This window comes from Pleurodeles waltl, chromosome 11, assembly GCF_031143425.1.
Source record: "Pleurodeles waltl isolate 20211129_DDA chromosome 11, aPleWal1.hap1.20221129, whole genome shotgun sequence".
NCBI classification, from domain to species: domain Eukaryota; kingdom Metazoa; phylum Chordata; class Amphibia; order Caudata; family Salamandridae; genus Pleurodeles; species Pleurodeles waltl.
The window spans coordinates 181,228,817-181,372,995 of record NC_090450.1 but is presented as its reverse complement, the minus strand read 5'-3'; positions in this window follow the sequence as shown (position 1 = coordinate 181,372,995).

The following is a 144,179-nucleotide window of genomic DNA, read 5'->3' as shown; positions in this document are numbered from 1 at the left end:
TCGTCACTGGTCAGGAGACCACCGCCACCCCCAGAGTCAGTGCCCATGAGGGCCCAAGTATCGTCACTTGTCCGGAGACCACCGCCAAAGTCATTGCCCAGGAGGGCCCAAGTATCGTCACTGGTCAGGAGCCCACCGCCGGAGTCAGTGCCCAGGAGGGCCCCGGCTACCACAGCCCAGCTGGGCAATGAAGGAACATCATGCCACACACCAATGCCCAGTCCAGAGAACGTCATGCCACACACCAATGCCCAGTCCAGAACCGCCATGGCAAAGCACCGCTGAACAGGGCAAGCACCGCTGAACAGTCCAGAACCGCCATGGCAAAGCACCGCTGAACAGGGCAAGCACCGCTGAACAATCCAGAACCGCCATGGCAAAGCACCGCTGAACAGTCCAGAGACCGCCATGGCAAAGCACCACTGAACAGGGCAAGCACCGCTGAACAGTCCCCGCCATGGCAAAGCACCGCTGAACAGTCCAGAACCGCCATGGCAAAGCACCGCTGAACAGTCCAGAGACCGCCATGGCAAAGCACCGCTGAACAGGGCATGCACCGGGGAAGAATGAAAAGGCCGCCACATCAAGCATCGTTATCCCATGTGCAGCTGGGACAGTGACGGGACAGGAACTTTCACGGGGAGACTAATCCAGTCTGGGCACCAGTCCCCCTCCAGAACCAGTGGAGGCTGTTATCTACTTGCGAAACTGTGGCTTTGCACTCCCAGGATGGTACAGTGGGCAAGCCACCCACTGTAAAGACTTGCGAAACTGTGGCTTTGCACTCCCCAGGATGGTACAGTGGGCATGCCACCCACTGTAGAGACTTGCGAAACTGTGGCTTTGCACTCCCCAGGATGGTACAGTGGGCAAGCCACCCACTGTAGAGACTTGAGAGACTGTGGCTTTGCACTCCCCAGGATGGTCCAGTGGGCAACACACCCACTGTAGAGACTTGAGAGACTGTGGCTTTGCACTCCCCAGGATGGTACAGTGGGCAAGCCACCCACTGTAGAGACTTGAAAGACTGTGGCTTTGTACTCCCCAGGATGGTACAGTGGGCAAGCCACCCACTGTAGAGACTTGAGAGACTGTGGCTTTGCACTCCCCAGGATGGTCCAGTGGGCAACCCACCCACTGTAGAGACTTGAGAGACTGTGGCTTTGCACTACCCAGGATACATCAATGGGCATGGAGCCCCGTCGTGGATCTGGCTTTGCACTCATCCGGCTGAGGTGCCCCCCCTTCCCTTCCCTCTGAGGTGCCTGTAGTATTTCTATCTGATGCCCCGGCAGTGTTCTCTCCGTTTTTGGACAGGTATCTTTTGTGGGACTCGCCCATCCATTTTTGGACTGGTGGTGCACGGACATTGAGATGTGCATATCTGCACTACTTCTCGTAATGTATATACTTTTGAATGATTTAAAAATATATCTGTATATTTTCGAGACATGTATATTGATACATTACAATGTTTGAACTGATTTCGTTTTGTCTTTGCATTCTTCCGTGGGGGTTGTTACTGTGATTTTTGTGAATGCATTGGTGTGTGTGTTGTAATATGCGAGGTTGGGGGTGGGGGTGGGGGTGTTTCGTGTGTGTCCCCCTAACTTTTGCCTCCCCCTTCCCCTATGTCGTAGGTGCAGTAGTCACCGTTGACTTCGCCGGCGCCGGCGTTGCTCTTCGTAGATGAGTAGGAATACAAGGGCCGGTAGGATTTGTAATTCAGGCTCCATGGAGTCCTACTTCCTCGTGGGATGTGTTCAGGTGAGCGCTTTCCCATTGCAGTAACTGTTTCTGCCGTGTTTTTATCCATGGTGAATCCGCCCCGGAAAAGGTGGCGGATTGGTAGGTTGTGATACTATGGGCGGTACATTGTCTTCCGCCTGTCTGTTGGCGGTGACCGCTGCGCTGCTTGTCTGTACCGCCGTGGCGGGCGGTGTGTTAAAGTGGCTGTCTTTGTTGGCGGTTTCCGCCAGGGTCATGATTCCCTTTTTTTGTCCGCCGGCCTGTTTGCGGTATTACCGCATCTTTAACACCGTCCGCCAGGGTTGTAATGACCCCCTTAGTCTTGATGAATAACCACTGCCCAGCTCTATCTTACATAATGGAGGAAAACTCTGAGGCAGGTTCTGATGCCAAGACTACATCTAAGGCGAAGATCATAGAGCAGAATCTGCAACTGATTTTGCAAATAGAGGAATGCCATCCAATGATGACTCTTCTTCTAGTAAGTCTGAAGAACGTGCCCAGGGTAGTTGTGACATCTCTTAGCAAGTATAATCTGGGAAGTGGAGAGACAGTAGCAGTATAGCCCATTCCAGAGTGCAGACTTACAGTGCCAAGCACAGGGGAGTACTCGCTTGGCAACTTTCCAGTTTACTTCAGCCAGAAGGTCCCCCATTTACTGCAGATGCTTGATATAAAGCATATACAACAACATCTCATTCTGGATGATGACAGTTTTGCATGCCAAACTGTTTCCAATGGTACATGGAGACACAATGGCACCTCATTCTAGGCCATACTTGTGAAGTCACACTTCCCTTGGGGAGCTGAAAATATTTCTGAGATTTATGCTCAATTTGGGGATAGCACTCAAACCAACAGGTCTGTGCGTAAGGTTTGGACAACACCACGCTTTGCACCAGTCATGCCCAGAAACAGGGTTTTATTTCTGCACCGTATGCTGCACTTCAGTGATATTTCTGCAGCATCGCCCCAAGATCATCTAGACCCTAATAGACTGTTTAAATTTGGCTTGTCATAAAATGTTTGTCTTCCAAGATTCCAGGGATTTATACTCCTAGAAAGAACAAGTCCATGATCCTCAACAAAGGACTACTGCTGTTCAAGTAGTACATACTAATAAAAAGACCTCCTTTCGGCATCAAGATGTACCTGTTGTGTGGGAGCTCTACTGATTGTGTACGCAGCCTGAGAGTATATACTGGAAATGACTCCACTATAAATACTGCTGGTTGTCGTTCTACTCTAGCAACTAGTGAGAAGATTGTATATGAACCTTTTCCAGTCACTCCTTCATAAAGGTTATGACTGTTATGTGGACAACTTCCATACAGGAGTCCAGCCATTCATTGAGCTTTACAAACTGACACTGGGGCTTGCAGTCAATTTGAAGTCACCACAAAGGCTTCTCTGAAGAGTTTGTAAAAAGCTCCAAAAAGCTCAGAGCACTGAGATGAATTTCAATAAATGTCCCACAGTGAAATTCTCAGGTAAACTAGTGTATGTGCTCATTACAATTCTTTGTTAGACCGCTTGTTATGGTTTCAGAACTAGTTGGCAGATGCTCACAAGCCCAGTTGTATACTTGATGATAAGAAGGGGTGTGGATAGAAACAATTCAACCATAAAATGTGATTTGTGAAACTCTCTCACATTATAGGAAATTCCCTACTCACTTCATCTAATTGGCAAGATACAATGGGTATGTTGTTTACTGTCAAATCCCCACTGGAAACTTAATGCCTTTCCATGACTTTCAGTTGCCCATACTTGAAAGTCCCTCTGTTGTAGATGGCAGTAGACACTACGGGGGTCATTCCGACCCTGGCGGTCCATGACTGCCAGGGCCGGGGACCTTGGAAGCACCGCCAACAGGATGGCGGTGCTTCCTGGCCAATTCTGACCGTGGCGGTAAAGCCGCGGTCAGAAAAGGGGAACCAGCGGTTTCCCGACGGTTTTCCCCTGGCCAAAGGAATCCTCCATGGCGGCACTGCAAGCAGCGCCGCCATGGGGATTCCGACCCCCTTCCCGCCAGCCTGTTCCTGGCGGTTTACACCGCCAGGAAGAGGCTGGCGGGAGCGGGTGTCGTGGGGCCCCTGGGGGCCCCTGCACTGCCCATGCCACTGGCATGGGCAGTGCAGGGGCCCCCTAACAGGGCCCCATAAAGATTTTCAGTGTCTGCTTGGCCACTGCACCCGTCGCACCGCAGCAAATCCGCCGGCTCCATTCGGAGCCGGTTTCATCTTTGCTGGGGCTTTCTCGCTGGGCCGGCGGGCGATCTTTTGCAGATCGCCCGCCAGCCCAGCGGGAAAGTCGGAATGTCCCCCGCGGTCATCTGACCGCGGGGCGGTGTTTGGGCGGTTTCCGCCCGGCGGGCAGTGCCCGCCGCCCGCCGGGGTCGGAGTGACCCCCTACATCATCTGTTGTGGAGGATATTGCAAGGCTACAGGTCAGCAGCTTGCCAACTGCATTCCTGCAACAAAGAAATTGAGTGAAAAAATAACATAAATGCAGCATTTGTTTTCAGAAGGGAAAGAGGCAGATTTCTGCTTTGTACTATTCCGAGTGTTGATCTCAGCTAGGCCTATGTTTTCCAACTTGCTTCACTTTATACTTTTGACTAGAGTGGAGCGGTTGGACTAATGGAATATTCCTTTCCATGGCTGTGCATGAATATGTACCTTTGATGGGCTACTACTTGACTCGACAATGTCTTTGAAATTATTATATGTAGTTTGGAAAATATTCACAAATTGGCCTTGCTTAGGGGCTGTGTGCCAACTTTATCATCCAACAGACTGTGGTGAACTTTGCATCCTCTGTATTACAAGTACATTATAGTTGATGCGCTGCACATACTGGTAGACTAGACATGCACAAATATGTGATGGAGTACTCTGTGCACCAAACCCTAAAGCAGGGGTCTCCAACATTTTCTGTAGCAAGAGCTACTTGTGATCAGTGATAATCCTGGTGAGATACTGAAGGCTAAACAACTTGCACATTGTTATCCTCCATGGCCGGCTTCTTTGACTTTAAGCCTAATGTCCATAGAATCAGTTACTATGGTTTGAACAAAATACTTTGACTAGAGGCACTATGACAGGGCTGCCCTAAGTGTCAGTGAGAGCGTGGTCTTTTGAATATGTATGAACATGTGTGTATGAATGGGATATATGTGAAGGGGTGACTGAGAGCCTGTGTTGTATGTACTTGTGGTACAGGACATACTTTTCACCATATGTTGCACCATTACATGTATAGCACAAGCATACAACTATTTTTTTTTTAATGGATGGAATTTAAAGTGCAGAAAAATGTTCTGCAAAAATGTTAAAAATATGCAACGTTTTTCTGCACTTTAAATTCCTCCTATTTAAAAAGTACTGTCTTTTTCAGTTATTCATATGGCACAGTGTCAACTGGTTACTGGGCCAGTGATGTTTGTAAATGGGACACTTTGAAATGTCAGAACATTAAAATGACAAGTTAATAACATTAAGGTAACCTTTCAATTTAATTTTCTGCCTTTTAAACAACATTCAAAAACATAATGTTGTTCTCCCCCCCAATACTCAGTTGACAAGGACTTTTATTTGGGACTTAAATACCTCAGTGCTTCAGTTTTTCACCTCTCTGCCCCAACTGCAGCCTGGGTTGTAAATCTGACTGAGCACTGCTCATAATCAGAAGGCCCTGTTATCTGTGACATGATGATAATAATGCAAAGTAATTACAACCTTCCCTTAACTTTAAAAGGGAAATGTTCTCCTGTGCTTATTTAAAAAGAACCCAGGGCCTCTTTAGGTGTCTGGGAGCTGCTGGTAGCTTGTGATCGTCTGGTTGAAGACACCTGCCCTAAAGTCACAACTATTTCAGCAGGTGCTCCTTAGGGAGCTTAGGAGAGACTAAACCAGTCTGTATATACTAGTGTTAACATGTAGACATGTTCAAGCTGCCAGAAGAGTGGGCCACAAGTGCATCTCCAGACACCACTATGTACTTCCACACACTGAAAGGAGTTGCGTTTAGCACAGGATTGCAATAAAGGTGCTTTGATAATGTCTTCCGGAGCTTCGGCAGGCTTTCACACGGAAGTGCTAGTAAAGATGTCTGTAGCACTCAAGCAGTACTAGTCAGTATTTCGACTGGGACAGAAACATGAACAAAATAAAAAAGGGATCACTGACCAGTGGTGATTGTGTGGCAGTTGGCTGGCGCTAAGAGTAGTGGATGGCGTGCTGTAAGTGACTGTTGGCTTGCGGTATGTATGGCTGTTGCCGGCAGTGTGTTTGGCTGTTGGCTGGGGGGTATTTGTGTAGTGCTTTACTGGAGGTGTGTGCTTGTATGTGTGCTGGCTGAGGACTGGGTGAGTGGTGATGTGATTAATGTTTAACTCCTGTGGGTGTTTTAATGTGATGGGCCCTTAAACCGCAGCAGTTTGTTGATGTGAGTGTGGTGTTTGGCCTGTCACTGCCGATTTGAGTTGCTTTGTGTTATGTGCATGTAAGGCATGTTAATGGACTGAAAAGTGGTTGGTGTCTTGACATGGCTTCACTGCTCACTTGCAGAAATCAAGATTTAATATTCTGATTACGAGCCTGAATTAGATATTGGCGGAGGAATTACTCCATCATAACAGTGATGGATATACCATCTGGTGAAATCTAGATTCCATAGGATATAATGAGATTCAGATTTTGCCACAAAATGCCTGTACTTATGAAAAGTGGCGCCATCGCATAATTTCAGGAATTTCATAACAAGCTTAATGTAAAATGAGCAAAAGTAGATGAATTATGCTGGCTTAGTTTAAATTTCACCAGGGCAAAGGGCCTGATTTAGATATTAGTGGAAGGGTTCCTCAGTCAAGTGATCAAGACTGTGCTGTTCGAAATGTATTATCTGGTGTTGAATTGAAGGTATCTGTTCACGATATCTGCTGGGTTGTGTGGCTCACCGTTTCACTGCTGGGAGAGCAGGAACTGAAACTTGTTTGGATGTTAAGGGGCGGCGACTGCAGACGAGCCCCTGTCCGTCAGGAAGAGCGTCTACCTAGTCCAAGTGAGTGAACCAACAAACACTGTATATCCCTATGATCAGAATGTTGTGACAAATGTAACAATTTGTTATTTTTTGTAAATTGTCCATTGAGGCCAAAAATTATAGATGAGAATTTTACCAATTGCTATTTTTTCCTACTTGTTTATTTTTTTTATTTCAACAAGTAGTTTCTTTTTTTAAATCATGAGCAACGAACACAAGTGACCCCTTGCCGATTTCAGAGTTTTTTCTCATTTTCAGAATGTATAGCTTGTTGGGTTCACTCATGGTGGGTTTCACACCCATTTCATTCACCACAAACTGATAGTAGGTTTAAGCTCTAAAAAAAAGAAAATATGTAGTGCCAGTTAGACAAATGCAAAAGCTGTGGTAAAAAAATGGTTCTCTTCTAAAACGTTGCTTGTTCCTGAAAGCTGAGACAATGGTGATATTTGTAAAGCTAACCATTTTTTTTTTTTAAACCAATTTTATTAGTTTTCATAAAGTCAGTATTACAGAATGCACTGGAGATACAAAACTCAGTATAGATTCTATACACTTAATTAGGGTCAGTAGTTTGGTAGGAAGAATTGATTCATTGCCTTTTATACGAACAAGAACAAACATGAGATCATGACAGTATAGAAACTTCTGCACCTCAACAAACCCACTACAATATATTACAGATCCAATCCCTTTCAGTTATCTGCCTCAGTAGCAAAGCAAATGTCCCCTTCGTCCCTTGCTAGAAATACCCTGGCGACATGGGCGAGCATAAGGAGAGTGCGGGTAGAATTCAGCAAGTACTACAAGGTGATGCTCAGTAGTATGGTGGGGAAGTAGTATGGTGGGGGCAGGAGTTCAAACAGTGTTTTTTTTTAAAGGTTTGCAAGTCTAGTAGCAAAGTATCCAAGGAGGTTGCTATTGGGATCCTGCACAAACTTCGTACTTCTTCAGCTTTGCCCCACTCTAGTGTGGCAGCACACCAGTGTGGCAACCCTGGTAATGTATCTGCCTTCCAGTGCATGGCTATGGAGTAGTGGGCAATAAGTAGTGCTAGATCAATAAATCTGATAGAAACCACTTGGGTCTTCTTCCTTTTAAACACACACAGACTCACCCCCACTGCAGTAAGTAGGTCCTCATGGCCTGTTATTTTGTGCAGAATGTTTGTAATCTCCCTCCACAAGATCGCAACCACCGGACAGTTCCAGAACATGTATAGCATGTTGACATTTGACTTCTGGCACCTTTGAGAGAGGGAAGCGGATCTGAATATTTTGTGTAAGCTCATCAGTATGAGGTAAGCCCCATGAAGAATGTTATGTTGGATGTTTTGAAACTTAGCATTTCTAACTCCCTAGGACACTTACCCAACATTGTGTTATTGGTAGTAAGGGATCATGAGTGGTGTGTGACAAGGCTCTAGTGAACCAAGTAATGAGTCTGCGACCACTCCCCATGATATGGAGTGTATGCACTAGCTGGGATTGGTCAGGCTCTGTGTCAGTTATATGCCACAGGTGACCCAACTCAGCCACCATTGTGCCATGAGCTAAAAACAAATGCCCACAGGAAGTTTGTACTTAGTTTGTAGCTGGTCAAAACAGCTGACCGTTTGTTGATGTACTTTATTGAGAAAACACATGTTTTCTCACACAACACTTTTGTTTCCATTTATCAAATAGAAAACATACTTTTGCTATAGTTTGGCTATGTTCTAAGTCCCTCCAAGGCTCTACAGAAATCCTCAGTACTTTTAAAATACCCTTGATGGGGGGAGGCATGGAGGAAATAAACATTTGGCCTGAATACCTTTTGTGGAAAAAAATATTTTGAACGCCCGAGTGTCAAGTTCCCCAAACATAAAAAAAAAGGCTCAGACCTGGAGGTGGAAAAGCCTCAGCATCAAAAACGATTGCATTGTTTTGATTGTTCTTCTCTGTCCCTTTCAGTTGTTGGCTCCAATCCTACTACCTTTACTGGAACATCTTATATGACTTTGGTTGTCATTTCACCTTGGAGAAGCAACTGATCTCTGGTAGAGTTGATGACACTGGGACCAGCTGACGCCAGAGAAGCTGGTGAGATTCGGTTTTCTGGGAGTAACTTTGCCAATTCAAGATTGAGTAAGAATTGCAGGTCAGTCATTTTTTTGGGGGCGGGTGTTTTTTATGACTTTGTGCAATTCTACATAGATTAGTTCCACAGCACTTCTAGAATATAACATGGTACATACACAACACACCTCAGCTATCGGTAAAAGGCTATTATATGGTCTCAATAGTACTAAAATGAACAAAGCCTCCAAGAAAGCATTTTGGAGAAATCTCTGTACAAGGAAACAAAAAATCTCTAGCCTGACGTATAGTTTTGTTTCAAGGTGCCCAAAACAGCACTTAGAACTGAAATATAACACAAACAGGTCACCAGAAGAGTACAATAGAAAGATTCAATATGAACAGATGTTTGAGTCATACCCTCCGGAGAGAACATCTAGTTCGATTTTTAGCAACTAGGACAGATAAAAGGACAGGAAGTTATCGTGCCATCAAGGTCCGCAAACAAGGGATATGAAATATTGTAATCATTGCTATGATAATTACTGCATTAAAATGTGCAAACAAGGGATATAAAATAGTTTAATGATTGCGAGCATAAGCACTACGTGGATGCAATCAAATATATATTAATACCAAATCCTCAACAATTAGCAAGTCAGAGGAAGCGAGTGGTGTTGTGGAACAAGGTGTGCCAGAGGATCTTTGATTCTCTCTCACTTCTCCGGATTGAAGAAGGGTAGTTTCTTTCTTTCACACTACCCCCATTTTAAGATGAACTGTAAACATTTGCACAGAAAGAGTATTTGCCACTAGCTTAAAACTTCTGTGAATCACACAAGGTCTTCCCGCGTTATAAAAGGAGGTCTTCTTAAGTTATATAAATTGAAGTAAACTGGCACTCTTTTCTTTTACCTATTGATCTTGTTAGAAGCTTGTGTGTGGGCTCCACCCTAATATGGTCTGGATGTCGCGAATTCTGCATTGTCCATTGATTGGCTGACTAAAAGGTGTTATATGAGAGTCCTGACTAAAGGCTAATTTCAATGATCAACAGATTCAAATGTAACAATTGTTATACCTAGTACACATTATTTACTTCCAAAGTTGGTATCAATGTTCAAATTCAATCAAAATTAACAAGGGGAGACATATACTACATCCAAGAGAGATCACTAAGCTGGGATTTGTGATTGGAAGAGATAACTGCATGGTGGTATCAAAGACAATGAATTTGTAGTCATCCAGTGGACCTGGATAAGTGAAACAATGCCCTTTATACATTCTTCCTATGTAGAAATATGGATATATGTTTTGGTCAGTGAGTACTCTGCTACTTGCCCATCACTAGGACATAACTATATCTCACATTACTTTAGATGCATCCATGTAGTTTGGTTAATTGTGTCTGTGTCCTAACATTTGAAGGGAATTGAACCCTCTGGTATCTCGGTGTTGGTCTTAGCTAAAGTAGTATGTAAACTATACCTACAAATTGCTCAAAGTCAAAGCTGTAGCACATTACTTAGAAGATGATGGGGTAATGATTTCCAATTATTAGTGATTTTGCAGTTGTATCATGAAAAAACTAGAAGCGATAATTTATTTAGAAAAATGCTGTGGTTTTCACATGTTGGATCTGGCTCTAGGATCAGAAAGATGCAGATATGAAGCATTGTGGCCACACATGCCTCAGACTAAAAGAGAGGTGCACACGAACATCCACAAGAAATATAAAGGAATGAATTACTGCAGTCCTTTTATCTGAAATATCTCCTAACTTCACTCTCGGAGTTTGTGTTAGTGGGTGCCAAGTATCGTCATCTTCACTTACTTTGAGGGACCAAGGCTCTTCTAGTCCCTCTTTAAGGCAGCAATCTGCAGGCTCATTACAACATTTTCTCAGGTTGACTATCCTACATGGCTTGCCCAAGTCCTTGCATGCTCAATGCCCACTTTGCCCTGTATGAGTTTCACTGTCACTCTAGAGACCTGGAATCACTTTATTGTGGGTGAGGTACCATCCTAATCATCTGGTTTCATATAGAGGCATGGTCGTCCATACCCTATTTATCACTGGCCTCTCCAGAGTCTCTAACCAGCTCACCATCGGGACTCAGTTGCAGCAGGCCTTAAAAAGCAGACACTTGCATCCACCAGGTGTCCACCTCTGATACTCTCCTGAGGATAGCACCACTCTCATGGAAGTCCATAGGGATTCCTCCACCTCTGCGGCTGTTACCATTTGAACCAGAAAATAAAACAGAATGTTGCAGGGGGAGTAACATATGTAAAGGTACATTTACCCACCTGGTTCTTAAACAACAGGTCCTTTCTCATATCATATCAATTAATTTAGGAATATGTAGAGAATCTGGTAGATGGCATATGTAAATTACATATGCACTTCAGCTTAATGCAAAGTTAAACCTCCTGCACTCTCTATTATTTCTAATTGAATTTGAAGCTTAGCTCGATTAAAGTGAAAACATTCAGGGAGGTAAGTGTCATTGAAAGGGTTAAGTGGATTAACAATTTACACTAATTCTTTAACGTTTGTATTGCAATTTGAATCAACAAGTATCTGATTGTCTTCATTTTTATACAAAACACACATTGAGGCATTTAGCCAGAATTTCCTCTGCTCATCACACTCAGTTCCACCAGTTCATCTACTAAACATTGTCACTGTTTAAACGTTTGCAGATACCAATAAGGTGGCCAAAAGTTACATAAAACTTATACCCTTGTTGTCTTGACTTTTTTGTCCTTGAAGCATTAAGCCTTTCACGTGTGAGCAAAGAGAACGCACACCAAGTGAAGCACTGAGATTGCAGCCCTGTTGATAAAGACCGGGATCCTCTTTTATTCTTGATAACTCAAATACTGGCTCTTGCTGATTTCATAATTCCAAAGAAAACAACACAACTACACTTCATGGGTCTTTTTCAGCGCTGGAGTATCAAACTGAAGGCAGCCCCGACAAAATTGATCAATCAAGCCCGCTTCCTTCATCTCCTCACAAAGGCCTTCATTATGAACATAGAGGTTCAGACCACCATGCCGGCGTAAATTACCGCCACCGGCATGGCGGTCAGGACCGCCATATTACGAACACAGGGGGGCCGCCACAGACGGCCTTCCGCCACCACCAGGCTACGGCCAGGCTGGCGGCTGGCGGAAGGAGTGCTCCAGGGCCCCCGTGCACAGTCCCGCCACGCATCTCACTGCCTGATTTACGGGCAGTGATATGCGCGACGTGTGCTGCTGTGGAGCCGTCAGCAATGTTCAGGCCCAGCATTCCGCTGGGCCGTCTGGCAGAAACACTGTTTCCGCTGAAGACTCCTCCGGCCCAATAATGTGGGCGAAACCGTGTTTCCGCCCGCCGGCCCATTGGAATGTTCATTATTGGGCCGGCGTTGACTTCAGCGGACTGGCGGTCTGTTTTTAGACCGCCAGCATGAACATGGCGGGAAATCCCGCCATGTTCATAATGACCCCCAAAATCTCTCTCATGCGAAATCTCTTTCTTTCCACTCATCCATTCTCTTCCACTCCTCTCGATCTCTGATTAATTTCTCTCTTGTTTCCCCCTCCTTTCCTCTTTCTACGTCTCCTTTGAAGTCTGCCTGTGCCTGCTCCATTTAACTGCTGGTAGCTGAGGAAAGTGTCAGAGGCACAGAGATTGGCCCCGGGCTTTTAAAACCGGCATCCACGCTTTCCAGCCCACCCGGGAAATGCCAAATAGAATAAAAGGCCTCTCCAGTACTGGTCTTTTAAGGCAGGCAAGACTTGACCACGTGGTGTTGTACCTCTCCTCTTGTTGCAAACCTCCTTATCATAAGCCTCCCAACATTTGCCCAATTTAGAGCAATGAAGTTTGTAAGCACTTAGTCATCTATAGTAGGAGATATGGTTCTCTGCAAAGTCTAAAATCAAAGTAGAGATGAAGGCATCTACGTGGCATCAGTGTCCCAGGGCACAATTCATCCCTTGGTCAGTTAGAAGCCATATAACATCTATTCTTCATCTGAAAATTGGGCTATGTAAGTTCATGATTAACCAGTATACTGTTTTTCAAACTTCAGTGTGCCTCACATCAATTTTCCAACTGGACTATCACACATGGGCTGGCTTTACATGGATACCCCAGAGCTCCTCTGCAATGCTGCTTTCATCTACCATCTTCCCTAAGTCTGCGTCTCATGAATTCTGATAGGAACATTACTCTACTAGAGACAGGGGAGAATGTCCCCAATATTAGAATCATAACATTCTTTAATATTTGCTTTGAGGATAAACGTAGCATATTCAGTAAACAAATATTAATTCTTGTTCATTCTTAAGTTCACATCAAATGCTCTGATGATCCAGGGCAGGGGAGACCAATACAGATTTGTTAGAAATTGGGTTTCTAGTTGACAGAATTATGCACTCTAATCAAGAAGAAAGTACAAACCTAGCCTTGGAAATTCACAACCGCACCCTAAATGGACCTGTGCTCACCCTCTGGTAGCTTGACACAGAGCGGTCAGGCTAAATTTACAAGGCTATTTGTAAAGCATTTGTGCAACACTTCAAAGAGTGAAAACACCACACAAAAAAATATTACACATGGTTAGAAAAATAGGCCTTAATTTAATGAATAAATCAAGACCAAAACAACAAAAATGCAGAGTGTAGAACTTGTGATCTGTATAAGCATAAACTGTAAAATAGCATTTGAAAGCAAGAAGCACCAACCAGAGATACATGGTTGCATAAGACCAGGACAAAGTAAAGCATTCATGTCGACCTGCATAGAGCACGGGCTGGTACAGAGCACGGGTCGGCTACAGGGACCCCGTTGAGCCCGCTGAACCACAGTACCTAAATCTTGGTTGCATTGATGCCAAAGATACAGGGAGCAGGCTGAAGAGACGTGTCATGTGGATCCCAGCAGCAGTGGTGATGCATCGATCATTCCCACACAGCAGCTGAGATGCATCGATTTTCTCCAGGCAGCAGCGGTGATGCGTTGGTTCAGAGATGTGATGTGCAGAGGTCAATCCATGCAGTAGAGGCGATGCACTGTCTCTGATCCACACAATGGGGACCATACATCGGTTCTGATCCATGCAACAGGGGTGGTGCTGCAGTTCTGATTCAAGCAGCAGTTGCAATGCATCGTTTCAGTTGCAGCAAGAACCATAGGCATACTTCCAAGTGTCGAGGACCGGGGTGGCACCACTTCGCAGGGCTGATTCACAGATGGCAGAGCCCTGGTGCAGATGCAGGTTAGTTGGAAGACTTTTATATCCCTGAGACTTCAGATCAGGTGACCAGTCAGCTGTCCCTTGGAGTCAACCTGGGTTCTGGTTTGGAGAGATGCAGGTCCAGCCCTTCTCACTCCCAGGCAAGAAGGCAGCAGGCAGCAGGTCATCAAAGCAGAAGTCCAGAGGAGTAGCAGACCAGCATACTGCAGTCCTTGTAGCAGCAGAGCAGTTATTCTACCTGGCAGAGTATCCACAGGTCCAGAAGTGTACTGAGTTGGTAGTGCAGAAGGTCCAGTAAATATATCCTGTTGGGCCTTTGAAGTGGGTGATACTTCAAAGAGATCCATTTGAAGTGCACAGATGTCCTTCCCTTTCTGCCCTGACTCCAGAATAACTACAGGAGGGTATGCAGCCTTTTGTGTGTGGACTGGATGCGGCCTATTCAGGTATAAGCAAGACTCTGACCAGCCCCTCCCTCCCATCTATCTCTTCCAGTTTGGAAGTTACACCTATAAAATGCAGTGAGGCTACTATAATGTTATCCTATAGGAGAGGCAGACCTTGCAGTGGTGGAAAACAAATTTAAGAGTTTTTTAGCACCAGGACATGTAAAACTAAAAAGCACATATCCTACTTTTTCAATACACTATGCCCTGCCCTTGGGGCTACTTGGGGCCAGATGTATCATTTTAACCTTTAGAGATTAACTTATTACGTTTTTTTGTGAATGGCAATTAAATAATCGCTATTGGAATATATGAATATCCAGGAGTTTCATACTGCGATTCACAAGGGCTCGCAAATGGACCTACCGCATCAATATTCATGAGGTAGGTTGCAATTTGCAAGCCATTGCGAATGGCTACAATCACAGGGATGGTGGCTTGCTGGGCTCAGCAGACCACCATGTCTGTGATTGCTTTTCAATAAAGCAATCTTTTTTTTAAATGCAGCCCGTTTTCCTTAAAGGAAAACGGGATGCGTTTAAAAATGAAAAATTAAATGTTTTCTTTTCATTATTGAAGAAACCACTGCCTGCTCTTAAAAAAAGTTTTTCCATGCATTCACAAAGGGGAAGAGGTCCATTGTGGACCCCTTCCCCTTTGCGAATGGGTTACCACCTACTTGAAGTAGGTGATAACTACAATTGTTTTGCAACTGCATTCACGGTCAAAAAACAATCATACATACCTCTGCGATTCGGTATTAGGAAGGGACGTCCTTGACACGCCCCTTCCTAATACCGAATCAGTATGTAGTCACAAATCCAATTTGCAATTCGGTAACAAGTTACTGAATCGCAAAATGGACTTGTTACATACCAAAATGCATTTTTTCGATTGTTTGCAATCGCAAAAATGTTTGATACATCATGCCCTTAGAGCCTACCTTTGGAATGATGGGTATGTATTAAAAAGGAAGGTTTGGACCAGGCAGAAGGGCTATTTTACCAGGTCGACATGGCAATTGACATTTGCACACTGGCTCTGCAGTGGGAGGCCTGAGTCATGTCTAAAGGACTTCTTAAGTGAGTGGCACAATCAGTATAGCATGCCCACTAGTATCACTTAATTTATAGGCCCACATAGTGCCCTTTGCTATTGAGTATATGCCAATCAAGCCAGGTTTAGTGAAAGAGCACAAGCACTTTAGAACTTGTTAGCAGTGGTAGATGGGGCAGAATCCTTATTCCACTTAAAACAGTATCAGCAAAAAAGTAGGTCCGAAGCTAAAAGTCAGGCTAAAACCACGTCAAGGGTGCCAGGTCTAACAAAAACAAATCTCTGACTCCAGGCAGAATTTCACAATAACCATTGACTAGGTAAGTTAATTAAATTTAAATTAATTGCATATGTTAAACTATGATATGAATCCAGAACCCTTGGTCCCATGCAGAACATGCCTGTTTGTGGAGGTTATGAATATCCATATGCAAGTGCATAATTACATTGTTGATGTTTGATCATTGTCTTGACTTTGAAATTCCCTGATCACAGGCAATCCGTCTGTCTGCTTTATGGGGGGGTTATTCAGAAAAATTCTCCCCAGAATATCACCTTTAAAATCCATGTGCGTTTTTGGGTAGAATTACGAAGACGACTTCGTTTCCTTTCTATATCATCTTTGTTGAGGCATCTTTAAACCTCCAACACAATAAAGGTTTCTGATGCTTTTGTATGTTAGGAAATAAGGAGACCATACACACTGATTTGTATCTCTGTGACATAGGTACTAACGCAAACGGCCATTTTAGGGACAGTGACTGGCACTCCGATTGATTCTTAGGGACTTATTTAGCTTATTTAGCTTAATTCCACCACATCAGTAATTTTTAGCGGAATCTTGACTTGAAAGTGCATTCTTGCCAGCATCCGGAGCCAGAAAGTTTTGGAGGGATTCACTGCTCCAAATGAGGGCGACTTTTTTCCACATGGTAATGCTTACTTGCTGCATTCATGTGTAGACGTGGGAATGTAAATGTACCCCTTCTTTCTCCGTGAAGAAAAAGTGAAGCATCTTTACTCTGTGTGCGTGATGACATCACTGAACAGCGCGACTGCTAACGATGGGTATACTATCATTTACATTTGAGTCTCAGGTGTAAGGTTCACTGAAAGGGTAACTGTGTCCTGGCACGAAGCGGTTCTCTTAAATGTCCATTTTGTTTACTCATAAATCACGTTTTGGAATATTATGTGGAAATATTTGTACACATTTTATGAAACTACTTTACTCTGTTTTTATAATGTGATGAGTTAAAGATGTTGGATTAATTTCCCAGATTCAGTTCCATTGCTTTTGTGTAAAATATTGAAGTAGTCTCCACATAGATGGGATTTTTAAGTACAATTTTAAGACTTGCTGTGAAGGAAAAACTCATTCATATTACGTCTGGCTTAGTTTCATCATATCATACCGAGGGTCGTGCACAATATGGTTTGTTTCAATTTTATTGCTGGTATTGTAAATCATGGCACACTCATGGCAAGACGTGTGAATGCGGTGATTTTTATCTTGCGAATAATGAACTCACTCAGTCTTAGACATTAATGAATGAGTTATAGAGGGAAAATTGTGAGTTCTCTTGTTCAAAATACAGAAAAGAGAGGGTGTGCAATATTCATTGAATGAAATGTATAAGTTCAAGTAAATAACTAAAAAAAGATTTTCTGCTCACACACTTGATGTAATCCCCAAAATTATGTTTAGTAGATTGGAAAGTTAAGTACATTTGCTTTTGATCTAACATTATAAAAAACACACAACTGGTATGTTTTTCTTTAGTTCCCATGCAGAGTCAACAGTAATGAAGTGTCTGTTATAGGTACCGGACATATGGTATATTTGTCATGCTCGGGGAATGCCATCAAGCTGCTGTGGGACAAGCTCACAATATTTTCCCAGAGAAGGAAGATGATATTTTTTTTCAAAAGCAGCCCTTGTGTTTACAATATATTCAAAGTAATTTAATAAATAATGCAGTAAAGAAAAATGTGGTGTTCCACCAAAATTTCATAAAAAAATATAATGAGGCCAACTATTGTGTCACAAATATTGTGAAGTCAAAAACATTGTGGGACAGAATATAGAAATGAAGAATATTGTTTTTAAGTGCTTTGTATTATGAAATACAGTTACATATAATGTTGCTTTTAATTATTTTGTAATGTTTTATTATTTTTGTTTTTTTAAGTTATTATTTTAACTCCTCCTCTGTTAGACCTTTTCCCGCCTGTTCTAAGCATTTTTCTGGATATTTGGGGTCGTTCACACTTAGGCCCCCATAACTTTTTGTCCACATAAGGTATCCATGCCAAATGTGTGTCCTTTTATCCAAAGTCCAGGGGATTCTAAAGATACCCAGGGTTTGTGGATTCTCCTGGAGGGGACCGAGAAAATGGGCCAAATACACCTAACTTCTGGGTTTTGGGGGAAAAATTGGAAAAAAATGCTGCAGAACAAAGTATCTGTTTTTCCCTGCAAATGGCATCAACAAAGGGTTTACTGTGCCACAAACATCATCTTCCCAGCTTTCAGGAACAGGCAGATATTTTTCAATACAGTTTTGGCATTTACTGGGACATAGTCCATTTTTCCTATTGTTGTGCTTTCAACCTCCTTTCAGTTAGTGGCAAAAACAGGTGTGAAATTAATGGTGGATCCCAGACAGCTATACAGTGCTGAAGAGTGGACAAAATTCTGAATTCAGCAAGGAGTTGTTTGTGCAGATCCCTCAAGGTTTTCCTATAGAAAGTAACATTTGAAATAACCATTTGTGTCTACTTTTCATCTGTAACATTTTCGACCTATGTCACATTTTCAAAAGCACCATACCATCATGTCCACTGGACCTTTCTGGTTGCAAGGATATATAAGGCTTTCAGGTTCACCAGGCACTCAACGTACCCTGAGCCAATAACTGAGCTGCACCTTGCAATGGTTTTTCATTGTGTACTGGCTATACGGTATATCATATGGTAAAATGTAAATAGTGAAAAGTAGGTATCAAGGAAACTAATGTATTTCCAAAATGAGCACAAGATATGGAGTTTAGAAGCAGGGGCTATTTGCACATCTCTTAATTTTTGGGTACTCATACTAGCATGTGAATTGTAGGGTATTTCCCAAAATTACTTCTTTCTTACACATTGTCTTACTTTTGGAAGGTGAAAATGCAGAGACATACAATTGTAATAATACTTGTTCTACTATTCAGTGCTCCCTTAAGTCTCTCAATATAAATGGTACTGCACTTGTGTGGGTAAACCTGGTGCCTATGGCAGGAAACGGTCCAAAACGCATTATGGTTACATCAAGTTTTTCCTCTCAAAAGGGACCCATTTTTTGCAAAGTGGGTAGCTGTGGTTTTTGGACCCAACCTCAACTGGCACCTAGGAAACCTGTAAATCTTTCAAAAATAGTCACCTAGGGGAATCCAGGGTGGGGTGACTTGTGTGGCTCTCACTAAATTGTTTTAGCCAGAATCCGTTGCACACCTCAAACTTTGACTACAAAACTCACATTTTCCTCACAGTTTGGGATGGAAAGTTCTGGAAGTGGCACAGAACCACAAACATCCTTCCACCCAGCATTCTCTTACACCTTCTGATGAAAATGGTACCTCACGTGTGTTAGTAGGCCTACTGCCTGCGACAGGAAACGTTCCAAGCCTCAACATGGATACATAATTTTTTCCCCCGCAAAACTGACCTGCTTTTTGCAAAGTGGGTAGCTTTGGTTTTTAGGCCCTATCGCAGCCAGCACCTAGGGAAACCTAACAAACCTGTGCATTTTTTAAAACTGGACACCTTCGGAAATCCAGAGAGGGGTGACTTTTGTTGTTTCTACCATATTTTTGTACTGAGAATCCCTTGCAATTTGTCCTAAAAAACACACTTTCCTCACATTTCTGTGATAGAAAGTTCTGGAATCTGAGGGGAGACACCAATTTCCTACCACTCAGCATTCCTCTCTGTCTCCCAATAAAAATGATACCTCACTTGTGTGGGTAGGCCAAGTGCCTGTCAGGGAAGACCAAAAAACATCTATAATTTGAGGGGGGAACCAAAGCGGATCCAAAAGGGGAGTTTTTTCAATCCGTTTTTAGGGTGACCCTGCTTTTGGCACTCACACAAGTGGGATACCATTTTGTTGGGATACCAAGGGCAAGGCTGGGTGGTAGGAAATGTGTGGTTTATTTCGGTTTCCTGAGGAATATGGCACTGAAATGCAAAGAAATGTGTAACATTATGAGGTTTGCATGGCATTGTGGGTAAGAAATGGTGTGGGATGGATGTGAAGCCTACCACCCTGGACCCCCCAGATATCTAGTTTTCAGAATTGCCTGGATCTGGTAGTTATTTTCAGGTGTCTGCCTACCTAAGCCCAAAATGTGCAGGTGTTAACCATTGCAGGTGGAATGATACTGGGAGTTAGCCAAACTCTCCTTGCCAAATTTGTAAAAACAACACCTCACAAAATCAGATATCCTCTTGCTTGCCATTGGGGTGAAATGCTTTAGTCTATAGGGAAGCTGAAAGGCCATTTCCCTTTTTAGGTGGGGGGGCATGGACATTCCCATGTTGGGCAGCCCCGCGATACAAATAAAAAAAAAGTAATCCCTGGTGTCCAGTGGGCTTTCTACCCCTGGGTGGGGATGGGGGTAATTTCCCTCATATGCCCCCTTTGAGGGCAGAAAGACTGTTCCATTTTGTGTCATGTGGGTGGGGGGATTGGCATTCCCATTGTGGGCAGCTTCCTACCTCTCTTTTATAGAAAAAAATAAAATCCCTGGTATCTAGTGGGCTTTCTGCCCCCGTTGGGGGCCGATTGAGGGTATCAACCTTGATATGCCCCCCAGGGTGGAAAGAAAGTCTGTTTCTTTAGTGTCTGGCGGATAGGGGCATTAGCATGCCCATTGTAGGCAGCCCCAACCCTCTTTTATAAAAGAAAACATCCCTTGTTTCTTGTGCGCTTTCTGTTCCCTGCCCCACTAGGGCAGATTGCGGGTAATAACCCCCATCTGCTTCCCAGGGGCGATAGGAGCACTGGTATTAGTATTTAGGGCAGTGAGGACAATGGCATGCCCATTTTGGTTAGCCCCCACACCTATGTAATAGAAAAGAATACTCCATGCTACCTAGTCGGCTTTCTGCACCCCTGAGTGGGGGAAATCCGGGAACTATATGCCCGATCTGCAGAATGATTATGCGCACAAAAGTAAGGAGGCAGCAAAAGTCCTTGCCTAAGGGGCCGCTCCCTCCTCCCTGGTGTCTAGTGCGTGGATCGCTGCTTGGAGATCACCCTCCTGCGGATATCCCCAAGCAGGGATCCCTAGGAAATCCAATTATACCTCTCCCATCTGTCTAGGTGCTCGGGAGGTTGGGATAGTCCCCTGAGCCAAAGCAGGAAAAGTGAAATGAGCCTACTGGCTCATTTCACTTTAGTTTTCAGTGAAATACATCAGCACGTCATGCACGCTGCTTGTCATTTCACTGTAAACCAAAAAGATCCTCGGGAGCTGGGAAAGCTCTTTCCCAGCTCCTGAGGCTGTTTTAAAAAAAAAAAATCCCTCTGCTGTATACAGCAGAGAGATATGAGACTTGATTGATAAGGGTTAAATGGTTACATACTCCACATATGGCCAGTGCACATTATGGAACCATTCCATCATGCGCACTGAAGGGGTTGATGTTTAGTTTATATAATTTATTGATTATAGTTTATTTTTTGGATTTGGAAATATTTTTAAAGAGTTGTTTTAATTTATTTTGAATGTACTTGTTGACAGGGTGTTGGGTTTGTAGAAGAATAGGGTGGGTAGGTTTTTTACTATTTTATTTTAAATTATACTCTTTTTTTATTTGTTACCATGTGTATTATTTTAATTTTACATTATTTGATAGGAAATTTGATTTAAAATGGCAATTATTGGCTGTAATTGTTAATTGGTTACTTAGGCTATCGATTTTGTTAAATTATAGATTTTAATTATTTGTATATTAAATGATTGTTATTTTTTTACATTTTTGAAGTTTTTATTAAATTAGTGTGTATTGTTATTCCTTTCAAGTTTTATTTTAATTTGTTTTTTGTTGATGTTTATTTTTTTGGGGTAGTATTATGGAAGAGGTTTAAATATATATATTATTTTAACGTCTTGTAATTGGTGTATATTTTTATTCTTTTCTAAATTCTTAATGATTATTGTTCAAATTGTAAATTAAAAGACATTTTACTGTTTAAATATTTTTTAAATTAATTTTAGGTTAACTTTTTGAAGTATATATATATGTAGCAAGATATAGCTTAAAAAACTGTAGAAATTCACTGAAAAAAACAAAGATTGTAGGGACGTTATAGTTAGGAAATTGATACTACACAACCTTAGAAATTCACTGAAAAATCAAAGGTTGCAGGGACATCATAGTTAGGTTGAGATTTAACACACAAAAAACTATAGAAATTCAGCAGTTATAGTTATCTCAAGAAACACTAACTTGTGCCCTGAGGTAACTATAATTTGCATCTCCACTATTCACGGTTTTATAATCAATAATTTCATTGCACATGTTGCAGGGGTATTATCAATGTCATCATAGAAGATGTCATGACTGGTGTTATCTGGGGGTAATTGACAGTGCATGGCACGGACGAGAGCTATAGTTACCTTAGGGCACGGTTTATAGTCCCTGTAACGTTTGGTTTTCTAGTGAATGGCATGCAGTCAACTGGGCATGACCAAAGACTTTGCATTGTGGGGGTTAGCTGTGCACATCCTTTGGCTGTGTGGCCAAGCTCTGCGGCCAAAGCCCCCACACACAGCCAAAGCTTGTGTGCCATGGGAGATTGGCCACTGGGTTAACCCGCAGGCTTCTTACCCTGGCCACTTTAGGTCCCGGAGAACCCATGCCCCTGGGGCCCAATGCATTTTTTAGGGACTGGTGGCACAAGGTACCCCTCCCCGGACAATTTTTGGCCTCAGGGCCCAGCAACGTATTTCAGGGTGAGAGGGCATGCATCCCCCTCCCCAGGCTGATTTCTGCGACAGGGACCCCATTCCCAGGGCCTGGTACCATATTCAATGGGGAGGGGAGTATGCAGCCCCCAGCCACAGGCTGATTTCTGCCACACATGTTTCCCCTTTGGGACAAGGCCAGGAGACCGTGCTTGTTTTTTTTTTTTTTTATCTTGCGGCAAATCTACAGGTCCTCTGTGAATTAGCAGCAACAGTTTTTGGCCCCAGTTGTTATATCTGGGACCCCACGCCCAGGTCTGGGTGGAGTTTGGGTATTCCTATCCAACTCCCTTGTGTTTATTTGTTTTTGCAGTTTTCTTGGGACTCGGTTCAAGTCCCAAGATAGCTGCCACCCCTTCCTGGTTGAAGTGGTGGCAGCTAAACACAAAATTGCTGTTGACAATGTGGATCCTCTGAGGAATTGCAACTCTAAATATACATACATCTTTTTTCTTTAACAACCCTATAACTAACTTAATAACCCTTATATACTAACTAGGCAAACATCTATCTGTCTGCCAAATTTGGTATAATTCAGTGGTTCTGACTGTAGTGATGTCTGAAATCCCAATGGAGACCTCCTCCTCCTTTTTTATCAGCCAGTGCTTGGCGAATCATTCTAAAATCTCCAGACAGCAGTTGAAGTGACTGGCTGTTGGACTTGTCATCCCTAGGGGAAGTGCTAACGCGTCCCTTTATGACTAATTTACTCACTTTGGGACTCGTTTTAGGCCAATGAATCTTTTGACCCTGATTGAAGACACCTTAGGACGAGATAGCTAATAAGCATGTCAATCAATATGTCAATAACGTCATCAAAGTTCACAGTAATATGACAATTCAAATTAATCAAAGACATTTAATAAAACTTGAAAACCACCATGACCTTTCAGTCATGAATAACCACACCAGTTTAGTACGATTTTGTGAAGTTTATTCCCTATTGATTACAATTCTACTAATAAATGTATTAATCTCAAAACCAAGAAACACATTAGCATAGTCACAATATGGCAACTCTGATTAGATTTCATCAAAGCAAGAATCACAAATATTAGAACATAACACAGTGTCAACATAGGTTATCCTTAGCAGAATGACATTAGCGCATTATTCAACAAAGCATAGGTTCAGTCATTTGTCTGTTTGCGTCAGTTTAGTGAACCCCTTAACTAATCTCGAATTAGCATTGGCATGTGGGACTTCATGCAAAACAATTTAGCAACACCAATTTGGAAAAACATCTAACTATGGTCCCTGTCAAAAGAGAAGCAGTTGGTACCTAGAAAGGAAAAGCAAACAGGCAATCACAATTTCATTGTCATATAGTTACCCTCCATAGTGGGTCAGCTCTCAGGTTCGGTCTTCGTCCTCAGGACAGCAGTTTATTCACCATCAGTCAGGAACTCAGCAAGTCGGGTAAAAGGGGCACTTCCCTGATAAGGAGGTAAAGTGTAAATGGGCAATATAAGGCAAGAATGGTTTTAAGAACCAAACAACAAAATCTCTATACAGAGTGACAAAGGGGGTCATTACAACATTGGCCGTAAAAGGCGCTTACCGCCGTGCAGAAGACCACCAATACACCGCCGCAGCCGCGGAATTCCGCCACAGCTATTATGACCCACATCTCGGAATCCGCCGAAATTCAGACACCCACACAACACCGCCACACCAAAGGTCAGTGATAAACTGGCGAAAACAAAACCTCCACCTCCACGCCAACAGAAACACGCCCATGCTATTACGACCCACGAATCCCCGCGGCGGTCTTTAAACCGCGGTATTCCATTAGCGGTACCCACCGCCGCGCTCAAAATACACACACATATCCAAAACACCGCCACATTGGACAATTCCAAATACACACACCTGAGACACATACAAACACCACTCCCACACACCCAACACAATATAAAACACACACCCACATCACCCACAAACCCCTACGACCACAATTTCAAGACGAAGGCCAGAGAGACTGCCCAGCCAAGACAACACCACCATACAGAGGCACACCATCACCCAACCCACATCCACGCACAAAACACCACACACCACTACACAACACCACACACATCAACACTCACACTCCCGCACACATCACACACACCACCCCATGTCACGCCAAAGACACCCTCGCTTCTCCGAGGAGGAGCTCTGGGTCATGGTGGAGGAAATCATCCGGGTAGAGCCACAGCTATTTGGCTCACAGGTACAGCACACATCAATAGCCAGGAAGATGGAGCTATGGCGAAAAATCGTGGACAGGGTCAACGCAGTGGGACAGCACCCAAGAAATAGGGAGGACATCAGGAAGAGGTGGAACGACCTACGGGGGAAGGTGCGTTCAACGGTCTCCAGGAACAACATTGCAGTTCCGCGGACTGCCGGCGGACCCCAACCTCCTCCCCCACAACTAACAACATGGGAGGAGCAAGTCTTGACCATCATGCATCCTGAGGGCCTTGCAGGAGTCGGTGGAGGATGGGACACTGGTAAGTCAAATCTTAACTATCACATCCCCCACCCTACCTGCATGCTATCACACACCCCCACCCTCACCCCCTCCCCTATCACCCCAAATCCTCACTAGTGTACCAATAACACAAACCACACATCCCAACACCATGACAGAACTAAGCATGGACACCCAGCACTAAAGCATGCCCACTGCACACACCCATACAACCCCCTAAACCACCATCACACAAGCTCCCACACAGGAATGCTTGCACTGGGGTACACGCTCACCCACCCATTGCACACCATTACACACACACATGCAATAATCATGCTCTTATGCCCCTGCAGGAACCCGAAGGACCGTCACCACACCAGAGGGTCCAGACAACACCACTCCACCCCCAGAAGAGGCCCACAGTGACGATAGCAGCTCTGCCCTACTGGATCCTGATGACCAGCCCGGACCATCGTGGGCCTCGGGACAGTCGGTTCCCCTTGCACAGGCACAGCCCAACACCGACCTTCCACCCTCTGGTAACACCAGCACAGCACCCACCCAGCGGGCCCAAACCTCCCTAACCAGGACAGGTCAATCAGCGGTGTGTCCACCACTACAGGGAACCCAGGGTAACCCACCACCTCAACAACAACAGGGACCTGGGGGCAGTGGTAGTGGGCACACGGTCCAGGGGACTAAGGCACAGGAACACAGGGGAACTGGGAGGGCTGCTGTGCGACAGGGGTCGGACAGGCCAAGGGAACCCACTCTCCACGAGGCCCTATCCTCCATCATGGGAGCATACCACCACTCCCAGGAGACAATGGCGACTGTCCTGGACAAGTTGCAGGAGACCCTGCGCCTGCAGGAGGAACAGTATTTGGGGATCAGGGAGGAGCTCAGGACCATCAGCTCCGCCCTGGGTACCATCGTAGGGGTGCTGAAGGACATACAGCAGACCTTGAGGGACACCGTGGCACTTCAAGGGGCCCCTAACACTAGCCAGGATGATGAACTGCCCACCACCTCTGCCGGCGCTAGTGGACAGGACGCCCCGCCACAGGACCACCACACCAGCACCCCACCCCCTGTAGACGGACAACCACCACGCAAGCGGTCCCTGAGATCCAGGAACAGGACAGAGCAAGATGGCAAGACCCCCGCCAGGAACTGAGACCACCCTGTTTGTCCTCCCACTGTCCCACCTTGTTACCCTGTCCATACTTAAACTGCCCCAGCTCCACTTCCTGTGCCCAGATGGGCAGTGCACCTGTGAGACTAATAGACTGGACTTTGCCATGGACATTGCTCCACCATCACCTCTCACCATTTTACCACCCCCTCTAATAATTAGCACTCCAATAAACACCCTTGAAACACAAAACAATCTGGAGTCAGTCTGTGATTTAGTAAATATGTATTATCAATGACAGTGTGATAATGCGTTTCCTGTTGTAAAGCTAACATACCTATGTCACACATCCTAAGTCCTTGAAGGATGCAAGCAGATGACATGTTGGTAACCAAACCTGTGAAACAGTAATCGAAAGGTACAACTCAGTTACCAAATAGTGGTTGAAACCGACAGACAGGATAGAGGTAGACCTGTGAAAGTTAATGTAATGTTAAACATGAAAATGTTCTCACCTGTGTGTCACTGGAAATATTGCTGTATGACTGACTCCCTGTTGTCGTTGTCTTCTTCCTCAGCTTCCTCCTCATCACTGTCCACAGGCTCCACAGCTGCTACAACACCGTCATCTGGATCATCCTCCTGCAGAAAAGGCACCTGGCGTCGCAAAGACAAATTATGAAGCATGGAGCAGGCGATGATGATCTGGCACACCTTCTTCGGTGAGTAGAATAGGGATCCACCTGTCATATGGAGGCACCTGAACCTGGCCTTCAGGAGGCCGAAGGTGCGTTCGATCACCCTCCTAGTCCGCCCATGGGCCTCATTGTACGGTTCCTCCTACCTGGTCCTGGGATTCCTCACTGGCGTCAATAGCCAGGAAAGATTGGGGTAACCAGAGTCCCCCAATAGCCATACATGGTGCCTCTGGAGTTGACCCATCATATCAGTGATGCTGCTATTCCGCAGGATGTAGGCGTCATGCACAGAGCCAGGGAACATAGCATTTACCTGCGAGATGTACTGGTCTGCAAAACAGACCATCTGAACATTCATAGAATGATAACTCTTCCTGTTCCTGTACACCTGTTCACTCCTGTGGGGGGGGACCAGAGCTACATGGGTCCCATCAATGGCACCTATGACGTTGGGGATATGTCCAAGGGCATAGAAGTCAACTTTAACTGTAGGCAAATCTGCCACCTCAGGGAAAATGATGTATCTCCTTACGTGTTTCAGCAGGGCAGACAACACTCTGGACAGCACGTTGGAAAACATAGGCTGGGACATCCCTGATGCCATGGCCACTGTTGTCTGAAAAGACCCAGTTGCAAGGAAATGGAGCACTGACAGCACCTGCACGTCAGGGGGGATTCCAGTCGGATGGCGGATTGGTGAAATCAGGTCTGGCTCCAACTGGGTACATAGTTCCTGGATTGTGGCACGGTCAAACCGGTAGGTGACGATGACATGTCGCTCTTCCATTGTCAACAGGTCCACCAGCGGTCGGTACACCGGAGGATTCTGCCATCTTCTCACTTGTCCCAGCTGACGGTGCCGAAGGACAACAGCGACGAATCAGTCATTATTCCTCCAGGTATGTACCCACAGTTACACACAAGTCTGCACCACTCACAAATCCCTTCCTGTATGTGTGTTGAGTGTAGGCCTAGCTATGTGTGACGCAGAGGTAAATCAAGCCATGTGGGCCCCTGAAATGGCGGCTGCCTGACCTCTAAACTGGGAGAATGGGATTGTGGGGTAACTGCGCTGGCGTTGCACACCGTCGCGGTAGGCGGTCGTAGACCACGGCGCAATGCTGCATTGGTTAACATTGGACCCTATGGGTCCCAGGAGCCAATGAACAGGTTCGCCGGCGGTGATGATGCGCACCGCCGTGGACGTCACCGCCGCGGACGTGACCGCCATTTTCTATCTGTTCAATCACTAGATACCTGACCTTCAACAGGAGAGGACCTACACTGCAAGTGCTGCTGTGACCTCGGTCTGGAAGCGACGATGGCTGCTGCGTCTGGGGAAAGGGCCCCTGCCTTCACTGCACAGGAGTTGGAGGAACTGGTAGACGGGGTCCTCCCCCAGTACACGCTACTCTACGGTCCTCCAGACCAACAGGTTAGTACACAGGGAGCACGTTGTATGGGCTAGGCCTGGGTGAAGAGGGCTGGTTGGATGAGGGAAGGGGGCAGAGTTCATGGAACATTAATGCATGGGAATGAATGGGCCACATGGCCAGAGTAGGGAGGGGGCCACTCACATCGACGGTGCAGTTGGTAATGACTGTTCCTCTTTCCTTGTGCATGTCATGTAGGTCAGCGCCCACCAGAAGAGGGACATTTGGCGTGCCATCGCCAAGGAGGTCCGGACCCTGGGGGCCCACCAGAGACGGGGCACCCACTGCCGGAAAAGATGGGAGGACATTCGCCGGTGCAGCAAAAAGACGGCGGAGGCTCAGCTGGGGATGGCCTCCCAACATGGGAGGGGTGCCCGTCGCTCCATGACCCCCCTGATGTTCCGGATCCTGGCGGTGGCCTACCTGGAATTGGATTGGCGCTTGAGGGCATCACAGCAGACACAAGGGGTTGAGTACTCTCTCATTCTGCGGACTTTGCGTGCAGTGGAGGGGTCTGGGTGGGGGAGGAGGCCTGTGGGTGTACCTAGGCTAGGGCGAGTTCCGTAGGCTAAGCCCCTCCGTAATGCAGGCCATGTGGCACTCTACCCCACCTCAGCAGAGTGCCAAGTACAGGTATAGTTGCCCCTGTGTCATCCATGTGTGCAGATGTCCATCATAGCCATGTAGGCCATATCCCAGAGATTGCATGTGCAGAGGGCAGGAGCACGGCGTAATGAAGGGGGCTGCTGTGTCTGTCTTGTCCGCCAACGGTAGCGGTATGCCATGCACTAAAACTCTCTTTCTTCTGTCTCCCCCACTTTTTCTGCTCTCCCTGTCCTTTTGTACATCAGCATCATCAGGCGGAGGTACAGTGGCACCGGAGCACGAGGGAGCTGCATCCCACATGGCCATGGAGGGCCACACCACGGGCTCAGAATGCACCAGTGGGACGGAGGGCGAGGGGAGCTTCACGTCGGCCACCCGATCACCAAGCAGCGACACAGACTCGTTCGCCAATGGGGGCTCCCTTGTGGTGGCGGCACCATCTGTGCGCCCCACTTCTACAGGTACAGCCGCCACCTCCCCTACCAGCACCGCCCTCCCAGCAGCCCCTCAGGGTTCGCCCCGTGCCCGCTCACCCAGGAGGGTGGGCATCACCTTCGCCCCAGGCACCTCAGCCCCTGCCCCTGTCACCCATGCATTCCTGGAGGGCATTCATTCTGGTCAGGCTGTCCTTCAGCGAACCCTGCAATCTCTGGCCTCAGCACTGATGGCAGCCATTGTCCCTGTGTCCAGCCTCCCCCCTCCAACCTCCTCCACCCAGACCCAATCTCCTGTACCCCAGCCCATCCCAAGCACACGTACATACAAGCATGCACACAAGTCAGCACACACAAGTAGCTCAAGCAAACATAAGCACCACACAACCCACAGGCACTCACGCAAACCTCACCCACGTACAGACACAGCAACATCCACTGCCTCCACTGTATCCCCCTCCTCCTCTTCTCCCTCCCAGTCTCGTCTACACACATACCTGCATGCATCACATCTACAGGCACCATGAATCGCACAAGGAGACCCAGCACCACGAGCCGCTCACCTGCACTCACCACCTCCACTGCCATTTACATATCCCCTGTGTCCTCTCCCAGTGTGTCTGTGACGCCCCCTCCCAAAGTACACAAACGTGGGCACCCACACACCCAACATCCATCCACCTCACGACCGCCTCCAGTACCTGCACCTGCACCCAAAACACTTAAAGTGACACCTCCGACAACCACCTCCTCTTCCTCCACTCCCAGACCCCCTCCAACTACCCATCCTAATTTACGTCAGAAACTGTCCCTCTGTAAAGTTGACCTTTTTGCTTCCACCCCCCCCCTCCAATTCATCAGTCCCGTCATAGCGCCTCAGCCAAAAAGCCTCCAATACCAGTGGTGCCTGTTCAAGGTTTGTGGAGTGCACCGGCCACCAGGGCAGGCAGTATGACCCGGAGCCAAGGCACTGGCAGCCCATCCCCTGTAAAGGCTCTAAAATTGGAGATTGGACGACGGGACCGTGTGAAGACTCCTGGTGGGAAAACAACTCACATGGGTTCTAAGGGGATTAGAGAGTCAGCTGTGACTCCACCAAAGGTGGGGAAGGGCAGAGGAAGTCTGCCCAGCCTGTTGTGAGTGTCACGGCGGAGAAGGGCGCCATCATTCCCGGCGGTCGAGACCCAACCGCCAGCACTGTTGTCACTGGTCAGGACGCCACCGCCGGAATCACAGCCCAGGAGGGCCCAAGTATCGTTACTGGTCAGGAGACCACCGCCGGAGTCACAGCCCAGGAGGGCCGAAGTATCGTCACTGGTCAGGAGACCACCGCCACCACTGGTGTCAGTGCCCAGGAGGGCCACAGCTGCCACAGCCCAGGTGGGCTATGATGGAACGTCATGCCACACACCAATGCCCAGTGTAGGGAACGTCATGCCACACACCAATGCCCAGTGTAGGGAACGTCATGCCACACACCAATGTCCGTACCAGAACCGCCATGGCAAAGCCCGCTGAACAGGGCAAAGACCGCCATGGCAAAGCACCGCTGAACAGGGCAAAGACCGCCATGGCAAAGCACCGCTGAACAGTCCAAAGACCGCCATGGCAAAGCACTGCTGAACAGGGCAAAGACCACCATGGTGAAGACCGCTGAACAGGGCAAAGACCGCCATGGCAAAGCACCGCTGAACAGGGCAAAGACCGCAATGGTGAAGACCGCTGAACAGGGCAAAGACCGCCATGGCAAAGCACCGCTGAACAGGGCAAAGACCGCCATGGCAAAGCACCGCTGAACAGGGCAAAGACCGCCATGGCAAAGCAACGCTGAACAGGGCAAAGACCGCAATGGTGAAGACCGCTGAACAGGGCAAAGACCGCCATGGCAAAGCACCGCTGAAAAGGGCAAAGACCGGATAGGAATGAATAGACCGCCACATCAGGCATCCTTATCCCATGTGCAGCTGGGACAGTGACAGGACAGGAACTTTCACTGGGAGACTCATCCACTCTGGGCACCAGTCCCCCCCACAACCAGTGGAGAATGTTATCGACTTGTGAGACTGTGGCTTTGCACTCCCCGGGATGGCACGGTGGGCAACCCACCCACTGTAGACACTTGAGAGACTGTGGCTTTGCACTCCCCAGGATGGCACAGTGGGCAAACCACCCACTGTGGAGACTTGTGAGACTGTGGATTTGCACTCCCCAGGATGGCACAGTGGGCAAACCACCCACTGTAGAGACTTGTGAGACTGTGGCTTTGCACTCCCCAGGATGGCACAGTGGGTAACCCACCCACTGTAGAGACTTGTGAGACTGTGGCTTTCCCCAGGATACATCAATGGGCATGGAGCCCCGTCGTGGGTCTGGCTTTGCAGTAATCCGGCTGAGGTGCCCCCCCTTCCCTTCCCCCTGAGGTGCCTGTGGTATTTCTATCTGATGCCCCAGCAGTGTTCTCTCCGATTGCTGTCAGGTATCTTTTGTGGGCCTCGCCCATGCATTTTTGGACTGTTGGTGCACGGACATTGTTATGTACATATCTGCACTACTTCTCGTAATGTATATATTTCTGACTGAATTTCGTATATATCTGTATATTTTTGTAAGACATGTATATTGCTACATTACAATGTTTGAACGGATTTCGCTTTGTCTTTTCATTCTTCCGGGGGGATTGTGGGTTGTTACTGTGATTTGTGTGGATGCATTGGTGTGTATGTTGTATTATGCGAGGTTGGGGGTGGGGGTGGGTGTGTTTGGTGGGTGTCCCCCTAACTTTTGCCTCCCCTCTCCCCCATGTCGTAGGTGCAGTACTCACTGTTGTCTTCGGCGCCTACGTAGATGATGGTCGTAGAGGAGCAGAAAGGAGCAGAAAGACAAGGGCATGGAGGATTTGGAGTTCCGGGTCCATGGAGTCCTCGTTCTTTGTGAGATGTGTTGAGGTGAGCGTTTTCCCATTGCAGAAACTGTTTCCGCCGTGTTTTTATCCATGGTGAATCGGCCCCGGAAAAGGTGGCGGATTGGCGGGTTGTGATACTATGGGCGGTACATTGTGTTCCGCCTGTCTGTTGGCGGTGACCGCCGCGCTGCTTGTCTGTACCGCCGTGGTGGGCGGTGTGTTAAAGTGGGTGTCTTTGTTGGTGGTTTCCGCCAGGGTCATAATTCCATTTTTTTATCCGCCACACTGTTTGCAGTATTACCGCGGTATTACCGCAGCTTTAACACCGTCCGCCAGGGTTGTAATGACCCCCAAAGTGTCTGGGTCATAGCAAATCGCACCAGCATCTCCCTAACTAACTCATTTCCTTGTGCCAAGGGTTTTTATCCCATTTTCGTTGTACATTCCCCTAAAATTTGGTTGGATGATGGGTTGCACCCCACTATCTCCCTCCAATAGAGTTTCAATTACTTCATCAAATTTGTCACCCCATAACTGTTCTCACGTAGTTTATTGATCCTTATGATTGACGTCTTCAGCGGGTGGAATGTCCAGTATGATTTCATACTCTTGTGGTCCTTTGCACATCTTCAGTCAGTGGCTCCCTTGTCTGTACCGGTTCAGGTGACCTTGTACCTGCGAGTGGTCTATAGTGTTGCATTCAGCTAAAATGTTTCTAAAAACAAGTCGAATTTCATGAGAACGGATCTACTACAGTTACATTCATCTTCTAGTTTGGAAAAAAACATAACCTTCAGCAAGTCAGTACACTGCACGTTAGAAAAACACATTTAATATGAGAGTCAGGCAGCTAGGCCTCGACTCATGCTAACTAAGGCCTAGTGATTTATTGGCAAAACCTTAGCATATAACTTTTAATTATTAGTGTAAAACTATATCCTACTATAACATTTAATCATTATTAGTCAGTTTCATTAATCCCCGTATACATTGGCGGCCACTCCCCGTGGGCACATTTTCAAGCATGCGTTGAGCAAAACATTAATACATTTTCTATGCGGCATTATTACACATTAGTTCATAATTATTTCATGTTAATATTGATTATATAAGCTACGCTCTGTCAGTAGTATTTCCCCAGAATTTTTGCCTTTTGCCTTTCATTTTTGCTAATTCTGTTTGTTGGCCTTTTGAATCTGAGTACTTTACCACGGCTGACAGTGTTAAAGTGCATGTGCTTCTCCCTAAACATGATGACATTGGTGTACAATTGATTGGCATATTTGAATTAGTAGTAAGTCACTTGTAAATTGGTATACCATATACCCAGGGCCTGTACTTCAAATGCTACTAGTAGGCCTGCAGCAGTGATTGTGCCACCCACATAAGTAGTTTTTCCAACCTGTCTCAGGCCAGCCATTGCAGGGCATGTGTGTTCAGTTTACTGCCACTTCGACGTGGCGTTTAAAACTACTTGCCAAGTCTCAAACTCCCCTTTTATACATATGTCATCCATAAGATGGGACCTAAGTAACTTTAAGGGCAGGATGTTATGTAAGTAAAAGGTAGGACATGTACCTTTATGTTTTACATGTCCTGGTAGTGACAAACAGCCTATTTCACTTTTCACTACTGTAAGACCTACTCCTCTCATAGGCTAGCATTGGACTTCTGTAATATACTTTTACGCTGCAGTTCCTGATCAGAGAATTGTAGCTTTATCATATTTCATATCTTTGCAATGTTGATAAATCATCTTTACTCATGAAGTTGGATTTAAAATTACTGTTTTAGTAATGCCACTCTTAGAAAGTAGGTATTTTTCTGCACTTAGGGCCAGATGTAGGTAGACAGCAAATTGCGACTTGCAATTTGCGAGTCAGAGCGACTCGCAAATTGCAACTCGCAATTTGCTATGCAGAAAGGTGTCTCAGGCACCTTCTGCGACTCGCTATGGCGTCGCAAAGACCCACCTCATTAATATTAATGAGGTGGGTCGCAGTTTGCGACCCCATAGCGAGACTGGGCACTCACGGGGATGGTGGCTGCTGGAGACAGCAGACCACCATGTCCGTGACTGTTTTTAAATGAAGCAGTTTTTTTATACTCTATCTTCAGCCCGTTTTCCTTAAAGGAAAACGAGCTGCAAATAGAAAAAAATTCCGAAACCTTTTGTTTCGTTTTTTTTCAGAGTAGGCAGTGGTCCATCGGACCACTGCCTGCTCTGAAAAAATAATTTTGTGATCATTCACAAAGGTGAAGGGGTCCCATGGGGACCCCTTCCCATTTGCGAATGAGTTACCATCCACTTCAAGTGGAAGGTAACTGCGAGTTGATTTGCGACCGCGAAATCAACTTACATCGCGGTGCGAGTCGCAAATAGGAAGGGAACACCCCTTCCTATTTGCGAGTCGGAAACGCATTTTGCGACTCGGTTCCGACTCGCAAAATGTGTTTCTGCATCGTGTGCAGGCATTAGCGCCTCGCATAGGCGTTTTTCGTCGTTTGCGAGTCGCTAATGCCTTGCTACATCTGGCCCTTAGTGCTGTATGCACCTGACAGCCTGTCTCCATTACACATCTGGGCTGGGCAGGGTGACAGCTACATTTGTGCATTACCTCTAGACAACCACAATACAGAACACTCAACTGCATCCCCATTCATCTGCATACTGATGGGTCTTCCTGGTCAGGGAGAATGGGAGGATCTCACGCTTACACTTCAAAGGGTGGTTTCCTGTCCCCACACAAAGGGCTGATTTACCCCCCATAACCAGACTGGTGACAAGACTGTGTTGTAAAGGATCCTTGTGCACTTCAGAGAACTCCTTTGAAGTCATCCCCTACATCAAAGGCAATTTTGGCTATAATCCCCCTTAAATCAGACACTTTTGGAACCTGCAACCAGACACTGCTGGCTCTACATCTGCACATTACCAGAAGGAACTGCTATGCAGCCAGGAGAGATTGCCACTTTGCAAACTGTTCTGCAGTGTTTGCCTGCTGCTTGTTGAGCTGCAGGAGGGGCTGCAACTTTGCGACCTGCCTTTTGGTGCTGACCTGCTATCTGCTACTTTTATGCTATGCTGACACTAAGGCCCTCATTCTGACCCTGGCGGTTTGAAACCGCCAGGGCAGAGGGCCGCGGAAGCACCGCCAACAGGCTGGCGGTGCTTCATGGGCAATTCTGACCGCGGTGGTAAAGCCGCGGTCAGAAAAGGGCAACCGGCAGGGCGGAAGAGGCTGGTGGGACCGGGTGTCGTGGGGCCCCTGGGGGCCCCTGCACTGCCCATGCCACTGGCATGGCCAGTGCAGGGGCCCCCTAACCGGGCCCCATAATGATTTTCAGTGTCTGTTTTGCAGACACTGAAAATCGCGACGGGTGCAACTGCACCCGTCGCACCCCTGCAAATCCGCCGGCTCCATTCGGAGCCGGCTTCCTCTTTGCAGGGGCTTTCCCGCTGGGCCGGCGGGCGATCTTCTTGAGATCGCCCGCCGGCCCAGTGGGAAAGTTAGAATCACTGGGGAGGTCATTTGACCGCGGTGCGGTGTTTGGGCGGTTTCCGCCCGGCGGGCAGCGCCCGCCGCCCGCAGGGGTCGGAATGACCCCCTAAGTGCTTTCCAAGGGCTTGCTGGTACTGCTGCCTTGGGACTCTACCACTCATGAGACCAGCCACTGTACTTGTGACAATGATCAGAGCAGGTTGAAGCCACACCATACTTTGTGAACAGAGTGAGCAACCTGCTGTTGCCACTAAAGCAGCAGCGCCAAGTGACACACTGCCAGTGCTACCCCGAGGTCGAGTATTCCATGCTGTGCCAGCTCGTATGGTTGCCTTTACACGAGACGCCACAATGCTCCAACCAGACACTCCAAACATGACTCACGACCCGTTCGCCTGCATTGCTTTGACAATCCATGACTCGTTGTTAAAGGCGTTGCTAAACAACCTTGGGCCGCACCAACTTCCATGAAGAGAGCTGCAGTGCAACTCTCCTAAAGACAATCTTTGTGTTCCCCGAGAAAAGGTTTCGTGATTCTTGATACCAGTGATGTCTCTTCACCCAGCCTACACAACAATGTAGGTGGCTGGAGAACATTGAGAACTTAGGGGAGTACTATGCTGGTGTTCCTACCATGAGGGCGTTCTTTTGCCTTTCTTTCATATTACCGTAAAGCACCTAAAAGAAACAGATATACTTATCACACTGTGATTTTACCTTCATATTTGGAATGCACATATCCTAGAAAGTGTTGATTGTATTTTTATTGTTTTAGTTTCATTTTGTTATCATTACAGAAAGCTATTTTTATAAACCTGTTTGGAGTCTTTTGTGGTGTATTTATCATGTTACTGTGTGTGTGTGTTGCACAAATACTTTACACTTCGCTTCTTTTGATAAGCCTGCCTCTTCTGTGCCAAGCTACCAGAGGGGTAGCACATCTGATTTGTGTATCTAGCTTACTGTGACTAGATTGGTGGGTTCTGCCTGGTGTGGGTGTTTACCTTAGGCAACCAGAAACCCCATTTCTAACACTAGCACACTGGTTTTGAAAAATTTGTAAAGATTTGCCAAACGGCGTCAAAGTTGATAGCAAAACAAAAAAACGCTTTTTTTATGGAAATTACTTCCTAACTATAACTACCCACTGGCGACGTAGGTATTTGTGTGAGTACAAAATTTAACATTTTTAGCCTTCAACAGGTTCTCTACTATTGCTTTCATTGGAGTTGTAATAGTAGATTTGACCCTTCCAAAGTCTGATACATTCTCTACTGCTGCTCAGGTTGGAGTGGGGATAGTGAGTCTGACCCCTTCAAAGTGTAACGCTTTCCTACTGTTGTTAAGGTTGTAGTGGGAATTTTAAATCTGACCCCCGTTCCCCTCCCCGGAGTCCAACACTTTTCCTACTATTGCCATTTTGATGTCAGAATAGCAAATCTCTCCCTACCGAAGGCCAACACTTTCTCTACTGTTGCTCAGGTCAGACGGGAAGACTAAATTAAAATCTTCCAAAGTCTGGTACTTTCCCTACTGTTGCTTACGTTGGTGTGAGAATAGTAAGCTTGACTTGTCCATAGTCTAACATTTTCCCTACTAATGTTTACATTCTGTCAGAATGGTAAATCTGAACCCTCCAAAGTCCAACACTTTTCTTATTGTTGCTTGCTTTGGAGTGATAGTAGTAAATTTGACCCCTACAAGTGTACTTGCAATACTGGCACAAAAAACAATACTTTTTTACACATTTAATTTTTGTGTTTTAATTCTAAGTTATTTTAATAATCTTATTTATTATTATTTTTTATTTTTTGAAGTCGTTTCTGAATGGAATATTAATACTTTAATTGTGCATATTTTTAACATTTTGTACATAGGGTTTTATTATTTTATTATTGTTATTCGATAATATTTTAATTGATAAATTATTGTTTATTTTCTAATGTTAATTATTTATATGCTATGTTTATTATGTGTGTGCATTTCATTTAAAGTATATTTTTTATTTTATAGTTATGGTTATACTTCTTTGTCTTACATATTTTAAATGTATTTTTTAAGTGAATACATTTTTCAAGTTAATATATTGCATAATATTAAAATGTTGGTATACTTACCTATCTTGTGAAAATATTTTGGTGTTCTGTATTTTTGTAGTCTTTATGTTTATACTTTACAAACAGAATATAGAAAGTCTATATTTTTGGCTTCAATATTTTTTGGCAATATTTTTGTATTTCAATATTTTTGCCTCTGATATTTCCAACCGAAATAACACATTAATCTATGATATCAGTAGATGAATGATCACTTTGCATTTTATTTAGATATTTACAAAGACTACTTTATAGTCCTGTGCTAAATTAGTTGGTGCCACTACCACATACTATTACCCCTGCATTTAGGATTCTCTCTCACTAAATGAGAAATAACTTGCTGTAACAACATTCCCACAAATTTCCTAGCATTTAAATTGTGTTTGTTTTCACCCAGCCCTTTGAAAACAGAAACAGCTTGCAAATCTGTATATGCATGTGGTGCTAAACAAGCAATTAAACAGGGATGTCACCTAACGCTAACTATAGACAACACTAACACTGAAAGTAGGGGGGGGAATGTTTTTCAGAGATTGTTCTAAAAGCCGGATATCATCAGCCCAATTTGCCCACAGAGTCGAGACACTCAACTGATATTCTCAACTCATGTCAAATTGTGAAGAGATGTATAACTTAGCTTTAGAATTTCCAGTGCAGCTGAAGTATTTCCAGCCCTGTTTATTAGAATCCCAGGCAGTGGCATCTTGCTTAACAAAAGGAAGTGTGAAGATCAATGTTCAGAAATAGATTTTTTTTTAAACAAGTTCCCATCTGAAAGAGTGGCCTCCAACCTAAAGAGTACCAGGCATCACTACAGTAGCACCACCTCTGAGTTTCTCAAAAGTACAGTGTTTTCTGGGTATGATAACGTATTGTGGGAGGTTTATTCAAAACCAGACAGCCCTCATCAAGCCTTTAAAAGATCAATTGAAGGCAAAAGCACAATGGACCTGGTCAGAAGAGCAGATTCTTTTTTTAAAAGATGCTTTATCAGCTTAGACCACTATGAGATTTTCCAATCCTCTCAGACTCATTGAGCTAGTAGTTGAGTCAAATCTCATGGAGCTCATGGCAGTGTTGCTTCAACAGTAGGACAATGAACATTTTGCTCCTGTGGCCCATGCCAGTCTTGCTTTTTCAGAAACCAAGCAAAGCTATTCACAAATAGAGCAGGGAAAGAGGGAAACATAGTGACATTGTGGTGTTGCAGACATTTCCATGTTTATCTTCACGGCAGTCACTGAAGGATGTGTACAGATTATAAGCCTTTAGTGAAGGAGTTTGCTGCATAGACTCATACTTTTGAGTGCCTGACAAAACAAACTGTTCTCACTGATGACATGCAAGTCCCACTCAAGATTATTGTATTGAACTATTGCAACCATAGGTTGATTACAAGTGTTGTTTGACATAAGGGACAGGTTGTCAGTGACAGACAAAAGACTAATACCAAAAGAGAGTTATGCTATGGAACAAAATGTGCTAATCTCAAAGGTGATCAAGTTGATACACAGTCTATATCATGGCATCAGTAAGGTAAAGGTGCACCTGAGACAGAATGTCTGACCTCCTGACATTGTCAGACATGTTTAGAAGGAAGTAATCAGCCATCTTTCCAGTCAGCAATGAGGGCTATCTGTTCTTCCTGCTCTAATAGTCTTCAATGATGTCCCTGCCCCTCCTTGGGCATGCCTCAGTGATGATTTTGCAAACCTGCCATATGGAAAGCATTTGTTTGTGATGAGAGGCTGCTGCAGTAAATATCCAAAGATAGAGGCTGTCAAGTTTTCAGATGGTGAAGATGTAGTAAAAAAAATATATAATATATATATATATATATATATATATATATATATATATATATATATATATATATATATATAGTGTTGCCACTCATGACTGCTACAAAACATTTGAATTGGCCACGGGTCTCGATTCCAGACACAAGAATAGTTTTTCTACCCAAGATCAATAATCATCACACACAGGAAACTATTGCACAGATGGCCTCAAATTAATGGTGAGGCTGACCGATTCTTAAAATGTCCCAGGAGTGCAGTTGTTTGAACTTCACTCAAGTACAATCTATTACCCACAGCCTGATGACATCTCATGAAATCACGCAGGAAAGGCGCATGAACACAAGTACCCTAGTGAGAAGAAACATGAAATTCAAGGACACAAGACTGTTCATGAGAAACTTTTTTGTTAACTGTACCACAGAGATCAAATTTGACCCTAACCATGAACGGCAGCTACTAAAAAAAGGACAATGGCTTCAGACAGCCTAGGCCATTTTACTATCATCGAAGATGTATGATTTTTAAAAAGGTCCTGAAATTCCAGGAGTTTCCCTCACTGCTGACTGCTCAAGTTTGGAGGATATCCAAATTACAGTTCTGTTGGCAGTTACTTTAGTGGTGCGGGTGGTGGTGATGCAATGATTGCACTCAACTGAAGTGAAGAGACTGCCGTCAGTTTGCACAATCCAGCCAGTTCCTCTTTTCCTCAGGCCACAGCAGGATGGCAAAAAGGACATCAAAAGTCTTGGTCCCAAGTCATTTCAATGATATTGAGAGTTTTTTTATTCTAATCTAGGGTTTTGCTGGGGCAGTGGAGTTTGCTGTAACAATGTGATTTCGCATGTTTAAATTGCTAGTTACTTCTTCACTACGTTTTGGAAGGAAGGGTGTGTACTTTGATGTGAGGGTTATTCCCTGTAGCCAGGGTCGTCCCATCTCTATATGTGAGGTAAGTGGCATGGTACAAAAAATCTTCATAGGGAGTATAAATAAAGAGGTCATGCATTATCACAGCAGCTCATGGGTGATGAAACCAGTTACACCTTATTACCCGCTTTTCAGTCACAATACACATGCCTGTTTGCAACACTAACCATCTTCTTTTTCTGGTATTTCAGTCTTTTCAACATAAACATTTCTGTAGAAGTCTTAGGTGGTCATTACAACCCTGGCGGACGATATTAAAGCTGCGGTAAGACCGCCAACAGGCCGGCGGTAACAATTCTGGAATTACGACCGTGGCGGAAACCGCCAACAAAGATAGCCACATTAACACTCCGACCGCTCGGCGGTCACCGCCAACAGACAGGCGGAGGACATTGTACCGCCCACACTATTATGACAGGCCAATCCGCCACCTTTTCCGGGGCGGATTCACCGTGGATAAAAAACACGGCGGAAACAGGAATTTCGAAGGGAAAACGATCACCTCTACACACTCCACGAGGAAGGAGGACACCATGGACCCGGAACTCCAAATTCTCCCTGCGATAGTCTTCCTGCTCCTGTACCAGGAGCACCAATGCCGGCGGCGAAGACCACGGTGAGTACTGCACCTACGACACAGGGGAGGGGGGAGGCAAAAAAACAGGGACACACACGCAGCACGCAACACCCCCACCCTCACCCACTACAACACACACGCTAATGCATATCTATACATTATAGTTACACCCCCCAATCCACCGGAAGAAAAGACAAAAGGAAATGAGTGAAACCATTGTAATATATCAAAATTCAGTAAGCACAAATATACATATATACACTATTAACAAAATATACACCAAATTAGTAGTTCAGGTATTGCACCATTCATAGTCCGTGGACCACTGGGCCCAAAATGCATGGGCGAGGCCCACACACGATACCAGATCAAAACAGAGAGAACACTGCAGGGGCATCAGATAGAAATACAACAGGCACCTCAGGGGGAAAGGAAGGGGGGGCACCTCAGCCGGATTAGTGCACGACGCCAGATCCACAAGGGGCCTCCATGCCCATTGATGTATTCTGGGGAGTGCAAAGCCACAGTCTCTCAAGTCTCTACAGTGGGTGGTTTGCCCACTGCTGCATCCTGGGGAGTGCAAAGCCACAGTCTCTCAAGTCTCACAAGTGGGTGGTTTGCCCACTGCTGCATCCTGGGGAGTGCAAAGCCACAGTCTCTCAAGTCTCTACAGTGGGTGGTTTGCCCACTGCTGCATCCTGGGGAGTGCAAAGCCACAGTCTCTAAAGTCTCTACAGTGGGTGGTTTGCCCACTGCTGCATCCTGGGGAGAGCAAAGCCACAGTCTCTCAAGTCTTTACAGTGGGTGGTTTGCCCACTGCTGCATCCTGGGGAGTGCAAAGCCAAAGTCTCTCAAGTCTTTACAGTGGGTGGTTTGCCCACTGCTGCATCCTGGGGAGTGCAAAGCCACAGTCTCTCAAGTCTCTACAGTGGGTGGTTTGCCCACTGCTGCATCCTGGGGAGGGCAAACCCACAGTCTCTCAAGTCTCTACAGTGGGTGGTTTGCCCACTGCTGCATCCTGGGGAGTGCAAAGCCACAGTCTCTCAAGTGGATAACATTCTCCACTGGTTTCTAGAGGGGGCTTTGTGCCCTGAGTGGTTCATCCTGCCAAGGACTGAGGTAGTGGATGTGTTTCTCCACTGGTTCTGGAGGGGGACTGGTGCCCAGAGTGCTTCATCCTGCCAAGGACTGAGGTAGTGGATGTGTTTCTCCATTGGTTCTGGAGGGGGACTGGTGCCCAGAGTGCATCACTCACCCCGTGACGGTCCCTGTTGCGTCAGTGCCCCTGCCATTCATGGGCTAGCGGTGCTTGAGTTGGCGGTTCTTGCCCTGTTCAGCGGTGCTTGAGTTGGCGGTTCTTGCCCTGTTCAACGGTGCTTGAGTTGGCAGTGCTTGCCCTGTTCAGCGGTCCTTGCCCTGTTCAGCGGTGCTTGCCCTGTTCAGCGGTGCTTGAGTTGGTGGTCCTTGCCCTGTTCAGCGGTGCTTGAGTTGGCGGTCCTTGCCCTGTTCAGCGGTGCTTTAGTTGGCAGTCCTTGCCCTGTTCAGCGGTGCTTGAGTTGGCGGTCCTTGCCCTGTTCAGCGGTCCATGCCCTGTTCAGCGGTGCTTGCCCTGTTCAGCGGTGCTTGAGTTGGCGGTCCTTGCCCTGTTCAGCGGTCCTTGCCCTGTTCAGCGGTCCTTCAGTGGCTGGCGTGGCCCTCCTGGGCAGCTGGGCTGTGGCTGGCGGGGTTTTCCTGGGCAGCTGGGCTGTGGCTGGCGGGGCCCTCCTGGGCAGCTGGGCAGTGGCTGGCGGGGCCCTCCTGGGCAGCTGGGAGGTGGCTGGCGGTGGCCTCCTGGGCAGCGACGATGGGGCTGGCGGGGCCCTCCTGGCCAGCGGGGATGATGGCGGTCTTCTCCGCCGTGCTGCTCCTCCCAGACTTGCCGGCTTTCTTCTGGCCCTTCCTCACCTTGGGAGGAGTCACATCTGAGTCCACACTCCCACCGGGACCCCTGGGAGCTGTTTGGGTGGCTGGAGTCTTCCCCCTCGCCCGCCGGGCACTGGCCAACTTCTGGTGCTTCACCGGGTGGGGACTGGCTGTGCTGTGGCTCCGTGCCACACTGGGTGTCCTGGTGGCCGGTGCACTCCACATACCTGTGACAACAGGCACCACTGGTCCTGGAGTTGTTGTGGCTGAGGTGCTAGTTCGGGACCTATGAGTTTGACAGGGGTGGTGGGAAATAGGTTAAGGGTGGACAGGAAAAGTTGTTTGGAGACACTGGGACGGGTAGCAGGAGGGGGTTTGGGAGTGGAGGAAGAGGTGGTGGTTGTAGGAGGTGTACGTTTTGTGGCTTTGGGTGCAGGTGCATGCGCTGGAGGCTGTTGTGAGGTGGATGTATATTGGGTGGGTGTGTGCCTGCGTTTGTGTATCTTTGGAGGGGGCGTCACAGACACACTGGGATAGGACACAGGGGACGTGTGAATGGTAATGGGGGTGGTGACTGCACGTGAGCGGGGTGTGGTGGTGGGTGTGCTGGTGCGGGACATAGTGGCTGTAGAGGTAGTGCATGCAGGTGTGAGTGTAGATGAGACTGGGAGGGAGGAGGGAGACGAGCACGAGGGGGACACAGTGGAAGCAGTGGATGTTGGTGTGTCTGTATGTGTGTGATGCTTGCGTGAGTGCCTGTGGGATGTGTAGTGCTTATGTTTGCCTGAGCTTCCCTTGTGTGGTGAGGTGTGTGCAGGCTGGTCTGATGGTGTGCTTGGGATAGGCAGAGGTACAGGGGATTGGGTCTGGGTGGAGAAAGTTGGAGGGGGTGGCTAGACACAGGGACAATGGCTGCCATCAGTGCTGAGGCCAGAGTATGAAAGGCTCCAGCGGCGAATGTCCTCCCATCTTTTCCGGCAGTGGGTGCTCCGTCTGTGGTGGACCCCCAGGGTCCGCACGTCCTTGGCGATGGCACGCCAAATATCCTTCTTCTGGTGGGCGCTGACCTACATGAAATGTACAGGGGAAGAAGAGAAGTCATTACCAACTGCGCCGTCAAAGTGAGTTGCCCCCATCCCTACCCTTGCCATGTGGCACATGCACCCACCGTCTTTCATGCACGCAGAACTCTGCCCCCTTCCTTCTTACAACTAGCCCTCTCCACACAGGCATAGCCCATACAACATGCTCCCTGTGTACTTACCTGTTGGTCTGGAGGACCGTAGAGTAGCGTGTACTGGGGGAGGAACCCATCGACAAGCTTCTCCAACTCCTCCGATGTGAAGGCAGGGGCCCTTTTCCCAGACGCACGAGCCATTGTCTCTTCCAGACCGAGGTCACGGCAGCACTTGCAGTGTAGGTCCTCTCCTGTCGAAGATCAGGTATCGAGTGATTCAACAAATCGAAAATGTCGGTCACGTCGGCGGCGGTCACGTCCGCGGCGGTGCGTACCATCACCGCCGGCGTACATCGTCATTGGCTCCTGGGACCCATAGGGTCCAATGTTAACCAACGCAGCATTGCGCCGTGGTCTTCGACCGCCTACCGCGACGGTGTACAACGCCAGCGTAGTTACCTCACATCCCATTGTCCCACTTTACAGGTCAGGCAGCCGCCATTTCAGGGGCCCACATGGTCTAATTACCAACTGTGTCATACAAACCTAGGCCTAGTCTCAACACACATACAGGACATATTTTGTGTATGAATGGTGTTCTGTGTAGACTGTGGGTACATACCTCTGAGTTGTTTGACTCTGTGCTCGCTGTTGTCCTTCATAGGCACCGTCCGCTGGGACATGTGATGAGATGGCGGAATCCGCTGGTGTACTGACCACTGGTGGACCTGTCGACAATGGAGGAAAGAAATGTGATTATCACCTACAGGTTTGACCATGCCACAATCCAGGAACTGTGTACCCAGTTGGAGCCTGACCTGATGTCAGCAATCCGCCATACCACAGGAATCCCCCCTCAAGTGCAGGTGCTATCAGTGCTCCATTTCCTTGCTAGTGGGTCTTTTCAAACAACTGTGGCCATGGCATCAGGGATGTCCCAGCCTATGTTTTCCAATGTATTGTCCAGAGTGTTGTCTGCCCTGCTGAAACACATGCAGAGCTACATTGTTTTCCCTCAGGTGGAGGATTTGCCTACAGTGAAAGGTGACTTCTATGCCCTTGGACATATCCCCAACATCATAGGTGCCATTGATGGGACCCATGTGGCTTTGGTCCCTCCCCACATGAGTGAACAAGTGTGCAGGAACCGGAAGAGTTATCATTCAATGAATGTACAGATGGTATGTTTGGCAGACCAGTACATCTCCCATGTGAATGCCATGTTCTCAGTGCATGACGCCTACATCATACGGAATAGCAGCATCCCTTATGTGATGGGTCAACTCCAGAGGCACTGTGTGTGGCTATTAGGTGACTCTGGTTACCCCAACCTGTCATGGCTACTGACCCCAGTAAAGGAATCCCAGGACAAGGGCAGAGGAACGCTACAATGAGGCCCATGGTCGAACTAGGAGAGTGATAGAGCGGACCTTCGGCCTCCTGAAGACCAGGTTCCGGTGCATCCATATGACAGGTGGATCCCTATTCTACTCACCAAAGAAGGTGTGCCAGATCATCATGGCCTGCTGTATGCTTCACAACTTGGCTTTGCGACGATAGGTGCATTTTCTGCAGGAGGATGGTCCAGATGGCGGTGTTGTGGCAGCTGTGGAGCCTGGGGACAGTGATGAGGAGGAAGAAGAGGAAGAAGACATGCAGAACAGGGACTCAGTCATCCAGCAATATTTCCAGTGAAACACAGGTGAGAATACATTCCTGCCTACTACATGTACTTTTACACTTCTACCTCTATCCTGTCTGTCGATTTCACCCAGTGTATGGTCACTGAGTTGTCACTTTCCCTTACGGTTTCACAGGTGTGGGTCTCAATGTGTGTCATCTGCTTAGATTCCTCATGGACTAGAGCTGTGTAACATAGGTATGTTGACATTGCTATTTCATGAACATTTTGTCACTGTAATTGCAAATACACAATTTCGAAATCACAGACAGACTCCAGATCTTTTGGTGCTTTAGGTGTGTTTATTTAACTACAAAATATTGGAGGGGGAAGTTAAATGGTGAGGGGTTATGGCGGAGGAGTGTCCATGGCAGAGTCCAGTCCATTAGTCTCACAGGTGCATTGCCCATATGGGCATAGGAAGTGGAGCTGGGGCAGTTTAAATATAGACAGGGTGACAAACTGGGACAGTGGGATGACAATTAGGGTGGTCTCATTTCTTGGTGGGGGTCTTGACATCATGCTCTGTCTCGTTCCTGGATCTCAGGGACCATTTGCGGGGTGGTTCTCCATCTGCAGGGGGTGGGGTGCTGGTGTGGTGGTCCTGTCCACTAGCGCCGGCAGAGGTGGTGGGCAGTTCATCGTCCATGCTAGTGTCAGGGGCCCCTTGTCACGTTACAGTGTCCCTCCTGGTGTTCAGTACTTCCTTCAGCACCCCTACGATGGTGCCCAGGGTGGAGCTGATGGTTCTGAGTTGGTCCCTGAACCCTAAATACTGTTCCTCCTGCATCCGCTGGGTCTCCTGAAACTTGGCCAGTACCGTTGTCATCGTCTCCTGGGAGTGGTGGTATGCTCCCATGATGGAAGAGAGGGCCTCGTGGAGAGTGGGTTCCCTTGGCCTGTCCGCCCCCTGTCGCACAGCAGCCCTCCCAGTTCCCCTGTGTTCAAGGGCCTCCGTCCCCTGGACCGTGTGCCCACTGCCACTGCCCCCAGGTCCCCGTTGTTGTTGGGGTGGTGGGCTATCCTGGGTTCCCTGTAGTGGTGGACGCACAGCTGATTGACGTGTCATGGGGACGGAGGTATGGGCCCGCCGGGTGGGTGCTGTGCTGGTGTTTCCAGAGGGGGGAAGGTCTATGGTGGCCTGTGCCTGTGTGAGGGGAACCGACTGTCCCGATGCCCATGATGGTCCGGGCTGGTCATCTAGATCCAGGTGGACAGAGGTGCTGTCATCACTGCGGGCCTCTTCTGTGGGTGGAGTGGTGATGTCTGGACCCTCCTGTCTGGTGACGTTGGGTAGTGGTCCTGCAGGGATGTAAAGGCATAATTAATGCATCTGTGTGTGTCATGGTGTGCAATGGGTGGGTGACCGTGTACCCCAGTGCTGGCATTCCTGTGTGTGAGCTTCAGTGATGATGGTTTAGGGGGGTGTATGGGTATGTGCAGTGGGTATGCTTTAGTGATGGGTGTCCATGCTTTGTTGTTGCATGCAGGGCTTGGTGTTGGGAATGTGGTACGTTTGTGAGGAGTTGGAGTGATAGGGGTGGGGGCGAGGGTGGGGGTATGTGATAGCATGCAGGTAGGGTGGGGGATATAATAGTTAAGATTTGACTTACCAGAGTCCATTCCTCCACCGACTCCTGCAAGGCCCTCAGGATGCAGAATCGCCAAGACCTGCTCCTCCCATGTTGTTAGTTGTGCGGGAGGAGGTGGGGGTCCGCCGCCAGTCCGCTGCACCCCCTGGTGGTGTCTTGAGACCACGGAACGCACCTTCCCCCGTAGGTCATTCCACCTCTTCCTGATGTCCTCCCGATTTCTTTTGGGTGTTGTCCCACTGCGTTGACCCTGCTGACTATTCTTCGCCATAGCTCCATCTTCCTTGCAATTGAGGTGTGCTGCACCTGTGATCCAAATAGCTATGGCTCTACCCGGACAATTTCCTCCACCATGACCCTGAGCTTCTCCTCTGTGAACCTGGGGTGTCTTTGCCGTGCCATGGGGTGGTGTAGGTGATGTGTGGGGTGGTGTGTGTGGTGATAAGTGTGGTGATATGTAGTGGTGTGTGGTGTTTTGTGCGTGGAAGTAGTGTGGGTGATGGTGTTGTGGGCCTGTGGATGCTAGTTTGTTGATGGTGGTGTCTCTCTCTTGCCTTCTCTCTGTAATTTTGGTCGTAGGGGTTTGTGGGTGATGTGGGTGTGTGTTTTATATTGTATTGGGTGTGTGGGAGTGGTGTGTGTATGTGTATCAGGTGTGTGTATTTGAAATTGTCCAATGTGGTGGGGTTTTGTAAATGTGCGTGTATTTTGAGCGCGGCGGTGTGTGGATTCGTGTGTCGTGATAGTGTGGGCGTATTTCTGTTGGCATGACGTGGAGGTTTTGTTTTCGCCAGTTTATCACTGACCTTTGGTGTGGCGGACTTGTGTGGGTGTCTGAATTTTATCGGATTCCGAGATGTGTGTCATAATAGCTGTGGCGGAATTCCGCGGGAGCGGCGGTGTGTTGACAGTCTTCTGCACGGCGGTAAGCAGCTTTTACCGCCAATGTTGTAATGACCCCCTTAGTGTGGTTTGAACACTCTAAAGAAGACTTGTGTGATTCCGTTATATTATACAGCATTACATTGTTTCTCTCAATGGTTTTCAGTGGTAGGATTGTGCATTAGCCCAGTTAGTGCATATTTTCTACTGCTATCATGGTATTCTAAATGACCTGGTCATAGTTTAAAAAAGTCTGGTGAATACTTTGAAAGATGAACTCCTCTCTGATATATGTATACAGTAATTGCTGAATGATTTCCTCGGTAGGCAAGTGTTTTATGTACTGAAGTTTCCTCTCAGTAGAAAATGCTTGATCATTCTTTAAACAAGCAAACTGAGGGGAATATTTATACTTGTTTTGAGCCAAATTTGCGTCATTTTTTTGACACAAATTCATACTCCATCTAGCGCCAAATGTATGGAGTTAAAGTCATATTTTTGGACGTGGAAACCTACTTTGCGTCAATGAGATGCAAAGTAGGCGTTCCCGTTCAAAAAATGACTCTATGGCCTTAGCGCTATATTTATCCCCCGGTGCTAAAATCACACACTGGAGGGAGGAGGGGTCAAAAAATGGTGCAAAGCTTGCTTTGCACCATTTTGTAACGCATTGGTAAGGGCAGGCATTAGGGGACCTGTCGGCCTATTTCCATGGTGGAACACCATGGAAGAAGCCCACAGGTGCCCTCCCCATGCCCCAGGGACACCCCCACCCACATCAGAGGGACAGCGGAGGATGGGGGACCCCATCCCAGGTAAGTATAGGTAAGTACAGGTAAGTATTGTATTTTTTTTTTTAAGTGACTTTGGGGGCCCTGGAATGGGCCCCCCTACATGGCACTCGGTGCAATGGCCATGCCCAGGGGACCCTGGTTCCTTGTGCTGGCCATTGGGGTAGTGAGGATGACTCCTGTCTTTTCTAAGACAGGGGTCATGTGGTATGGATGGTTTTGCATCAGAAAATCACTCTAGGCATTTTAAAGTCATTTTTGTTTACTCTAATCTGCCTAACATAATTTCTTGGTGCAAAACCCCCTTCTTCCATACCGCCAGCCCCACCCGACTAATGTCATTTTTTTTACGCTAGCCTACCCTTTGCACCAGCTTGCACCATTCCATAAATATGGTGCCCGGCTGGTGCACAGAAATGGTGCAAGCCGGTGCCAAACCTTTTGGTGCAAAACTACGTTAGTGGAGTTTTGCAGCAAAAAGTATAAATCAGGGCCTCAGAAACAATGGACAACGCAAGCAGCTGAATAAATTTTGGGCCTGATTGAGAACTCGACGGATGGGTAAATCAGTCATAACGTTGATGGATATCTCCTCCGCTGAAAGCTAAATCCCAAAGGATGGAATGGGATTTAGATTTTGGCGTACGGGGCATCCGTCATTGCTGTGACGGAGTAACCCGACTGCTGAGTTCTAAATCAAGCTTTTGATTGTTTCAATTAGTGCCTCAACCTAACATCGAAATGAGCACCAAAAACAAATCCCCTAACATCAAAGTGGCTGTCTCACACGGACCCACATTTGGGCCATCATTAAGTGATCACCGGAAGGAACAAAGAAATAATTATATTGGTAAGACAGGCTTTGTGTTAGCATTTGTCAGGGTTTTGGATGTCAGAATTGGTTGTGGTCTGGGGTGACACAAGTGCACTAATTAGTGCACTAATTACTATTAATGGTTAAATAAACCGCTCAAAAGAAACAGTTGAACACAAAAGCATACAGCATCATCATCCTTGTCAGGGAGGCTGGTATATTATCTGAGGGCCACAGTGGGCGTAAGAACCCATTTGGGGGGCCAAGGGTTAGACAGAGGATACTGGGCCTCAACCATTTTTGTTAAGGACGTTTGCTATTGGTCTGCTGGGTTAATCCTACTGTGGCTCTGAAAACTCACCAATTACACATTTTCCGCACTTGGTTCTAAGGCTAGTGAGAGCGCCCAGTCAAAGGCTTCACAGGGTGGTAGTTTTGGTGGCAAACACTCAAATCTCAACAGTCAACCAACAGACAATATAGCATATTGTCCAACCAAATACTTATTTTTTGGATTAAAGGAAAATAACTACTCAGCTTAACGTACTATTACAAACAACAGTTAGGGGAATCAGACACAGGATTGTAAATCTGTTTGTGATCTTTATTGAGGCACTACACCCTTTTGGTACTCCCCTTCTAGCCGTGTGTTCCAACATCCATAATCCTTGGTGTGTAACACAGTTCAAGGAGCTGAGAAGGCACAAGAGCAGTTCACTCAAAATGCATAGATGTACCAGTATAAACTATATACTTACAGTAGAACTAGATCGATGTCTGATGATGAAAATGAAGTGCCTGTCCCTAAAATTGAGTGCCAGTGGGCCCCAACTGCAACCACTAACTAAACCTAAGCACTTGATGTCACCACATTACAATTTCCATCTCTGACACTGCTATTTCTTGGTGCAGGGTTAGATACCCAGCAGCAAGGAATGCTTGTGCAAGTGAGGCACTTTGACAGTATACTCCATTTTCAACCACTTCTCTTGATGCCTATTTCTGGCAACCATGGCTCTCGAGCAATGTCCTTAAGTACCAACATCTGCCATATATAGCAACAGACGTAGCACTTCCCTTAGACTGGGAATGAAAAATACGTAAAAACTACTACGAATATCATGCCAAAAAAGGATAAACTATCTGGAATGTGAGCCAACGCCTAGTGTTGCGAACGATCAAATGGCAACAGTAGTTAGATAGTTTAATTTAACCATAAAAGGCTTCATTTTTTTTCTTTTTTCTTTTTATTATCATCATCAGAAAATTAACTAAACCATTTAAATAGTTTCACAAAAATGTGAGCTGAGATACAAGCATTTGCACATTACTTCATCTCCTCCAGTAACAATGGAAAACCTATGTACTCATACAAAAACTAAAATCCTGGGGTATCCCATAGTTAGAGGGGGAGCCTTGAAAATTTAACAAAACCATCACACCTTCCCCTTTCCCTTACTACACTTCACTAAGATAGGGCAATCTGGAGTGTTTTGGACTAACTGATTTTCAGATCTAGTAAGTATCCTGCAGGTGATGGCCTGTGTCCTATCTGGCACACGTGGTAGAACCTTTGCACATATATTGTGGTATGCTTCATCATAGAGTTCTCCAGTCTAGCAGTGGAAAGAAACCTGTGCATATTTCAGGCCAGCCCTTGCATCAGCCCTAATCATGTTAGCTCAGCTCATGGTGGGAATATGGTGATCGTGATGCAGGCCTCTGGCTCCCAGCCCAGACAGTCCTCCTCATTCTCTGGTTTAAGTGACAGTAGATGACTGTGTAGGTGACAGAGCTCCAGCTACATGCTTGAGCGCAACCCATCTCTTCTAAATTACTTTATGATGGAGGAGCACAGAGGAAGCACAACAATATGCCAAAGGCAGAAATGAAATTCCATGGGAATCTTAAGCATGAGGGGGGTCCTAAAAATACGTAAATGCTTGCAAGTATGTGTGCATTTCCTGCCCAGCTGAACTCCCTTATCAGTCAGTGGCTAGTGATAGACCTGTAGGTCAAGCTGCAAACCCCTCATTAGTCAGTGACCCCCACAATCTAAGTACTGCAATTGAAAGAGAAATGTAATAACTGAATGACTGCATCCCTGTTGCCTGGGCAGAGAGCTGCCGGCAGAATCTGCCAGTCCCATAAAATAAGTGCTGGTACACCCATAAACCAACATGAAAAGTCCCACTGGCATAAATAAGTGGTGATTCTGCCCACTTGCAAACATCAGCACAAATTAAATACAGCGGGCAACTGTCTCTAATCCAAGCACTAGAAGAGAGCGCAGAACTTCATTGGTAAAGTAATGATACACATGATCAGTTGTGTTACTTTTCTCTGTTATGATAGATTTTGTGCCAGACAATGTGTTCCTTTGTGGATCAAACCAAGTAGCGGGTGTGGCAGTCCTTTGAGTGAGAGCAGGCCCTCCACCCTCCCAGCCCAAGAAGACCCATTCAAAATGCAGATGTATGCAAGTGAGGCTGAGTACCCTGTGTTTGGGGTGTGTCTGAGTGAATGCACAAGGAGCTGTCAACTAAACCCAGCCAGACGTGGATTGTAAGGCGCAGAAGGATTTAAGTGCAAAGAAATGCTCACTTTCTAAAAGTGGCATTTCTAGAATAGTAATATTAAATCCAACTTCACCAGTCAGCAGGATTTTGTATTACCATTCTGGCCATACTAAATATGACCTTCCAACTCCTTTCAGATCAGCAGCTACCACTTCAATAGTGTATGAGTGCAGCCCCAATGTTAGCCTATGAAGGGAGCAGGCCTCACAGTAGTGTAAAAACGAATTTAGGAGTTTTACACTACCAGGACATGTAAACTACACAGGTACATGTCCTGCCTTTCACCCACACAGCACCCTGCTCTAGGGGTTACCTAGGGCACACATTAGAGGTGACTTATATGTGGAGAAAGGGGAGGTTTAGGCTTGGCAAGTACTTTTAAATGCCAAGTCGAGGTGACAGTGAAACTGAACACACAGGCCTTGCAATGGCAGGCCTGAGACAAGGTAAAGGGGCTACTTAAGTGGGTGGCACAACCAGTGCTGCAGGCCCACTAGTAGCATTTAATCTACAGGCCCTAGGCACATATAGTGCACATTAATAGGGACTTATAAGTAAATTAAATAGTCCAATCAGGTATGATCCAAGGTTACCATGTTTAAAGGGAGAGAGCATATGCACTTTAGCACTGGTTAACAGTGGTAAAGTGCGCAGAGTCTAAAAGCCAGCAAAAACAGTGTCCAAAAAGTGGAGGGAGGCAGGCAAAACGTTAGGGGTGACCACCCTAAGGATGTCAGGTCTAACACTACTGTGGTGCTTTGCTACACTTGCATCAAAAATGTTCAGAGATATTTCGAGTTTCATGTGCCAAAGACACCAAATAGTAACACACAGATTTCAAGCTGCAAGCTCTTACAGCCGTCCAGGCCGAAACATGAAAGCCCTGTGCGCACCATGGTGTAAGTTAGAACAATAGCAACAAAATTGTTGATGTTACTGTGGTGCTTTGCTACACTAGCGTCATAAATGTTGGCCCATTGATTTAACGCTCTGAGCAGGCATTACAAATGACAGAAAAAATGGCACAGTGAAATCTTTTTTAATTTTACTGCGCCATTTATTCGGGCCTCCTAATGGGGGAATGACCCCCTTGCTTACATTATGCCTAGCGCATAATGCATAATGCCTGGCGCAGCATAATGTGGCGTAATGGGTTACAAAGTGGCACAATGCATGCATTGCGCCACTTTGTAAATATGGCACAGGGAAAAGGCCATCTTAGCGCCCCTTAGCATCAAAAAAATGATGCTAAGGCAGTGGTAAAGTGGACCAAGTGGCTCTGAAATCTGCCCCTTACCATGTTCCTTTTTAGAGGGTATACATTCTAGGTTAGATTGCAGGTTAGTATTGTACTTGATAACTTGTTTTTCAAAAATATCGGCATCTAATGTAGATGATTATTTCAAAGTGAATACATTTTGGAATTAAAAATCCTGAATATATTGACAAGATCGGTATATTTGGTACCCAACATGTAGTGTAGCCCCCCATTCTGAAGACTTAGTTTTTCATTATGTTTAAGAGTTGCAACCCTAAGGGTCATGGAAAATGTGTTGCATATTGAACAGTGATGCTGATAGTAATTCATATCTAATAAACTAACCTGTAATGAATATGCATATGTGCATACATAATAAAATAATGCATTACTGAATTTCCTTTCATGAGATACCTTTAATTTTTTTAATCATAGGATGATATTCTGTTTTCCCTCAGAGAATTAAACCCGTATTTTCTCTTGTATGGGCCTCATTACAAGTTGCCTGGAATTAATGGAGGACCATTAGGAGTCGAAGGCCAGGAATGGCGAGTTACAGACAGGACCCAGAATTAACAAATCCTTTCCTGCACGGGGTTCCCAATTCTAGGTCTTTTAGCTCTGAGCAAGCAGTAAAATGTCAGTGGACCGTCGTGTGTTTAAACCAAGTGTTTTCACCTAGTAAAGCAGACCCAGTTATCCCACACAAGGGAATACCGAGTGCAAGGACACCAGGTTATTCAGAATCAGCCTAAGCGTTATGCCCCGCCCTCATGGGAAACTAGTCCAGACGTATATGTTCTCATTAAGGCTCTCAGCAAACTCAGCAAACCCTCTGGATATTTGAGTTTTGTATCTCACACTGTTCATTGACTAGCCCCCAAAAAATGTAACTGTTCAACAGACACACCTGTGTCGCGTAAGATCTGTCCTCGCTCGAAGCCTGCTTATATAAGAGACAGAAACCAGAAGAATCCTTTGGCACCGACTCCTAGAAATTAAAATGCAGTCTGCCATCTAAGTTGTCTTTCTGCCACCAAACAAGGTTGTACAGTATGAAATATCTGAGCATTCTCAAAACTACCAGTCATCGCGCGACCTATGACAGACATTTGGAAAAATGTAGAAATATAATCCGATATCCAGATCTGGTGTTAAACTTTAATTCATGTGGGACTTGTCATCTAATAACAGTTTGATTAGTATATTGTCATGAGACTGGTAGCCCTCTATAGATAAACTTCATTTACTCAACATTCCAAACATAATATATTTGGGGAAATTGACTAACCTAGAGATTCAAATATTTGGAGCGAAAAAAAGAGTGTTATACATGAGGAATTATTTTGAGGTGTTTCAATCTAAGAACTGTGTTCTTGATACAATGTCTTAGGAGGTTTTCTTTCTAAGTTTTATTGTCAAAAACGAGCTCAATCTAGGAGGATCCTTTGACAGTTATCCACCTCCTCCTGAAGCAGTTACTATAAAAGGCTCAAAATTATCATCTAGAACATGGTCGCCAACATTTTCTGTAATAGGAATTGCTTACATTCAATTAACATCATCCCGGCCTACTAATATTAGTGATGTAACAGTGACCACCCCATCCATTACTGTTGGCAGTGATCTCATCAGTGCATTAAGCAGGGTTACCAGCAGTAAGTAAACAAGCATTTGCAATGCAACATGTCTCGCATTTGCTCGAGTTAGAGCTGTTAGCACTGTGAATTCCTAATTGGACATTACTTGCCACATAAATTGAAAATGAAAAGTAAAACAATTGACATAAGTGAGCAATTCAAAGCGCCATAGCCGCCATGAGCGTGAAGGGGAGACACAAAAGTAAAAAGAAGTTTGCTCATAGTCAAACGTGTCGGCAGTCGTACAATTATCCATGTAACAGGGGCAGTCTTCAAGGTGGTAACAAAACCAACCCAAGGAGGGACAAACTGAAAGCATTTACCAATGATAACAAAGAATTTTTGAAAGGCAAGCCGACGAATAAGTGAAAGTGATGGGCGTGTAGTGAGTATGGTTAAAAGACCACAAGAGTTTCAACAGGTCAAAGGGCTTGCACACGCGACCAAAAAAGCATTATTAATTTAAAATGCCTCGACATGGCCAACACATAACAGCCATAGTTGCAACCCGACCCCCCACCGTCAAGGAAATCATGAGATTAATAAATCTCTCCAAATCCAAAAATAGCTTTAGATACATTTTGAAAGTTCAACCATTTTTCTCCAAACAACAGCACATTTGTATCTCGAATATATGTTTTTAATGTTGGCATACAAATAAAAAATAAGCCAAGCAATAGCTTCTATTGTAGTAGGCCGAGCTACACAAAGGAGAGCCACTCAGAAGGAGCTGGAGAGCTAGAATATTTCATTGTGATTTGTGCTTGGAAAAAGATATATGATTTGCATAATGTAACTGGCTATAGACCTTTGAATTTACAGAATGGTTCAGCACATTGTGGATCCCCTTTAGGCTGTCATTAGGAGCTCCTTCTTTAGCCCAATATGGACAGAAATGACATCTATCACCCAATTGCATGAGAGGGGTATTGTATACAACAAAGGGCTTGGAGCCCATCCATTGCTTACCATTTGTTAGTTTCATTATCACTCTTATTTTCGGTCTCCAAATTGGCAGCACCTGGCAGCTTCACTACCTCGTCTTTCCTCATGAGCATGGACCAAGTACAGATATATTGTCTTTGGTTAGTGTCTCTCCACTGCTGCTAGTGCTGAGGTACTTTTTTATTACCTTCCTCAGATAAGTCTCTCCTGTGTTGTTCTCTGTCACCAGGACCCTGTCTTTGTGCTTGCAGTGCCCTTCCTCCACCCGTGCCCTCTAGGTTCCTTCCACATCCCTCCAACCCCGGTTATCCTTCTTTTTGCAGTTTGATATAGTATTGGAGTGCATTACATTAGCATCATTTATATTGCACACAGACACTTTCTTTTTTTAGGCACGATAATTTGCCCAGAATGTTGAGCCGAGACTCAAACCTGCTTCCAAGTTCCAAAGTCAGCAGCTCTGGCTGTAACTTCACGTCCTCTCCCAACATTGCTTTCACGTTCATCCTCACAACCTCCCTCATGGTGATGCTGCATTATCTCCCCTGTTTTGCTCCCCTCCACTGTTAACCCATTCAACCCACCTTATCTGCATCCACCCCATTGTTCCAGGAACACTGCATTGCTGTCAGAAATGAACATTGTAATAATGGAAGTAAATTGTGGATCAAGGTAAACCTTTCACTGCAAGGCAGCTAAATTGTCATTTATGTTCCTGAAATGCATGCACATCCTCCAAACAAGTCTCACTTTGCATGTATGTTTTAACTTTATTTCTCTTATGGCCCAGTAAAGTTGACTACTGTGCTCGTGTGAACACCAGCCATAATGCTGGGCTTTTTACATTCTGACTGGCTTGTTTTGCTGCCTGTGTCTGCTGCACCTTACTACTGATGGCTCCCAGGCATGTACCACAGCCTGTGGAAATGCCACCATGCAGCATGAAGTGCTTAATGCAATTTATAAAGCTAGCTGGCAGCAGAATTGTAACAGTGGTAGTACAACTTAAACAGAAGAGGGAGACATGGTGAAATAAAGTTTTGTGCACACCACATAATTCCCCACAATTCACCTTGACTTAATTCCACACAATGCCACTCAATTCCACTCCATGCCACACAATGCCACATGATTCCACTCCATGTTATACAATGCCACACAATTCCACTCCACTCCACATCACATAGTGCCTTATTACGACCTTGACATAGGGGTTTCCTCCATCACAAATGTGATGGATATCCTGTCTGCCGTATTACGATCTCCATTGAATATAATGGAATCATTATACCGTGGATGGGATAGCCACCACATTTGTGATGGAGGAATTCTGTCAGTCAAGGTTGTAATAAGGCCCATAATGTCACACAATTCCATACCACTCCATGCCACATATTCCTCTCCATGCAGTTCCACTTCACTCAACTCTACACAATTCTATTCCCCTACATGCCACACAATGCCATATAATTCCATACCACAATACAAAATTCCACTCCACACAATGCCACACGGTTACCCTCCACACCACACAATGCCACACAATTCCACTCCACTCAGCATAATGACACAGTACTACTCCTTTCCACAAAATGCAATTAAATTCCAGTTCATCCATAGAATTCAACTCCATGACTCAAAATGCCATACAATTCTACTCTACTCCATGCCACACAATGCCACACATGTTCACTCCACTCTACTGAACCCCACTCCACACAGTACCACATAATTGCACTCACCATAATGCCACACAAATCCACTCCACAAAATTCCGCTCTACTCCACACAATACCACACAGTTGCACTCCACTCCACACAATCCCACCCATTGTTACGCCACTCCATGCCACACAATTCAACTCCGCTCAGCTCCACACCACACAATGCCACATAGTTCCACTGTGCTCCACCCAACACTAAACAATTCTACTCCACTTCCATCCACTCTAGGCCACACAGCGCCACAAAATTCCTCTCTACTCCACACAATTTCACACTAGGGACTCTCACCTCACCATGGCTTTTCAGGAAAATGGGGCGGCATGAGCACCCCCAGCTGTCCCTGGGAATAGCCCCGGGGACTATCACCTCCCCGGGCATACTTAATGTTTTGGAGGGAGGCGTGTGGACCCCATTCATAGCCCTATAGGGCCCCAGGGATCATCATCTCCCCAGGCCAGAAATGAAAATATATGGGAATGGGGACCACGTGGCCTCCCCTTGAGGGCCATATATGGCCCAGGGGACCACCACTTCCCCGGGGCCAGCCCGTATAATCTAAGCTCCCCTTCTGGAGCTATTATTGGCCCTGTGGACCACCATCCCTCAGGGACGACTCCCAACCTGTTCCCTGCATGCGGGAGCAATTGCAGTGGAATTTCAGCCTCGCCACATACATGTTAGTGGTATGCAACTTCTTCCCGCCTTCTACCAGCACAACGGACATCTTACTAAAAAGCTCCTGAACCATGTTTCCCACCAGTTTTACAGACACGTTCTTGAAGCAGAGGAATATGAGCACTTCACCACTCCAAACAAAGAAGCCTTTACTACATTAATTAAGAGGCAGTACCCTTGCTTGGTGGAGATTCAACTGTTTGCAGTCTTCTCATATTCTCTGCACCAGGATTCATATTATCAGTATAAAGACACTCAAGGAACAATCACATTGCAGAAACACACAAGGTCACTGGAGACATTACCTCATGGTTCTTTATGCAGCTGCAGTGTGGAATATGTACTCTACATTTACCCAATGAGGTATCACTTACTAACTAGTCAGTAGGAAGGAATTCCATAGGGTAGACATTCTGCACAAAACTGTGGCCTCTTCTTTGATAGATAAATAAAGGCATTCTGGCACCAATGCCCTTTTCACAGAAATTATACCTGAACCCTCCCCATGGTACTTAGGAGGATTTGGGCATAGGGCATGGCCACAGGCCAAGCCCTGGTTCCAACCCAAGCCATGCACAGCCAAAGGCTGTTCGTGGCATGGGGTTGGATGCATGCAGGGTTTTGGCTGCAGGCCCTATGTCCAACCCCTGATGCACATGTATGAAGGCCGTGCATGGCGTGGGGTGGGATGACTATGGTGAGTTTGCTGCAGGGCCATGAGCAGGTTAGATGCATGTGGGTGGGTTGGTCACAGGGCCTGGCAATAAACCCCTGCCGCACGCGGCCTAAGACAGTGTGTGGTGAGTGGTTAGATGAATGTGTGGGGGTTGGACCCGGGGCCTGGCCACAGGCCAGGTCATGTAGTCAACCTCCCACTGCATTAGAAAACCACAGAAATTCACTGAAAAAAACAAATGTTACAGGGATGTTATAGTTAGGAATTAGCATTTAAAATAACGTTAGAAATTCATTGAAAAAAACAAAGGTTACTGGGATGTTGAAGATAGGTTCTGAATACACACCCCCAAAACCATAGAAATTCAGCTGTTAGAATTAGAGTTATTTCAAGTAACAATAACTTGTGCCCTAAGCTAACTATAACTCACGCCCTCGTCATGACCAGCTAATTATCCCATAAAGCCATGTGCTCAGATGTTGTAGGCCCACCTCCACGGACCCAGGCATCTTGGGAACGTGACTCCACTCCCCCATTATCAGAGAGTGAATGGGCTCAGGTAAATGGTCTTATGCACAGTGTCTCTTGTAATACTCTTTTTAAATTAGTGCATTATAATTTCTTTCACAGAACCTATGTTACTCCTAGAGGGCTGCCGAGGATCTCTGCTGTACGTCCTGACACTTGTCCAAGGTGTGCAAGTGGGGGGACGGATAACTTGCATCTGGCTTGGCATTGTAGGACAGTATGGGACTTCTGGACACAAGTGATTACTGAAATGCAAAGGGTGGTGGGATTGAAGTTCGCCCAGACGCCCCAGGGTTGTCTCCTTGGCAATATTCCTTGCCCAACAGGTAGAAAGATAGAATATATGTTTCTGCATTTCTTATTGGTTTTAGCAAAGTGTATGGTTGCCATAACATGGATGGGTTGCAAGGATCCGGACTATGCCCGCTGGAGAACGGATATCTTGGAATGGGCTGTAGCAGAAGAAATGCATATGAAAATAAACTGGCAGGATGAGAAGGCATCTGAGGACATAGCTGACTGGAAAGAAATATGTGCAGTTTTTACGGCTCCAGACTCAACCCTAACCTTTACAGAAAGTGAGGATGAAGACCCGGGGGTTACTGTAGGAGAGAGGGTAGGGATGTAGAAACATGGAAACTGAGAGATGTCTGTAGGAAAGTACCATCTTGCCTGGCATGTTACCCCCATTTTTCACTGTATATATGTTGTTTTAGTTGTATGTGTCACTGGGACCCTGCTAGTCAGGGCCCCAGTGCTCATAAGCGTGCCTGAATGTGTTACCTGTGTTATGACTAACTGTCTCACTGAGGCTCTGCTAATCAGAACCTCAGTGGTTATGCTCTCTCATTTCTTTCAAATTGTCACTAACAGGCTAGTGACCAATTTTACCAATTTACATTGGCTTACTGGAACACCCTTATAATTCCCTAGTATATGGTACTGAGGTACCCAGGGTATTGGGGTTCCAGGAGATCCCTATGGGCTGCAGCATTTCTTTTGCCACCCATAGGGAGCTCTGACAATTCTTACACAGGCCTGCCACTGCAGCCTGAGTGAAATAACGTCCACGTTATTTCACAGCCATTTTACACTGCACTTAAGTTACTTATAAGTCACCTATATGTCTAACCTTTACCTGGTAAAGGTTGGGTGCTAAGTTACTTAGTGTGTGGGCACCCTGGCACTAGCCAAGGTGCCCCCACATTGTTCAGGGCCAATTCCCCGGACTTTGTGAGTGCGGGGACACCATTACACGTGTGCACTACATATAGGTCACTACCTATATATAGCTTCACAATGGTAACTCCGAATATGGCCATGTAATATGTCTATGATCATGGAATTGCCCCCTCTATACCATCCTGGCATAGTTGGCACAATCCCATGATCCCAGTGGTCTGTAGCACAGACCCTGGTACTGCCAAACTGCCTTTCCCGGGGTTTCACTGCAGCTGCTGCTGCTGCCAACCCCTCAGACAGGCATCTGCTCTCCTGGGGTCCAGCCAGGCCTGGCCCAGGATGGCAGAACAAAGGACTTCCTCTGAGAGAGGGTGTTACACCCTCTCCCTTTGGAAAATGGTGTGAAGGCAGGGGAGGAGTAGCCTCCCCCAGCCTCTGGAAATGCTTTCATGGGCACATTTGGTGCCCATTTCTGCAAAAGCCAGTCTACACCGGTTCAGGGACCCCTTAGCCCTGCTCTGGCGCGAAACTGGACAAAGGAAAGGGGAGTGACCACTCCCCTGACCTGTACCTCCCCTGGGAGGTGCCCAGAGCTCCTCCAGTGTGCTCCAGACCTCTGCCATCTTGGAAACAGAGGTGCTGCTGGCACACTGGACAGCTCTGAGTGGCCAGTGCCATCAGGTGACGTCAGAGACTCCTCCTGATAGGCTCCTTCAGGTGTTGCTAGCCTATCCTCTCTCCTAGGTAGCCAAACCCTCTTTTCTGGCTATTTAGGGTCTCTGTCTCTTGGGATTCCTTAGATAACGAATGCAAGAGCTCATCCGAGTTCCTCTGCATCTCTCTCTTCACCTTCTGCCAAGGAATCGACTGCTGACCGCGCTGGAAGCCTGCAAAACTGCAACATAGTAGCAAAGACGACTACTGCAACTCTGTAACACTGATCCTGCCGCCTTCTCGACTGTTTTCCTGGTGGTGCATGCTGTGGGGGTAGTCTGCCTCCTCTCTGCACTAGAAGCTCCGAAGAAATCTCCCGTGGGTCGACGGAATCGTCCCCCTGCAACCGCAGGCACCAAAGAACTGCATCACCGGTACCTTGGGTCTCCTCTCAGCATGACGAGCGAGGTCCCTTGAATCCAGCAACTCTGTCCAAGTGACTCCCACAGTCCAGTGACTCTTCAGTCCAAGTTTGGTGGAGGTAAGTCCTTGCCTCCCCACGCCAGACTGCATTGCTGGAAACCGCGACTTTTGCAGCTACTCCGGCCTCCGTGCACTTCCGGCAGAAATCCTTTGTGCACAGTCCAGCCTGGGTCCACGGCACTCTAACCTGCATTGCACGACCTTCTAAGTTGTTCTCCGGCGACGTGGGACTCCTTTGTGCAACTTCGGGTGAGCACCGTTTCACGCATCCTTGTAGTCCCTGTTTCTGGCACTTCTCTGGGTGCTACCTGCTGCTGAGAGGGCTCCTTGTCTTGCTCGACGTCCCCTCTGTCTCCTGACACAATTTGCGACATCCTAGTCCCTCCTGGGCGACAGCAGCATCCAAAAACCCTTACCGCACAATTTGCAGCTAGCAAGGCTTGTTGGTGGTCTTTTGGCGGGAAAACACTTTTGCACAACTCTCCACGGCGTGTGGGATCCGTCCTCCAAAGGGGAAGTCTCTAGCCCTTGTCGTTCTTGCAGAAACCTACGCTTCTACTGTCCAGTAGCAGCTCCTTTGCACCATCAGCTGGCATTTCCTGGGCATCTGCCCATCTCCGACTTGCTTGTGACTTTTGGACTTGGTCCCCTTGTTCCACAGGTACCCTCGACTGGAAATCCATCGTTGTTGCATTGTTGGTTTGTGTCTTTCCTGCAGAATTCCCCTATCACGACTTCTATGTCCTTTGGGGAACTTTAGGGCACTTTGCACTCACTTTTCAGGGTCTTGGGGTGGGCTATTTTTCTAACCCTTATCATTTTCTAATAGTCCCAGCGACCCTCTACCAGGTCACATAGGTTAGGGGTCCATTTGTGGTTCGCATTCCACTTTTGGAGTATATGGTTTGTGTTGCCCCTATCCCTATGTGTCTCCATTGCATCCTATTGTAACTATACATTGTTTGCACTGTTTTCTAATACTATTACTGCATATTTTGGTATTGTGTACATATATCTTGTGTATATTTGCTATCCTCATACTGAGGGTACTCACTGAGATACTTTTGGCATATTGTCATAAAAATAAAGTACCTTTATTTTTAGTATATCTGACACTAAGTGGTACTGTAGGAGCTTCACTCGTCTCCTAGTTCAGCCTAAGCTGCTCTGCTAAGCTACCATTATCTATCAGCCTATGCTGCTGACACCCTATCCACTAATAAGGGATAACTGGGCCTGGTGCAAGGTGCAAGTACCCCTAGGTACTCACTACAAGCCAGTCCAGCCTCCTACAATGTCCTACTATTAAGACGAGGGGTAAGGTATTCTAGTGCAGAACCAAATGTTGCTGGCTAGACTGGTTGAGGGTGGATATGGGTTCTAAACTGTTGTAATGCTGTTTTCTATTGTACATTAGTATCGCCAGTGCTTGCCTGTATCCTTATCTATGCGACGCCGTACAACACAGCTGTATGTTATTGGTAAAATATAAATAAAGTATTAAAAAAAATTATCCTACATATTGGTGACATCTTCTAGGGCATCATTAATATTATCACTGCAACGTTTGCAATAAAAGTATTGATGGGATAACTGTGTATGGCAAGTGCATGAGTTATAGTTACCTTATATATGTATTACAGAATGGCAGTAGCCGCTCAGTAGTAATAGTTAGGGTGAACAGAGATATGGATTTTTTTTACTTTTCCCCTTAATAACTTTGCACCCATTTGACGAACATGCGCAAAAGATTGCAGACCAGCTGTCCCCATTTCCTTTAGGGAGGACTGAAAATTTTGTGGCATTTGGTCAAGAGGATGGAAAGAACAAAGGGGAAATTCCACAACTGGCTTCAAATCTAATGCATTTTCTAAAGACTTTTGTATTTCACAAAGCGTCAAAACCCTCAGCTGGACTTTTGTTAAATTTGGTAGTATTAAATGGAAGGGGGCACAGATGATTCAGTAATGCAGAAAAGTAGAGTATGTGCATGTTAAGTTATAAGATCATTAGTGATATCTGTGGTAGCCGTAGTACAGTGGTACTACTGCGGTACATAGAAATGACAAAGGATTGTCTGATTGGCTAATGGGTTCTTTTCCAAATCATGAAGGCAGCCTTGTTGTTTTACAGAGCAGTTTGCCTGTGTTTTGAAAGACACCTCAACAATCACTTTGAATTCAAGATCTGTGTTGTACTGTTATAGTACTGATATGAAGAGAATAATATGTGCAAATGCCTATATGTTATTTGTTTTAAATATAGAGTATTGTGGTACTATTGTGTAAGTCTCACTAGAGTACCATTGTTCTGCAAAACTCTTTTTTAGAAAAGGGACCCATATATCTTCATATTTATTTGTCTTCCTCATAGGTTGGCTCTTAAAAGAGCCTTTGAGTAAAAGCATGTACTTTGGATTTAGATATGCTTGATCAGCAATTGCCAGATGTTATTTATCAACACATTATTGCCATTGGAGGTAAAATGTACACCATCAGTATGATATAGGTCAGCTTCTGAAAAGGCAATGTTTAGTTAATTTATCAAAGACATGCCATGAACTCTTAGAAAGGCAGACACTGTCTAGTTTATCTGTCTGCATGCTTTCACATACTTTCCCACATTTACCAATGAGTTCTTACATTTTATCATTTGGCAAATATTTCAAAATGTAAAATAAGTGTGAGGAAATAGAGTTATTAAAGATGTAAATGTTCCTTTCATCTCTCTTTCAATTCAAACACCTGTGAGGTGACAACTATTTTTGCCTTCACAACGAATAGTTATAAAATGAGGTTCAGTGAGAGAGGAAATAAGATATAGGATCCTCTTTCACCTTAAACCTCTTTTAGTCACCCATGTGATTTCAACATTTGTTAATCCTAACTTCCCAAATTCTGCTCAATTTCATGCTCCTAGGCATTCTTTCAAGGACAAAAGATATAACTGTGTCCAATGATCCACACAAAAAAATCTTCTAGGAAGATCTAGGAAAGTAGATGGATGTACTGGCCTACAACGTGTTGCTCGAATGCGTATATAGCTTAAAAAAATGAAAGTCAAGAGGTGTCTGGCAAAGCAGGAACAGTCTGTTTAATTAAATGCAGCAGCCGGGAGAGAGCAGTACAGAGTCGTGGTCTGATGACTGGCTCTCAAAGTTACAGAGATTTGAGTGTCTTTTTGTCCTGAAGTGCAATAAAACGATTGAATACATTCTTTGAAAAAAGGAATCATGGGCTAGTCATGAGGCAATGAATCCGACCATTTGATAAAGTGTGCAGGTGAGTCTTGGCCTTGTGTGGACATAGTGTGGGTTAGTATATAACATGTCCAGATGTCCAGCATAGGGAGAGCGTGATCAGTGCGTGTGGAGTGTGTGCTGTGTTCTGATTGGCTGTTTGTGACTAACCTCATGTGGCATCTAACTTTATAGTGTTTTGGGACCATGTACTCCTCTGGACAAATAATTTTTATTAGGGGCCAGTTTCCTAGGAACTTTGTTATGTTGCTGCCTTTCCTTGAAATCGATCTGCGTCTTTCTTGGTTTGCTTGTTTGTCTATGGGCTACATACCACCCCACCTGTGATCTGCCAATCAGTTGCTTCAGGCCTAGGTTGCATGGTCTGCTTGAGTACTTCTGGCTCGGGGTTGACAGGAAGGTCATGTCAGGTGGAATCGACAATAGCAAAGCGAGTTCATTGTTGTGCTGTCACATATCATGGTGTACATTGACATTGTTTTCATGCATATCAACAACACTGCCCGATTACATACAATTTAAGATATAACACGTATGAAAGAAACTGTGTGATTAGTTATAGGCAAGTGTGGGCTACCAGCATAGCCCAACCAGCACTAAGGAAGTACAGTATACAAGAAATAGACCAGGCTGAGGACTTGAATAATATTGTATTCTAACTACAACTATTTCAGTGAAATTTAAGGTCACATGACCATGTAAACCAATGCATGGTAGGATTAGAAGGAAAAGCCACCACTCATTTGTTACATTCTGGATGCTTTCTTGAAACCATATGTCAAACGGAGACTCACTTTAATTATCTGACATCATCAACTAATATTATGCAACCTAACAAGCATTATTGAGCTGTAACACACCTTGTTATTGCTTTATTTTGTCCACTCCTCTACAAACATAGACCAATGCTACTAGAGGTATGCAAACAGTATTTACAATAGCGGCAAAAATGGCGTGTGATTTTACACTGCACTTTGGATGTACAAATATAACACTAATGATGTAATTTAATTATTTATTGGAATATTTGACAGTATTAAGGAAGGGAAACACATTGAAAGACCAACTGGAGGTTTTTATGTAAAACTGTAGTTAGTTATAATGGATTATATTTGGATTTAACTACAACATACAGGTGGGTGATAAATAAGGCGCAGGGTGAAGCCTGATTTCCACATGGGTCCAAACTGAGGTGGCATAAGGTGCAAAAGAATGATGGGTTTGAATGCTACCCCAAGCTATTTCCGGTGGTTACACTTACTTTAAGCAGCCTCCCATCTCCTTTTGTCTGTTTTATATACCTCCCTAAGTGTCATGGTTATGGCCAGATGTGGGTCCCATGCTCAGTGTGCCTGTAACCAAGCTCTACTCTACTGATGAGCCCATAACTAGGCCGACATCGCTCCTGGGTTGCTTGTTTTTAATTCAGTGAGGACCTGGCTTGGCAGTTTGAGCTGCACTTTTCCCACGAGCAGCATGGTGAAGACTATTTTGCTTATGGCTGGGTCCAAACTGAGGTGGCATGGTGAACAAAAGAATGATGGGTTGGAGTGCTACCCTGGTCTATTGTCAGAGCTTTACCTTGCTGACAAGGCCAGAACTAGGTTGAAAGTGCTCAGTAAACTGCCTTCCATCACACTTAGTGTGTTTTCTATACCACCCAAATTGGCGTGGTAAGCTGAAACATGAGACCCGTGGTCACTGTGTCACAGGAACCAACTGGAACCAACGGGGACCCAGCTAGTGAGCCCAAACCAGTCCAAGGTTGCTTGACTTTTTGTTTTTGGAGGACCAGGCTTGGCTGTTCAGGCTGGACTGGTCCCATAAGAAGCATGATGAAGAGTGATTTGCATATGGCTAGGGCAAAACTGAGGTGGCATGCTGAGCAGACAATGATAGCTTTGAGTGGCACCCCGAAATATTGTCAGTCGGTTGACTTATTGCAAACAGGCTGTTCGGGTTGGACTGTTCCCATAAGGAACAGGGTGATGACTTATTTGCTATGGCTAGGGAAAAACTGAGGTAGCATGCTGATCAAAACAATAATGGCCTTGAGTGCTACCCCCAACTATTGCCAGTGGGTTGACTTATTGCATACAGCCTCCTATAAGCTTTTTGTGCATTTTGGTGATAAAAGAAAGCATTCATTAGTTACTTAATTGCTATTACTACATGAACCACAGTAAATAAAAATAGCATTTATTATGCTTGTTTATGAACAAATGAAGATAGCATTTAAAATTAAGTAACAAAGTTACATTTTACACTGAGAATGCAACATTACTATTCCTTTACTGTACGTACCTACATGATGTGACTTACCCGCCAATTACCTTCTCCTTCACTCTTCTTTTGTATGTAGTACTACCTGCTCCTGAAAGTGAAAAAGTTGTGATAATAACCAGCTCTTTATTATAATGAAATGAAAAATAGTTCCAAGAAGAACATTTTTTATCTTCTTTTATTGTGCATTTTTTTTCTAACTATAGGTCAGCTGTACCAACTATAAAACTAAAAAACAATGCTCCTAGCAGGGCACTGAAAAGCATGCTGCACAAAAATCCCCTATGGCTTTCGGGGGGCAATGGTGAGCTATTACACGCTCCTCGTGGATGTTAAGATTGCTCTCCTCTATGACTGTAACTGGCACTATAAACATTACATCGCTGCCAGGAGGTTGACATCAGGAGGTTAACATTAACTTCCGAGTCAGGATGTGGAATGGAGTGAGGTGCAGAAGTATTTGATGGTGAGAGTGCTTGGGTGGCCATGGCTGAAGTAGGTGGTCCAGCTGGGCCAACTCTAACTCTCTTCTCCCTTCTGCCTGTGCCAAATGAGTGGAATGCATGGCACAAAGGTGCTTTTGCATTCCTTTGGTCCCCAAGGAGTACTTCTGTGTGCATGTCACTTTTTTCTCACCCGCAGATATAATGAAGAACTGCCACATCACCAACTCTTTAAGTAGCTTTTGCGGCTCTAGTTTTTGCTCCTCAACATTAATGGCTCCTCTTCCTCCTCCATTGCAGAACGACCAATGGCACTGAAATAACTTACCCGTACTTAACAAAGTTTCAAAACAAACATATATTCACAATACATTACACTTCACAAGTGTAGCCCAAATCTAACAATTAAAAAAGGTCAGTCTTTCAAATATTAATATATATATATATATGTATATATATATATATATACTTAAAGGGCACTCACTAGTACCCTAGGAACAAGTGTGCAAACAATTAAAACTTTCAAAAACCAATGAAATTCACACAAAAATGGCTAGAAATAAGTTGTAGTCAGGAGTCATTATAAGAGTCCCCTACTACACACCACTTAAACTACATAAACATTAGAAATACCCCAGTTAAAAGTATTTTTCATTTCTTGAAATAAAATATTATTTGCCCAACGTACACTATGGCCCACATCGTAATATAAAATCAGCAGGGGTCGCCGCAAATCTCATAGGGAGGCGTGGGGGTGGGGCGGAGACAGAGGGATATAAACCAAAATAACAAAAAAAATAAACATACCTTTTCCTCCAGTTGCCAGTGCCTTGCTTCTCTTCTGGTGGTGTTGTTGTCCCAGCAGTCCCTGGGGACCCAGCACAGGCTCCCCAAGCAATCCTGGTGCTGCTCTCATGCTATACCTAGCATGACAATAGCGCCAGGATTGGTCTGAGCGGCTTCTTCTGCAAATGCCATGCACAGTGCTGGTTGGATTAATCTTTAGTAATGAATATTACTTTACTTTAAAAAAACGTAGAAATTCATGTGAAAAAAACAGGTTACAGGGATGTTATAGTTAGATTCTGAATTTACTTGCACAAAACTAGAGAAATTCAACAGCATAGTTAGAATTATTGCAGGTAAATATAAATTGTGGCCTAATGTAACTATAACTAGCGCCCTCACCATGCGCTGCTAATTACCCCAGATACTACAGCACTCATGAACACTTTTATAATGTGAATAAAAATAGCAATAAAACATTAGAAGTCAAATTACTGAATAAAAAACTGTGCATGACAGGGACACGAGTTATAGTTACCTTAGGCCGCAAGTTATAGTTCCTTGAAATAACTATAACTGCTGGATTTCTTCGGTATTATGCATGTAAATTCAGAGCCTAACTGTAACGTCCCTGAAACCTTTGTTTTTTTTTAAGTGAATTAATATTGTAATCGCAATTGTATCTATATAGCACTTACTACCCCTGATGAGGCATCGAAGTGCTTTTCGGCGAGTAGCACGCTACTTCGGAACCCAAGAGAAATTAGTAGTGGATTACTATGGGGAAATATGAGTACAGTATTTTGAGTACAGTATTAATATTAGTATAAGCTAATTTGAGTGGAGGATATGTGAGTTTGTTAGTTGGATTGACTAGAGTAATGGAGTGACAGAGGAGGGAAGAACCCAGAAGTGCTAAATGAGAGTTTTTAATGATAGGATGAGGCTTGGGATGAGTAAAGCAGAGATGGAGGAGGGAAAAGTCTGTGGAGAGGGGTTAGGGAGATCATAGTAGTAGAAAGGTGTTTTGGATGAGTCAAAGGTGAGATAAATGAGGGAGAATTTAGTATGGTTGTTTGGGAGATGATAGGAGAAAACAGGTTTGGGGTGAGTTAGATGCAGTAGATGAGGGAGTATTTTAGGCAGGATTATTTTGGAGATTAAAGTAGTATAATGAGTGGGAGTGGGAATGGAGGATAGATTGATAGAGACATAGGGTGATGGGGAAACAGAGTAAAGCTTATGAGAGAGTAAAGTTTATTTTATTATATTTTTTCTTTTACGTTTTTTTTTAACCCCTTCCCCGCCAAGGACTTAACAGTTACGTCCTTGGCTGCAGGTGCTGAAGCGACAAGGACGTAACTGTTACATACTGAGACTGGCTCATGGGGAGAGCGCATTAGAGGGTGTCAGTATCATTTTTATCAGCTGACAGAGTGTAATATTGGGTGGTAAGAAATTTGTACCGGTACAGTGATCCTACAAAGAAAAGTGTGGAAAATTAGATTTTTTTTTAGCTATACTTGAGGCTTGCAGAGGAGACTGGGTAAAAAAATGTTGGGGGATCAACGCAAGCCACACCTCCGTTGACTCCTCCGGGTGTCTAGCTTTCAAAAATGTCTGGGTTTAGTAGGTTTCCCTAGATGACAGCTGCACCTAGGACCAAAACGCAGGTGCCCCCCAGCAAAAACAGGTAGTTTTGTAATAGATCATTTTAATGCCCACATTGTGTTTTGGGACATATCCTGTCACAGGCAGTAGGCCTACAAACACAAGTGAGGTAACATTTTTATCAGGAGACCTGGAGGAACGCTGGGAAGAAGGAATCTTGTGAACTTTTCATCACTGAAATGTGAGGAAAAAGTGTTTTTTGTTGTTTGCCAAATGTTTGAGAGCCCCACAATTCACCCCATTTTGAATTCCCCTAGGTGTCTAGTTTTCAGAAATGTTTTCAGAAATGTGCCGGCTGAGCTAGAGTCCAAAATCCACAGCTAGGCACTTTGCAAAAAAAAGATCTGTTTTCTTTGGGAAAATGTGATGTCTCCATGTAGTGTTTTGCGGCTTTTCCGTCGCGCGCTAGGCCTACCCACACAAGTGAGGTACCATTTTTATCAGGAGACCTGGAGGAACACTGGGTGGAAGGAAGTTTGCGGCTCCCCTCAGATTCCAGAACATTTCATCACCGAAATGTGAGGAAAAAGTGTTTTTTTAAACCAAATTTTGAGGTATGCAAAGTGATCTGGGAAACAGAACCTGGCGAGAGCCCCACAAGTCACCACATTCTAAATTCCCCTAGGTGTCTAGTTTTCAGAAATGTCCAGGTTTGCCAGGTTTTTCTAGGTGCCAGCTGAGCTAGAGGCCAAAATCCACAGCTAGGCACTTTGCAAAAAACAGATCACTTTTCTATGGGAAAATGTGATTAGTCCATGTTATGTTTTGGGGCATTTCCTGTTGCGGGCACTAGGCCTAGCCACACAAGTAAGGTACCATTTTTATCGGGAGACTTGTGGGAATGCTGGGTGGAAGGAAATTTGTGGCTCATCCTAGATATCAAAACTTTTCATCACCGAAATATGAGGAAAAAGTGTTTTTTTTCAAATTTTGAGGTTTGTAAAGGATTCTGTGTAATAGAACCTGATGAGAGCCCCACAAGTGACCCCATTCTGGATTCCCCTAGGTGTCTACCTCCCATAAATGTATAGGTTTGTTAGGGTTCCCTTTGTGCCGGATGAGCTAGAAGCCAAAATCCACAGCTAGGCACTTTGCAAAAAACAGGTCCGTTTTCCTTGGGAAAATGTGATGTGTCTGCGTTGTGTTTTGGGGCATTTCATGTTACGGGCACTAGGCCTAACTACGCAAGTGAGGTACCATTTTCAACTGAAGACCTGGAGGAACGCTGGGTAGAAGGAAGTTTGTGGCTCCCCTCAGATTCCAGAATTTTGAGGAAAAAGTGTTTTTTGGGGCAAACTTAGAAGTTTGCAAAGGATTTCTGGTAACAGAAACTGGTGAGAGCCTCACAAGTCACCCCATTCTAAATTCCCCTAGGTGTCTAGTTTTCAGAAATGTCCAGGTTTGCTAGGTTTTTCTATATGCCAGCTGAGCTAGTGGCCAAAATCCACAGCTAGGCACTTTGCAAAAAACAGATCAGTTTTCTTTGGGAAAATGTGATGAGTCCATGTTATGTTTTGGGACATTTCTTGTCGCGGACACTAGGCCTAGCCACACAAGTGAGGTACCATTTTTATCAGGAGACATGTGGGAACGCTGGGTAGAAGGAAGTTTTTGGATACCCTCATATTCCAGGACTTTCCATCAAGAAATTGTGAGGAAAAAGTGTTTTTATGGCCTAATTTGGAGGTTTGCAAAGGATTCTGGGTAACAGATCCTGGTGAGAACCCCACAAGTCATCCTGTTCTAAATTCCCCTAGGTGTCTAGTTTTCAAAAATGTCCAGGTTTGCTAGGTTTTCCCCAGGTGCCAGCTGAGTTTGAAGCCAAAATCCACAGCCAGGCACTTTTAAAAAAACAGGTTGGTTTTCATTGGGAAAATGTGATGTGTCTACGTTGTGTTTTGGGGCATTTCCTGTTTCAGTCACTAGACCTACCCACAGAAATGAGGTAAGATTTGTATTGGTAGACTTCGGGAAATGCTAGATGGAATGAAATTTGTGTCTCTCCTTAGATTCCAGAACTTTCCAATACCGAAACGTGAGGAAAAAGTGTTTTTTTTGGCCAAATTTTGAGGTTTGCAAAGGATTCTGGGTAATAGAACTTAATGAGAGACCGAAAAGTAACCCCGTTTTGGGGTATTTCCTGTCTGCGGCACTAGGCCTACCCACACAAGTGAGGTACCATTTTTATCAGGAGACTTGAGGGAATGCTGGATAGAAGGAAGTTTGTGGCTACCCTCAGATTCCAGAACTTTTATCACCGAAATGTGAGGAAAAAGTGAGCTTTTTGGGCAAATTTTGAGGTATGCAAAGTATTCTGGGTAACAAAACCTGGTGAGAGCCCCACAAGTCACCGTATTCTGAATTCCCCTCGGTGTCTAGCATTCAGAAATGTTCAGGTTTGGTAGGGTTTCCTAGGTGCCGGATGAGCTAGACGCCAAAATCCACAGCTTGGCACTTTGCAAAAAACAGGTTGATTTTCTTTGGTAAAATATGATGTGTCCATGTTGTGTTTTGGGGCATTTCCTGCACGGGCAGTAGGCCTACCCACACAAGTGAGGTACGATTTTTATCATGAGACATGTGGGAATGCTGGGTCGAAGGAAATTTGTGGCTCCTCTCAGATTCCAGAGCTTTCCATCACTGAAATGTGAGGAAAAAGTGTTTTTTTGCCACATTTTCAGGGTTGCACAGGATTCTGGGTAACAGAACCTGGTGAGAACCCCACAAGTCACCCTATGTTTAATTCCCCTAGGTGTCTAGTTTTCAGAAATGTCCAGGTTTGCTATGTTTTCCTAGGTGCCGGCTGAGCTCAAGGCAAAAATCCACAGCTAGACACTTTGCTAAAAACAGGTCAGTTTTCTTTGGGAAAATGTGATGTGTCCATGTTGTGTTTTGGGGCATTTCCTGTCGCGGGCACTAGGCCTAACCACACAAGTAAGGTACCTTTTTTATCGGGAGACCTGGAGGAACGCTGGTTAGAAGGAAGTTTGTGGCTCCCCTCAGATTCCAGAACATTTCATCACCGAAATGTGAGGAAAAAGTGATTTTTTTTACCAATTTTGAGTATTTGGGGAATACTGGATAGAAGGAAGTTTGTGGCTACACACAGATTCCAGAACTTTCCATCACCGAAATGTGAGGACAAAGTGTTTGTTTTTTTACCAAATTTTGAGGTATGCAAAGTATTCTGGGTAACAGAACCTGGTGACAGCCCCAAAAGGCACTTTATTCTGAATTCACCTAGGTGTCTCGTTTTCAGAAAAGTTCAGATTTACTAGGTTTTCCTAGGTGCCGGCTGAGCTAGAGGCCAAAATCCACAGCTTGGCACTTTGCCAAAAACAGGTCAGTTTTCTTTGGTAAAATGTGATGTGTCCATGTTGTGTTTTGGGGCATTTCCTGTTGTTGGCACTAGGCCTACCCACACAAGTGAGGTATGATTTTTATTATGAAACTTGTGGGAATGCTGGGTGGAAGGAAAAGTGTGGCTCCTATCAGATTCCAGAACTTTCCATCCCTAAAATGTGAGGAAAAAGTGATTTTGCCAACATTTTCGAGGTTTGCAAACGATTCTGGGTAATAGAACGTGATGAGAGCCCCACAAATCACTCTATTCTAAATTCCCATAAGCGTCTAGTTTTCAGAAATGTCCAGCTTTGCTAGGGTTTCCTATGTGCCGGCTGAGCTTGAGGCAAAAACCACAGCTAGGCACTTTGCAAAAAACAGGTCCCTTTTCTTTAGAAAAATGTGATGTGTCAATGTTGTGTTTTGGGGCATTTCCTGCTGCGGGCACTAGGCGTACTCACATAAGTGAGGTACCATTTTTATTGGGAGACTTTGGGGAATGGTGGGTGTAAGGAAATTTGTGGATTCCAGAACTTTCCATCACCAAAATGTGAGGAAAAAGTGTTTTTGTTTGCCAAAGTTTGAGGTTTGCAAAGGATTCTGGGCAATAGAACCCAGTGTGAGCACCACAGGTCAACCTATCCTGGTTTCCCCTAGGTGTCTACTTTCCATAAATGTGTAGGTTTGCTAGGTTTCCCTAATTGCCGGCCGAGATACAAGCCAAAATCCACAGCTAGGCAATTTGCAAAAAACAGATCAGTTTTCCTTGGGAAAATGTTATGTGTCCACGTTGTGTTCTGGGGCACTTCCTGTCTCAGGCACTAGACCTACCTACACAAATGAGGCACCATTTTTATCGGGAGACTTGTGGAAATGCTGGTTGGAACTAAATTTGTGGCTCCGCTTAGATTCCAGTACTTTTCATCACCGAAATGTGAGGAAAAGGTGTTTTTTTGCCATATTTTGAGGTTTGAAAAGGATTCTGGGTAATATAACCTAGTGAGATCCCCACAGGCCACCCCGTTTTGGGGCATCTCCTGTCATGGGCAATAGGCCTACCCACACAATTAGGGTACCATTTTTATCAGGAGGCTTTGAGGAACGCTGTGTAGAAGGAAGTTCGTGGCTACCCTCAGATTCCAGAACTTTCCATCGCCAAAATGTGAGGGAAAAAGTGTTTTTTGCCAAATCTTGAGGTTTGCAAAGGGTTTTGGGTAACAGAACCTGGTGAGAGCCCCACAAGTCACCCCATTCTGAATTTCCCTGGGTGCCTAGGTTTCCCTAGGTGCCGGCTGAGCTAGAGGCCAAAATCCACAGCTAGGCACTTTGCAAAAACAGGTCAGTTTTCTTTGGGAAAATGTGATGTGTCCACGTTGTGTTTTGGGGCATTTCCACTCACGGGCACTAGGCCTACCCACACATGTGAGGTACAATTTTTATCGGGAGACTTGGGGGAATGCTCGGTGGAAGGAAATTTGCGGCTCCTCTCAGACTCCTGAACTTCCTATCTCAAAAATTTGAGGAAAAAGTTTTTTTATTGGCAAATTGTGTGGTTTGCAAAGGATTCTGGGTAATAGAACCTGGTAAGAGCCCCACAAGTTACCCCATCCTGGATTCCCATATGTGCCTAGTTTAAAAAATTGCACAGGTTTGATTGGTTCCCTAGGTGCCGGCTGAGCTAGAGGCCAAAATCCACAGCTAGGCACTTTCCAAAAAACACATCAGATTTCAATTTAAGAATGTGATGTGTCCATGTTGCGCTTCCTGTCACGTGCCTTAGGCCTACCCATACAAGTGAGGTACCATTTTTATCGGGAGGCTTGGGGGAATACAAAATAGAAGAACAAGTATTATTGCCTCTTGTTTTTCTCTAAATTTCTTCCTTCCAAATGTAAGACAGTGTGTAAAAATGACTACTATTTGAGAAATGCCCTGTAATTCACATGCTATTATTGGGACCCCTGAATTTAGAACTGTGCAAATAACCACTTCTTCTCAACACCTTATATTGTACCCATTTTGGAAATACAAAGGTTTCCTTGATACCTATTTTTGACTCTTTATATTTTACCAAATAAATTGCTGTATACCCAGTATACAATGAAAACCCATTGTTATGTGCAGCTCATTTATTGGCTCTGCGTACCTACAGTTCTTGATGAACCTACAAGCCCTATATATTCCCCAACCAGAAGAGTCCAGCAGACGTAACAGTATATTGCTTTTGGAAATCTAACAATGCAGGAAAAAGTTACAGAGTAAAACATGGAGAGAAATGGCTGTTTTTTCACCTCAATTTCATTTGTTTTTATTTAGCTGTTATTTTCTGCAGGAACACCTTGCAGGATCTACACAAATGACCCCTTGCTGAATTCAGAATTTTGTCTACTTTTCAGAAATGTTTGGCTTTCCGGGATCCAACATTGGTTTCATGCCTATTTCTGTCCATAAGTGGAAGGAGGCTGAAAGCACAAAAAATTGTAAAAATGGGATATGTCCCAGTAAAATGCCAAAATTGTGTTAAAAAATGTGGTATTCTGATTCGAGTCTGCCTGTTCCTGAATAGTGGGGAGGTGGTGATTTTAGCACCACAAACCCTTTGTTGATGCCATTTTCAGGGAAACAAACACAAGCTTTCTTCTGCAGCCCGTTTTTTCCCTTTTTGTTTTCACTGTATTTTGTCTAATTTCTTGGTCTCCTCCAGGGGAACCCACAAACTCTGGGTACCTCTAGAATCCCTAGGATGTTGGCAAAAAAAGACACACATTTGGCATTGGTAGCTTATGTGGACAAAAATTTATGAGGGCCTAAGAGCAAACTACCCCAAATAGCCAAAAAAAGTCTTGCCACCTGAGGGGGGAAAGACCTGGCAGCGAAGGGGCTAATTTTATTTGTGTATTTGTTTTTTTCCCTTGTACAATAGGACTAGATTAATATGTAAATAGATACATAAATGCATAGTAAGGGAATATATGTGTAAGAAATACAATAATGAGTATAATAATATGGGATGGAAAGTTGTATTGTATAAACACAGACTTTCAAGATTTCCAATATTTGGTTTTCAATTATAAGTGTACTTTTCTAACATTCAGATACACACACACACAATGGTGAAATGGTGTTTCACAGTATTTTCATCACTTTTACACTGGTGAAAAATCAGTCTTTAAGCACAACTCTGGCTTTGTGAGAGCACAATGTAGTCACACAACTGGAGCAATGTATGTTACAAAAAACTGATACTCGATATTTTCACCTAAAGATAGTTGATTTCTGAAATGTGCAAGAAATGTATCATATTTATACAAATGGCACATAATTAACTGTTAATTAACTGTTTGTATAATGCAGGAAATCAGCCTTTCCATGATACACATTAGAATGTTATTACAGATATTTTTGGGCAGCTTGATTGTTTTTTAAACAATCTGTCAAATTCTCTCCAAAGTCTTTATATTAAAAAAGAACCAATTCACCAGGGACAATCATAAACACTCAAAACCACTTTAATTCACAATCAGGAAGAGTGATAGAAGTATTTTGATGTTTGAAAGTATAGTGCACAAGGAACTGTAAAGTGAGTTTCAGAGCCAGGTGTGCATTTGTACTGTTTGCAAGTCGCCGAAACACCCTAGGGCTGCACATGTGGTTGACACGCACCCATTGTTTGTGAATGTGTCTTTTGCATTCAGATGTCATACTCACACTTCTGAGTTGCAGGTCACACTCGGTTTTCAAGATCTAATCAAATTACCGCCTGTCTCTTCTTCCATTCATCATTATTGCAGTCTGGTTGAAAGTGACCACATTTGTGTTTTAATGCTGTTATCTCAGGACCTTTGTTTTCTTTCTTTGGGTCGCACAGGAAAATGAGGGGGGCGGCTAACCAACCAGTTCTGAGAACGTTGGTGCGTAGAACAAATTAATTGACGATCATTTGCGTCAGGCACAAATGTACTGAAAAACAATTACTTTAGGTAAATTGTTCTGCCACACAATTGAATCATGATTTCACATTAAACATAATGTTTTCATAGAACAGACAACAATTATAATACTGCTTACATAAATATAAGTACAAATACTGTGCCATGGAGATTTTTAAAGTTTGAAAACCGTGCTGCATGTAACGGCTTCATATTCTAGATAAGTATTGATCGGAATAACAATTGGCATATGATATTATATTAGATATTAAGTCGGAGGTCAGGGACTCGATTATTAGTGCCCCAGAGGGTAATTTGATATTTACTGCAAGTGTTAAAAACTGATAAACAACACTTGTTACACATTTAGCCTAGAAAGGAGGGATAACATACAAATTTTAATCTTTCTGCACAGAAAACTGTACGCACTAGTATTTACCGGAATTTTTCCTTCGTTAAAATTCGGTAGGTTTGCTCTGGCGAAATGTTTCCAGGGGAGGTGCAATCGATCACTCAATTATTTTCAGGTGGTGTGAACTCCGACCCACTTATAATTGAGTCGTTAATTAGCATGACACTGATAATGAACACCTGTATGTTAATCCTATAGTAGGCTTTGTCAGACATTATTACTCATTATTAGACAATTACTCAAACTACATTCTCGATCACACAATCATGTCACTAATTATGCTAATTATTTACATTAAATCAGTGTTACGAGTTTATACTTCTGCGCACATTGCTTCCACTCTCTTTTACAACAATAATCCAAACTGAGTGTGTGTCTGCTTAACTGCCTTGTCTAGTTTTTCTTGGCACTAGCTCTGTAATTAGTGTGGCCCTCCGCCATACTGGTTGCCAGTGCTTAATTTGTAAATAAAAAGGCGGCTGAGACCACAGCCCTCCTCTTAAACATGCGGCTGCTGCAATTAAATGTGCGAACACGAAACGCTGAGTCAGCGTAATCCGGAAGCCATCTCAGGCCTCTTTAATACATTTAAAGCCACTCCTGCCCCTTCTGCTCACTCTTGCAGCTTTCTGCTTTCTCCTATTGTGACGCTTTTTCGTTTTTCTCTTCCTCCGACTTTCCCATACCTGTCTTTTGCTCGCAGTTAATGCTTGAGGCAGAAAAATAAGTGTTGACCCTCAAAAATGAGTGCCGGTGATCCGCACCGGTAACAACAAGCACAAATTAAGCACTGCTGGTTGCTCAAAATCCACCACATTAAATTCTCCACCACAGCTTCAAAACTTTCACCAGCTGAGTGTTTGTTTCTGCCATTGGCTGAGCAGCTCTGGTTGAGACTTTTAAAGGGCGTTTTGCTACTGCCCATGTGTGCTTCCTACTGGGGATGACAAGAAATGTACCCAAAAGTTGGGTTACATGTTAGTGACTGAACAAAATCCCGGGAATTTTCTTGCAATATTGAAGACACCTTACTGATCTACTTGTGAATGATTATCAGTATTTTGGATGGTCTTTTCATTGTACTCACACCAACAGTCAAGCTCACAAACCTGCCACTGTTGCTGGGGCATGTAACTAATCTTTTGCAGAGTTAGCACCATCTTTCATTGCAGCCGGTCAACGAGCTAAAAGACGTGTCTGCCAGTGGGATAGCAGCTATGTATGGACATCCAAGGCTTTTTTGACTGTTTGATGCACTCTTTGATCTGAGGCAAAGAGCAACTAATACCTCGTGATGTGAGTGAAGAAAGTGAAATGTAGCATCGTATTTAAGACATCTTTAGAGTTCTGATTTTCAAACAAAGGCAAGTGGTAACAGAGTTCTCACTCATTTATTTGCAGTTTGCATCCATTCTCCTTTATGCATATTTTTCACTGTCATCTAATACCATCTAAGAGCTGATTGCAAGCCAGTGGTGAAACTATGAGCAGAAACAATGGCTTGTTTTGACCTCCTATTCATACTTTATTAGGTGCCCATGACTATACAGTTATTACTAACTTCTGATGTCACTTCAGAAACTCAATCCCAAATTATGACCCTGGCCGATAAATAAGAGCAAAAGAATGCTTAGCTATTTTAATGGCAGCCTTTTCTTCCTTATTTTCATTTGGGGCTGATAATTTGGGAATAACCAGCAGGAAATATTGTTTCTACTGGTAATTACTCATTCTGAAACTCCTGGAGAAATAACTGACAGTTATCAAAAGATGAACTATAATTCAATGGATACTAGTACTACCACTTTATCACTTGTTAGTACCAAAATATGTTCATAATGCTGTGGCATGTAAAAAAGCAATTTGCCCCATTACCGGGCCTTCTAATTTTGGCCTAAATGATAATGAATTCATTACTTGCAGGTAATTCTCATTACTCCGAATACCCTATTTCTCAAACCAATACTTAATGGCATAAGGTGTTCCACCTCTACACAGGCCCACATGCCCTAGACAGAACCAATCAAAAGGCTCTGTGCAACACCCCCCCTACCCCTTCCTAACCTCGAATCACCTCCCAACCACCTGGTGATAACAAGCATTTGCAATGCAATAGGTCTCACATTTGTGAGAGTTAAAGTTATTTGCATTGTAAATGACAACGTCTTTTACCTATGTGTTTTGGTTTGGAGTGTAGTGGATGTATGCCAGATGCCACATCAACCCTCCCAGGCCTGTTGCTGCTGGAGAGAGGCCACCATCTTGGGAGTGTTTTTGCCTCATTGCTACAGACTGGCTGTGATATCCTAGAGGTGAAACCCTTTCTAGTGTGTCTATCTAAACGCTTATAGCACCAAACAAGCCACAAAGAGGCACCTATGTGGCATTTGACCCAGAAAATAAGGGGGGTCAAAAGAGTTAGGAGCAAAGAAATGGGGTCAGCAATATATTTCTGTGTGTTACATTTTTAAAGGAATTATTCCTCTACATTGCAATACCAGCCTAACGTTTAAAAACATCGACTGTATACAAAGAGAATAATAGAAGAGACAGCTTAACTGCAAATGAATTATAGCGATTTTGGTAACTATTTTGGTGCTTTGCAGTGCTATGAAATGGCAGAACCTGTATTACCAAGCACTATATTAAAAGACAAGTTATTCCCAGACTGCCCCAACACTCACCAGACAACGAACCCTAGGAGAGAGGGTGTGGTGGAAGGGCCACAACTGCTGACCTTGGAGCTGGAGAACGTTTTGAGTCTCAGAGCTGGCTCAACATCCTTTGATTCTAGACAAATCACTTAAGCCCTCATTATGACTTTGGCGGTCTTTTTCAGAGACTGTCAAAGCCGCTGCAGCCAGCATGCCGCCAGTGCTGGTGGTATGCTGACCGCCATATTTGGAGTTATGTTTGGACTTCTGCCTTATGGGCGGAAGTCCAAATCCATCGGCCTAAGCGATGGACTTGAAGAAGTGGTTGCATCATCAGCACTGCCACACCAGCAGGGCTCTGCCCTCTGTATTATGAGCCGTAATACGGCTTGGCAGAGTCTTCCTGGCATGGTGGTCCTGGAGGTGCAAAACCGCAAGGACCCATCCCCTCCCGGACGACCAGCTCGACAGAAAAGGTAAGTTAATCGCCCGAAGGGGGGAGGGAATGTTGAGTGCTTATGTGTGGTGTGTGCGTGCATGTGTGCAAATGGGGGTGTCTGAGTGAGTGTATGTGTGCAAATGGGGGTGTCTGAGTGCGTGTTTGTGAGGGAGCAAGTGGAGGTATCTGGATGTATGCATGCAGTTGGGGGTGTCTGCATGTATGTGGAGGGGAAGGGGATGTGTTGCGGTGCGAGTGAGTAGGTGTGTATTAGGATGCATGCGAGTGGGGGTGCATGTGTGCAAGTCTGCGAGTGAGTGGGTGTGTGTGTGTGAATGTATGCATATGTGGGGACATGTGTGTGTGTGAATGTATACGTATGCTGATGGGTGTGTCTGTGAATGTATGAGTTAGTGAAGGGCTGGGGGTGTGGATGATTTCGGAGGGGCTGGGGGTGTGAATGTTTTCAGAGGAGGGGTGTATGTGTGAGTGGGTGTGTGTGTATGTCAGTGTGAGGCTGGGTGGAATTAGAATGGATGTGTACAGTTAGGGGTGTTTGGAAGTGCGTGGACGGGCGGGGGGTGTCTGCATGTGTGTGGCCGTGTGGGGGTTCATGTGTTGGTGACAGTAATGGGGGTTCCTGTTGCTGTGTGTGTTCCTGCCACAAAATGCCTGGCGGTCTGCAGCCTTGTAATCTGGTGGCAGGCAGATGCCTGCTGCTGGGCTGGAGGACCTCACCACCGGCTGCATCGGTATGACTGCACCGGTGGGCCAGGCAGCGTTGTGGCAGTTTGGCTTCTGCCAAACCCCACAAATTGTAATGCGGAGGTCTTTACCGCTGGGTCCACAGTGGTAAAACCGCTAAAGCAAGGCTGGCAGTCAGGTGACCGCCAGCCTTGTAATGAGGGCTTGAATCTCCCCATGCTACCAAAAATGAATGTATTCTTGTGTAATGTAACCAATGCTCATGTAAAGTGCTGTAATACCTTTGTAATGAGTTTACTCTAACTGAACTCTATTTGAAGCCCAATTTATATCTAAAGGCTAGATGTTTCTTGCTAACAAGCTTGAGGCTGTGAAGCGCTTGGGTCTGGAGTCAAGACTCTTTTTCCACCATTTTAGAGACAACACCCTTCGCTATCTTCTCTCCTGGAATTAACCTATGTAATTGGTTGGTAACCCTCTGGAGGTTACCAAGAGCATGTGCTATCACCTAGTGTTAGGCACTACTCAAGTCAGTTGGTCAATGCACCCACTGCAGAGGTCTTGATAGAACGAGAATGTCACAGATTACAATTCTGAAACAGCTTTTTCACCTCTTCATCTATGCAAGGTCGACCCAAAAGAATTATAGGTATTTAAGAATAGCACCTGCTTTGCAATGCTATGTTATAAAAAAACAAGTTATTCCCAGACTGCCCCAACACGCACCAGGCAAACAACCCTAGGGGAGAGGATGTGGCGTAAGGGCTGAGCTTCCAACTTTGGAGTTGGGGACCATGATTGGAGTTTTGGCACCTGCTCAACATCCTGTGATTTTGGGCACATCACTTAGGCCCTCATTATGACATTGGTGGTAAATCCCGCTTACTGCCAACATACCGCAGGGGTGGCGAATATCCGTTCGCCAAATTATGACACACACACCAATCCGACAGAATGTAGCCACATACAAAAATCCGACAGCCCAAAGGTCTGCGATAAACTGGCGGTCACAACACCCATACCGTTACGCCAACAAAACAGCGCCCACCACATTATGACCCACGAATCACCATGGCGGACATTCAACAGTGGTAAACCATTAGCGGTACATAGCACTGCACTCAGAATTGACACCTACATGCAAAACACTACATTGGCCAATGAGTAAAACACACACCTGACACTCATACATACACCACACCCACCCAACCACAGCACTATAAGACACACACCCACGGTACCCACAACCCTTTAAAAATATCTATTACTGCCAGGAGATTGACACGAACATCACAGAGACAACTAGACACACACACCACTTACACCCATACATCCCTCACGCACCCCACATCACACACACCACCACATTACTCAACACACTCTCACAAACACACACCACACAACACCCATGTCCTGACAAAGGCACTCCTGTTTCACTGATGAGGAGTTAAGGGTCATGGTGGAGGAAATTGTCAGGGTAGAGCCACAGATTATTGGAGCACAGGTACAGCAGATATTCATTGCCAGGAAGATGTGGTGGATGTTCGTGGACATGGTGAACACTGTGGGACAGCACCCAAGAACAAGGGACGACATCAGGAAGAGGTGGAACGACCTATGGGGGAATGTGCGTTCCATTGCAGCAAAGCACCAGCTCACCATACAGAGGACTGGCGGTGGACCTCCACCTCCTCCCCCACCACTCACAGCAAGGGAGGAGCAAGTCTTCGCTATACTGCATCCTGAGGGACTTGCTGGAGTAGCCAGAGGACTGGACACTGGTAAGCCAATATTTACTACTTATCACACCCCATACATGCATGCCATCACACCCCCTCACCTCCACTTCCATCACTCCACTCTATCCCACACACTGCACCTACATATATGACTAACCACAATGCCAATCCCTGCATGTTATACCAGTGCATGGACATCCCTCCCAGCCCTGCATGGACAACAATCTCTAAAGCATGCACAGCTTAGGGGAACTAACAATCACACAATACACCAACATACATAAGCAAAAGGTGGCAGGGCAATACCAATGATAGAGGGGAAGCCAGGGAAGTACAATATGTCACAGACATGAAGCATAATACAACACTTACATCCCCACAGGTGTCCCAGCCAATGTCAGTGGAGAGGAGGTGCCATGACAAACCAGTCCCCCAACACAAGATGCCCCCAGTGATGAAAGTAACTCTGGACTTCAGGATCTGACCAACAACCTGGCCCATCAGAGACCACTGGACAGTCAGTCAATCAAACCCACTCACAGTCCACCAGAGAGCATCCCCATCAGTTACCAACAGCACAGCACCCACCTAGCGTACCCACACATCTCTCCCCAGGACATGTCAATCAGCAGTGTGCCCACCTGTAGAGGGACCCCAGTCCACATCTCATCCCCAAGACAATCAGGGACCTGGGGTCAGTGACAGTAGGCACACTGTTCAGGGAACAGAGGTACAGGCCAACAGGGACACTGGGAGGACCACAGTGCGCCAGGGGGAGGACAGGACCAGAGAACCGACATACACAGGACACCATGGGCCTGATCCTTGACAACGTGCAGGAGAACAGGCTGTTGCAGAAGGGACAGTATCAGGGGATCAGGGAGGACTTGCAGGCCATTAACACCACCCTGATCTTCATAGCAAGGGTACTGGCAGACATAGCCAAATTCATGAGGGAAGCAACAGCACAGCAGTGGGCCTCTATCACTAGCCAGTCCATTGACCAGCCCTCGACTTCCACTGCAGCTAGTGGGCAGGAGGCCTCGCCACAGGACCCATGGGCCACCAGCATCCCCTCCCCCTGCAGAATGTGTCCCACCCAGTCACCTTGTCCACTTGGAACTGCCTTTGCTCCCCTTCCTATGGCCACTTGGACACTAGACCTGTGCTACAAACAGACTGGAACAGTACCCTGGACCTTCCTCTATCATCACCCCATTCCATTGCACTCTTCCATCAATTTCATAGCACTTTAATAAACACCCTCGAACATAACTTGACTACTAGTATTTTATGTTTTGAAAATGTGCATTTATGGAAAAAGTCACATCTTGTGCAAATGATCGGAATACTATGAGAGCATAGAACCTGCAGCTGTCTGTGGTCAGCACATCAGTATACAATTGTTACATCACAAACATCTGTAAAATGACAAGCCATAGGTGACAGTAAGTTAAGATGCAAAGGAAGTTAATGCCATCATGCTACAGCCAAACAGAATACACCAACAGTCAGAGGAATGGTCAGTTGCACTGTCTCACCCGTGGGTCATTGGAAGTATTGACAGATAACTGATGCTCTTTTATCCTCATCCTCTTCATCCTCACTTTCCTCAGTGTCTACTGCTGCCACAGGGGCAGCTCCTGTCTCCTCCTCCTGCAGAAAGGGTACATGGCATCTGATGGCCAGGTTGTGCAACATGCAGCATGACACTACTATCTCTCAGACCTTCTTGGGTGAGTGGCACAAGGATCCACCTATCAGATGGAGGCACCTGAATCTGGCCTTCAGGAGGCCAAGGTTCCTCTCGATGATCCATCTGGTTCACGCATGTGCCTCATTATACTGTTCCTCTGCCCCTGTCCTGGCATTCTTCACAGGGATCAGCAGCCATGAAAGGTTTGGGTAGCCTGAGTCACCTGCAAGTATTGAGGGATAACATTTGGCCTCACACAATGCTATAGAAATGACACCTGAAGGCATACACTAACATAAATTGGCTGGGGACCAAGGCTCACCTATTAGCCACAACATGTGCCTCTGTAGTTGGGCCATCACATTTGGGATGCTGCTATTCCTCAGAAAAAAGGCATCATGCACCAACCCAGGATGCTTAGCACTGACGTGGTAGATGTACTGGTCCACCAGAAACACTATTTGCACATTCAGTGAGTGGAAACTCTTATGATTCCTGAACACCTGTTCATTCTGGCGAGGGGGACAAACGCAATATGTGTCCCATCAATCACTCCAATAATATTGGGGATATGTCACATTACATAGAATCCACCCTTTGCAGTGGCCAAATCTTCCACCTGGGGGAAAGAATTGTAGCTGCACATGTGTTTCACCAAGGCAGACAATACCCTTGCCAGCACGATTGAGAACACTGACTGTGACATTCCTGCTGCCAAGCACACTGTCACTTAGAAAGAATCAGTAGCCAGGAAATGGAGCACTGATAGCACTTTCACAAGAGTGGGGATCACAGTCAGATGAAGGATAGATGAGATCAGGTCTGGCTCCAATTGGGCACACAGCTCAGTTATTGTGGCCCTGTCTAGTCTATAGGTGAGGGTAATGTGCCTGTCCTCCAGTGTAGCCAAGTCCACAAGGGGTCTGTACACGGGGGTATGTCTCCACCTCCTATTCATCCGCAGGGGTAGGTATCTAAGGGACAAAAAAGTGAGTAGGCTGTCACAAGTTAAACAACCTCAGTGTACATAGTACATTTATGTTATGGGACAGAGGGAATGGCGAAGTATGTGCTAATCTAGGCCGTGACGCAGTTTATTTCGATATGACCGTTGTCCTCCCCCATGAAAGGTAATTCTGCTGACGTGGGCGTCGTGGGCGTCGTGGTGGATGGTGGTCTTGCACCACTGTGCAATTCCTCATTGGATAATATGGGGCTCCATAGAGTACAGTGGCCAATGGGGATCTGTGCCAGTGTTGACGGTGTACACAACCGCGGAAGTGACTGCCATTTTCTATCTGATTCCTCACTTGTTTCCTGACCTTCAACAGGAGAACACCTATACTCTTGTGTGCTGCAATGGCCTGTGTCTGGAACCTACCATGGCCGGTGTGGCCAGGGAAAGGGCTTCTGCCTTCACTTCGGAGGAGTTGGAGCAACTGGTGGATGGGTTCCTACCACAGTACGGACTGCTGTATGGGCCTCCAAACCAACAGGTGAGAACACCATAGGGACTATGCATGTGGGAGGTTGCATGGAGATGTGTGTGCCAATGGGGATGGAAACAGGATTGGGGGCCATATGTGTGACAGGCAGGATTGTTTGGTTAATGGTGTACTCCTGTCTGTATTACCTCTGCAGGTCAGCGCCCATCAAAAGAATGGATTATGGCATGCCAGTCTACAAGGACATGCGTACCCTCGAGGTCTATGGCAGGCGGAGCACCCACTGTCAGAAATGGTGGAAGGACCTGAGATGCTGGGCATGGAAGACCGCGGAGGCTCAGCTGGGGATGGCCTCCCAACGAGGAAGGGGTGCCCTTTGGAACCTGACCCCCCTGATGGCCCACATACTGGCAGTGGCCTACCCAGAGCTGGATGAGTGCTTGAGGAAATCACAGCAGCGACAAGGGGGTGAGTAGAGTGGGCAATATTAAAAAATTTGGCAGGTGGGATCCAGGTGGTGGATGTGAGTTAATGGGTGCCCCTAAGGCCAGGCCAGACATTGCATCGTGAGTCAACTCTAGGGTAATGGGTGAATGGCAAATGCAGGTAACCTAGCTTGGTAGCATTCCATTTCAGTCAGGGCTTTGTGTGTACCAGGAACGGTGCAGTTGGCGGTGTGTGGCCCTCATCTTGCCGTGGCATCTAGCCAAATCACTGGCAGTGCAATCCATAGTGCTCAATCCTGATCTCTGTATATGACGGTGCTGTGTATGCTAACTGTGGTGTTGGTGCAGTAAGTGACACTGTGTTTCCTTTTTCTCTCTCCCTCCCTTTTTTATTCTGTCATCCTGTCCATGTGTGCATTAGCATCATCTGTGAGAGGAGCAGGGGCACTGGCAACAGAGGGAGCTGCATCCCACAGGATCCAGGAGGCAGAGTCTACCGACGCTGAGTGGGACGCCGAGTGGGACGGAGGGCAAGAGGAGCACCACAGCAGAGACAGGAGGTGACAACATGTACTCAGATACCTCCTCCGATGGAAGCTCCATGATTGTGGCAGACACCGCCGTGACCACCCCAGCTGCAGCTACATCTTCCACCCCCCGTACCAGCACCGCCCTCCCTGTAACCCTTCAGTGAGTTGCCTGTGCTGGCTCACCCGGGAAGTTGGGCATCACCTCCACCCCAGGCACCTCAGGCCCTGCCCCAGTGAGCCCCACTGCCCTGATTGAGGAGGCTATTGACCTCCTGAGATCCATTTCTGTAGGGCAGTCTACCATTGTGAACGCCATCCAGGGGCCGGCATCCCAGATGCAGCAATGCAATGCATTCCTGGAGGGCATCCACAGTGGATTGGCGGCCCAACAGAGATCGATTCAGGCTCTGGCCTCCTCTATGATGGCAGCCATTGTCCCTGTTCCTACCGTCCCCCCTCCAACTACTTCTTCCCAGTCCCAATCTCCTCAACCCCAATCCCATGCAGATGAGAATGCACACAAGACAACACCCAAGAGTGGCACAGGAGTTTGGCACCATCTTCATCCCACAAGCACTCATGCAAACACCAGACAGTTGCAGACACAACCACATCCACTGCCTCCACTGTCTCCACTTCCTCCTCCTCCTCCACTTCCCTCTCAGTCACGTCCACACTCACACCTGCATGCACTGCATCAACATCCACCACCAGCATCACCACACCAAGCAGCACACACACCTCACTAGCAGACACCTCCACAATATCCATGCACGCTTCCCCTGTGTCCTCTCCCACCCTGTCTATCCCCTCCTAAAGAACACAAATGCAAGCACTCACACACCCAACAGCCATCCACCTCACATCAGCATACTGCCCATGCACCTGCACCCAAATCCAGCAGACATACACCTCCTACAACCACTCCCTCTACCTCCACTCCCATCCCTCCTCCCTCCTCCTGCTCCCCCGACCCAAAGAAGCCTTTCCTTGCCCAACTTGACCTCTTCCATCCCCCTCCCCCCTGTCCTCCCCATATGAGCAGGGTCCCAACAACCCAGCCCAGCACCTCAGCCAAATAGTCCACGCGGACAGTGTTGGCACCACCTAGTCATGGTGGCAAGTCAGTGAAGGATCCCACTCCACCAGCCAAGAAGGGGAAGGATCCCACACCTTCTGTCATGAAGGGGAAGGAGCCTGCATCTCCTGCTTTGAAGGTTAAGCAGCCCTCAGGCTCAAGGCTCAGGAACCCATACAACCTGCCATGAAGGGAAATAAGCCCTCAACCCCTGCCAGGAAGGGTAAGGATTCCACGCCTCATGCCATGAAGGGGAAGAAACCCTTGACTCCAGCCGAGGCTGTCAGGGTGACACCTCCACCATCACCAGTGGTCACGGGACCCCAACCACCAGCTGAGGAAGTGCATCCCTCACTACCAGTAAAGGCTGCCCAGGAGGAACCTCCATCTGCCACCACTGTGCAGCCATCAACACCAGCAGTGGCTGCCTAGGAGGCACCTCCATCTGCCACCACTGTGCAGCCATCAACACCAGTGGAAGCCATGTAGGCCACCCTCCATGGGCTGCTGTATGAGGGCCCCCTCCAGAACCAGTGGGAAAGACACCGACCTGAGAGACTGTGGCCTTGCACTCCCCAGCAGTGAGAAATGGGCATGGATCCCCCCTCCAGAAGCAGTGGGAAGGACACCCACCTGAGAGACTGTGGCCTAGCTCTCCCCAGCAGTAAGAAATGGGCATGGAGCCCCCTCCAGAACCAGTGGGCTTGTTCCCAACTTCGGATGAGGTGCCCCCCAGCACCCCATCCCCTTGAGGTACCTGTCCACTTGCAAACTGATGCCCCTGCAGAGTTCTACCCGGATGAAGTCAGGATTCGAGGTGGGCCTTCGACTGTGCCCTGTGGCCATGTGGGCCCTTAGCACTTTGGACTGGGCATTGGCCCGTTGTGTACATTTGTACATATCCGTTTAACGAACAATTGGATTGTTAATTGGCTGTTGATATAAATACATTCTCCTTGTTGTCCTTGAATTTTTCTGCTGTGTATTGTGTGCCATTGTTTTTCGTGCGCAGCTGGACGTGTGTATGGTGTGTGTGTGTCGGGTGTGTGTCGTGCGAGTGTGTGTCACTCTCATTTTCCTCACCCCCTCCCTTGTTTGCTAGGCGGCTGTACTCACCATCGTTGTCTTCGTCAGCGTTGGTGTTCCAGGTGGAGCATGACATAGAAGAGCATCGGAAAGACTTGCAGTTCGAGTTCCATGGTGGCGTTCTTCTTCCCTGTGTCTCCGATGGTGAGTCCTTTCACTTCTGTGATGCATTTCCGCCAGGCTTTTGATGGCATTGGTACCGCCCCTGAAAACGTGGCGGATTGATGTGTCTTAATATGGTGGGCGGTACTTGTCTTCTGCTTGGCTGTTAACGGCTACCGCCGTGATCAGTGTTGTTTCCACCCTGGCGGTTGATGTGGTACATTGGTTGTCCATGGGAGTTTTCACCGCCATGGTCAGAATTTGGCAGTAATTACCGCCCGCCTGTTGGTGGTATTACCGCCACTTTATCACTCACCGCCAGGGTCATAATGAGGGCCTTAATCTCCCCTTGCTGCCAAAAAGGAAGGTGTTCTTGTGTAATGTAACCAGTGCTCATGAAAAGCAATGTTGTACCTTCATATCAAGTTTGCGCTATATAAAACTGCAAAAATACAATAAATAAAGCGTTCCAATACCTTTGAGTCAAGTTTGCCCTACATGAAACTGCAAAAAAAGAAATAATCTTGACATAGCCTTTTCACCTCTTCATCTCTGCAAGGTTGGTGCAAATGAATTATAGCGATTTTGTTAAGGATGGCACCTGCTTTGCAGCTCTATGAAATGGCAGAACCTGTATTGCCAAGCGCTATATAAAAAAAAAAAGAGTTATTTCCTGACTGCCCCAAAACGCACCAGACAAAGAAACAGGGCTAGAGCTGCGGACTTTGGAGTTGGGGAACATGGTTTGAGTCTCAGCACCAGCTCAACATCCTGTGATTCTGGGCAAATCTCTTAATCTCCCCTTGCTACCAAAAATGAATGTGTTTTTGTGTAATGTAACTGTAATACCTTTGTATTGAGTTTGCACAATATAAAACTGCAAAATAAATAAATGGCTCCAATACCTTTGTGTCGGGTTTGCGTTACATAAAATTGCAAAATAATTAAATAAATAAAAAGGCCCCAGCAGACATTGTAAAGAAACAGCAAAGTACCCGAAACCAAGGAAGATGAAGAAACAACATAGCACCATGAGCTAAGCAGCTAGGCAAAAGAAAAAATAGTGCGCCACACTAAGGTACCGTCCCCATCGTGCAATAATCCATGTAACAGGGTCAGTCCCTAAGGTGGTAACAAACAGCTTCAAGGCGGGTCAAGCGTAAAGCATTTACCAACAACATCAAAGGATTATTGAAAGGCAGGCCCAGGAACGAATGAAAGGGATGGTCCTGGTAAAAGCCCTCAGGATAGATTACAACATGTCAAGAAAAGCACTGCTTGTGCACTGCTATGCTTGACCTAAAAACTGAAGGGGTCCTGAAATGCCCTGTACACCCAGAAGCTGAAGAATCAAGGGTGTAAAGGTTGTGATTCAGGAAGACACAGGGAGGTAGGGACTAAGTGGTAATTGGTATGAGAAATATGGTATTCAGAGTAATGAGAATTACCGGTAAGTAGTGAATTCATTACCTCCTCAACCCCTTTTCTCATCCCAATACTAACCGACATGAGGATATACCCAAGTAAATCCAGAAGAACATGAATCCCCTGATGACCAATGCCACACAACCCTGGTTACTGCAGAAACACATTTATTGTAAACCAAAAAGGCATCAGAAAGGAGATCAAGCAGTTCACTTGGTAACAACAGCAAAACACAAGACCCGAAGGCCAAGGAATCATTCACATCCAACCTGTAATGTGTGACAAATGTAAAGGGAGAAGCCCAAGTGGCTGCCTGACAAAACTTCATAATGGAAACACCTTGAGCTTCTTCCCCTGAAGAAGCAATGCCCCTTGTGATCCACCTCTGGACTCCACCTGGCATAAAGACATTTTGGGAACTATAAGCCAGGGAAATCAAAGAATGAATTCAGCAACTCAAAGTTGGCGTAGAAGCCTTCAGGTCATGACAAGAAACACCAAAATTCACCAAGAGGCTCTCACAAAGACAAAAATCCATGGTGCAAGATGAATTGTGCAAGTCCTCTTCCTGAGGGGTAGCAGGCTCTAGAATAAAAAGAGGGAAAAGTTATATTATGGTGCTGGTGAAAAATGGAAACAACCTTGGGGAGAAGGCCAGGACCCAAGTGGAGGACAAGACTGTCAGGCAAAATTTGAATATAAGGGGGCCTGATGGACAAAGACCCCAGCTCACCCAGCCTCCGCATAGAAGTGATGCCAACCAAGAAGAATACTTTCAAAGATAGAAGCTTTAAACACACTCTGGCTAGGAGCTTAAAAGGAGGAGACTGAAGGGCCAGAAGTGCAACTCCCAGGCCAGCAACACTAAATGAACACGAGGTTTGACCAAAGAAAGACCCTTAAAAGGTAGGAGCCCAAAGAAACTAGTTCAGGCACACCAAAAGGGGAACAAATCTCCCAAATAGCAGCCCATGGTACCTTCAAAGTGGAAACAGGCAATCCCTTCTGGAAGCCCTCCTACAGAAACTGAAGGACCCAGCAGGAGGGACATGTGGTAGGATCCCCCTTGTTCCACTTAAAAATGGAAGTCCAATGAGAAGCATAAGCCTTCCTAGTCAACCCCTTTCGAGGAAGTTGAATGGAGGCTGCCATTGGCGTTGAAAGACCTTGTAACATCAAACCCCTCCTTTCAAGAGTGAAACTGTCAGACACATCTGACAACATGTGGCTGAGGGAGGAACTGGAGTCCAAAGGTGACATGGGTGGAACAGGGGGACCCATTCCAATGCTGCCACCATCAGCCGGAACAGATTAAACCAACCCATCTGCAGCCAAAAGGGGGCGACAAGAATGAAATACCATTTCCCTCCGAAGTCTGGCCAGCAGCTTGGGAATAAGAGGTAACATAGGAAAGGCATACAGAAGTATCTGTGACCAGGGCTGGGACAGAGCATCCACCCCCCAATACCCCAGCTCTGGGGCCCTGGCACAAAATCTGGGAAGAAGGGAATTTGCTGCAGAGGCAAACAGGTTGGCTTGGGGAGTGCTGAAACACTGGCACGGTTGGATGAAAATGCAAGAAGCCAGATACAAGTTGAAGGGAAGAAAGAAAAACCCTGCTGGTCCTCTCTGCCTGCACATTGTCCTTCTCTCAAATATAAGTCACAGAGAGGAACAGCAGGTGAGATTCTGCCCAACTCCCCACTTGAAATGCCAAGGAGGCCAGAGCCAGAGATCCCTTCCCTGACTACTTGTTGACATAAGACTTGGCAACAGTGTTGTCCATCCTCACCAGACCCACCTGACTGGCGGTCAAAAAATGCCTTCAACTCCCTCTAATTGGAAGAGAGCCTGTTCTCCTGAGGTGACCATCATCCCTGAATGAAGAGGGTGTCCAAAGTAGCCCCCCCACCCCATCCTGCTGGCATTGGTAGTAATCACTCTGGGAGAGTAAGATGAAAGCCTCTGGCCAAGTTGACGGGTGCTAGTCACCAGTGTAGCAAGTGCCAGATGCGTTGGGAGACGGGTACCAGAAAATCTAGTGCATGAAAGCCTGGTTTCCAATCAGACAGCAGATGGCATACCAGAGGACCCAATTGCAGCCAAGCTCAAGGGACGACAAAGATGCAGAATGCCTGAAAGAAAAGGAAAGACAATCAAAATAGCATCCAGAAAGCATCAAGAGTTAAACAAGAAGGGAGGGTGTGGCCAACTGCTGATGGTGTAAGTTGTCTGATGGTGGAGCTCCCCTGCAGCGCTCTGCTGTCCAGGCTGAACTGAATACCCCGACATCCCTAATATGGAGATGCTGTAGCAGACAACAGCCTAGAGAGACGGGCAGTTTGGGGTGCTTCCGACTGCTCCACAGTTTGAGAGGTAAAAAGAGCTTCTGGTGTAGTGGCTCTCCGGGCGGGCCACGCTGTGAGCAAGATGGCAGCGCCTGCTATGCCACGATGCTGATGCACCCAGAGAGAGAAGCGGCACGAGATGTGGCTGTGCAATAAGTTGGCAGGTGACTGATGATCGATTGCCCGCCTACCACAGACGGAACAATGAGCAAGGCCGCACAGATATTGGCCTGCCTTGCAGGCCTGCCTGCCACTCTACAATTGAAGGGCAAGAGGAGGTGTGGTGGCTATCCGCATGGGCCGCACTAGGGACAAAATGGCGGCTCCTGCTGTGCTGCTATGTGGATGGGCCTGGAACAGAATAGTGAGCCGGCAGATGGCTGCCAATCGATTGCCCACCTACTATGGATAGACAGATCACTGAGCAGAGCTGGTCTGTATCCTGACCGACCAGGAGGAATGCAGGAGGATAAGCGGTTAGGAGCTGAGGGGCATGCACTTCCACAGAGGGGAGGAGTGAGTGAACCCTAGTGAGAAACCCCCCCACACACCACCTTTGAATGACTGTGGGGGGTTGTGGGGGTATAGGTCCCACGCCTCCTCCCTGCAGCTGTAACGCTCTTGTGGGAAGAGGAGTACCGTCTGAGACTCTGCTACTGGTCCCCAGCAAGTAACTGAGGGCTCACCGTGCTTGTTGGACCCTGACCATAAGGATCAAGGACTGGTTTCAATACTACATTGGCTGGTGGCTATCACTACCACTGAAGAGGGTTCAACAGTGCACTGCTTCTAGGGACAATAAGCTTCTGGCACTGGGATTGTGCTCCTGCTTCATGCCCACTATGGGCGATTGAGTACTCTGCAACATTCACTGTTGCCATGTGGCTGGTATGTCCGGGGCAGCTTGCTCCCCCCAAGTACTGGAGCTGCACCCCCTTTGGAGATTGACGCAGTGAGCCCTGATTTTCTGAGATTATTGGGGCCAATCCCAGTTGAGAGATCTGCTGTTACTGTAACAATGGGTAAAAACACAAAGAAAAAGGATCCTGGACCGGAGAAATAACCTTTGCATAGTAGGTTTACCAAAACGTATCGAGAGCCCTGGGCCTGATATGACAACCTTCTTCGAGGCCTGGCTGAAGACCGAGGTTGCTCCAGAGGGTCTCTCCCCTTTCTATACTCTTGAAAGAGCTCACCGAGTGCCGTCCCAACCTCTGCAACCTGGGATGGGTCCTCGACCTGTAATGGCTAGGTTTCTCCACTTTAAAGATATAGACCATATCCTCTCACAAGCCCGCCTCAAAGGAGACATAATGGTGGATAAGAAAAGAGTGATGATACTTCTGGATTTCAAACTGGAGGTACAGCAGCAGAGAGCATCGTTTACTGAGGCTGAGCAGAGACTGAGAGAAAGAGGAATCAAAAATGCTATGCTGATCCCAGCCAGACTTCAGGTGACTCACAATAATAATGTACAGTTCTTTACATCCCCACATTTCTATGGGACTGGCTTGAGCAACTGACTGATGGGAGGAGGACGCTGGCACTGTTGACTGGCTCCCACAATGTAAAAAGAAACTGAAGAGGCTTCCCAGGTAGGGCGCAAGAGCGATGCCGTCTGGCACCCAGGCACTGCAGGAACAACAGAGGGTGATGGAGATGGTGGCGGCCCTCAGTGGTTCTGGCTCTGAGCCGACCTTTGACTTGGGGGTTGAGGGGGAGGTGACCACTGATTCTGATCATGCATCCTTGTCCTCCCGTTGTTTCGATGTTTTTTTTCCACAGGTTACACCGTGCACAGCGGATGAGCTGATATAAATCTTCTGGATACATTACATGAAAGTAGTGACTCAGGGCCATGGAAACACTGGACAGAAAATGTGACTATTAACATTCTGACTTGATAACAGACAGGTAATACTGAACCTTTTGGGGATTTAGTGGTCCCTACTGAATATGCTGGATGGTGTGGGCTGAGCCGGGGAGCTCCTAAGGATGAATGTCCCCCAACTTTGTTGGGATTTGGAATATGGGCTTTGTGTACACAACTATGACTGTTTGGTTTGATTGTTTGGATGGGGGTGTTTTCATTGCTTGTCCTGGGGTTGGGGAATGGTTGGGGACATTTGGTTCTTTGTTGTATGAGTTTTTGTTAGAACTTTTTCCTGCCTTGATCACTACTGCATACGAGCAAGACCGCCTTCCGGGGTACTATATCCGGATTTGTGAGCTACCGACGAAGCTACGTGGACTAACATACCAAGAACTCTTATGGCAGCCCCCATGACTACAACCTCATCAGCTGGGATGTTAGGGGCTTGAATGGTAAGGTTAAAATGTACAATGTACACACATACTTGCGGCGAAGGAACACCCATATAGCCCTGTCACAAGAGACCTACCTTACTGTAAGAGAGAGGGATGCCCTCCAGAAGAGATGGCAGGGCCAAGTATATGCTACTTCCTACTCTTCATTTTCCAGAGGGGTTCTGATCTGAGTCAGACCTGGGATCCCATTCTAAAAAACAGAGGAACTGATAGACCCTAGTGGGAGATGTGTGTTAATCTCTGGTTTGCATGCAGGCCGTGGTATAACAGTGGTAGGGATATACGCTCCCAACTCAGATCAAGACGGTTTCTATGAGACCTTGTTCTGGGTGATGGCCCCATACCTGATGCAACCTATACTTTTAGGAGGGGATTAGAATAGTGTTGCTAACCCTGCTCTTGGCAGATCCCACCCACCTCTAAGGGACTCTCTGATGAGGTGAATGGCAGAGGCATTTAGGATGTGGCAAACTTAGTGGGGTTTGATTGATTCTTGGAGACGCCTTAATCCTACTGCCAGAGACTACTCTTCCTTCTCATGCGGCTGGATGTGTTCATTTGCTGGCCGGAAGTACATAGTTGAGTGTATCACACAGAATATTTGTACCACACAGTGTCGGACCACAATCCAGTCTACTTATGCTAAATTTGTATAGAGAATGCCCCTGAATCCCAGATTGGTGTTTGCGGGATGAGACACTTGAAGACTGGGGGTTTAAACAGGCCAGTGGGACAGTTTTTCGAGGTTACTTTGCAAATAACGCTGGTACTTCCTCTTCTATGCTCAATGACTGGGAAGCCTTCTGGGGTAAATGTATTGCTGAAGTTGTGGGGGTGCATCGTTCGCTTCTGTGTGATGTAGAGGAGTGTGAGAGAGTCCTTTAGTGGACTGAGAAGGCATGTCCCAGTGATAAGAACTTAAATCTGCAATTGCTGAAAGCAAAGGAGCACCTCACAGCCGCCATGGAGAAGCTGTGGTGTTTTGATTATCACGAATATCTCACGATTACCCATGCCTAGGGGGATAAGACTGGCATGCTTTTGGCGTGGTTGGCCAATCTGAACTCTAGAACTACCCCGATATAAGCAATTGAAACATCTGAGGGCGAGTTTGTCTATGGGCAAGCGTCAATTAACCAGAGATTCGAAGATTACTATGCTGACCTGTACACTTCCCCACCTGAATGTCAACAGGAAGCATTGGATGCTTTCATGGGTTCAGCGGTGTTCACCAAGTTGGAAGCGGAAGACGCAGACATGTTAGGGGGACCCATTACGGTGCAGGAGATCAAAGCGGCCATCAGGGTTATGGCTCGAGGGAAAGTTTCAGGCACTGATATGCAATTTAATTTTATGTGACATATATTGAGGATTTGGTCCCTAGATTGAGGAATAATATGCTTTAGCAGGGGAGGTGGAACACCTTCCTTTCACTGAAAGAGAGGCTCTAGTGATTCCGCTAATTAAACATGGTCGACTACTGCTGGATGTGCGGGCCTACCAATCGCTTTCCATGTTAAACATAGATTACAAACTCCAGAGTAGTATTTTCGCTTAACGTCTCCTCCCCCATATGACTGCCCTCATACACTTGGATCAGAATGGATTTCTCCCCACTAGGAATACCGCTCTAAGTGTACGTAGGCTACTCTCCTTGATGGATACTGTGAGTCCTGCAGAGGATCAGGCTGTTGTGCTTTCTATATATATTGAGAAGGCATTCAACAGTCTTCAATGGGACAATCTCTATCAGGCACTTGCTAGGATGGGGCTTGGGAGGAGCTTTGTCTAATGGACCAGGCTTCTTTATGCAGACCAAAGAGCACAGGTTCGAACTGACAGGGTAATCTCATGGCCATACGTGGTGGGGCGGGGCACTAGGCAGGGGTGCCCCCTTTCTCCCCTTCTGATCACGATAGCAGTCGAGCCCCTGGCTTGCAGAGCAAGGTTGGGGGTAGTGTACAGAGGACTGACCCAAGGTACTGCTACACACACTATAGCCTTAAATGCGGACGACATGCTGTTATTTCTTAGCAAGGGTGGTTATGCTTATGGACCAGTTTGGCACGATCTCAGGTCTGCGGATCAATTAGCAGAAGTCCCCGGTGTTCCCACTCACCCCTCGTATGCAGCCACCACCTGACCTGCACGGCCTGAGTTGGGAGGATTCTTGTATTAAATACTTTGGTGTGAACATATAGCATCATGTTAAGGACATTACTGATGAGAACATCGGTGCAGCAGTCAAATCTTTCCGAACCAGAGTGGCCTTTTGGAGTACCCTTCCATTTTCAGTGGCTAGCAGGGTTGCAGTTGCAAAATGATAGTGCTCCCACAGCTGTTGTACTTTTTCACAACATTGCCTCTATTGATTCCACTCAGTACCTTCAGGGAGATGGACTTGCTAATAGTGGGGCTGATATGGGGGAGGGTGTCACTGAATAAACTGCGCAGGCCCACCTCTGATGGAGCCCCTGTGGCTCTTGACTTTGAGCTTTATTATTTAGGAGCCCAATTTCAATGGCTCAATAAGTGGTTATATGCACGATTGCAGGCAGGTGGACCTCGCCGGCACACCTCTATTGCACGTGCTACTCCAGTTGCTTATGTTTCCAAGGCTCCTGGTGATGGTGGGGAGCTGCAGGCTATCCGTCGCTGCTGGCAGCGCTGTTTGCAATGCACAAATATCCCCTGACGCTGTATGCCAATGCTACCGCTGCAGTGCATGGAGGTGTTGAGCAGGAGGGGGGTACTGGTGGGATTGGCAGATTGGCATGACGGAGAATTCCTGCCATTCAGAAAACTCTCACAATTATATGATATACGAGAGGGTCACATTCTCACATATCACAAAGCGGGAGACAGAACCCTTGACTCATAACGGCAGTCATATCATGTGCACGACATCGTGGACAACCAAATCTGTCACTCACTTATATCAAGCCATGGAAGCAGATATTAATGGACCACTAGATACCTTGAAACACAATTGGGAGGAGGACATGGCTATCTAGATTGCGGATCCACAGTGGTCCTCTATCCTTGCCAATACATATACAGTCTCACGCAATGCCCGATTTCAGCTTATGAACTATTAATTTTTACATAGGGCATACCTTACACCTGGCAAAATCAAGAAAATATTTGATGCAAGTGATGCACATTGCCCCCGATGTGGGGTGAGATGTTTCACATGGTGTTTGACTGCTCTGCGCTGTGTGATTATTGGAGGGAGGTGCTTGCCTTTGTGAACAAAGTTACTGAGAGATCACTACCTTGTACCCCTCTGGTGTGTTTACTGGAACTTTCCCCATCCACATAAGCGTCCATTTTCTACTAGATTTGTCAGTTTGACCCTGGCAGTCGCCAAGAGGGAATTATGATGCGTTGGAAGGCAACCTCTGCTCCTCAACTGCATAACTGGAGGGCTGCGTTGGTTCAATGGGCTGAATGTGAGAAGGGGGCTCTGCACGATTGATAAGGCTAGGGCTTGGGAAGTCCTGTTGGATAGCCTGTAGGTGCAAGCTACTGACTCCCCTGACAGCTCAATTTCGCTCAATGCAAGGTGAGGAGGTTTGAGAGCTGTAACTGGAGTTGAGGAGGAATACAATGAGTAAATCTGGTAGATCTTTGTGGTATGCTATATTATTGTCATTAGACATTGGCTGGTCAAGTAAAATACTCTGCAAAAGCAGGGAGGCAGGGTATGAGGGAGGATGGAGGGTGATATGACTGGAGACGTTCGGTTGTACTCAAGGCCACTGTTGGCCTGCTTGTATTGAAATTTGCCTACATGTCGGTTAACTCAATGAACAATATGTGTATTGTGTTATGGCAAATGTCTATATAAAATAAAATTCAGTAAAAAAAAAAAAGAGTTAAACAAGAGTAGCATCAAAAATCAACATACCATGTGACCCTGAAGACGCAGCCAGTGTTGAACGGTCGCCATTTCTTCATCACCCAAAGATAGAAGAAGGTCACGCAACACCTGCGCCTAGTCCAGAAGAGAACTGACCAAGCCCACAGCCATCTGGAAATGGGCAGAAACTGTGTAGGAGTAATATGCAACTTCTCCCAATTGACAAGCAGACTGCAGAGTCTTGCACATCAGCACAATCTGAGACTCTAGCACGGACAGCACAGGATGATGGAGAAGCCTGTTGTCCAGGTAGGGATGCACCATCACCCCAGACCATGAAGATACGCCATCAGAGGGCCCATGACCATGGTGAACACCCTGGGGGAGGTGGCAAGGCCGAAAGGAAGGACCCAAAACTGCCAGTGGAAGCGAAGAAACCTCTGATGTGACTGAGCAATGGGAATGTGCAGATAAGCATCTCTCGAATCCAACAAGGTCATCCATTTACCTGGGCAAACCTCGGGATGATGCTCTGCAGAGTGTTTATCTTGAAACAAGGCTTTTACAGGAAGAGGTTCAGATGCTTGAGACTGAAAATTAGTCTGAACTTCCCTGTAGGTTTCAGATCCAGGAAGACTGGGGAGTAAAAACCCATTCCCTGCTGCCCCACCAGAACTGGCACCACAGCATGTTTCTGGACGAGATCTGCAATATCCTGAGAAAAAACTGGAAGGTCGGTGGTGCTTGAGAGAGACTCCACCGGATGAGATGGGGAAGGATAGCTTTCAAATTTGAGCGAGTTGCCCTTTGAGATGTTCTGCAAAACCCATGCATCTGAAACACATGTCTACCAAGTTGGAAGAAAAAGGGCAAGACAATCTCCCTTCGGAAAGGTTGAATAATCTGGAATGCTTCCCTGCCCTGGGTGCAGGCAGAGGCTGAGGTTTAGAAAAAGAGCAAGCAGGGAAGGATGGAAGACTGTATAGGTTTTCCCTGGAGTCCCAGTGATAGGCCCCATGAGTGTTTTTTATGAGGAACCTTCCGAGAGGAGTCAGCCCGGTGATGAGAACGAAAAAGCTGGGCATGTTTCTGATTCTTAAAAGTCTTGTGGAGAATGGGCTCTAAATCCTCCCCAAAGAGACAGATACCAGTGATGGGCACATGTAATAACCCTGTCTTCTGGGTGAGTCAACTTTACAAACCCTCAGATACACATGGCTGTGATTGAAAACTGAAGAAGCCCTTTCAGAAGGCGAACAGTGAGGAACACTCAATCCCATCCTGGATCGCAACAGTCAAAGACTGGAAGTCCTCAACCAAAGACTGAGGAGTCAGGTTGAAACCAGAAAAGCATTTTTTCAAGGAAGCCTTCACCCAAAGATCAACAAAATCAGAAACAGGAGCCACCCCAGACATAATAGAAGGACGTCCAGCCAAAAGCGAGAGCAGGGGATCAATCCTCAATGAAGAGGGGAGCTCAATATCACCTTTGGTCAGAGGATAAGTGGATAAAGTCAGCCTCCTTGACCCAAAGGAGACACAGCAAAACAGCGCGGGACACAGGCACTGCAGGCCTGGAACCCACCCATCACCAGCATCAGCAGGAGGCCTCAGACACATTGCGCATGCTCCACAAAGCATGCAGTGCAAATTGGGAGAAATGTGACACAGAACGTGGCAAACCAGCATAGCTGACCAGCCAGGAGCAGTCACCCGAATGTCCCAAGATGCCTGAAGAGACACACTGAATGGGAGCACAGCAAAACAGGCAAGCCACAATAAAAAAAGCCTGAATATCCAAGGATGCAGAGAAATAAAAACTCAAACCAAGAAGATCAAGCCAAACCAAGACACAGGGAGACAGCAAGGGACAGCCTCCCTAAACCCAGACACAGTGCCCGGCACAGCACCCAAGTCTGGGAGGCAAGCACAAGAGAAAGATAACTATCCAACCACAAGAGGCCCAGCCTCCCAGGGTTTACCTGATTGGATTGGCTCAAAGGACCAACATGGAATCTTAAGCAGATGAAGAAAACAAGGCATTCTCTGGACTTCTTACCTTTTTATCACCAGGTTGGTGGAAGGTGATAGGAGGTTGGGGGCTGTTTCGTAGAGCCTTTTGATTGGTTCTGGCTAGGGCATGTGTGCTTGGGTAGAGATGGGACACCTCATGTCAGAAAGTTTTGGGACGAGAAATGGGGTGAGGGGGTGACACAGAATTGCAGGGTTATCAACATGATTAGATGTTTTTTAGATAAATAGTTTCAGCTCATGCTTGCTATTATTTGTTGCATCTAAACTTACATTTGGGGTTCTACATTTTCAGGACTCCCATGAAAAGTCAAACTGCAATCATGGTCACCTTTCTCTCCAATCTCCGAGTAGGACCTACAACGAACTATCTCCAAAGTAAAATCCTCAAACTATCATCAAGCTGCTATTCCAGGCTCAGCAAACCTCTTGCCATACACCTGCTCCCCATAAGGACCACCTTGGTCAATTCCTCTCTCAATGGTGGCCTCTTCCCTGAACGACTAAAAATGGATCAAATCACTCTGCTTTTAAAAGAACAACCTCTTGATCCAGAGAACCTGAACTACTACCGCCCAGTCTCCACACTCCCATTTTTAGGTAAAGTCATCAAAAGTTGCATAACATCTCACTCAGCCTTACACATCCAAACAACCTCTTAGACCCTCTTCAACCAGGTTTCCGCCATGGTGACAGCAAAGAAACTGTGATTCTCCAAATAGTCGATGACTCCCTTAGAATCCTTGACTCAGGCAAACTCCTGCCTCCTGGATTTATCTGCCACAACTAAGCACTGTCAAACATCATAACCTCCTTTGCATTATTAAACTAAACATGGGAGGTGTAGGGACTGTCCTCAACTGGTTTTCCTCCTACCTATCCAACTATTCCCAAATTGTGAAAATGGGCAACTCGTTCTCGAGACGAGTCAGCATTCACCAAGGTGTCCCCCCAAGGTTTGATGCTCTCCCCAACTTCAACCTCTACCTAGAAGCACTATGTGTGATTCTCAGAAACTTGGGATTCTCTTTCACCTCTATGTCGACAATACCCAAATATACTTGATTAAGTTCATCTCCATAAGATGTTGTCCTGCTTTCAAATACACTCTTAAAGATTCAAAACTGGATGTCGAACCACCAATTAAAACTCAACCTGACTAAAACAGAATTTCTTTTGATCTCACCTCTGGAACAAAAACACCTGTGCAGAATTGATGACCAACTTTCCTGCCTTCGAAGGCTGTCCCGCCATTGTCATGAGCGCTAGATCACTTGGCATCACCTTTGTCAATCGTCTCAATCTTCACAGCCACATAACAGCCACGGCCAACAGTGCATGACACCAGCTTAGGCAGCTTTGGGACATCAGACAACTCATTCGGGAACAAGACTTCAAAACAGTGGCGAGGTCTCTCGTTCTCTTTAGAGTAGCCTATGGAATTGCCCTTCTACCAGGCATTCCTAAGGTTCGCCTAGGCCCACTGAGAGCAACACTTCTTGGCAGCATGTTTCATCTTAGGTCTCAAGAAATTTGACCCCTTTCCTCTGCCCTGCTAACCCTCCAATGGTTCCCCATTGAAGCAATGACCCAATTCAAATTGCTTGCATTTCAAACAGAGCGCTGCACTCCTTCTCACCCTCCTACCTAAACAAGAAACTGAAAATATCAAGAGCAAATATGGGTTGCAGAAATGCCCAATCCCTGATCCTGTAACCCCTCATCTTTAGGTGAGAATGGTACATGAACCAGTCTTTCTCTGGTATCGCTACCAGAATCTGGAACTCTCTGCCTCCCTCACCCTTTCTAACCACCTCCCTAGCAACCTTCTAAAAGGATCTCAAGCTCCTTCTATTTGACAGACATATTGGTTAATTGACGTTAATTGACCAACAACCAGACGTGTTTACTTTCTCCACCGCACCCTGATCTGCCTCCATTTAACTTTTCATGTCCTCTGCCCTACTGTTGTAACTCTCTCTTGTGGTAACTCCTGTATGCATGCTCAGATGTCAACGTCCGCATTGAACTTCTGTTAATGTAACCCGCTGTAACCCTGTATTCTGTGTATTGTAAAGCACTCTGGTGCCTTTGGGCCTTGTCTGCACTATATAAAATTGCAAAAATAAATAAGTAAAAATCTTTAGTCCTTGAGTTCGTATGAGCACTGTCAGCCTGGTTTGGACTTATTGTGAGGATAAAGGGCACAATAAATAATCCAATATGAATATTGAGTTTAAAATATTCTTTGGCCTTAAGATTGTTGTCAAAATATTGTAACTACAAACATATTGTGGGACTTTATATTGAAGGGAAGTATATATTTTTTCGTTGATAATAATATATGTTTAATATAGTTTTAATTATGTAATTTTTATTAAAATATTTTTTGTTATGTGCCATTTGTTTTTGGGGGTTCTTACCACTGATTGCTTTTGGGGAGGGAGGTCATGTTATTTAGGTAATGGGGTTGTGAGTGTTTTATTTAAAGTTTTTTTACCAATGAAATTAATAATGTTTTAGAAAATTCTGTACTGCTTAAGGTTTTGTACTGCCATGCATTTTAAATATGTATAATTTAATCAAAAATGTGCTTACTTATTTTGGAGTGTACATTTTTACATTATGTATTGTGTGGATTATGGGGGAGTGTGTGGGTAGTGTTTTAATGTTATGTTAATCATAATAGCTAATATTAGGAAGGGTACACAGCTATAAAAAGTATATTGTTTATTTCTTAAAAATGGGTACTTTGAAAGTGGAGTTTGTTTTGGCAGGTAGGTTTTTAAAAATATATTGTAAAATCGTTTTTTTCCATATTAAGGCCCTCATTCCAACCCTGGCGGTCTCTGACTGCCAGGGCGGAGGGCAGCGGAAGCACCGCCAACAGGCTGGCGGTGCTTCCAGGGCTATTCTGACCGCGGCGGTAAAGCCGCGGTCAGAAAAGGGGAACTGGTGGTTTCCCGCAGCGCCGCCATGGGGATTCCGACCCCCTTCCCGCCAGCCTGTTTCTGGCGGTTTTCACTGCCAGAACCAGGATGGCGGGAACGGGTGTCGTGGGGGCCCTGGGGGCCCCTGCACTGCCCATGCCACTGGCATGTGCAGTGCAGGGGCCCCTAACAGGGCCCCATACAGATTTTCACTGTCTGCTTTGCAGACAGTGAAAATCGCGACGGGTGCCACTGCACCCGTCGCACCCCTGGAACTCCGCCGGCTCCATACGGAGCCGGCTTCCTCGTCGCAGGGGCTTTCCCGCTGGGCAGGCGGGCGGCCTTTTGGCGGTCGCCCGCCGGCCCAGCGGGAAAGCCAGAATGGCATCCGCGGTCTCCTGACCGCAGAGCGGTCATTCGGCGGTAATCGCATGGCGGGCGGCGACCGCCGCCCGCCGTGGTCAGAATGACCGCCTAAATGTTTAAATATATTTTTTGTCCAAATAAAATAATATAATTGTAAAATATATATTGGTTACTATATATTGAGGTTGATGGATTTTGGTCTGGTTAAATTTAATTTTATGTATATGTTGCAGTTTTATTTGGGGGTTGGCAAGAGAAAATGCATACACTCCTCATACTCAGAGAGTGATTGAGGTGTTGGGTGAATTGTCGAAAAGCCTGAAAATAGTTGGTGCACCATATGATATGGATATTGTACTTGAACAGCATGCCAGCTCGACGATGATTCACCCAGAACTGCACTCATCCCTTGAGGAATGTATGCATTTTCTCTTGACAAAAAGAGCTGAATAATCTAATTTGCCCTGAGGAGGAGCCATATAGAGCCAGAAAAGATTTGGGGTTATGATCCACAAGAATGCTTTCAAAGATGAATTTCATTTCATTAAGGACTATGGGCCTGATTCATCCTGAGTGTTATCTGTGAACCCTGAGGGGAAACTCACCACCTGGAGTGGAATCCCCACACTCGGGGCAAATCACTGCCTCACGTGCAGAGATTCCACCCTGAATGCAGATGTATAGGTACTACTCACAAATTACATTTGTGAATACCGAAAAGTCATAAATTTAGACGATCTAAACTTAGACCAAAAGTCTAATTTTAACTTTGTAAATTAGGCCCTCTGTTTAGATATGCAAATAAAATCTGCATTCATGGAACAGATGCTCAGCTGTTGATACATGGATACTCTGCAGTACATGAAACATTCTTTTAATGAATGTTTGATTTCCCAGATGATTAAAATGAATTCTCCTTTGAGTGAACCAGGTTACAATTGTGCTATGTAAGCACTGGTGTTACACCCATTTAAGTTTGTACCCAGAATAAGTGTATTCACTCTGAAAGTGACTAAGCCCAATATTTAAAAAGTGACACGGAAACATTGATGTGCTTGAGAATGGTAAACCATACTTGCACTACATAGAACCAAACAGTAGTATATTAACACATGTGAGTGCCTCAATAACTTTTCTAGTCTGGGTTCTCGGATTCCATGCCCAAGAGCATCTTAGTAATAGGCAGAAGAACGTTTTGATAACATTTCATCCCATACATTTATTAAGGCTAGAATGTATCACACTCAGTAACATCAAAACATTCTCTAGGATACAGGCCTGGGCTTTCTGATGATCCTCTAAGTGAAAATGAAAAACTGTGGATGTGAAAACTATAAGATACAACACATAGGTAAACTATAACCACAAACGATTCATAAATCGTCTGTTAAATAACAAAATAGTTTAAAAACATTTACTAAGGCTGCAAAAAACATTCTTTAAAATTCAACAAGGTTTGTGTGTTACAGTGTGAAAAAAATGATTTATGTTTGTGAAAAAATATACATCTATACAGTTCACACAGTATTTTATGAATGTGGAAAAAATAAAAATATGGTTGCAATTAAAATTCGAATTTGGTGAGGTGCTAAAAATAGGTACAGATACTTTGACACTTTTTTGCCATTTGTGAGTAGAGGACTGTTGGTGCTAACTAGTGATTTGCTTTATGCTGGTTATAAAAATGTCCTTAAAATTATGAAAGTGTAGCATTAATACAGGCAACATGGATGCAAAATTTCTGGTACATTATTCCCCATTTTCTGATAGATTAGTAATTTGATGCACAATAACTAGATGTTCATCAGGCACAAATTGTTCCACTAGGGATCCATTGTATAGTGTCATGCTAGACACATTCTAGCGTCTGTCACAGGGCCACTCCTTGAGGGCTGGACTGTACACCCATCCAACACAGGCGTCACCGGTCAGGTGACCCTCCCAATAAAAGAGCCCGAGTTCACCTGCTCGTGGCCAGTTTAGTATCCATACACACCGTGTCTGTGCCATCCTTTAAAACGTATGTGGGCCTAGAGCCCATGACACAACACATTGCAAGCATTTTTATTAGATACATCTAAGTAAGTTAATGAGCAAATACTCTGCAAGACATTGTGCAAAAGGAACTCCAACATTGGTGAAATCAAGCTGATACATATGGCCTCTACAAGTTTTTTTTTTTTTTTAAGAAAACGTGCAATATGGAGAAAATTCGAAAAATTATAATAAAAATATAAAGAGAGGCAGTATCACAGCAGCTCAGGGACACAAGCGGTGGCTTAGTTAGTGCACTTATTTTCAGGCGAATGTGCAAGAAAAAAATAACTAACAGTGTGAGATAGTTAAAGAACGATGTAGAGTGTCGCACTGAGCCATGCTGGTTTCTGCTGCGGCATAACTGAAATATAATGGCGGTTGAACATGCCAATAAATAAAGTAGTAGGACCGACCCCGCCCATCCCCACACCCGCGTCGATATGCATGCATTTTTATTATGAATATACTGGATACGCTCAGTCGTTAGACACTGCTGAAAGTGACCCAATGCCTACCACATCTGACAGTGTCTTCATGGCTAAGCCACAGAACAGTGAGCAACATTTCTGATATGCTGATATCTGAAAAGTATGGCAATCTCTAACTTAAACTGCGTGTCTACATGCAGCAGCCCTTTCTTAAAGAAATGAAATAAATCGGCCTTCACATTTTTGTCTCTCACTGGGACATTAATGTCAAAACCGAGAAATCAGATATTCAAACAAAGAAAAGTTCATCTTTAATTTCTGTTTTATCGTGTCGGTAACCTAATCATCTCCAATGGATATCTAGTGTATTTAATTATATTCCACGGTCTGAAGGTTTAAATAGAATTACAATCTTTGCTGGCAAATGAAAATACAATTATTGTCAACATTTCGTTTAGTGTTTTTATTGCTATGATGTGTGCTCGATGTGTCTCGTGTTTTTCTAATTGGAAAACGCTGCAATTTTTTGCAGCAACGAATAAACAAAGTAGTAATGAATCATCCTACAGTTTTCAGTTACCAGCTGTGTGAGAGAGTTGGTAAGACTGCTGGGATGTTTTCAGGATAGAAGCCCTGTCATGTAGAGCATACGATCACAATTGTGGTAGGAGCAGGGTGAATACAAAGGGGAAACTTCTCAGAGATTCTCTAAAAGCGCTGGATCTCTTCCTGTGAATCCCACTCATGGTGCACAGCAGATTCAGGGTGTGAAATCTGTGCATTCCTGACTTACCAAGTCGTCGGGACAAATACAGAATGGTGTGGAGAGCATGGTTCTGCATATAGACATTCACGGTTCTTAATTATTAAAAAACGAAGGAACTCCTGAAAATCCACCGCATTCATAGATTTCATATGGTGCTCAAGTGCAATTACAGCATTCAAATGTTTCACCAGGTGTAAATGTATGCCTGCAGACACCTGCTACATTTTTGTACTAGTTTATTTTACTTTACCTTTATGAAAATATATTTTTCATTGGAGAATCTCATTCTCCTAACCTCCTGTAAGCATGCTGTGTTCCCTCCCCATTTCCACCCCGGAAATGTCCTGACTCCTGGCATAGAAATAGAGGACGTTGCTTAAATTACATCTTGCCAAACAACCTGCATCTAAACACACACATGTATGCAAGTTTGGTTTGAAACTGTTCTCAAACTTTGGTAGGCCCGCCAAGAAACATCTACAAATAGACCCTTCCTTATAAAGATGCAAAAATGAAGCTTCCACCTTGCTGGAACCTGTTCATGACATCCATTCTAAAACAACCCCTCATGAAACTGCATCAGACTCTAGCAATTTGTAATCATGCAACTACTTTGAGACCTTTAGGCAGTAGGGAGTACCATGTTAATACCCCTCACTAGTAAGACTTTGTGCATTTGGTGCAAGCAACAGTGGTGTGAATTACTGTATGCATCCTAAGGATGGTATCTAGTTAGTGCTTCTGTATTTTAAAGTTCTACTTAGTGTTTTGTTCTTTTAGTGTTATTGTTCAGATTCTTGATCAGCATTGGTACTCTCGTCTCTCTCTGAGTGAATTTAGGTTGATCGCTGTGACTGGCAGTGAACAGAGACGAGGCTATGTGTAGCTCGTGTTAAAACACACCACGTTGAGAAGCCAAAAGTTTGACATATATTACATACAAAAATAGTGAGCAGCACAACAAATAATCAAGAGATAACTTACATTTCAACCGGTCAAAGCTCACACACTAAGCTGCCAGTTGAAGTATGTAATGATAAAATTCATGCAAATTTGAATGGTTTTTCTACATATTTTGCTCAATACCATTTTTTGGCATAATACATGATGGAAAAGTGCTTCATTTAGTAAATGAGCAGGCAAGAATCTTCTCATTGAGAAATGCATGACATCCATGAAACTGAGAAACAATACATGAGCATTGTTGACATCAGTAATTTCTTAAAATCACACTTCTGGTTGCCACTGTTGAAAGCAAGGCTACCCTTTAATATGAGGTGTGGGAAAAGTGCAAAATGACTACCTCACATAAGATGTCTTCTCAGCCTATTAGAATCATGGATCTTAGCAAGCCTATTGTGTCTAAAAGGCACTTCAAAGCAGTAAGAAAACAATATCAATATTTCATTTTAAAGAATATCAGTACATGTGGTGATACACAGGTGCAAGGGAACTGAAATGTTAAAGCAATAAGAATACCCAACTATGTTTTTGCACACATTGTCAGTTGTTGGTACCACATAGAAGCATTGTCCTGGGACACAGAGGCACTATGGTGAACAGAACAAAACGAGTCAGGGACACGCATTCTCCCAAAATATTGCAACCTTCATATCCTATGAAGAAGCACTGCTGCACCAAAGAGGAACACAGGGAAGACATGCTCCTTTACAGGTCAAGTAAATAGGTTTGGAAGATCATTTTGGAGACACTGAGCTTTAGAAGCAATACACCCTGCCTACTTGTTTAGCTGTGTTTAACTTACCTGGTAACCTGAGCAAAATGTACATGTCTTTTCTCATGGAGATATGAGCAGAGAATTGGGGGACTCCTGCTCACTTGGTTTTTGGTCATTTGGTCTTACTGGATAGTGACAGCAGCTGTCTGGTGTAGAGCAGACACCTTCTGACGTAACAATTATAGCATCATTTAAGCAGCCATTTGTTCTTGAGCTGTATGTAGCAGGTGTAGGTTCTCATAGAGTGGGATGTTTATCTCTTTCTCCTTGAGGTCACAACAACAACAGGCGCTTGGTAGCGGCATGGTCCTTAATAAGTAAACTTACAAGGGGACGCGCAAAGGTCAATGAACCCTTTGATTAGCACGAAGTATCCTACCTAGGGTATGGCTGGTATTCTAATGATCAATACACAACTCAATAAACATTAGTCATTATCAGCAATGAATCAAAGAACACAACACCCCATGACCCTCCAGTCAAAATAACCACAACTTGTTATACGTTTTAGTGACTTTATTTCCCTATTTGTTACAATACTAAGTCATAAGATTAATTCAACGCAATTCAAATCAAATCCAAAAGAATTCCATATTAGTTTATTATAAGGCACCAAAAACATAATCTAACCAAAACTTGCATCAAAACATATTCTAATTCATTAGTAAGATTCAATAGAATGATCAAAGGTAATACGTTTTCCCTATTCATAGAGTTCAGCAAAACAGTCCGTCAAATATTTGTCTCTTAAATCAGTCGGATTGTCATATAAGGGAAAACCTCATCTAGTCCAGATTAGCATTAGCATATGGGACTTCATGCAAACAATTTAGAAAAATAATTTTGGAAAAACCATCTAGCTAAGAAAACTAATTAGACAGCGCAGTTGGTACCTAGAAAAATAGGCACAATGTTATATTTAGTCACATTAGCATATCTACCTATCCTCGGTACGGATCAGCAACAGAGTCAGTCTTCATCCTCAGGTCATCAGTCAGTCAGCATCACATCAGACTCACAAAAGTAAGAGCCCAATGATAGAATCTCGAATTGCCTTAACAACATCTAGCATCTGCATCTGACATCTCTCTCTCCATCGCTCTGTCTGTCGTCTCTCTGTCACATTGTTATATCGAAGTTTTCCAGACTATCCCCCAATTTTCAATTGGTCAAATAATCACCAGTTATGACTCTACCCAATAGTTGTTTTATTCCAAATCTATGAATTCTAATATTTCACTGTTCTCATGTCGTTGATTGGTTTGCTTTACGACGCCCTCATTGTCCGGCTCATCAGGTATCGAAAATGTTGCATCTTCTTCTCCAGTCAGTGCCTTCATTGTTCAAGTCCTGGGAAAGTTCACTCAGTGCGCTTTACACTCTTAATCGCTACGATTCTAGTTCTATCATCTCCTGTCCGTCGGTTCACGTAGAGGTTTCAGCTAAGCAAATTTTATTAAACAATGAGCAGTTCACAGTTAGTTCAGCTTGTCAGCATTTTCCATTAAACACAAAGAAATACAGCTTCTGCATGAGGCCTGGCAAGACTAGGCCAAGACATTAGCTAAGTTATGGTCTACCGTCATTGCAAAACATAGGTTATACCTCTCAATATGACAGATTACTACATTATTTTATACGTTTTTCTCTAAATTTCATGTATGCTATTCATTTATTAGTACCTTTGTGAATCTTGGTGGACAATCTCCAAGGTCTCAATTTAAAACGTGCACATTAATTTTCCTACGTTAATCATTTTCTAACAAATTCATTATTTGAACACATAAACACTCATTAATAATTGTTAATTAAGTCGTTTTGTGTTAACAATCCCTCCTCTGATGACTAAATATGTCATCACACTATCTTTACCCTTGATATTTTCATAACTCAGTTTCCTCAGCATTTTGTCTTCTTCTCAAATCTTTCGTTCTTCCCTCCTCGGATTATTTTTTGGACCCTTTGTTGGAAAGTGAGTTATTGGTAAGGGCAGGTAAGTACCTACACTTAGCAGTAGCCCACTAACCTCCACTTAGGTCCAGTTAGGCCTCAGTAAATTAAACCCAGCTCAACCCTTGGTAGCTTGGCAAAGAGCGTCAAGGCTTAATTTAGGAGACAAAGCATAAAGCATTCAAATATCACAAAACAGTAATTAAATAAAACACAGGAAACAGTTTAAAAATCCAAAATCAGTTTATAAAAATAGATTATATTTTTATCTTTACAATGACACCAAAATGAATAAAATCGGATAAGAGGAACCGGAGATATGATTTTTTAAAGAATTAATACTTTGTAGCTCATAGAAGCAACTAGCACACAAAGGGTTAAAAAAAAGGTCACACTGGAAAGGAACAAAGTCCAGAGTTCAGGCCACCCACGAGGTAACACTGTCACACTTAATTTCATAAGTGTTCTATTCAGGAAAGTGGTCCAGAGCACCAGCCAAGGGTTCAGAGGCTCTCGTGTGCCTCTTGGGGTTTGGGACTACAACTCCCACACCTCTTCAACTTATGGAGTTGCTCCAAACGTCTCCAAACTTCTGGATCTCCTTCTAGAGGTCCTTTTTCAGTCCTTGAAGTGTCCACAACTTGATCCAAGGTTCAAGAAGCTCTGAGTTGCTCCTTGGGATTTGGGTCTACAATTCCCAGAATACACCTGTTCAGAATCCTCAAGTGGCCACTGGATGCTGGACAGCTGGGCTCTGCTTGCAGGACTTGATGCAGGGGACTTTGGGCAGCTCCTTTGTACGTGTAGCAAACAGGGAGTCCCTTCTTGAAGAAGTAGAAGACAGGTAAAGTCCTTTTAGTGGTGAAGCCCAAGTGTGAAGGTGGTGCAGTCCTCCAGAGTGCAGTGTCCAGGTGCAGGTCAGGGGTCCAGCAGGGTAGTCCTTCATCTCCTGTAGTTCTTCCTTGTTGGAATCTGATAGGGATCTGGTAGGGAACTGAGGTGTGGGTGCAGGTCTGCCAGTTTTATCCTTGCCCCTGGGTGAAAAACAGGGGGTCCTGGTTCTCCAATCAGGGGCAGGGTCCTTCCCCCTGTGATGACCACTTCCTGGGATGTGTGGCAAAAATCAATCCCAAGGAGCAACATTCCTCAAAAATCAATCATGGCTGAAAGTGATTTTTGGAGGTTACATCTGGCTGAGCCCGCCCACTGGTGTGGCTAAAAATCCTAAACACTCACCTCTCTTGCCCTCTCCTAATCTAATCAAGGGGGCACCTAACTGTCTGGGTTTGCAGGATTTGAGGGTGTTGCTGGGTTGCTCCAAATGTCCTTCAACGCCTTTGAAGACCAGTTTGGCAACCCTCCCCCTTCCTGCTTCACCATCTGCTGAGGGGAGATCTCCTCCCCCAGGCACATCTCTTTGTGAGGAGACAGGCCACTTGACACCTCATCAAGGCAGCCTGGCTAGGCTGCCAGAGGCTGGGCAATCAGAGCACAGCAGCAAAAACACTGCAGGGCTGAAGTTGGCAACTTTTCAGGTAAAGTTTAAAACTCTTTACCTGAACAAGTTATGTTAAATCCAACAAATGGAAGTTGTGGGATTTATTTTAACAATTAATTTGATACCAAACTTCTGGTATCTGCTACTTAAGGGGATTTTTAAAATTAAAATAAAGTCTCCCCATTCTAGCCTCTGTAGGCCATTCACTACAATGAGGGAAAACGAATTTGGCTGTTTTACCTCACCAGGGCTTATAAAACTATTTTTATAAGGTCCCTGCTTATAGTTACATGCCACCCAGCCCTAGGGGCACATATGGCACACCTTAGGGGTGACTTATATGTAACAAAAAGATAGTTTAAGACTTTGGAACTACTTTTAATTCCAAATTCGAATTTGCATATAACTTTAATTTAAAAGCATCAAGCAATGCAGGCCTGCCTTTAAAATGACACTGGGCACCTCAGCAGTGCACCTATGGGTGCACTACCTATGCCTGTGTCCCTAAACCTACATGCCCTACCATATACTAGGGACTTATAGGTAGGTTGACTTAGTCAATTATAATTAGCCTAATTTGCATACTGATTTTACACAGCGCATGGGCCCTGGGACTGGTTAGCAGTACCCAGGGCACCATCAGAATCAGGAAAACACTAGCAAAAAGTGAAAAATGGGGGCAAAAAGTTAGGGTGCCTCTGCAATCAGCCCTGTTTTCTCACACCCTTTCAATTTAATCTTTTGGCACAATTTACATAATCCCCATGTTCCTAATATACAAGCAATTACAATCAATATACCCTGTATGATTTTAAGTAATACCCCATTCCAAATGTTACTATGTCAGATCCCCCTGAAACAAATCCTTTTCCTACCCTTTCCCACACACCTGGTTCTTTCAGTTCTTTCAGGTCACTACTTGAGTTAGTCAGGTTAGTAAGTAAGTCTCTTATCTCCTTACTATTGTTAGGAATGTATGAGCAGAAATGCCTAGAGTTAATCATTTTACAGACTCTGCCGTCCTTTGCTAGAAAGATGTCTAAAGCAAGCAGTTTTGAAGAGTCATAGCTCTATCCGCAGCCAATTCCGCATCTATCAGGAGTATTGCCCCTGTAAAATTTGTCAGCATGTTATCCACAATAGTAGGCAACTTTTGAATCTTGATCGAATTCAGGATGACTCCCAATGAAGGAATCACTGCACCAAATATATCTCCCACTATCACAGAAGAAGATTCCCTCCTCTGTCTCTTCTGATTTAATTCAGTCAATTTCGGAAACTTTTCAAGTCCTCTATCTGGTAAATCTTTGGGATCACTATTCCCAAATAACATGTCCCATACCATGCTCTTGGAAGACGGTAACAAGCATTAAGTTCACAGATATAGTAAATACCTGGAATTGCAGGGTCCTGACCATTCAGCATAAAAGTCCATTTACTTTGAAACAAAAACACATGCTTACATTCACTTGTTCCCACAAATAACGTGTCAGTGCAGGATTTTGGCCTATAGATACAAAGCTTCCCGACATGTAATTCATCTAAAGCTAATTTCCCTTGTGTCTTATTTGCAGCGTAAGCATAATCATTTATGTAAGTCCTTTTCTCTAAGCCTTTTTTCTAATTTCTCCTTTAATGCTTTTCTCCTCTCATCAGTATGCCCTATGAAGCTTTTCTCCAAAGGTGTAAGCAAACATGTCAAATTTTTTTTATGAGCTTAAGCAGTCCCAAAGGTTAGTGTAGGCTCAAAGAATCCTCTATGTCATGATCCTTAGCTACTCTACTCAAATACCTAATCATAGGAACAAACTAAAACACTACATCATAATTGGAATAAAAATACTGAATATACTCCTGATAATAGAACCTTGTTAGTTGCAGACTACAACTTATCCCGTAGGTTAGTGGAATACTATGGTACGTAACTCCTTCCTCTACTTACAAGGGAATTTGCATACACATGAGACAGTCCCTTGCATCCATCGTCTCAACATACTCACTCAACAACTGATAGAAAACGTTAGAAGAAAGTTTTACTTGAGCATTAGTATAATCATGCAAATATTTCTCATCTGACTTAAACTTCTTCAAAGCCGTTAGTGTAGTGGTTTCAAAAGCAGTAGTATGGATGACTCCTTTCGCACCAAGAACAGACATACCCACTAGCACTACTATAAACAAAATCCCCCACATAATTGCCAATCCAATGCTCATATATTTACAGCGCTTAGCATCCTTAATCTGATTATTGAACTCAGCCATGGTCTGTAAAGAATCAGAAAGCAGAAGTAACTTACAAAAGTGCAGAAAATATTTTTCTTTCAGCAGCTTAGTTTCACATCCAGGAACCCTTCCCCTTGTCAAAATTGTTTAGCAGGTTGTCACATCCGGTTTTCAAATGTCAAATCAGGTTATCAATGTCTTTTCCAGTTGGTTTTCGACAGTCTCTTTTCTCAAAGTAATTCTTAGATAATTTTCAACAGCTCATTTTCTTTTGCTTATCTTCAGGTTACATCAAAATATTGACTCAGAACTTCCCTATCAAAACAAAAGGACATAAACTTGTGCTGCCTTTCGTTTGTAGCTGCGTATGCCCATTCAGGACCTGTGTATCTTCGACTTGCTATTCCCTCTCTTTTCAACTTTTGGTCAATTTTCCTTCACTTAATTCTTCTTTTCTCGCTACTTCTTCCTCTATTGTTTGATCGATAACCACTTCCTTTTTTATCTCTGCTTGTGACTCAGGCCAATTATCTCCTTCCCCCGAACCTTCGGTCAATATTTTTCTCAGGATTGGACTCTTCTCCTTTTCTTTTTCTATGGTGTTTTCTTTTGATGGACCTGCAACAGGCTCAGGAGGAGTAAAATCACCTTGACTTTGATCCAACTCTACTGCCTCCCCTTCTTGGTCTGGCACTTGCTCTGATTGTCACTCAGAACCATCTACTTCTGGGAGAACCCCTGCTGTGCTAGGTGCCCCTGCTGTATCTGTCAAAATTGATTCTCCAGCACTCTCCTGTAATTCTTCACTTTTATCTCTTACAGGGGTAGTAAAACCATATTCCACAAGTTATCGTTTGATTTCAGGCTCTCCTTGCTCCTTCTCTGGTTCAGGTGCTGCAAATTGTGCAACTTTGGTGCTCTCAACAATGCTTCTTCAGGATCCAGTGGACATGCCACTTTCTTTGTGTGACTTGCGTGAATCCAGTTTTTGGAAGTTCTGCATACTTTACAGCTGTTGTGGTTGTCAGACTCACCTGGTAAGGTCCCCGCCAACGAGGCTCCAAACACGTCTTGCACACGTGCTTGTGGACAACAACCCAATCGCCAACTCTCAGGTTGTGCCCAGGATCGTGAATTGGTGGCAGTGTGGCAGCCTCCACCTGCTGAGAGACAGAGCGAACCACATCAGCCAGACCCTTGCAGAGGTCCAACACCATATAATCTTTAATATTGACAAGTGCATTGGCTGGAACTGCTGGTAATCTCATTGCCCTGCCCATAAGAATCTCATGGGGCAACAGTCCTGTCTTCCTGTCGGGTATATTTCTCATTGACATCAACACCAAAGGCAATGCATCTGGCCATTTCAAATTCGTAGCTGCACACATCTTGGCAATTCTTGATTTCAAAGTACCATTCATCTTCTCCCCTAGTCCTGATGCTTCAGGGCGATAGCTACAATGCAATATCTGCTCAATGTTTAGTGCTGTGCACAAATGTTTTATCACCTCGTTATTGAAGTGCGTTCCCCTATCTGGAGATCGGAAATTTGAAACGTGGTATCAACTCTCTAAGCAACAGCTTTGCTACTGTGAGGCAATCATTCCTTCTTGTAGAGTAAGCTTCAATCCAATGACTAAAAATGCACACAATCACCAACACATACTTCACACCTCCACACGTAGGCATCTCAATGAAATCCAATTGCATTCTGCTGAATGGACCTCCTGCTCCTCCAGTGTGGCTCAAGTTTACCACGGTCCCTTTTCCCACATTTAACTGCTGACAAATAACACAGCGATGACATACTGCTTCTGCGGCTTGTCTAAACTTAGGGTTAAACCAATCGATTTTGAGCAAACAAACCATGGCATTTCTTCCAATGTGTGCCTGACCATGGGAATATCTTGCCTTTGTGATAACAAGCTGTTTGGCAGAACCATTTGACCCTCTTCTGATACCCATAGCTCGTCCTGTCTCTGCATTCATTTATTTTTTAACCACAATCTTTTCTCCTCCTTGTCAACATTACACTGCACATTTTTCAACTCTTCCATTGTGTCAATCACTTTTAATGCATAACTTGTACATGTGGTGTCTTCTTCAGGCTTCAGTTCCCGTTTGTCTTTGAACGATATACAGTTCAATGCGCAAAACCTTGCAACTTGATCAGCATAACCATTTCCCAGTGACACATAGTCCTGTGATTTTAGATGTGCACTGCATTTTACCACAGCAATTTCTTCAGGCAATTTTATTGCATTCAACAATTCTTTTATTCTTTCGCCATTTCTCACTGGTGAACCAGTCAGGAAACCTCTTTGTGACCACAATTGACCAAAATCATGAACAATTCCAAATCCGTATTGGCTATTTGTATAGATAGTGACTCTTAATCTTGCAGACACACGGCGCGCTCTAGTAAAAGCAGCCAGTTCTGCTACTTGTGCAGAATATACCCCTCAAAGCCAAGAAGCTTCTAAAGTACCTGCAATTTTGCACACAGCATAGCCTGCTCTCAATGTCCCTGTACCATCTATGAGACATGAACCATCAACAAAAACAATTTGATCATTTTCCTCCAATCGAGTATCTCTGATGTCAGGTCTTGGTTTTCTGCACAACTCAGTTACCTCGAGACAATCATGCTCACTGTCTTCCTCCTTTTCAATTTCAACAGTATCACTTGGAAGTAAAGTTGCCGGATTCAGCACTGTACATCTTTTCATTGTTACACTTGGAGCACCTAAAATGCTCATCTCATACCTTGTCAGTCTAGCACCAGTCAAATACTGTGTTTTCATCCTTGTCAGTAAAAGGTAGTTGAAAAATAGGCTACTGGGCAATAAGCACCTCCATGGCCCTGTGTCAAGACAGACTAAGAACAAGCATCACTTTCATGACAAACAATGTGAATGGCTTTGTGTAGACAGGCATACCCAACGGGGGAGCTCTGCACAAACTCTCTCTCAGTTCAGTGAATGCTTTCATCTGTTCAAGATCTAATGTTATGGATCAGTGACATCCTTATGCGTCAGTTTTCACAATGGCTTTGAAATCTCAGCAAAATTTTGGGATCCATTGACGACAATAACCTCCCAGTTCCAGAAACATCCTGACATCTCTCTGTGAAGTCGGGGGACTTCTCTGCAAGATCATTGTAATCCTTTCTCTGGAAATTCTCCTTTACCCTTTCTCAATTTGGTGACCCAGATATTTCACCGACTTCTGACAGTACTGTAATTTCAATGGTGACACTTTGGGGGTCATTCTGACCCTGGCGGTCCATGACCGACATGGCGGAGGGCGGCGGAAGCACCGCCAACAGACTGGCGGTGCTTCCTGGGCGATTCTCACCGCGGCGGTAAAGCCGCAGTCAGAAAAGGGGAGCCGGTGGTTTCCCGCCGGTTTCCCGCTGGCCCAGGGTATCCACCATGGCGGCGCTGCTTGGGGCCCCCTAACAGGGCCCCACAAAGATTTTCACTGTCTGCTTTGCAGACAGTGAAAATCGCGACGGGTGCCACTGCACCCGTCGCACCCCTGCAACTCCGCCGGCTCCATTCCGAGCCGGCTTCATTGTTGAAGGGGCTTTCCGGCTGGGCCGGCCAGCGGTCTTCTGGCGGTCGCCCGCCGGCCCAGCAGGAAAACCGGAATGGCCGCCGCGGTCTTTTGACCGCAGAGCGGTCTTTCGGCAGCAACCGCTTGGCGGGCGGCGACCGCCGACCGCCGCGGTCAGAATGACCACCTTTATGACAAAAGTTTCCAAAATGATTCAATAGGGCAACCGAGTCGTACTTACACTAGTCCCTTGTTTTGGAGGCAATGAGCAAGTCATCAAGGTATTGTACCAGAGTCAATTGATATGGCAATTCCAATGACTCCAGGTTCTTTTTCAGGATCTGGTTAAACAAGGATGGTGACTCTGTGTACCTTTGAGGAAGCCTGCACCAACTATAGACTCTGTCTAAAAATTTGAAACTAAAGAGAAACTGACTATCCTCATGAAGAGGCACAATAAAGAAAGCCTGTGACAAGTCAACCACTGTGAACGATTCTGCATCGCACGGAATCTGGAACATTATTACACCTGGATTTAGCACCACGGGACAACACTTGACCACTATATAATTTACCTTCCTCAGATCCTGCACAATTCGCACCTTTCCACACAGCTTTTTCAAACCCATTATTAGTGAATTACATAGGCTGCTTAGCACTTAATTCACAGATTTCTGCTTCACAAAATCTCCAATTATCTGTGCTACTTTCATCAAGACATCTTGTGGCATGTTGTACTGTGGAAGCTGAAGAAACACTACATTCGACTTCAAAGTAACCTTAATCGGCTCCACTACCTTGATCAAACCCACTTCTTTGCCTGTTAGATCCCACACATTTTCCTGTACTGTTCTCTGCATATCTGAATGAAGCTCTTTTACTTTAAACTTTGGAAAAAGCTCAATCAATGGATACTCTTCAGTGGCATTGTCATTTTCATTGTCATTTTCTGGAGTTAGTTCTTTTTCATCATCTCTATTTCAGCAGTTGAGCAAGATATCGAACATTTATGCCCTCATTATGACATTGGCGGTAAGTACCGTTTACCGCCATGCTGACTGCCACCAACATACCGCAGTTGCAGCGAATTATTGTCACCCATATAGTGACCTACACATAGCAATCCGTCACTATACTACCACACACACAAGTCTGGCAGCCCAAAGGTTAGAGATAAACTGGGGGTAGCAAAACCCACACCGTTCCGCCAACAGAACTATGCTCACATCATTATGACCCACAAATCAACGCGGCGGACATTCACTGGCGCTAAACCATTGGCGGTACATATTGACACACTCAAAATACATACAACCTAACAAAACAACACTACATTGGACAATTTGAATAACAAACACCTGACACACATACACACACCACACCCACACCCCCACACCACTATAAAACATACACCCACATTACCCACAACCCTTTACCATTAGAAACAATTGCCACAAGAGAGATAGCAAGACCACAGACAAGACCACAGCCACACACCACCATCACCTAGGCACCATCCACGCACCTTACATCACACACCCCAACACATCACCCCACACACCCTCACTCGCACCACTCACACTACATTCATGGCACCACAACGACACCCTAGGTTCTAACAGGAGGAGCTAAGGGTCATGGTGGAGGAAATCATCCGGGTAGAGCCACAGCTATTTGGATCACAGGTGCAGCAGACATCCACTGCAAGGAAGATGGAGCTATGGCAGAGAATCGTGGACAGGGTCAACACAGTGGGACAGCACCCCAGAACAAGGGACTACATCAGGAAGAGGTGGAATGACCTACGGGGGAAGGTGCGTTCCACAGCAGCAAGACACCAAATAGCTGTACAGAGGACTGGCGGTGGACCCACACCTCCTCCCCCACAACTAACAATATGGGAGGAGAAAGTCTTGGCAATCATGCATCCCGAGGGCCTGGCAGGAGTAGGAGGAGGACTGGACTCTGGTAAGTCAACTCTCTATTACTATCAACCCCCCCACCTGCATGCCATCACAAACCCCCACCCTTACTCTCACTCCCATCACTCCACCACCTCACACACACCCCACCATCACAACCCACCCCTCCCAATACCAAGCTCTGCATGTAATTCCAATGCACGGACCCATCACAGACCTGCATGGACAGCCTTCACTAAAGCATGTACAATAGAGAGAATTACCCAGCCCACAAAATAACTACTCACACAAGGCAAAGCTGACAGGGCAATAACAACCATATAGGGCAACACACCCATGCACAAGATGACACACACAGAAACAATAACACTGCATTTACATCCCCACAGGTCTCCCAGCCAATGTCACTGGAGAGGAGGTTCCAGCACCAGAAGAAGCCCACAGTGATGACATTAGCTCTGGACGCCTGGATCTGGATGACCAACCTGCCCATCAGGGACCAATGGACAGTCGTTAACGCAGGCAGAGTGCGATACCACCACAGAGCCTTCCCCCTCAGGAAACACCAGCACAGTACCCACCCAGCGGGACCATACCTCTGTCCCCAGGACACGTCAATCAGCAGTGTGTCCACCACTACAGGGACCCCAGGCCACCCCACAAACACAGGACGATCAGGGACCTGGGGTCAGTGGCAGCGGGCACACGGTTCAAGGGACATAGGCACAGGACAACAGGGAAGCTGGGAGGACTGCTGTGTGACAGGGGGAGGACAAGCCCAGGGAACCGACTCCTCAGGAGGCAGTCACCAACATCCTGGGAGCATACCACCATTCCCAGGAGACAATGGGCCAGATACTGGACAAGTTGCAGGAGACCCAGCGGCTGCAGGAGGGACAGTGCCTGGGGATCAGGGAGGACTTGAAGAACATCAGCACCACCCTGGTCATCTTTGCAGGGGTGCTGGCAGATATGGCACACCACCGGGCACCTCACACTACCAAAACCGATGAACATCCTTCCAACTCTGCTGCTGCTAGTGGACAGGAGGCCCTGCCACAGGAACAACAGGCCACCAGCACCCCACCCCCTGCAGAAGGAGAACCACCCCGCAAACGGTTCCTGTTATCCCAGCAGAAGCCAGAGACTATTGTCAAGACCCCCACCAGGAAATGAGACTCTCCTGATTGTCACCCTTGTGTCCCACTCTGAACCGCCATTGCTCCACTTCCTATGCCCCCTTGGACAATCCACCTGTGATACAAATAGACTGGACTCTATCCTGGACATTCCTCCATCATCACCGAGCCCATTTCACATCCCCCTCTACTTAATAGCACTTAAATAAACACAATTTGAATAAATCCAAGTATGGAGTCTGTCAAATGATTCAACTGTGTATTTGTTTAACAAGCTTTAAACACTGCAATACAACTGTACAGTAATGTATACATAGGAATGACCTGTATTTGGCTGCAGTCAACACACCAGGAGCGATAGTGGGACACAAATATCTGAAAATAGAGATGCCAAAGGGTATAGTAAGTGGCCATAGAAGCAGGAAAATCAGCCTGCCAGTGACAATGTCCAACATAAAACTGTCAATGTAAAGTGAAATTACAGTGTCTTACCTGTGTGTCATTGGAAGTATTGTCGTATTATAGCACTTCTGTTGTCCTCATCCTCATCTACTGTCTCCTCATCTTCAATGTCCACAGGGTCCACTGCTGCCACACGCCCATCTCCAGCCTCATCCTCCTGCAGAAAATGCACCTGGCGACGTAGGGAAAGGTTGGGCAACATACACCATGCCGCGATGATCTGGCACACCTTCTTGGGTGAGTAGTACAGGGATCCACCTGTTAGATGAAGGCAACGAAACCTGAGGCTGAATGTCCTTTCTATTATTCTTCTTGTTCACCCTTGTGCCTCATTGTAACGTTTCTCTGCCCTTGTCCTGGGATTCCTCACAGGGATCAGTAACCATGAGAGGTTGGGGTAACCAGAGTCACCTGCAAATATTGAGGGAAAACTGTTAGACACACACTAACCCTTTGGGCCCACTTCATACCCATACACCAACACCTACTGGGTGGGAACCAGGGCTCACCTATTAGCCACACCCTGTGCCTCTGGAGTTGAGCCATCACATATGGGATGCTGCTGTTCCTCAGGATAGAGGCATCATGCACAGACCCAGGATACTTTGCATTGACATGGGAGATGTACTGGTCCGCCAGGCACACTATCTGCAAATTCATGGAGTGAAAGCTCTTTTGATTTCTGAACACCTGTTCATTTCTCCAGGGGGGGGACAAATGCAATATGTGTACTACCTATTGCCCCAATAATGTTGGGGATATGTCCCATTGCATAGAAATCTGCTTTCACTGTGGCCAAATCCTCTACCTGGGGAAAAAAGATGTAGCTGCGCATGTCTTTAATCAGGGCAGACAACACTCTGATCAGCACTATTGAGAATATTGGCTGAGACATTCCTGCTGCCAAGCCCACTGTCACTTGGAAGGAGCCAGTTGCCAGGAAATGGAGCACTGATAGCACTTGCACAAGAGGGGGGTTCCCAGTGGCCTATGTGTACTGTGACGCAGTTAGGTGCCATGGCCTGCCCCCCCTCGAAATGGCGCCCACCTGTCCTGTATGGAGGGACAGGTGGAAATAAGGTCATTCCTCTGACGTTGTGCACCATTGCGGGAAGCGGTCGAGAGCCGCTGTGCAACTCCTCATTGGATACCATTGGGCTCTGTGGGTTACAGTGGCTAATGGTGATGTACGCCGGTGGCCTGTTCACTCACTTGCTACCAGACCTTCTACAGGAGAGGACCCACACTGCATGTGCTGCTGTGACCTGTGTTTGGAACCGACCATGGCTCGTGTCACTGGGGAAAGGGCCCATGCCTCCACCGCTGCGGAGTTGGAGAGAATGGTGGATGGGGTCCTACCCCAGTACCGAATGCTGTATGGGCCTCCAGACCAATAGGTGAGGATACTGTGAGTACGATGCATGGGGCATGAATGCATGGAGTGCTGTGTGTGAGGGCCTCGTGTAGGAGGGGTTGGTGGAAGGGCCCTGGGCAGCATGCCGCTTGTACTGTGGGCAATGTCTGTGCATGAGGGGATGTGAGGGCTATGGTGGGCCACGAGTGTAACAGGCAGGACAGTCTGACTGATACCTTTTCCTATGTGTATTTCTCTGCAGGTCAGCGCCCACCAAAAAAAGGGCATATGGCGTGCCATCACCAAGGACGTGTGGACCCTGGGGGTCTACGGCAGACAGAGCACCCACTGGCGGAACGGTGGGAGGACCCGAGATGCTGGGCAAGGAAGACGGCGGAGGCCGAGCTAGGGATGGCCTCCCAACGAGCAAGGGGTGCCTGTCGAACCCTGACCCCCCCTGAAGGCCCGCATACTGGCAGTGGTCTATCCGGAGCTGGATGGGCACTTGGGGGCATCACAGCAGCCACAAGGGGGTGAGTACAGTGCCCCAATATACTACTTGCACCTGGTGGGGTGGCATATGGGTGGGGGATGTGGGCCTGTGGGTGCCCCTATGTCAGGCAGGACAGTGCAGGGTATGGCCCACATTGGGCAGGGTTTGATGTATACCTTCTCCAACCAAGCTAGTAGGCATCCACTACTGGACAGGTGTCTGTGAGTCTCAGGTGTGCTGCAATTGGTAGGTATCCCTGTCCATGGGATAGTCACTAGCATTGTGACTGTTAATGCATTGCCTAGTGCGTAGGGCTGTTGCCTGTGTGTGTGTGTCGTGTACGCCAATGCTGGTGTTGTTGCTGCCATTGACCTAGGGTATCCTTTGTCTCTCCCCCCTTTTTGTTTTGTCACCCTGTCCTTATGTGCATTAGTATCATCTGGCAGAGGAGCAGAGGCACCGGCGACGGGGAGAGCTGCATCCCACAGGGCCCAGGAGGCCGAATCCGCTGACGGTGAGGGCACCAGTGGGACGGAGGGTGAGGGGAGCACCACAGCGGAGACAAGAGGGGACAGTTCTGACAGGGATACCTCCTACGATGGAAGCTCCCTGGTGGTGGCACACACCACTGTGCCCACCCCAACTACAGGTACAGCCACCACTCCCTGTACCAGAACCACCCTCCCAGCAGCCCCTCAGCATGTTTCCCTTGCCAACTCACCCAGGAGGGTGGCATCTCCTTCGTCCCAGGCACATCAGGCCCTGCCCCAGTCAGCCCTGCTGCCCTGAGAGAGGAGGCTATTGACCTCCTGCAAACTATCTCTGTTGGGCAGTCAACCATTGTGAATGCCATCCAGGGGTTGGCAGCCCATTTGCAACAAACAAATGCGTTCCTGGAGGGCATTCCCTCTGGCATGTTGGCCCAACAGAGATCAATCCAGGCTCTAGCCTCCGCCCTGATGGCAGCTATTGTCCCTGTTTCTAGCCTCCAACTTCCTCTGCCCAATCCCATTCCCCTCAACCCCAACCTATCCCAAGCACACAGGCAGTCAAGCATGCACCTAAGCAACACACAGGAGTGGTTCAGGCACACACACGCACCACACATCATCCTACAGGCACTCACACAAACACCATGCAGATGCAGACATACCAACATCCACTGCCTCCACTGTGTCCCCCTCCTCCTCGCCGTCCACCTGCCTCCCAGTTGCATCTACACTGATACCTGTATGCACTACATCCTTATCCACTACCACCATCATGCCTATCACTACACACACCTCACTGGAAGTCACCTCCCACACATCTATGCACACGTCCCCTGTGTCCTCTCCCACTGTGTCTGTGCCCCCTCCTCCCAAAGTACACAAACGCACACACTCAGACACCCAACAGCCATCCACCTCACAACAGCATCCAGCCCATGCACCTGCACCCAAACACAGCAGACAGACAACTCCTACAACCACGTCCTCTTCCTCCACTCCCAAACCTTCACCCTCTTCCCACCCCTAAGAAGCTTTTCCTCTCAACCGTTGACCTCTTCCCTACCACTCCACCCCCATCCTTCTCGTCGGGCCAGGGTGGTCAGAACCCAGGCGAGCACCTCAGCCATGCAGTCCACAGCCGCAGTAGTGTCGACAGCTACTGCAGGTGGGAAAGTATCTCGGGCACCAGGCAGCAACACTGACAGGGTGCCAGCACCAGGTGCATTAAGGGAGGGAAGGGAGGCACCACCAGCTGCAACAGGGAAGGGCAAGGAGGCACCACCACCAGCATCTAAGAAGGGCAAGGAGGCACCACCAGCTGCAGGAGGGAAGGGCAAGGGGCAATCCCCGGCTGCTGACAGGAAGGGCAAGGGGCATGCACCAGCAGACAGGAAGGACAGGAGGCCTGGTGCTGGGACTCATTCGGGGACCGCACCACTAACCATGGTGGGTCAGCCGTCCGAGGCTGCAGGGGAAGGGTTGGAGCCTCCCACCACCACTGCCAGCACTGCCACCAGCACTGTCACCAGCACTGCCACCAGCACCACTGCCAGGAGTAGCAGCCCCAGTGGGCAGCCGTCGGAGGCTGCAGGGGATGGACTGGAGCCTCCCCCCAACCACTGCTGGCACCGCCACCAGCACCACTGCCAGCATCACCACCAGCACCACTGCCAACAGCGGCAGTCCTCCGAGGCTGCAGGGGTAGGGCTGGAGCCTACTGCCACCACTACCAGCACCGCCACCAGCACCACTGCCAGCAGCAGCAGCCCCAGTGGGCAGCCATCCGAGGCTGCAGGGAATGGGCTGGAGCCTCCCCTCACCACTGCCAGCCCCGACACCATCACTGCCACTGCCACCACTGAGCAGCCATCACTGCCGACGAACAGTGTATAGTCCTGCCTCCATGGGCTGTTGTGCGTCCTGGTCCCTGCAAAGCATGTGGTTCTAGCACCCAGGTGAGAGACTGTGACCTTGCACTCCCCAAGATCTGCATCACAGGGCACAATGCCCCCTCCAGAACCAGTGAAATAAGCCATCCACTCACCCCATCCTTCCCAAGATGAAGCACACTGGGCACAAGGCCCCCTCCAGAACCAGTGGAAGAAACCATCCACTCACCCTATCCTTCCCAGGATGAAGCACACCAGGCGCAGGGCCTCCTCCAGAACCAGTGGAAGAAGCCATCCACTCACCCTATCCTTCCCAGAATGAAGCGCACTGGGCACAAGGCCCCCTCCAGAACCAGTGGAGAAGCCATCCACTAGAGAGACTGTGGCCTTGCACTCCCCAGGACCAAGCAGTGGGCAAACCACCCACTTGAGAGACTGTGGCCTTGCACTCCCCAGGACCAAGCAGTGGACAAACCACCCACTTGAGAGACTATGGCCTTGCATCCCCCCAGGACCAAGCAGTGGGCAAACCACCCACCATTGAGACTGTGGCCTTGCACTCCCCAGGACAAGTCAGTGGGCAAACCACCTACTTGAGAGACTGTGGCCTTGCACTCCCCAGGACCAAGCAGTGGGCATGTAGCCCTCTCCAGGACCAGTGGTGTTGTACCATCTTCCGGCTGATGTGCCCCCCCATTCCTGACCCCCTGAGGTGCCTGTGTATTTTCGACCTGTTGCCCCTGCAGTGTTCTCTCCGTGTTGTTGTAGCAGTGAGGTGAGGCCTTGGCCTATGTGATGTGGCCCTGTGGCCCACGGACATTGAGGACTGGTCAGGGTCCCTACATTTATACATATGTATATACGTTTATATTTTGATCCACCTATTCATGTTATTTTATCATATTACCCTCACTTTCTTCCAATTATTTTGTCCTTGCATTATTCCTGAGGGGTACGGGATGGATATGTAATGTTTGTGCATCTGATTGTGTGTATGGTGTTGGGGGTAAGGGTGTTGCGTGTGTGTGTCACTCTCTTTTTCCTTCCCCCCTCCCTTGAGTGCTAGGCGGCAATACTCACTGTGGTCATCTTCGCCGGCGTTGCTGCTCATAATGCAGGAAAAGGTAGACAAGCATGAGAAATATGTGTAGCTCGGGCTCCATGGCGTCGTGGTTGTTCCCTGAGTCTCCAGAGGTGAGTCCTTTGACTTCTGCGTTCTGTTTTTGCTGTGTTTTTGATGTTGTTGGTACCGCCTTGGAAAAGGTGGCAAATAGGCCTGTCATAATAGTTGTCTTCCGTCTGGCTGTTGGTGGTTACTGCCATGGTGCTTGTTGAAAACACTGTGGCGGTCGGTGTGTTAAAGTGGCTGTCTGTCTGAGCAATTTCTACTGTGGTCATAATTACATTTTTGTTACCGCTGGCCTGTTGGCGGTATTACTGCCGCTTTATCACCAACCACCAGGGTTGTAATGAGGGCCTTAGTCTTGCACAATAAATCCCTTCCCAGTAGGGATACTGGAATGGAATAGCAGACTACAAACCTATGCAGTCCATTGAAGTTGCCAATCTCAACTTGTACTGGATCTGTGATTAGATTTGTCAAATGCTTATTTGCTACTCCCACAACCTGAACTGTTCTTCCTGAAAGAGGTTAATTTGGAAGTTCTACACTCCTCACTGTGGAGCGTGGAGCTCCCATGTCCACCAGAAATTATACCTTGTGACCCATCACTTTTCCCTTCATGAAAGGTCCTCTCTGATCTACCTCTAGGGATGCTGCAAGCATGCATGGCTCCTCATCCGAACTATCACTCATCCAATCACCGTCTATTTCATTCTCACTGTGTAATGGAAGTTGGTGCACGGTTTCATTACTTCTGTCTTGTCTCTGACCTGTGACCTGTTGAGTAAGCATCACCTGTTGCCGCTCCATCAGGGCTTGAGGTATTTCCATTCGCTGTCTAGGTACCATGGGAACCTGCTGCTGCACTGGCTGTAACTGTGTCAGCTGTGCACAGGGCATTTTCACCTGCTGCACGGGTTGAAAATTCTGCATCTGATTTGCATTATTCTGAAAATTTAGATAAAGACCTCTCATTCTTGGGACTTTCACATTTTGAAATGTATTGACGTCACCACTTTGCTGAACAACACCTTCCTGCACCATCGTCCCACAGCTCAGCAAAAATGACACGGTTACATCTTCTTCATCCCTTACACGTCATTTTGAACCTCTATAGTACTCAGATCCAGACCATGATTTATATTGACTCCACGACCCCTACCTCTCACCTGAGGCTAGAACATGACAGTTCCCTGCTGCTGTGGTATCTGTGAACAAACGTCTCTTTCACTTCTGTTTGTGCTGCCTTAATCTACATCACCATCGCTTTCTCCTTCAGCTTTTTCTGCTTCATCTCAATCTCATCACTACAATATTTTGCATACTGCAATACCTCATCAATCTGCTTCACTTGCCAGCAAATCAGGTGACTCTTAATCATCTGACCTGTTTCAGGTCTCAATCCCTAAACAAACCTGAACACAAAATGCAACATGTCTTTTGGCTCGATCATTTCCTTGCCACTATACTCCTTGAATGCCTTTCACAATTTCTCATAGTATGCATGTATTGACTTCTTTACATCCTGTACAGTCCTGTCAATATTTTGTCAATCAATATTTTTAGGTGAACTTCTTGTCTACATGAATTCAATCACCTTATAATAATGCCTCATTACTTCAGGAGATGGTGCACTTGTAGTCCTATCCCTTTCTGGTTCGCTTGTCGGCCAATCGAAAGCTCTTTTGCATTCCACCCACAAATCAGCTGGAACTACTATTTCTAGTAAAGTATTCAGGTCTTCCCACAAACATTTTGAAAGCTTCACAAATCTATCTGTTTGCTGGTACCATTCAATTGGATTCTCCCTCAATTTTGGATAATAATTTGTAAATGACAGAATATCACTCCTGTGCCAAGGAACATGAACAAACTGCCCTCCTGGAATCTCCCTCATTGGTAAATTTTTTACAGGATCCTTATCCTTCTGTACACTTTCAGACCCTTCTTGTGAATCTCGTTTCCGTTTGTCCTTCTTCTTTGTCCATCTGCCTTCCCACTTTTCTAATGCTCCCCATATCTGAGCACTTTGCAGTAATTCCGTAAGATGCGCTTTCATTCCGGCTGACCTCATGTGTTTAAAATCTTTTGCTTTAAAATCTAACCTGTAACTCATTTTCAAATGTTTTGTCTTTCCAATTTCAATATCGTGTTTTTTTGCTAAGTCTGCCAATCTCTGATGTATCCTGCCGACCTCTCTTCTGATCCTCGGGCATAAGTATCTCAGCTCTTCTTCTGTATAGGATTCCAACCTATTCACCCCCATTGTCCCTTCGACTAGTTCAGTTATTTCTGTACTCAACCTAACACAATCAATCTGCTCTTTACGCTTGGACATATTCTGTGGAGTGTTAAAACTATCTAACCACTCATTCAACTGTTGTGCGGTCAAACCTTGTAACTAAATGTTGCTCACATTTGGTGATGGCACCTGCTGCGCTACTGCACCTGGAGGTTGCGGTGTCAGGAGCTTCAAGCTCTGACTTGCACCCGGAACATTTACTGCATTGGGGAATGCGACTAGTGGACTGAGATCCATCAGTGGCTGGATCCTTCAAAAGTCTGACCCATGGAAGAAACTACCTGCACATGTTCTCTCACCCCTCCTCCTCACGAGGCTTTGTGGCATCTCACCCTGTTCTCCAGTGTTTGATTTCTTCTGCGCAAACAATGGTACCACCGGACCAACAGTAATCAGCAGCAATATTGCATCTGGGGCTGCTCAACTCCTGCATTCTGTGGAAGAGTTACTCCCATACTCTGATTCATTACCGGAGTCAAATCCAACTGTGTCCCTGTTAATTGCGTAAACCTTGGCATGCCCTATGGCTGTGCCTGGGGCATCAATATCAGAGTTGGCTCAGTCTGAACCAGTAATAGTCTTGGAACCACTTGTTCCGTAGGTACCACTAAACATGAAGTTGGCTCAAGAATTGGTACTTCAGGATAAATTCTCTGTTTCGGTGGCGGATGCATCTTTGTTTGGACTACTGAAGCAGACAATGCATTTGGAGTACTCTGCACTACCGCTTGTACCTGTCCATTATCTGCTTGCACTGGTCACGCTATCCCCGAAACTTGTGCTGGGGCAGTTGTAGCAGAACTAGTACTCGGAACCCCCTCATGCACCGCATATGGTTGAGGTTGGTCCCTCAGCATCTGTGTAATAAGATCCTCGACATCCGAGTCTTCTTCTGTTATGTAAGCCTTTTTCTTCTTTTTACTCCCAGACAAACTCTTATCACTTTTGCTAGGCTCCTCTTTCCCTTCTGCCTCATCTTCCTCTGTGATATTAGGGAACAACTTAACGTCCTGCAATGCCACTGTTTTCCACTTCTTTTGCTTCCAATCCCATCTTGCTTCTGACAAAGACTTCTCCACTTTTCTTATTCTCCTCTGAAACTTTATTTCTTGCTGCTGTCTCGCCATTAGCTCCCAAACTGCTAATGCCTCAAACTTCTGGTCCCGGAGGGGCCTTGTCTCATACAGCGCCATCCGCAACTGATCCAAAATTCTCAAATTGAATGATCCATGCTCAGGGAACCCTAAAACTCCCTGTTTCTCTGTCAGTTTGCACCACTGCTTTAACCAAAGACATGGTGTGACACCTCGCTCCTCCATCACAATATAAGCTGGATAATTTTACGGTGGGGTAGGCTCCCCCAAGTTGGCTTAATGTATGTATCTCCCTTCAGGGCACTCTTGAACGCTTTGAAAAACTTCATCTTCTCTACTTTTTGGATATTCAAATCATATCAGGAAATTACTTTTACTCCCAAGATTATCTTCACCCACGTTCTCAACCAATTGCCTCTCATGGATGGCTGCCAATCCATGCGCGACCCTTCTCACTAACCAACCTATCCCAGCGTGGCTCCAATGACGTCACACTCACACACACTGCGGTTGACAAAGTCTTGCGGCTCGCCCTCCTAAACTTCAGTTCACACAAAACTAATGCAAATTATTGCGAGCAATAACCAAACCAATATACAAAACAAATCTGTTGGTTTACTACAGGAAGGTAACATAGTCGCTTCAAAGACTTTATGGATTTTCACTGATGGCCCTTTCACTCATGCAGCTATTCCTCTTACTCAGTCTCCCACATTCGCAATCAAAATTTGACCAGCAAATTTACTCTCAACTGACCAATGGGTCTGTCCTGGTACACATAGGACTCGCCAAATCTCAGTCAAAATTTCTTCTGTTCACTTTGTTAGACCTGACAGCCTTAGGGTGGCCACCCCTAACTTTTTGCCTGCCTCCCTCCACTTTTTGGACACTGTTTTTGCTGGGTTTTAGACTCTGCGCACTTTACCACTGCTAACCTGTGCTAAAGTGCATATGCTCTCTCCCTTTAAACTTGGTAACATTGGATCATACCCTATTGGACTACTTAATTTATTTACAAGTCCCTAGTAGTGTGCACTATATGTGCCCAGGGTCTGTAGATGAAATGCTACTAGTGGTCCTGCAGCACTGATAGTGCCACCCACTTAAGTAGCCCCTTAACCTTGTCTCAGGCTTGCCATTGTAAGGCCTGTGTGTGCAGTTTCCCTGCCAATTCGTATTGGCATTTAAAAGTACTTGCCAAACCTAAAACTCCCCTTCTTCTACATATAAGACACCCTTAAGGTATGCCCTAGGTAACCCATAGGGGAGGGTGCTGTGTATGCAGAAAGAAAATACACCACACAATGCTTAGAAAAATATGTAATATTTATCTGGATATTTGCAGGTCAAAACGATCAAAGATGCAATATGTAAATGTAGAGCTATCACTGAAAAGTGATATAAAGTGTCTTGAGTCTTTTAAAAGCAAACAAAGTCTTTCAAGCACAAAGTACCTGGTTCGTGTGAAAAATCTCTGCAAAGGGCCTTAGAGGAGGAGAAGTGTGCAAACAAAGGGGCGTGTGTCAATTTCTTAGGCAGCACACGGCGATGCGTCGCTTAATTTCCAAGCAGGGGCGGCTGTTCATCAATTTCTGGTGCTCGGTCGAGGATCCTCTTCGGGTTGTGGGGTTTTCAGATGCCCAGGGGTCTGTGCGTGGATTCCTGGGCTTGCGGAGCGAACTCACAAGCACTGTGTCGTTCCGGTGGGCGTTGCGTGGAAGTTTCTTCTGCATGGCAGGCAATGCATCGATTTCCCCTCTGGAAGTTGGGCTGCATCGTCCCAGGTCGGCTGTGCGTCGATCTGGTGCGCCAAGCATCGAAGTTCCGGTCGCAACGCTGGCGCTGCGTTGATCTTCTCCTTGTGAAGTCATGATGCTTTGTTCCGGTTCGGCGTGCAGTCAATTCCTCACCGCAGGTCATGCTGTGCATCAGTTTTAGCAAGCTGTGCGTCTAATTTTCGCCACACAAGGAGTCCAGTTGCAAGAGAGAACTCTTTTTGGTCCTGAGACTTCAGGGAACAGGTGGCAAGCTCTATCCAAGCCCTTGGAGAGTACTTCTTCACCACAGTCAGAGAGCAGCAAGGCAGCAGGCCAACAGCAAGGCAGCGGTCCTTCACAGAAAGCAGTCAGGTGAGTCCTTTGGGCAGCCAGGCAGTTCTTCTTGGCATGATGCAGGTTCTGGTTCCAGTTATCTTCTCCAGGAACTGTCTGAGTTGGAAGGGGCAGAGGCCCTGTTTATATACCCAAATGTGCCTTTGTAGTGGGGGAGACTTCAAAAGTGGCTTAGAAGTGCACAAGGTTCCCTTTCAGTTCAATTATGATTGCCAGGGTCCCAGTATGGGGTGTGGCAGTCCTTTGTGTGAGGACAGGCTACTGTCCTTTGACATGCAAGTGTCAGGCCCTTCACCCTCCCAGCCCAGGAAGACCCATTCAAAATGCAGATGTATGCAAGCGAGGCTGAATATCCTGTGTTTGGGGTGTGTGAGTGAATGCACAGGGGAGCTGTCAACTGAACCCAGCCAGACATGAATTGTAAGGCACAGAAGGATATAAGCGCAGAGAAATACTCTCTTTCTGAAAGGGGCATTTCTAAAATGGCAATATTAAATCCAACTTCACCAGTCAGCAGGATTTTGTATCACCATTCTGGCCATACTAAATATGACCTCCCTACTCCTTTCAGATCAGCAGCTACCACTCAAACAGTATATGAGGGTAGCCCCAATGTTATCCTATGAAGGGAGCAGGCCTCACAGGAGTGTAAAAACAAATTTAGGAGTTTTACACCAGGTGCATGTCCTGCCTTTTGCCTACACAGCACTCTGCCCTATGGGTTACCAGGGGCACACCTTAGGGGTGACTTATATGTAGAAAAAGGGGAGTTTTAAGCTTGACAAGTACTTTTGAATGCCAAGTCGAATTGTCAGTGAAACACGTGGTGCCCATCCAGTTCCTGGGACCCTGAAAGGAGAAGCTGGCATCCTAAAGATAAGAAAATCCACGCACAGAGCGCTGTGCGGGGAAAAGATCGACGCAACTCCGATCTGTGGCTGAAGAAACGACGCGCCACCGGCTCCGCAGCTGAGAAACGACGCTCGCAGGGAACGCAACCGAAGAATTGACGCACGGAGCAGGAGAAACCACGCACAGCATCGCTGACGGAGGCTGGGAGATCACAACCTGCGCTGCGGGGTTTTCGGATGATCGTGCGGCTGTATTTCCGACTGAAGTACCGCTGTGCGTGGAAAAACAACACAAGGCCTGCCCAGACCCGAGAGTGCTGACCGGATCGACGCATCGTTCTCCTGCGGAGAGAAGAAACAACGTTCCCCGACCTGGTGAAAGGAGAAACGACGCACGGTCCCGCTCGTGAGTGGAATCAACGCCTCGCAAGCCCTTTTTGACGTGCACTCGCTGGGTTATTTTTGAAGGGCCTGTAACCGTGTGGGTGTGGAGGAACCACTCGAGACTGCATTATAGGTTTAAAACGAAGGATTTTTATTGAAGTTATGGTATATAGTGGAATTGAGGTAGGTTTATTTCAGTCTTTGCGAAGCTGGGCTTTAATTGGTGGGATGTTCTTGAGTTCCGTTCCTTACTCGTCTTTCTCTCTCTCTTGTTCGCAGGACTTTCCCCCGTGAAGTGCAGGTGGAGAGAAAAGAACAAGAGCTGTAAGTGATCTTTTAATGATATCTCTTTTCTTATACAATGTCATTATGTTTCCTGTCTTTCTGTTTTGACCATATTACATTACTCTCCTCATCTCAGGTTAGCCCGTACTTGTCTTCTGTTTACGTACTATTCTGATTCCTAATCTTTCTTGTCTTTCTGTTTTCCCTTAGTATTCAGCAGTTTCTGTGCTTGGGCTTCGCCGGGCCTTTTAATGGTAATGGTGGTCTACGGTGCCTGTCGGTAAGTTTTCATATTTCTCCCTGCTCCTCGTTTGTTTTTCCCCTTTTCCCTTCCTGTTATCCTAGTGCTCGTGCCTTCCCGTTTCCTCGGTGATTGTCTATTCCCTCCTCCCCTTTTCCCCGTGTTACCCTTTTCACTCTACTCCTTTCTCTCTCTCTCTCTCTCTCTTATTTACAGTCACTCAGGGACGTAGTCCCACGCATCTGAATGGCCATGCTTCTCCTGGAGCGTTGCGGGATGCTGCATTTCGGCCTCCCGGTCGCCTGGAACAGGGTCTTCTCGGAATCGCCTCCCAGTTCCTCTTCCAATACCCGGACGGTACCTTCGGTGCTGGTTCACAGTCGAGCTCTGCTCCTCGTCTCTCTCCTTTCCACCTCTCAACGCTGAAAGTGCTGACTCTGGTATATTTGACTGGCTGGCGTCCCGCCGCTGCGGAACGATTGACCAATCACAGGCAGCATGACCAGGAAGCTTCGGAGCAACAGGGGCAGAGTCAGCACAAGTGATAGCCATGTGCGGGCGCGCAGGCTCTAGCCCGTCACAGGGCCCAAGTTACTTTTTCACGCTGACAGTGTTAGTGTGTGTTTAAAATGACTTAAAGACTCTTTTTTTATTTTAAATTGATGACTTGTGTATTGTGGATTTTTGTCGTTTTTGTCTTGTTTTGTTTAGGTAAATATTTCCTATTTTGTCTAAACTGGTGTTGTGTTATTTTGTAGTGTTTTCATTGTGTGTGTTGGTACAAATACTTTACACCTAGCACTCTGAAGTTAAGCCTACTGCTTTGCCAAGCTACCAAGGGGGTAAGCAGGGGTAGCTGAGGGTGATTCTCTTTTACCCTCACTAGAGTGAGGGTCCCTGCTTGAACAGGGGGTAACCCGACTGTCAACCAAAGACCCCATTTCTAACAAGTCCCATTCGATAACTGCTCTTCAATTGATTATGAGGGAGGTGATGACGACACCCCTGCTGTCCCTTCGCAAGAACAGTCTGCGTAGCAGGACAATAGCAGGTTAGCTCAACCCAGAGTGCAGGTGCATGCGGCGGCAACCACAGAGAGAGTGCTCTCTTGGGAGCTCCCCAATTTAATACAGCCCCAAATTCCACCACCCAAATCGTATTGTGGAGACATCAAAATTATGTATCACAAAACAACCTGGTTTTGTAAGGCAGGCAACTGAGTGTTTGGTCCGGGGCTCGGCAGCCACATAGGGAAACCTACCAAACCCAGACATTTGTGGAAACTAGACATCCAGGGGAGTCCACAGAGGTGTGACTTGTGTGGGTTCCCCAAAGTTTTCTTACCCAGAATACCCTGCAAAGGTGAAATGTTGAATAAAAACTCAATTTTTTCTTGCATTTCTATCACACAAACTACAGGAATATGCTGGGATCCACTAAATTCTTACCATCCAAGGTTTCCCTACCTGCCCTGACAAAAACGCTACCCTGCTTGGGTGCCTGTACCTAGTGCCTGCCTCAGGAATGGATTACCCCAGGGTCAACAGTTGCCCTCATGTAAGGACCAACATTGAACGTTGTGTGATCTATTCCTGCTGCGGGCACTAGGCCTACCCACACAAGTGAGGTACCATTTTTATCGGGAGACTTGGGGGAATGCTGGGTGGAAGGAAATTTTAGGCTCCTCTCAGATTCCAGAACTTTCTATCACCAAAATGTTAGGAAAAAGTGATTTTTGCCAAACATTGAGGTTTGCAAAGGATTATTGGTAACAGAACCTGTTGACAGTGCCACAAGTTACCCCATCCTGGGTTTCCCTAGGTGTCTAGTTATAAAAAATGCACAGGTTTTAGTAGGTTTTACTAGGTACGGGCTGAGCTAGAGACCAAAATCCACAGCTAGGCACTTTCCAAAAAACACGTCAGTTTTCAATGTAAACATTTGATATGTCCATATTGCTTTTTGGGGCGTTTCCTGTCGCAGGCACTAGACCTACCCACACAAGTGAGGTACCATTTTTATCAGGAGACATGGGGAAATGCTGGGTGGAAGGAAATTTGTGGCTCCTCTCAGCTTCCAGAACTTTCATCCACAGAAATGTGAGGAAAATGTGTTTTTTTGAGGTTTGAAAAGGATTCTGGGTACCAGACCCTTGTGAGAGCCCCACAAGTCAACCCATTCTGAATTCTCCTAGATGTCTAGTTTAAAAAAATGTATTGGTTTGATAGGATTCCCTGGGTGCTGGCTGAGCTAGAGGCCAAAATCAACATATAGTCACATTGCAAATAAACTTGTATGTTTTCATTGGAAAAATGTGATTTGTCCACGTTGTGTTTTGGGGCATTTCCTGTTGTGGGCACTAGGCTTACCCACAAAAGAGAGGTACCATTTTTATCGGGAGACCTGGGGAAATGCTGGGTTGAAGGAAGTTTGTGGATCCTCTCAGATTCCAGAACTTTGCAGCACTGAAAGCTGAGAGAAAAGTGTTTTTTTGCCCAATTTTGAGGTTTACAAAGGATCCTGGGTAACAGAACCTGGTGAGAGGCCCACAAGTCACCCCATCCTGGATTCCCATAGGTGTCTAGTTTTCAAACATGCACAGGTTTGGTAGGTTTTCCTAGCTGAGATAGAGACCAAAATGCACAGCTAGACACTTTCCAAAAAACACTTCAGATTTTAATGTAAAAATGTGATGCGTCCATGTTGCGTTTCTTGTCGCGATCATTAGTTTTACCCACGCAAGTGAGGTACCATTTTTATCGGGAGACTTAGAGAAACACAGAATAGCAGAACAAGTGTTATTGCCCCTTGTCTTTCTCTACATTTTTTCCTTCCAAATGTAAGACAGTGTGTAAAAAAAGACGTCTATTTGAGAAATTACCTGCAATTCACATGGTAATATGGGCACCCTGGGATTCAGAGATGTGCAAATAACCACTGCTTATCAACACCTTAAATTGTGCCCATTTTGGAAATACAAAGGTTTCCTTGATGCCTATTTTTCACTCTTTATATTTCACCAAATGAATTGCTGTACACCCGGTATACAATGAAAATCCATTGCAAGGTGCAGCTCCTTTATTGGCTCTGGGTACCTAGGGTTCTTGATGAACGTACAAGTCCTATTAATCCCCACAAACAGAAGAGTCCAGCAGATGTAACGGTATATTACTTTTGAAAATATAACGTTGCAGAAAAAAGTTACAGAGTAAAGCGTGGTGAAAAATGGCTCTTTTTCACCTCAATTTCAATATTGTTTTATTTCAGCTGTTTATTTCTGTAGGAAAACCTTGTAGGATCTACACAAGTTACCCCTTGTTGAATTCAGACTTTTGTCTACTTTTCAGAAATGTTTAGCTGTCCATGATCCAGCTTTGGTTTCAGACCTATTTCTGTCACTAACTGGAAGGAGGCACAAAAAATAGTAAAAATGGGGTATGTCCCAGTAAAATGCCAAAATTATGTTGAAAAATGTGGTTATCTGAATAAAGTCTGCCTGTTCCTGAAAGGTGGGAAGATGGTGATTTTAGCATTTTCAGGGAAAAACCCACATGCTTTCTTCTGTAGCCCTTTTTCCTATTTTTCTGAAAAGAAAAAAAAAACTTTTAGCTGTATTTTGGCTAATTTCTTTGTCTCCTCCAGGGGAACCCACAAACTCTGGGTAACTTTAGAATCCTTAGGATGTTGGAAAAAAACGATGCAAATTTGGCGTAGATAGCTTATGAAAACTATGAAAGCCTAAGCACGAACTACCCCAAATAGCCCAAAAAAAGGGCTCAGCACTGGGGCAAGGGAGAGGCCCAGCAGCGCAGGGGTTAAGGATAATCAATAGATCACTGTGGGCAGGACATTCCATAGATTGCACCTCACCCAACCATCATTGAAAAGTCAGATTTTAAGAACAACACCGATTTTAAGATAGTTGTTGGTAAGTCTGATTTAGCCTGAAATGAATGACTTCCTGTAATTTATTTTCATCTCGATCAATGTGTTATTGAGTTCATCAAAGGGTGAACTTTGGAAACTAGGGGGCATATTTATACTCTGCTTGCGCCGGATTAGGTGTAATTTTGTTTTTAACCAAATTCGGTGCAAACTTATGTCCATATTTATACTTCGTCACTAGACCCGTCCAGCGACAAAGTTATGGAGTTTGAGTAATTTTTGGGACGTGAAAACCTACCTTGCGCTAATGACATGCAAGGTAGGCGTTCCCGTGCAAAATATTACTCTAAGGCATGTGCGCCTCATTTATCTTCCGGCATCAAAAAGATGCACAGGAAGAGGTGGGCCTTAAAACAAGGCGCCCAGCCGGATTTGCACTGTTTTTTAACGCCTGGCTCAGGGCAGGCATTAAGGGACCTGTGGGCTCATTTCCTTGGTGGGAGACCATGGAAGTAGTCCACAGGTGCCCTTCCCTGCATCTAGGCACACCCCCTGCCACCCTAGCCCACCCCTGAAGGACACCCATTGATGGGCGACCCCATCCATGGTTAGTGCAGGTAAGTATAATTTTTTTTTTTTTAAAGTGGCATGGGGGGGGGGGCTAACCTGGGCCCCCCGCATGTCACTGTGCCCAATGGCATGGCCATTGGGCAGGGGGGCATGACTCCTGTCTTTGCTAAGACAGGAGTCATTTCCATGGGGGTTGTACGTCAATAAATGGCACAAGTGAGGTTAGAGCCAATATTTTTGACTCTAACCTGACTTGCACCATTCTTTGGCGCACAACCCCCATATTCCCTTCCCCTCCGCTGCCCAGTTACCGTCATTTATTTTAACGCTAACCAGGCCGCAGCGCCGGCTAATGTCATTCCTTAAATAAGGCGCCCGGCTGGCACGTTGGAATGGCATTGACCAGTGGTAAACTTTTTGACGCAAATCTGCCCTGGCACTGATTTGCGTCAAAAAGTATAAATATGGGCCTAGGTACCCAGTCCTGTTCCCAAGTAGGGTTAAATGAAGTGGGCAGAGGGATTTAAAGTGCTGGCAGTTGATCAACTTATATGGGCTTTTCTGTGTATTCCCCACCAATCTGATTCCTCTATTTTGTACAATTACATTTAGTTCAATGAACATGGAAGGCTTCCTAGATGTTCAGCGGAGGTTAGCAGCAAGTTATCAAATAACCCAAGTAGAATGGACCAGATATGTCCATAGGTATGTTAACCAACCTTTCTTAGGTGGAATAGATACAAACATATATTTTTACCACCTGCTTGAATCAACATATGCACTCTCTTTAGAACAAAATCATTACTTATTGTGCATGCCACCAGTTTGTGCAGTCGCTTATGGTGGTACACTAAATATCCACGTGAGACTGAATGATTTACTCCTGCACCAACCACTCACATTGATGTGTCTGGATAGTTTTTTTTTCTCCTTAAGATTGCCAATATTTAGTTGTGTACACTAGGGCATGAGGTCAAATGTAATTAGCTACTAATTCCATTTAATTTGGGACAATCTTTTATGCATGACATTTCCCACTGCTGTTCAAGAAAACATCAACGGAAACCAAGAAAATCAGGAAGAAGTAGAGCTTTAAATAACACTTCACTTTAACACATTTAGGTATCCTTATGTGGCTATGTGTTTTTTGACAAATCTGTAGATTGGCAGGGAGTAATGCTGGTGACTCACCAGTCTTACAAGGCTGGTATTCAGGTCTAAATAAGGAGCTGGTTTTCTTGGGAATAAACGTTTTCAAAACATGCTTAATTAAGCACAATTCCACCAACCAATAAACATGCAACAGAATTGGGTGAAAGAAGAGGAAATAGTCATGTGCTACAATAAGAAGTCAGAAAATCCCTTATATCAGGCTATGTCAAACTGTGTCATTATTACCCAGTCAATACTGAATAATGTGAGATTAAAAAAGCAACAGCGTGTGTTGTACCAGATAGAAGTTAACATTAAGTGACTCAAAAGAAAAACCAATGCAGTAGGTTCCAGAAGGACATTCTTGGCTGGTTTCTCAGAATAATTCTTCTTATGGTGAATGAAAAGAACACTTTTCGCCGTTAATTATTGAAAAAACAATTTGTATCCTCTATAATCAACTTCCGTTTATTTACCTTATCTTATCTCCACAATTATAAGCTAACTACATAATCAATTATAAAGGCAGTGCACATAAATATTGCCTAGAGAATGCATTGCCAAATAGTGGCGTCAACTGCATACCCTAGGAACCCAAACATAACATCCCATGGGTAATACATCCAACTTCCATTTCTTCTGTTGTTTAAATCCTTTAAAGAATATTTATCACTTAAAAAACGGCTTTGTATAGTTAAATTGAAAAACAACAAACTCCAAGTTCCTCTGCTGCTAGAAATTGTATCAGAGACTTCCATGCTTGTCTGAAAATGCAGGCCATTCCAGAGTAAAGACCAGCTATGAAAAACGGTTACAGCTACAAATAGCTGATGACAAATACTAAATGGTTGATTTAGAGGACGGTCCTTAAACTTCTGACAAAAAGGAGACCGCTCAGCTCTTTCACATTCCAGTACCTTACTAGCAGGGTGAAGGAAGACTGGCAGACCCAGTGGTTGGGACTTTACAACACTTCCAAAACTATTGTTTCCCAGACCTATTCAACTTTGCCAGAATTTTTTTTTTTCATATAACTATTTTGATTTGGTTTTGTAAAACAATTAACTAGAGTTGGCAGCACAGCAGAGATGAAACAATACCTAGGATCATAGATAATAATTGTAAGAGGTGTGGCCTGAGTTGGCAATGCCTGAATCCTAGCCTTCCAGGACAGCCCCAGGCAAAGCACCAGACCGTGGCCAATTCTCCGAATCTCCTGCCATGTGTCCCAAATCCTGACATGCTTTCGTGGGCAGCCACCGGACTTGTAAACCACCTCTTCTGCACACATGCACAAGTCCATCTTATGCGACCATTCAGGGTATCAGCCCCCCATCCCAACGCCTAGGTTTACAATATTGCTCTTTGCTAGCATTCGAGCCATACTATTGCAGAATAGTAATGAGTATTGTGATATTGTTTGACCATCCCAATCACCACCTGTGCACCCAGGGTTTTGTCCATTTGCATGAGGGTGATCAATCCTAGTTGTATGGGGTCCCAAAATGGTGTGAGGGATAGCCATGCCAATATAGAATGAAGCAGTGTTCTGTGAGATTGCATCCCCACACGCACTGGTCAGTCTGTATTTTTCTCAATTGAAATAGTCTGTTTCTGGTACAATGTGCTCTAGGCAGGATTTTGAGGTGCACCAACTGGAGCCCAGACATAGTCGCTACCTCCCTTTGTTATTGGCATGCACTGGCACAGTCAGTGTTATCCGATGTCCCAACTCGTGTTCCCATTGTTCCTAATTTTTGTGAGGGGCCGTGCATGGTTCTTAATGAGTGTGCTATAGAGCTGTAATATTGCATGCCAATGGAGTAGAGCCATCAGCACCCTGAGCTCAAGGGTAAATTCCTCTGCTACACCTGCTAGTGTTAACTTGTATTCAGCCAATGCATATTTCAACTGTATGTACTTGAAGTGTTAGGAGTCAACCTGGTCATATTGGGGCTGCAACTCTAAGAAGGATCGCAGACCCCTGTCAGCCAAAGACGTCCCCTAATTTGGAAATGCCAATCCTGTCCCACCCCGAATGCTCGCCACTATGTCCACTTATATATCCCCCTCCCAGAGGGCCTAGGAGTTCCATAGAGGCATTTCCATTAGAAAGTTGCCCCACCATATGGTATCTGCTGTTGCTCTATGACAAATTTTGATAACAGTGTCTGTTGGGGAGTCTCTTCGGAGCTTAGTGCTTCCACCACATATTGTTCTTGAATGGGCCCTCAAGGCGTGTGTCCTCCTGTCTGCTACAGTGATAGTTCCTTTGTGTGGTGAACACCCAACCCCATTGTTATTCTGTGGGTGAGGCAAGCCTTGCAGGTATAAAAAACGAATGTAAGAGTTTTTCACTAATAGGACAGGGCTTACTCTTGGTGTGAAATATGTATCAAAATGGCAGATTTAGGCCTGGCAAAAGGTTTACTTTGCCAGGCCGAAATGGCAGCTTAAAACGGCACACACAGGCTGCAGCGACAGGTCAAAGACCTGTTTAAAGGGCTACTTAGGT